Source organism: Argopecten irradians, chromosome 1, assembly GCF_041381155.1.
Source record: "Argopecten irradians isolate NY chromosome 1, Ai_NY, whole genome shotgun sequence".
Classification (NCBI taxonomy): domain Eukaryota; kingdom Metazoa; phylum Mollusca; class Bivalvia; order Pectinida; family Pectinidae; genus Argopecten; species Argopecten irradians.
In genome coordinates, this window is record NC_091134.1 from 11,003,201 (window position 1) to 11,106,445 (window position 103,245).

At 37.9% G+C, this 103,245-nt stretch overlaps 4 protein-coding genes and 1 long non-coding RNA gene across 5 annotated transcripts; 1 reads left to right on the plus strand and 4 right to left on the minus strand.

The window, feature by feature from the left end:
• Positions 1–2,853: 2,853 nt before the first annotated feature.
• LOC138317499 (deacetylase Oant_2987-like) lies at positions 2,854–9,999 on the minus strand. Its single transcript, XM_069259226.1, has 5 exons — positions 8,890–9,999; positions 6,312–6,428; positions 5,513–5,663; positions 4,272–4,357; positions 2,854–3,942 (listed from the first exon to the last, which is right to left on the minus strand). Exons 1-5 carry the CDS (start codon positions 9,239–9,241, stop codon positions 3,296–3,298), a joined length of 1,353 nt encoding a protein of 450 aa, XP_069115327.1. The 5' UTR covers positions 9,242–9,999; the 3' UTR covers positions 2,854–3,295.
• Positions 10,000–14,050: 4,051 nt separating this feature from the next.
• LOC138309540 (uncharacterized) lies at positions 14,051–19,059 on the minus strand. Its single transcript, XR_011206296.1, has 5 exons — positions 18,734–19,059; positions 18,217–18,399; positions 16,250–16,360; positions 15,713–15,908; positions 14,051–14,794 (listed from the first exon to the last, which is right to left on the minus strand). It is a non-coding gene; the product is annotated as an uncharacterized lncRNA (long non-coding RNA).
• Positions 19,060–28,689: 9,630 nt separating this feature from the next.
• LOC138330416 (uncharacterized) lies at positions 28,690–31,232 on the minus strand. Its single transcript, XM_069278269.1, has 3 exons — positions 30,728–31,232; positions 29,852–30,275; positions 28,690–29,404 (listed from the first exon to the last, which is right to left on the minus strand). Exons 1-3 carry the CDS (start codon positions 31,230–31,232, stop codon positions 28,690–28,692), a joined length of 1,644 nt encoding a protein of 547 aa, XP_069134370.1.
• Positions 31,233–34,484: 3,252 nt separating this feature from the next.
• Positions 34,485–36,176, minus strand: LOC138331361 (uncharacterized). The gene has a single exon (XM_069279330.1). The coding sequence runs from the start codon at positions 36,174–36,176 to the stop codon at positions 34,485–34,487; it is 1,692 nt and encodes a 563-aa protein (XP_069135431.1).
• A 3,695-nt stretch (positions 36,177–39,871) lies between these two features.
• LOC138317516 (protein split ends-like) lies at positions 39,872–91,272 on the plus strand. Its single transcript, XM_069259251.1, has 20 exons — positions 39,872–40,096; positions 49,749–50,015; positions 64,602–64,769; positions 65,174–65,437; positions 65,889–66,079; positions 66,219–66,330; positions 66,530–66,618; positions 68,879–69,030; positions 69,324–69,449; positions 69,613–69,840; positions 70,076–70,293; positions 70,597–70,731; positions 71,053–82,172; positions 82,423–83,789; positions 84,104–84,157; positions 84,284–84,335; positions 84,619–85,532; positions 85,952–86,155; positions 86,484–86,642; positions 86,829–91,272. The coding sequence occupies exons 1-20, from the start codon at positions 40,014–40,016 to the stop codon at positions 86,958–86,960; spliced, it is 16,035 nt and encodes a 5,344-aa protein (XP_069115352.1). The 5' UTR covers positions 39,872–40,013; the 3' UTR covers positions 86,961–91,272.
• Positions 91,273–103,245: the final 11,973 nt, after the last annotated feature.

Genomic DNA, 103,245 nt, shown 5'->3' on the forward strand with positions numbered 1-103,245 from the left:
GGTCAAGGACGAATTGGACCGTTTGGTGAAAAAGGACGTGCTCGAACGTGTCACAGTTCCGACAGATTGGATTTCGTCGTTAGTCGTTGTTACAAAACCGTCAGGAAAAATCAGATTGTGTATAGACCCTCAACCGTTAAACAAAGCGCTCAAACGAAATGACTACTCGATGCCAGTATTGGATGATGTGTTGCCAGACTTAGCTAACGCCAAGGTATTCACTGTGGCAGATGCAAAAAATGGCTTCTGGCATGTTAAACTCGATGAAGCGAGTAGTTTGTTAACAACGTTTGGGACCCCTTTCGGAAGATTTCGTTGGAAAAGAATGCCTTTTGGCATATCGGTGGCACCCGAGGAATTCCAGCGAAGAATCGATGAGTGTTTGGAAGGTTTGACTGGTGTCAAGGCCATACACGATGATATATTGATTTACGGTTCAGGAGAGAAGGATGAGGATGCGTTGACAGATCATGAGATCAACTTGAAAGCGTTCATCCAAAGGTGTAACGAGCAGAATCTTAAGCTCAACAGAGACAAACTGAAGTTAAGACTATCGCGAGTAGCGTATATGTGACACATAATCTCGAGAGAAGGTTTACAAATCGACCCCGAAAAAACGCGAGCGATTAAAGAAATGCCTAAACCAGCAAACAAAGGGGATGTGCAAAGATTGCTGGGAATGACGAACTATGTCCAGAAATTCACTCCAAACATGTCCGAAATCACAACACCTCTAAGACACTTAATCAGAAATGATACCGAGTTTGTATGGGATTGTGAACATGACACAGCATTCGAAAAAGTGAAAAACGCGCTAACAGCAGCTCCAGTGTTAAAATTCTTTGATCCGTCAAAGGATACCGTCTTACAATGCGATGCGTCTCAGACAGGGTTAGGTGCATGTCTAATGCAGGATGGACACCCGATATGTTATGCTTCGAGGTCCTTGACTAAGACGGAAGAGCGTTATGCTCAAATCGAAAAGGAACTGTTGGCTGTGGTGTTCGGAGTAGAGAGGTTTGAGACATATACCTATGGACGTAAAGTTTTAGTAGAATCGGACCATAAGCCGCTGGAGATTATCTGTAGAAAAAATCTCCTGAGTGCTCCAAAGCGACTCCAGAGAATGTTACTTCGGTTGCAGAAATTCAATCTTGAAATTCAGTACAGACCGGGTCCGACAATGTACATGGCCGACGCGCTCAGTAGAGCATATCTCAAGGAAAACAGTGAAAATCGGTCTGAAACCGAGCGCGAGACTGAATACATCAATGTGATACTACCAATCACAGAGTCGAGATACGCCAGGCTGCAAGCCGCTACAGAATCCGACGAGGTACTCAGGCAACTCAAAACGGTAATTCTCCAAGGATGGCCGGATACTAAAGACACCCTTAATAACAAGCTTCATGTCTACTTTACATTCCGCGATGAACTTGTCGTTCAGAATGGTCTAGTTTTCAAAGGTGACCGAGTAGTTGTGCCGGAGAGTGAAAGAGAAAATATCATTGAGGCAGCACACTCGCACCTAGGAATACAGGGATGCATTCGGAGAATGAGAGAATCTTTGTATTGGCCAGGAATGTATAAAGACGTGGAGAACTTTGTCAGTAAATGTGAGATATGTAACTCAAGATGTATCGATCAGCCGAAAGAACCGTTAATAAGCCACGAGGTACCTGACAGACCTTGGTCAAAGCTAGGTTGTGATCTCTTTGACCTAAATCAGAAAGCCTACTTGGTGACAGTAGACTATTTTTCCGATTACTTCGAGATAGACAGGTTGTTCGACAAAACTGGTAAAGAGGTAATTGGAAAATTGAAGGCGCACTTCGCGAGACATGGGATACCAGATGTTATCTTTTCCGACAACGGACCGCCGTTTCAGAGTCATGAATTTGACAAATTTGCTGAAAGTTACGATTTTGAGCACATTACCAGCTCACCGGCGTACCCACAGTCAAACGGAAAAGTTGAAAACGCTGTAAAAACGTCTAAACGAATCATGGAGAAATCTATCCGTGACGCTAAAGACCCATTTCTAGCTCTACTAGACTGGAGAAATACGCCACGTGAAGGAGTGAACTATTCACCGTCACAACGTCTATTCGGTCGAAGGACAAAAACTTTGTTACCAACATCAACGAAATTGTTAGAACCACAGTCGTTGAATTCAAAGGACGTAAAAGACAAAATAACACAAAGGAAAGAAAAACAGCAGAATAACTACAATCACGGTGTGAAAGAACTAGGTATTTTGAAAGGAGGAGATGTGGTTAGGATAAAACCAGTGGGTAGATCTAAGCTATGGACAAAAGCCGTAGTTACAGACCAAACCGACATAAGGTCATATAACGTAAGAACAGAGGATGGAAGGGAATACAGACGTAATCGTCGTCACCTCAGAAAGACCCAGGAAAAATGGAAGCCTGTTGGTACACCAGTTATTCTAGGTTCAGATACTGATAGTTCAAAACCAGTTGTTGAAACTCCATCAGAAAGTGTAAATGTCGCACCAGACAAACAAATGGAACTGGTTACACGAGAGACACGAGACACTTCTCCAAAACCATCACAAATCCCTGTGAGAGTTCCTAGTCCGACCCCAAGTACACCTGTGACGACAAGAGTTGGAAGACGTGTTGAGAAACCGAAACATCTGCAAGATTTCGTGTGCCAGATTAGTGTGCATTAGTTTATATGTTTCTTTTAGTCATGTTTGACTAGTTCAAAGTGTTTTCCTAGTTAAATCAGTTGATTGATATTAGTTAAAAGTGTTTACAGACTTTAAAGTGGACATGGCCAATTGAGAACTGAAAGATTATTTTAGAAATAATAATGTTAACATTTAAATATGTAATTGCTTAGAAATTTATTGGAACAATAATTAATATATTTAGTTTCATCCATAGTGAAGAAAGTTTAGCACACATGGACTCAATTACATATTGATAAAGTTTGTTTTATTCCCCATATCATATCTATGGACAGTTAAATATAATATCTAAAGAAAGGGGGATGTGTCGTAGGTTCGTTTGAAGCACTGTAACATTGGTTCGGTGTACCATTTTTGTAACTGCTTGTGTGAAGTAATATTGAGTAATAAATATGGCGGACCACTGAACTGTTGTTGTTTGATGTGTAGGAACACAATACGTCCACACTGACAGTAGAACACGAAACAAATATGATGAAAATCAGTCACTGGTTGGGAAATCTCTGTTTATATTTTTTGTTATTGATGATGATGATAATAATGCTGTGGATATCGCCACCGTAAGGAATGTTACAGCTTTCATTGATTCTGTAAAACCGATGGAGGATTTGAATCCTTTATCAGCAAATTCGGCCAATCCATCGCGTTAAGTTTCATGGCTTCCTTATTTGGAATTTGCTTCGGTTCAGTAATTTCATGTCGGTTACCTTTTCTCCAAACAGCTATAGGCGCGATCCACTGACGGACACGTCTCGTCTGGGCCTGAGAATCGTCTAAGTCCCTGTCTATTTCTTCTATTTTCAAAACTGTAACATCAGCTTCCATTCCAGGGGACAGAGAACCCAAATCACTTCCCCTTCCGATAGCATTGGCTGTGTTCACTGTCACGGCGGCAATGACGTCATAAAGAGGCATGCCGAGATGTAAAAGTTTCGTCATCACGCGCGGCAAATCGTAAACCGGACCATCGAGATTTCCAGAATGAAGGTCAGTTCCTATGATATCTGGCCAAAAAGATTTTTTAGCGCACATTTCTGCAACCGTCCAGCTAAATGAACCCTGACCGTGTCCTAGCTCAAACAGCACTCCTCTTTTCCGTGCTTCGATGACGTCATTAAGTATATCGCCTGTTTCCGGGTCGATAATGGTACTAGGAAATCCGTGGTACGTGTGGGTATATATATCACCAGGCGCCATGTCGCGTGGGCAACAGAGGCGTCTGTCACCTGCAGATCAAAGAGAGATGCTGGTAAGATAATTTCCGGCATTTAGGATTGATACGCGAGACTGAAGTAATTAGTCATGACAGATATATTTACCCTTCTAGGTACACAGTACTGTTTATAGAACATGGTAAAATGTCAAGTTTTAAGCACGAATTCCAGAAAATAAAATAAAAATCAATTTACAACGTATTAATGATTAAAATAAAGCTTCTCAAACAGCAATGTGACATGAGAAAATGTTTCTTGTCAGCTTGATTCGATAGAATGAAAGGACATATCATGTACCTAATTTAAGGACTATTTAAAGTAGACTTTGTTGTATTATTTACCTGCCGAGCCCTGTGTAGGTATTGATGATAATGTGTGATGAATCATCGTTGGCACCCTGCATTGTCTGCCCACCTCCATCGCCCGTCTATAATTCAAAGGTTTCATCATTAATAACTAATAAACTTAGTAAATAATGGAAAGGGACACCTTCTGTAAATGACAACTTGTAAAATACACATTAACTATCTTGAAGAAATCAGAATAAGCTGCTTGATTTTAATATCGGTATGACTGCTGCTGAAGCAACTTATCTTCTCTGGCTGTATTTACATTTTTTCTGTACAATATCGTTGGGTCCTTTTATTTTATTTTTCGTTAATGTCTTAATGTTGTTGTTGTTGTTTTTTGTTGTTTTTTGTTGTTTTTGTTGTAGTTGTAGTAGTAGTTGTTGTTGTTGTTGTTTTTGTTGTTGTTTTTTGTTGTTGTTGTTGTAGTTGTAGTTGTTGTAGTTGTTGTTGTTGTTGTTTTTGTTGTTGTTGTTGTTGTTTTTGTTGTTGTTGTTAATGTTGTAGTTGTTGTTGTAGTTGTTGTTGTTGTAGTTGATGTTGTAGTTGTTGTTGTTATTGTTGTTGTTATTGTTGTTGTTGTTGTTGTTATTGTTGTTGTTGTTACTGTTGTTGTTGTTGTTGTGGTGATGGTTGTTGTTGTTGTAGTTGTAGTTGTTGTGGTGGTGGTTGTTGTTGTTGTAGTTATAGTTGTTGTTGTAGTTGTTGTTGTAGTTGTTGTTGTTGTTGTTGTAGTTGTTGTTGCTGTTGTTGTGGTTGTTGTTTTTGTTGTAGTTGTTGTTGTAGTTGTTGTTGTGGTGGTGGTGGTTGTTATTGTTGTTGTTGTTGTTGTGGTGGTGGTGGTGGTTGTTGTTGTTGTAGTTGTAGTTGTTGTTGTTGTTGTAGTTGTTGTTGTAGTTGTTGTTGTTGTTGTTGTTGTTGTTGTTGTTGTTGTTGTTGTTGTTGTTGTTGTTGTAGTTGCAGTTGTTGTTGTTGTTGTTGTTGTTGTAGTTGTTGTTGTAGTTGTAGTTGTAGTAGTTGTTGTTGTTGTTGTTGTTGTTGTTGTTGTTGTTGTTGTTGTTGTTTGTGTAGTTGTTGTTGTTGTAGTTGTTGTTGTTGTTGTAGTTGTAGTTGTTGTTGTAGTTGTTGTTGTTGTTGTTGTTGTTGTTGTTGTAGTTGTTGTTGTTGTTGTTGTTGTTGTTGTTGTTGTTGTTGTTGTTGTTGTTGTTGTTGTTGTTGTTGTTGTTGCTGCTTACCTATACACCTCCTGCTCGTTTTCCCCTTGGTTGGTTATACTTTCCGACAGCCTTGCTTTAACACCAATGATAATGTCCCGGTTTTGCTCCAGCACATCTCGACAGGCCTTCACATCCAGCTGATTCAGACAGTCAGACTCACCACCAGGGGCTACAAAAGTAAGATATTTTCCATAATTTCGATATAATTAACGATAACTGATAGTTATCCCGCGGTATATGTTCCTGTTTAGATACCAACTATTCTTAGATACCTGCTCCACGAATTGGATAACTATTGTAGTATCGGTCGCTTCTGTTTGGGTTTAGTGAGTTAAAAGAGTAAGAGAAAAATAATCGGTACCTTTGTCTTGTTATGAATACGCTGTAATTATTTATCTTCGTTTGGCTCAATTTTCTTACATAATAAAATTTCGTTTTTGGAAACCAGAAGGGGGTCTGTTGGAAACACAGAACCTTTGTAAACAGCGGGAAAACTTGATTCCCGATAGTATACTGGTATCGTAGACAATTATCTACATAAATATTTTAACAAACGAATATTCAAACAAATTACTAAACCAGAAAAGAAATGACTTCTCTTGACGGTTTCTAAACCGAAAACATTATTGAATCTTGCACCCAGCAGACACGTTGTGATCCGGACATAGCCTCTTGGATCGCGAAGAAATGTCATGGGAGAGAAATAATTTCTAGACTGCCACGGAGTTTTTAGGGGTCTCGAAGAAATATCATAGGAAAAATGATGATTGGCAAACCAGAACAGAACTATATAAAAGTATGTAGGAAACCAACTTACCGCCCGAAGCACATCCTGCGGCCGCTAGTCCATGGGCTGCTATGTGTAGGTAACAGAGTACTCGTGTCTTACTCCGCTCCGCAATAAACTTACGAAGGCCAAGGAAGGTTGACGAGCCTGTGGAATACAGACGCGTATTTGTTTTACTCTAGAGAGTAAAGGTAAAAGGCAAAAGACTTGAGAACATATTTTCGTGTCGATTTCTCATCACATGCCATAATTCCCAGAAGATAACAAATGGTTTTATCTATACTTAGAGCAACAAAGAAGTTCCTATGAATGCTTACTTTCAATTAAACATTCCTAAACCAATATACAAAATTCTAAAGCCTTACGATATGTTTAGTTACCTTATGTAAAGACTTTTAAACCATTCTGCTCTCGATCCTTTAATCTTTTTATTCAAAACTAATCCAATGACACATTGTATTTTTTTCATACTATCTATTTGGATTGGAGACTTTTCTTGTCCTGCCTATTTATTGGATCGGAGACTTTTCTTGTCCTGCCTATTTATTGGATTTGAGTCTTTTCTTGTCTTACCTATTTATTGGATTGGAGACTTTTCTTGTCTTGCCTATTTATTGGATTGGAGACTTTTCATATCCTGCCTATTTATTACATCGGATACTTTTCTTGGTTCTGCCTATTTAATGGATTGGAGACTTTTCTTGCACTGCATATTTATTGGATAAGAGACTTTTCTTGTCCTGCCTATTTATTGGATTTGGGACTTTTCTTGCCATGCATATTTATTGGATTTGAGACTTTTCTTGTCTTGCATATTTGTTTGATTGGAGACTTTTCTTGTTCTGCCTATTTATTGGACCAGAGACTATTCTTTCCTGCCTATTTATTGGATAAGAGACTTTTCTTGTACTGCATATTTATTGGATTTGGGACTTTTCTTGTCTTGCGTATCTATTGGATATGGGACTTTTCTTGTTCTGCATATTTATTGGACCAGAGACTTTTCTTTCCTGCTTATTTATTGGAATGGAGAATGTTCTTGTTATGCCTGCTTATTGTATTGGAGACTTTTCTTGTCCTGCCTATTTATTGGACCAGAGACTATTCTTGCAAGCCTATTTATTGGATCGGAGACTTTTCTTGTCCTGCCTATTTATTTGATTAGAGTCTTTTCTTGTCGGTCTATTTATTAGATCGGATATTTTTTGTCCTGCAAATTCATTAGATTGAATACTTTGCTGTGTATGTTTTGTTGTCGTTTTGTTGTCGCAGATGGGTAAGGATCTAGATATCGATTCTGCATTCATCTGCGTACGTGTGTTGAGAAGAATAAAGAAATCCAGGAGTATTGTAGAACTCCATTCAATGACAACTAAAATTCTAAATGGTAACTTTTAGAGAAACACAAGGAAGAGTTGTTGGTGGATGGTGTATAGGACGCATGGAAGATACTGATTATAGAAGATATTACCACCTCGGACATGGAAATATATGTCCTTTGTCAAATGTTTTCAGATGGAATGCATGATTCCACGAACTGTGTCAAGGAGAGTGTTGCTTTCCATACCGACCATTTAATATTTATTTGTTGTCATTATGATCAATGCTCCTCCATTAGACGGTGTTGTAACGTTTGACGTCAAGATTTTGACCGGTTAATGAGTGATCTGTAAATCTCATGTCTACGGTATCTAAGCAGATTTTGAAAAAAAATTGCTGGTAACAAGTAATGTATCCTATCCTTCAAAATCTGATGTAGTGATTCTTAAATCCGTACACCGATACAATTCAGTACTGGTACTATTACAAAATACAATGGTACACAGTGCGTGTTGTTTCTGTATTTGTCTCTAGAACAAATCTGGAGGAAGGATGTTTAGACTTTTCCTCTGAAGGATTATTGTAAATTAACTTAATTTAACGATAATATAATTTAGCAATTTAATAAAATAGTTCTAATTCACTTTTTCACGGCGATAGATTTATTCAGCCCTTAAATCTACTTATCTACGAAAAGGTGTGGTTCTTCTTATTGACCGTTAACTTTAAAATAGCATTATTTCAATGCAATGTCACATAGTTGCCAGGAATTACATAAATCATCTTAAACATTGTATGATTCAACTAGTATAGTCATTTGACTACCCCAGAACACAAACTATTCACAAACATATTTACATATTTACGAGGATCTCGTTTTAAAATAATATCAACCAATGTTTGTTTTAATGATTGGTAGAACGGATTATTCTACACTTTAAATAACATTAGACGATATGTCAAATATATCTCAAGCTCAATAAATACTTCTTTCCACTGTGTCTCTGCATAACTTCATAGTATGCATGAAATATACACGTAAAATAATAAAGGTGATTTTGACCTGAAACAGTACATAAACGTGGTGTACCAGTTTTCTACTTATTGCCAACTGTCCTACGTGATTTAGCACAGACCGTAGGTCGATGGTTTTTTTCGGGTACTAATAGTTTTTCACTTCACCCAAAGGCTACAGCAAAAATCAAAATCAAACTGATCCATACACATTACATCACTTTCAAAGACAAGCATACATAAAACAAGGAGTTCAGCATTCCTAACAACCTGCCTGCACTTCCGGCATCCACAATGGTTGTCACACCACGGGATAGACATCGCTCGTCCGGATTAACTCCGAGGGGTGTGGCGTACTGGTAACAGTGCACGTGTCCGTCAATAAGCCCTGGTGTCACCAGGCAACCCTCGGCGTTAAACTCTTCTTTCCCAGTAACCTGCAACCCCTCTCCGACTGAATGGATAACGTCCTGGTGTACTGCTACATCCCCAATAATGTCGATTCCATTTTTAGGATCGATTATTCGGCCCCCACGAATGACACAATCGACAACCACCATTACGTCTGATCTATGGCAAGACGTTCTGTAAAGTATGGAACAGTGCCGAGACATGGCAAGTACCATATATATAGATAAAGGAGGAAGGCATTATGTAAAATATGGAATATGACACCAACTACATCGTATAGACATGCAGAAAATCAGTAAATTTCATACTTTGTTCACTTCAATCTAGTAATGTGTTCATTTCGTAATATTTTCCCTCTTTGTGTACACAATGACATAACGCAGACGAATCTGGCTTGAGAGTTTATTATGTGACCTAGTTATTTACCTGTGTAGTCACTGTCCTGTCAATGTGTTCCCATTTACACATGACCTTAACCTTGACATACAGATAAGTACGTACACACGTTCACTGTCTTTATCGTAATGTCCAATACTCATTGATAACCGAATTTCTTACTGAAGACATCTACTCGCACTGGATACATATTAGGAATCTTGGTTATTTTGTCGTGTTCTTTAAAAGCACATTTTGACACTCTATACGAATGTATATTCTTGTCCATATTATATGCCCCTCCCCATTCTGATAACAAATTTCGTTAGTCCTAAGTACAGTTTTCGTTCGGTCATTAGGACTTTACTGAATAATAAACCAAGGCCACCTCTCCTTATGTCATTGTAGGACCAAAAATATCTACGGTATCTTGTTATCATTCCCATTGAGTCATTCGTGGTCACGTGTGTCATAGAGATTGGCTACTCCGCCATGTACCTCTGTATGTGCTAAAGAGTTTTTAGATAAACTGCTAAAAAGTTAAATAAAGCAAACAAGTTTGATGTGTTGATAGTTCAGTACTTTTTAGATGGTTTGAGTACAATTTTGGATAGAAAAAATAATGCTTTTAAGTTATATATCAATAAAACAAAATGCACTTCCGGTTTTTAATGTCGGATTTTCCAAAAACCAGGTAGAATTGCTGATTTTCAGGCTTTCAAAAATCACATTAAATAACATCAATCGGGAAAACTGTTAACATCAAACCATGATTTAATGTTTAAACTGTGTGTAGATGCAAAAATATAATGTTTAAAAGAATACATTTTAAAGTAGTTAGCCAAGGGGAAATGCCTATGAACCGGAGGTCCCGCTGCCTGTCAACAAAGACAAACGAAGGAGTTTCCAATCTATGTATTTATGTTTCTGGATAAACAAAGTAACCGATAAGTCCACTTTATTATTAAGCAGTGTTTATATCAATAGAAGATCATGTCAGTCTGACATTATCATGATCGCACCACCTCCCACCTTTCGTTCCAACAGCCGGGACACACCATACTCTATAAAAGTGGTAGCTCAACGCGTGTCCTACGCTCATATTTATAACCGGGACAAGGACGTAAAGCGACAAGTGAGGCTTATTCTGTTACGTAACCACGAAGCAAAATATGGCATAAATATATTGTTTCATGCGACATATAAACATAAAATTATGAGAGAAAAAAATCTACGACACTGTAAAGTATTTTAATTGAAACCGTTGAAATCCCAAATATATCGTATAGCAATACCATTCAGAAGGTGCAATATGTACAATACACTCATACCAGAGCTAATGCCATGTGTGTTAAACAAATGCAATACATAACCACCGAGGAGTTTTTAGACAGGAGTATGCACATAATACGGCAAACACACTACCATAAAAGCTATTTGAGTAGTTCTAGACAAAAGTGCTTTACTACACTAGTAAGGGTCAGAGTTTGGTATACAAGACATTAGTCCGCTAAACCTACCTATATTATCAGGCTTTTTTATTTATTTATTTTTTTTTTTTTTGCCTAATATATATTTGCCTAATATATAAAAAAAGCCTAATAATATAGGCAGGTTTAGCGAACTAACAAGACATCTGACCACACCGTGTAATGGCGTACAGCGAGCGAGTTTGTACATTTCACACACCTTTAACCACAGTGTGCTTTTCTGGCTTATCATAGTAAAACCAACCAATCTAATTTCATTACAACTGGTTTGTTTCCGATATATGTGCAAATTTTAATGTGTTTTCAGACTGAATTGTTATTTATAAATCAAATCTGGTTAACGTTCACAATAAAAATTATTTTGCCAATTGTCAGTATAATGTGACTGGATGGGATGTGCTCGTTTGATTTCTTTTAATGTGGCAGCATGCTTCAGAGATAACACTGTAAAAAGGGCAAGAGTACAAAGAGATACATCACGGCCATACTGCAGCCTTCCATTTGAATACTATGTCCGCAGTAGTCTGCGGTTCTATTGGCACAGGGCGACTGAACGGCAGAATACCACACGGGTAAGACAACAAAAGGGCATAATACTAATTTGCAACCGCCATTTGCATGACAACGTCAAAACGGACTTGATGCGCATGTTTCTTTAGGGTAGAATCAGTACAAATACCAAAGGATTAGTATTTTCTGACATCTATGAAATTTCGGGGTTTTTTTTCTCTCCAATTTACAAGAAGGCGGTACCCCCTCCTCTCCCTCTGGCAGTTACATGACATAAACAGACTAGAATTCTCCACGTGAGTTTAATTAAGATCTGTTTCTGTCATTTGAATGGAAACTGAATCCCAAATTAATACGAAACGCGCGTTACATGACAAACTGAGTAGGAAACGGTAGTTATCGATCTCCCTTATAGTGAACATGTCAAAGTCTTATTAAATCACTTTCTGTGTAACTCGGTGAAAGTAGCGGCGTCGTCCGGTTGATGAAGTACTAGCGTACACGACCAGGAATACCGTATGTCATTGTAAATGGCAAAGTAATGGAAAGAAAAGGCAGTAAATGATAACAAGCCAATTATAAAAGATATATAGAGGTTTTTTCCCCAACTTATATTAGATGTGAAATGTAACTCACCTTCCGTCATTCTTGTTCGTTGTGTTTCCTATTTTAGCATCAAATAATATCGACTGAAAAGTATTGGTGAGGTTACCATGGCTTAACAGTGGAACACTTCGACCAGCTGTACATATATAAAGAAAAAAACAGTAATTTATTTGTTTTGGGTCAGATATGGCTTGAGAACTAATATCGGCGATAGGTCGTAGAGATTATGCGCAAATCCTAAAAAAGATTTCCCTTGCAGATCCTGCAGACATAATTATCGCAATCTGTCTTGGTATCAAAGCAGTAGGTGTGAGGACTTCTGTGAATACTTCTACAGGAGTAATAAAAGATACACCAAATAGATATATGACTTCTGTTTTAAGCAGCATCCATTTTGTTCGCTTTCGGAATAAAGTATTTTTTAAGGTTTCAAAATTGATTTTATTCCCCAGCAAATTAGAAGGATGCCAGGGTTGGGACCATGGGTTCATCCCTCTTACAACATATAGACTCTCACAGGAGGGCTCTTTCACTCCTTTTACTCGATCGCTTTCATTTCATCACATTTGATTTGCTCCATTCATTCGACAAGCTTATTCATACAAATACAAATAAAGATCTATAAATTAAATTTAGGGAATAAAGTATGGAACAACTCCATGTGACTTAAAATATCCCAATAAAATATATATGGCTATATTTGGCTGCGCATGATGCTTTTAACATTGTAACAGAGCTGAAGGAAAGAGTTTGCCTTACTTCTCAGACAAAAGGCAACTTTTAATGGCAGTTGATGAATATATAAATTCAATTTTGGAGAAAGGGTGTACAGTATTATGTTCCATCAGGGCGACAAAGATTAAACATAGGTTCACTGACATTGGTGTTTGACTGAACATCGCTGATACACGTAGATGAATACCGCACCATATCAACGATTTGACTTAGTATCAAACGTTGGTTGGTTTGTTGACTTAAGTCCTAATAACAACTAAGGTTAATAAAGAACGACATCTCCAATATGCAATGTGTGTGAATTAATGTATCTTTTGGGAGGCTGCGGTATATTCTAATAGTATGTCTCTAGCACTTTTTATGGTGCTATATATCACTTCAAATTTCAAATTATTTTATTGCATGAAGTTTTTCAACCTATTTGAACAAATATTAGAATATCATCCAGATATAAATGGCATACATACAGGACACTGCACCAATGCAATGAGAATGGACATAATTACATTACTTATTTTCTCAGAGTAGTTGTATTATACTCAGAATATTACATTAACTCCTTTACATTTGTATTACGTAAACCTAATTTGAATACGGATGATTTTCTCCCATTTTTATCTCTTTATAAATGATTTTTTTAATATCTTGATGAATCAGACATAAAAATAACACATATCAAAAAAAAAACAAGAAAGAAAAAATCACGATGAAGTTCACAAAACTTACAAATGCTTCTTACTATATTGCGTATACCGCCAGAGACACCGCATACCCCACCCCACACACTCACATTATAGTTGTAAAGCACGAACCAGTCGCCAGAGGCACCGCACAACACAGTCGCCGACCCTCTTTATGAACTCTTAGCTAAAACATATTTCGATGCACTGCCGAGACATCACTTCAGCGTGGCAGTATTACTCTTTGAGTACGTATAGTAATTTTAGGTTGTTAATAATACGTTAATCTAATAAAACAAACAAAAACAGACCAGGGACTTTTAAGATATCAGTGAGGATTCGACTTCCCTAACAGTGGCGTCAAACACACGTCCGGTGGATATAGACTTTTAGCACTTAGGGAGACAATGAAAATATGGAAGAATCACCAAGTTTAGTCACCAAAACAGATCGAGTCTCAGTGATATGGTCGATGTAGATCAAGGGTGAAGAAATTTCCTATATTTGGAATACCGGTTTGATGTAAGACTGATCGATTCCAAAAATATCAGGAGATATATGTCCAGGTACAGGAAGTACTCAAGATGGGATCCTCCTTCCCAACCCCATCGGTAAGTCCATAGTAAGGATTTGCTATCTAGGCATGAGCTTCTACCTCGCCTGGCATGACCACTTATGGTGTATGACTTCACTTCATTGAAAATAATGCTACTAAATTAACAGTCAGTGTGTTACTGACAAAGTGGTCAAGAGTATCTCAATGGTTTCGTATTCCTGGCTACGGATTTCAATGTGACGAAGCTAAGACTGGCGATGACGATGAGTTAATAACATGAAAGAAACGGTATGTTTCCGCCTATAATAAGAGTCTAGAGACATGTTTGAGGATCACCGACACTATGTTGGTCATCCATTCTTGGTCTAAGAAAGAGAAAGAACAGGAGCGGCAGCCAACAAAGGTATACTGGTACTTTAATCATCTTTGATGAAGTTCTGGAATGGACGGTAGTCTTCTGCTATAGTTCAAAAGGAATTATGCATACAGATAAGAAGCATGGTGGATTGTGTTCTCAGACATTATTCAGACAAATTTATGCTCGGATGTTCCCATATGGGCATAGCTGGCCAATTGACAGTTACATTGGAAGCAACACTGGGGAAAGGCATAAGATAGAAAACATAGAAAAGAAGATAACGAATGGATGGTTGGCTAAAGACATAATAAGTGGAGACTAGATATACGGGTGTTCCTGCCTGTTCAACATGTAGGTTGTACCTTTGGACGTGATGGGCAGTTGCAGGAAACCAAGTGTGAATCCACTCTGGAAAACAGCATATGGCTGGATTTGGTCGATGTGACATGAGACATGAACTGAAATGTATGTATAGAAGGGCAATGACTTAGCCAGTTGCTATTTCGAGGAGATTCTGGGGTAGTAGAAACATCCAATGAAAGGTGAACATTTTGTGGCGTCTATCGAGATTGTATTTTCTTGAGCTTCACTTTTGACTTTCATATACAGCGACATGAATGCTGAAGGAATAGATCTAAGCGGCGAGCTTGGCTTTCAGAATGGCGACAAAAGAAGAATTTATCGTAGTGCCATACTATTTACACGTCTAAAACTATCAAAATACTTGCCGTATTTGCTGTTTGTCAGCTATGGCCATCAAATGATAAAACCGATAGAAGTATGGATCCATAACAAGAGGCCCCAGAGCCTTAACGGTCATCTGACTACCTTGGCAATAATCATATATGAAATTATTAGATATAGTGTCAAGGTAGCCATCTTCGATTTGGGATTTGAGATGTAACAACACTTTGTCGGGACCATGTCAGGATCATTTCATGCAAGTTTCAGCCAAATCGCGATGGTAGAACTTGAGAAAAATGTGGCGGCCATCTTGGATTTTGGTCAATCCGAAAATAACAACACTTTGTCGCACTGGTAGAACGAAATGTGGAAAGTTAACGGCAGATGACGACGAACGAAACGTGACGACTATAAGTCATCCTGAACTCAGAAAAGACGGGATTCTCTCAATATGGTAGCCATTTTGAAATACGAATATTCTTCAAGGGGATATAATGAAACCTTAATAAACTAATTTCCAATCTGACTTTCCAAATTAATACAAAGGTTACCGATTATTAATTATATTTCATACAACATTTCTCGTTTCCATTTTTTAAACAAAATGCATAAAATCACAAATCACAACGCAAAATGGTTACGGTCAGGATATTGTATAAATCATCGAAAACATAGTTCAAACTGTAACCTACCTTCTTGAACAAATTCCGTCCGCCAACTTTTACCACTTATTACACCATACCATCATGAGGAGTTACCACAGATCCACCATGCAGTAATGGATATAAATACATTGGATATTTACAATACGGTTTTAAAAAAATAATTTTCGATATTTGATAGTAACATATCATGGAGTCTTCTATCATGGTAGATATCCAAATCAACCTGAAATGAATTATACATACATTATGAAACGACGAATAGACAATTTTATTCCAAAAAGAGTAATTGAAAGATATTCATGTTATAATTCAGCAACGACATTTCAAAGTCACGACGATATTTGTTTTGCCACTGACGCAACCAACATAATATCGTCACAACTGAATGCTGAAACGATGTTGGTAGACGAGTTTTCTCCCCTATACCGTATATGACTTTAGGGAGAAGAAAAGATCAACAAAACATCATACTGCGTGTGTGTCGAAGAAGAAAACAAGAGGCCCAAGGCCTTTACGGTAACAGGTCAAGCTTGGAATCAATCGAATAGGTAGAGAATTAAATACCTTTCTTCAAAATGGTGACTTTGGCGACCACCTTAGATTTTGGACAGACATGGGAATGTTTTGGGAGAGTCTAAACATAGCATGGCAACAATCTTGGAATTCGGATAAGACCTGAAAAATAATAACACTTGGTCGGAACTATGTCAGCATCATTTCTGGCAAGCTTCAGCTGTGGTGACCATATTGGATTTCAAATTTACTCGAAAATAAAAATTGATGTGTTTCTTAATTCATGTCTTCTCCGGCGAACGTTAGACACTTAATTGCATGGTACATACATTTGTTTTTACTTTGGAATCAATCGAATAGGTAGAGAATTAAATACCTTTCTTCAAAATGGTGACTTTGGCGACCACCTTAGATTTTGGACAGACATGGGAATGTTTTGGGAGAGTCTAAACATAGCATGGCAGCAATCTTGGAATTCGGATAAGACCTGAAAAATAATAACACTTGGTCGGAACTATGTCAGCATCATTTCTGGCAAGCTTCAGCTGTGGTGACCATATTGGATTTCAAATTTACTCGAAAATAAAAATTGATGTGTTTCTTAATTCATGTCTTCTCCGGCGAACGTTAGACACTTAATTGCATGGTACATACATTTGTTTTTACTTTGTATGTTTTATATTATAACAGTATAGTTAAAAACATTTTAATAAATTCTACAACATTTGCATTATTAATCATCTGAAATTAGTTGTGTGTCGACACGTAGGAAAAATCCCTTATAGTACAATAGTATGAAGTTAATATCTTGATATCGATTTGTATACGCCCCGTTAGAGCTGGAGTTGTCCTTGATATACTAATTGTGAGATGGACGACACAGCTGGCCGTTAGATTACGCAAGACATTAATGCAATGATATTAAATTCATATCTATTTTTTTATATTTCATTACTCACTTACCTATCGAGACAGACAGGGAGATGGATATATGTAAATACTAATAGCTTTTTAATGACAGTGGTTTCATAATTGCATGCTGCCATTATATTGGGAAGGCTTTGCCTAGTCACACATGAACATTTGAGACTTCTCCTCATCTTTACTCGATATATGTCACCAGACATTTTCGTCTGGGGTAAACAAAATGTGTACTCTAATGAGACTAAATAAATGAGTATTTGTTTGTGTAAAGAAATGAAAAAAGAAATGAGAAAAGAAAGCTAAAAAGATTCAATAAAACAAGAAAATACACAGGATAATACAGGTAAATACATAGGATAATACATGTAAATACATATAGGATAATACAGGTAAATACATATAGGATAATACAGGTAAATACATAGGATAATACATGTAAATACATATAGGATAATACAGGTAAATACATATAGGATAATACAGGTAAATACATATAGGATAATACAGGTAAATACATATAGGATAATACAGGTAAATACATAGGATAATACAGGTAAATACATATAGGATAATACAGGTAAATACATATAGGATAATACAGGTAAATACATAGGATAATACAGGTAAATACATATAGGATAATACAGGTAAATACATAGGATAATACAGGTAAATACATATAGGATAATACAGGTAAATACATATAGGATAATACAGGTAAATACATATAGGATAATACAGGTAAATACATATAGGATAATACAGGTAAATACATATAGGATAATACAGGTAAATACATATAGGATAATACAGGTAAATACATAGGATAATACAGGTAAATACATATGATAATATAGGTAAATAAATATTATTTTTTCCACATCAGCCTGTTGTTGCTGCTCATAAGGTTTCCTTATCGCGTTATAACACAGTTGATATTGCATCAGATTGTTATTATTGTGAAGGGTATGGTAGGAAATATATTTAATGCTTCGTTTTATGTGAACATAATGCGCAATCTGTGATTTTGAACCAGTTATTTGTAAAATTTGATTATATATGTCACTGAATATGATATTCTATTCATCGACTACCTTAGGTACCCCCACGTGGAGTCGTGGCACTACTTGTAAACAAATCTCCCTTCGTGGGCCCCAAAAGTACCGTATGTTGTGTAGCCAGCTGATGACTGTTGTCTGCAGGATTCCGTGTGAAGGATTGCAGCTTTGCTTCCGCTTCAGAGCTCCCCAAGCCTGGGAATGGAGGATGATATTCACCTGAAATAATGAGCAGGTGGAGAATACGTTAGACTCTGTTGTCGCTTTTATCTTTTGCCCAACACCATATGACTTTCTCCTTGGTTCCTTTACAGAAACACACAAACATTCCTTGGTAATTGCCGTATTTCTGGAGTACATTTATAGATCTAAGTGTTATCGAAAATAGACATACAATTACGTTATACAAATGTATATACATACATACTGTATTTACGAGAATGTTTTTCAGTTTTGGAAAGAGAAAAAGTCTCGTTAAAAACGTTGAATAGTATATATATGGCATATGGTATTGCATGAAATGAGCAAAAAGAAAACATTTTACAATTGTGACCTTTGGAAATAAGACGATGAGCTTTTCTAATCACAAATCCAAAAATAATGCTAGATCCTGCAACAGTTTTCTGTTTTGCGTCGTCCTCAAGTGCTAGTCCGGCGTTTCTAATAAAAAAAGTTCTCTATTGGCTATGGCTTATAACATGGTTATAGAAAGAAGTTTTTTTTAGAAGTAAAGAGACCATCTCCAAATATCTATTTGGCTCCAATAGAGAATATAGCTTACACCGAAATACTAGTGTGATATCATTGAACTATACCACCAAAATCACTTAGCAGTATACCTCAAACTAACAGAATCGTATAACTACAAATAGATGTTGTTTGAATGGCGCCTCGGACAAAGCAAAGAATGGAAACAGTAGCATTCAGTAGTAATTTAATCCTAATGAAAACAAGGCTTAAATAACTGCGCAGAATAGGCATGTCGTTTCTATATAGGCATTCGACTGCTCAATCAGACCAAATCACGATTTGCCATAAACATTGACAATGGACACCAAGTATCGTTTAATCTACCATTGAAAAGTGACAATGATCATAATCTACCATTGAAACATGACATTGATCATGATCTACCATTAAACATGACAATGGTCGTAATCTGCCATTAAAACATGACAATGGTCTTAATCTGCCATTAAAACATGACAATGGTCTTAATCTATCATTAAAACATGACAATGGTCTTAATCTGCCATTAAAACATGACAGTGATCATAATCTGCCATTAAAACATGACAATGATCTTAATCTACCATTAAAACATGTCAATGGTCATAATTTACCAGTAAAACATGACAATGGTCGTAATCTGCCATTAAAACATGTCAATGGTCATAATCTGCCATTAAAACATGACAATGATCATAATCTACCATTAAAACATGACAATGATCATAATATACCATTAAAACATGTCAATGATCATAATCTACCATTGAAACATGACAGTGATCATTATCTAACATTAAAAAGCGACAGTAATCAGGATCTACCATTAAAACATGACAATGATCATATTCTGCCATAAAACATGCCAGACAGTGATCGTAATCTGCCATTAAATCCCATGACAGTGATCATAATCTGCCATTAAAACATGACAGTGATCATAATCTACCATTAAAACATGACAATGATCATAATCTACCATTAAAACATGACAGTGATCATAATCTACCATTAAAACATGACAGTGATCATAATCTGCCATTAAAACATGACAGTGATCATAATCTGCCATTAAAACATGACAGTGATCATAATCTGACATTAAAACATGACAGTGTTAACAGTGAATATCGGTGTCACAATGCTAACAATATGACATTAAAAGGTGCCATTATCATTATCTTCCATTCAAAATTTTAAAGATACAACCTCCAGTTAAAACTCTTCAAAAAGCATTTACCACAATCTACCATTAAAAATGTAATGGAATGCCTTGTTGATAGGGTAGTTTTAATTGGGCAGAATAACAAGCACTATATAAATACACTGTGTGGTTACATAGACTACTCCCATGGATTCCTCTGAAAGGTGACACCATTAACACACACTCACTGACTTATATAGAACCCAGACTGTTTACTAGACAGTTTAATTGGATAACGAACATGGGAATGATATTGTGTTTCCATGTTGTTTACACTGGCTGCCGTTAAATCATATATCGCGGCGTTCAGTATTAAATTGTCTGATAAGCATTTCCCATAAATGTCATAATAGTTATATTAGCTCAACTATGAAGTTGTATAATAAGTTATCGACGGAAAAGGTTAGTTAATAGTGTTAACTTTCAACTTAATAGCTTAGGTATATTTCACATTTTAATGTGTAACTTCCTGGTACGTGGCTATTTATAGCTCTAAGACATCGGATCTTCAAATAAAGTCTTTAGAAATCCGGCCTAGTTTCTTCTGTATTCTTGCTCATCGCATCCTGTTTTCATTTAAAAGGGCATAACCCGAATGTTTTAAAGAAACAACTGATTTCATAATTCATTGCTTTGTATTGATATATATATATATATATCTTTTTATATATATATTAATATTAACCATCACATGGACATGTTACTCTTTTACATATGTACTTATATGTATATAGTATTCACAATTTTAAAACAAATGTTTGTGTCATAATGGTGTGACATGCTTTGTTCTATTAGCTGCACCATGTTATCTTATCATTTTTTATTTGCATTCAGTTTGGTCTAATTACAGTGGCTTCCAAACATAGAGACAGGATACAGCTTGGTGGGAAGTTGTCTTTTAATTAATTGCTGATGCTTTGTTTTTTTTTTTTTTTTTTTTTTTTGTGCATGATCATTAGCCTCATTAAGGAGTCCTTGAAGGAAGAAACAGAAGATTGCCGACCCCAACATCACTGACGTGTCCTTGAAACACATATACATTGTATGTATTTGCAATTGACTTTCAGTAATGTCGCCATCACATCACTGCGAATTCCTAGTGGTCGAAACTAGCTGAATCATGTCCTCCCTTACATCCCCAAAAATTCATAGAATGACGAAACAATTGTATGAAGATACGAAAGTTGATGACAAATCCAAGTGTGACAGCTTATGATGTCACTAGCATCACTGCCGAATCCTAGAAACACTTACAACCTCAGACTCTCCAAAACACGAAGTATCAGTTCGGTAAAGACTGCTGTTGGCTGTATGATGGCCATAGAGTCCCTTCAAAGGCTTAGTTTTATGTGACTAAACTAATTGTTGTGTTTTCCTACCTAAGATTTAAGAAATGGTATATTTAGTTGGAGAGAGTGAGTTGAAATTTTGAAGCGAGGGCGACAGCCGCCATATTGCACCATAATAAAATTTGCTGACCCCCTATAAAGTCACCACGTGACGGCTCTCCGTCAATCATTTGGGAACATTTCTGTCCGAGGTGCGACAAATGGTTTTCTAGGGTAATATATAAATGGTTTACCTTGGTAATATATGGTTTACCATGGTAATGTATAAATCGTTTACCATGGTAATATATAAATGGTTTACAAGGGTAAGATATAAATGGTTTACCAGGGTAATATTACCATGGTAATATATAAATTGTTTACAATATATAAATGGTTTACTATGATAATATATAAAGGGTTTACCATGGTAATATATAAATGGTTTACCATGGTAATATATAAATGGTCTACCAGGGTAATATATAAATGGTCTACCAGGGTAATATATAAATGGTTTACCAGGGTAATATATAAATGGTTTACCAGGGTAATATATAAATGGTTTACCAGGGTAATATATAAATGGTTTACTATGATAATATGTAAATGGTTTACCATGGTAATGCCTAATGATGGTGTTCCCCGTATATCAGTTTTTAGATTTTATTATGTCTGCGTGGTCTGTCTGTATTTGTATGCTCTTGGTTGAAATCTTCTGGCATTTTTATTGGAATTTGTGTATTTTATTGAATTTAGATTAATTTCACTTGTTAAGAATTATTAAAATTTCATAATCCACTTGTTAAGAATTATTAAAATTTCATAATCCATGCATACCAGGCAATTCTGTTGCATTCTATTATTCAGTCCCGAAATAACTCGTCAGCAATATTCTGATTCATTTTGTTATTGTCAAGTGTAAAAAGGGATGTTTTTAAATCATCTGTAATATTTATAAAACAATTACCCTAAACAAAACATCCACCAGCTGTTTATGGAATAACATACGTTTATAAAATGACAGATCGCTACTATTCCCAAAGTGCTGACGATGGTATTTATCGACATTTACAATAATGTCTAAGCCGGTTATAGAAGGTTCAATGGGGACGAACCGTGAGCCACTTTTAGTTGATATCTTCTCTCGGTTTGGTTGATTTGATAGAAGGGAGATCAACTTTCCTGATAACTTAATTCACAGTCATCCCAAACCAATATAACGATATCCAAAAATACGGAGGTTTTTTAATTATCACTAACGACGTTAATACTCATAGTTACGTTCATATGACAATGCTCAATGATATAACATACTATCAAACATCATATTAAATGCGAAACGCACAAAGGACTGCCATTCAGCATGGTGTTAGTGATTTCAATATCGATTTCGAGTTAGAAACGTACAAGTCAAAGTTGGGATTTAAATTATGTCGCACAGCTCTCTTGTACTGCCGGGAGACGTTTGTGACTTAGGCATGTACATGGAATTCGAAAGAAGTTTTCAAAACAATAGTCATCAACCTAAATGTGTTCGAACAGTGTCGCTATACTTAGAGATATCGTCAAATGAGATAAGCATACTCGTAGGATACATCTGGGTTCCTATTCATTGATGATTATAGAAACAAGCTCACAGTAAGTGTTGCAAGCAACCTCTGCCGTCAATTAGATTTTTCTAATCTATGGCAAGTTATTATTGTTTAGTTATGCTATCATTATATGAAGTTAGAACAAATTATATAGATGTGTTCTCAAGTTATCGTCCGGAAACTTTAATTTTTAAACAATATGTTTTTAGTTACAGTAATCTTTGTAGTTGACCTTTTGACCCCAAATTCAATACCTGTATTCAGAAACGAACATTTGTGAAACAAACTGCATGTATTTTTAGTAACAGTGACCTTTGAAGTGGACCTTTTGTCCCCAAATTAAATCCCAAGCTATGTTATCCCCTATGTTACCATTGTATAAAATTTGAACAGATGCCGCTGATGTGTTCTCAAGTTATTATTCAGAAACTAGAATTTTTAAACAATATAGTTTTAGTAACAGTGACCTTTGTAGTTGACCTTTTGACCCCGAATTCAATCACAAGCTGTATTTTCTCATATGCAACCATTGTCTGAAGTTTGATCAAAATCCGGTGATATTTTCTCAAGTTATCGTCCGAAAACTAATATTTTGTAAAAATCTGCTTTTTTTAGTAAAAGTGACCTTTGTAGTTGACCTTTTGACCCCAAATTCAATTCAAAGCTTTATGTTTCCATATGCCACCATTGGGTGAAGTTTGATCAAAATCCGTTGATGTTTACTCAATTTATCGTCTGAGACTAATATTTTGTGGAACAAAATATTTTTAGTAAGAGTGACCTTTGTAGCTGACCCTTTGACCCCAAATTCATTCCCATTGTCTGACGTTTGATCAAAAGCCGTTGATTTTTTTATCAAGTTATCGTCTGGTATCCAAATCCGGACAGACAGACAGACAGACAGGCTGACGGGAACAAACACTAAAGTCCCCTCCATTTTCCCCGGCAGTTTACTAATAAGATTGATTGATTTTAATATAGGATTTCATATTCCAATCTACATATTCCTAGAAACAAGCATTTGTAATACTAGTAATCTTTTTAACACTCGAAGACATGAAAGTGATATGTCTAAAACTTTGTTTGCCTTAAATTGGGTATATATGGTAAAATGTTATCTCGATGTGACAAAACAGCTTCGGACACGCCTTATATTAAGGCTGTTAAATAGATGATAGCAAATCTGATAAGAGCTTCATTTTTATCTCCCATTCTTTCGTCAGTCAAAAATTGATGCGATAGCAAACTTATGTTTGAGCTTGCTGTAGTACAACTATGGGTAGCAGATGTGGTGTATGAACAAACTAAGACGTGATGAGTATCGGTATGGGCAAAATCCTGTAAATCTGTTTTGTTCAATAAGTTACTTCATCAATCATGTTTTGCGCTATATTTATAGTAAAGATCAATAAAGGGCGTACTCTCCTGTGTGCAATGCGATGCGTGTGTTCCTTGTTTGTACTATGAGGACTGTGGTAATTCATTCTTCTGTTTCTTCTTAGAACTCTTGTCCATTTTCAAGTGTTATCTTGCTGAAACATATTCTCAAAGACAGAGCATTCCATTCAACCACACTATATTAAGAACGAGTCCTGTCATTCCTCTCCCTTTTATCATGACTGTTAAGCATAGGCGGCTCTGCTGGTAGGGTGTTATAAATTGTACCTGATGTCCTATATGCGACTAAATTTGGGATGTTATCTATTGTCTTTTTTCTTCCTAACGTCACCTTTGACATTGCCTCACCTTTGGCCTTCAGTTGAGCGCTTCACCCTTGTGGAGAAGGCTCTTCGTTTTGTCTCAAGGACGGGACACATCAATGCCTATAACATTGATAGTTTCGTCTTCTGCTTAGCGGTTAACATAACGGGAGTGGGACGACTGGTTGCTTGTTGTCAGTATAATGTAATTGGATGGATGTACTTGGTCTGTAGATATATTACAAAGAGATACATTAGAATACTGCAGCCACCAAAACCACACACATCATGCCTCGCAGACGCTATACACCATTTACACGGAGACCACTAATTAATTACCCTGGCTGTTAATAGGACGATGATCTAATCAAACAAACAACCTTTAGGCAGAGTAAACTACTAATTTCACATGCTATGTCTTATCCCGTCTGGGAAAAGGAATCTAGGAACGCTCAACTGAAAGCAAACGTGAGATGATATCAAGGGACACATTGAGAAGAATAAAGTCAATTAGAAAAGAAAGATAAAATCCCAAATTTGGTCGCCTTTTTCATTCAGAGGCTTAAAGGTAGAACTTGTTTCAGGTTGGTGCACTGAAAAAATCGGTTGTGTTTTGCCAGTATTTGAATTGACATACTGGTGCAGATCTATTGCTAGCTTGTTTGTCACCATAAACACGTATTGGTGTCGAGGAGTTGTTTGTTGTGCTGCTTGGACGCTTGGTTCAATATTTAAGCAGTGGTAATGACGTCCAATTAAGTGGCTAGCAGACATGCGCCGAACAACGCCAACTACGTAATGTAAGGCTTTATAGTGTGGTTGCAGAGAAAAATGAAATAGGAATAAAATATGCATTTAAAGAGAAAATGAATGCGGATCACAAAGAGTGCGCGAAATAAACATGGCATTATACTCACCAGTATCTAACGCTGCTAAAACCATCGTGATTTGTGTTACAATGTATTGCCTGTCGGAGTATTTGGTTTAATGTTTCGGAGTCATGTATTAAATTATACAGTTTTGGTATATTTTGTGCACACAGCGTATGCTCCGCATCAGCAGCAGAATAAATTTGATATATAGTAACAAATAATCGATGTACTTTTAAACTGCACAAGAGAAGTGATAAATAGGAATACAACTATTTTCAATATTCACGTGCTCGTAAGACAAATAAGCCACGAATGGGATTAAATTGTGCCTGTTCACATCAGGACATACTTCTACTATCTGTTGGCCATAGATGTATAAATCTTTATTGATCAACTCCTGCCATCTTGACACGTAAGAGGTTTTTATCCGCATGTACTAATTGCCTCTCCTCTGAGCAGATGGATTCTGGAAAATGCAAAAAATTATCTCAAATCACTTCCATGGGCCACGAATGGGATATCATATATGTTCTCTTAGAGCATTGACTTTTTGCAATTCCTACGCTCTGTGGCATCACATAATAGTGTGTCAAATAAGCAATTGCAATAAGTGTATTGAATTTCATTTTATAACTTTGATGATAAATATTCTGGATGATTTTATTCCAAAAGAGATATATTTAATAAGGAAAATGTGTGTTGTTTTCAGCTTCGGTTCGGACCGTTGATAATGAGTTAAAGTAGCAGGACAGAAAACGAAGAATTAAATTGGTATTTGCTTCTTAATTGTATTTGGTTCCCAGATTATCAATAAACAAAATAGTTGCACATTGCACAAAACAAACTTTAAGTTCACTCGTAGTGGTAATCCGACGTAGACACTAAATCAGCAAATAAAAGTCCACGATTTGAACAACGTTCACACTCACAGTTCACAATTTGTTATTCCAAGAAATCTCGTCAAATATCCGTAGTGGCCGCTTTGAAGGTTGGGGATCCAACGAAACAGGAATTGGCTTTTGTATTAAAATGACCATTGTCCAATAGGTAAACCCGGATGTAATCAAGATTAATAGCATAAAAGATGTTATCACAATTAAACGACTTGACAATATTTCGACAGAAATATATCTACTTAAGCTTATTAATGACACCATTGCCTCCTGTACATGGGAATCCTATATATAATTGGTGGTCACTCAACAAATAAGACCATAATCTCTTAGGGCAGATTTTAAACTTATCAACACATCTATAGATAACTTTTACAGTTACAGAACATTTCAAATTTCTCTGTGACATATCTCCCGACTGTGCCTCAGTATGCTTGCCTTTGTATCGATCACACTTCCAGTCGGTGGTGTGTAAGGTGGGGTTGGAGAGGAGGCTTGTCTTCGGTAGCGTCTTAACAGAAACGTTTTAAATATAAAAAATGTGCAAAGTACAGATGATGATATCCTTAGAAATAGATATTCCATTATATTTCTTTGTGAATCTAAAACTGATCATTTCTAAAGTTGCTCTTATATAGAAAAGTTCATTTTACCTTAATAAAGTAATTTATTTAACAGAAACGTCGATCCTGTCGCTATACGGTCAGTTTAAAGTATGGTAACACGAGTAGAACAATACCTACCCCACAGGTTGGGTGGAACAAGTCCACACGATCTCCTCTCTGCAAAATGATATAGTTTAACTTTTTTATGATTGGATACTCTCTCTTCTCATCTGAGTGAAGTATTCGTTTCCCGCAGTATACTGGAAGTAGGACGGTTAGTTGGTTCGTACACAATAAAATGTGCCGTGTTAGATAAACTGCTCCGCGTTTCCCGCGGTATGCTTCAGTGAGATTGCACTATCACATATTGACAATAATTGTCTTATCACAAGAGCCTAGAATGCGAATGTATCAAAGGTCCCCAAAACACACTTGTATTTTAAAACAGAACAAGGAAGCTGATGTTTTGATTGTTGGTGTGTTGCTGTTTTAATTACATCGAGTAATCGACAAAATGTATGGGCAAACACATGTGCTTCGTTTATTTGGTTGGTTAGTTCCATACATTATGCTTAATTCATATTAGCTATTAATATCATTCAAGCCAACCAAGGACGTCCCTCCGTGTATGCTTTGTTGTGTGTTTGGGAACCTTTGGTATATTTATGCTTTATCTCCTTGTTTAACTCTTTTCCATTTTATAATTGTTGTGATTTGAGCCCTTAATCACAAAGAGCTAGCACTTGTTCAAGTGCAAGCTGTTTGAATCTATTTATTGAACTAACCACATGTTACACAACTTCCGGTTCTTGACACGCACACACGTATAATACTTAACCTGAGCTAAGCCATCCTCGATACTCCAGGGGTTACCATAACTGACACCCCTGGACTATCTCATAGTAAAACTGAAGGCAGTTCAGAAGAAAATATCTGACCAATCACAAGCCTGCAAAGAATTCCTTTGAAGACTACAGAGAGAGCGAGGCCCAGCTTCAAAGCCACATAGTCGACCACAGTGTACCATTATACGCCTCTTTTGATTGATATCAAAGGACTGAATTACCTGTTCTATTCTGTTGCCTCCAGTTTTACTATGAGATAGTCCAGGGGTGTAGAGATCGTATGTGATCGTCACCCCTGGAATATAGAGGATGGAGCTAAGCGAACCGAACAAATTTCGCAACATCTCCCTCTTTTTAAAGGAAACAAAGTTATCAATTAACTCTTTAAAACACTAAATTTTTACATGTAATAAACATTTAACCATGTCCATATTAATCATTTAGCCATGTCTTTATCGATCAATTGACATATATAAACAGCTATGCCTTAGCTTGAACTAAAAAAATCATCGAAACGCCTAGGTTTCAAAAGCGCCTAGTAATAGACTTGGTTATTGGATTGTCACTGCGCGCGAGATCACGATCACGATCAGAGTCTAGCACTGATGAACACTCATTGTCGCAGTCTGGAATGTCCCCCTCCTTGAAAACATCCACCGTGTTCCCAGGTGGGACATTAGGTTGGAATCACTTCGGACTTTGGCTTGTCCAAGAGCACAGGGTTTCCAGCTCCCTGCATTACTTCGGAACATCGAAGAGCTTAGATCCGCGTCGAGTCAACCATAAGTGTCGTCGGTTCCTCCAGGAAACACCTTGTGATGCTCTGACCTTATAAGTTCGTCGTCTACGATTGGTCATCTCGACGATCCCTTGTGAACTCCACAGTTTCTGGTTGTCAAGTTTTAGCTTAACTGTGTCTACAGGCTCGAGTTCAGGTAATGTACGCACCGCATTGTGACGATCATATTGAGCCTTGTGCCGCTCCTTGTAGCTTTTGTCCTGCTGATCAATACGTTTCTTACTTGGCCATTTTGGGTTCAATGTTTTGGGAAAAACTGGTACTGGGGTCCTTATCTGTCGTCCCATAATCAGTTGACTTGGACTTGCCCCCATCGAGGCGATAGGTGTCGCCCTGTATGCCATGGCCGCCAAGAAGATGCCGTCTTGTTCCAGAATCCGTTTGGCAATCTTCACTCCGCTCTCCGCTTCCCCGTTTGCCTGCGGGTAGTGAGGACTAGTTAAAGTCTTAACAAAGTTGTACTTCTCAGCAAATGTGCTGAATTCGTTTGCAGTAAACTGTCGACTATTATCAGACACTGGCTCCTCGGGAACTCCGAATCGCGCAAATGTGTTCTTTAATTTGCCGATGGCTTGGCCACTGGTTATATTGGATAGGTGGGCAATCTCCAGGAACCGTGAATGGTAGTTCATGACCACTAGGTAACTTTTATTTCTGAAATCACAAAGATCTGCGGAGATCTTCTGACAAGGTATCTCTGGTAGAACGGTAACGTTCAACGGTTCTGTCCTTTGGGTTAGGGCTATTCTCCTGACAGAATATTTTTCCACTATTTTCTTGAGATCCTTACCGATGTTGGGCCACTACACGCATGTTGCTGCGCGTTCGCGACACTTAGTAATACCGGGGTGGCCTTCATGAGGTGTTTCCAGAATTTCTTCCTATAAACAGGCAGGTATAACGATCCTGTGTCTGTAAAGCAGCAAGTTTCGCACCGCAAAATAGCCTTCCATATTCTGGAAAGAGTTTTCACGATCCGGCCAGCCAGATTTAGTAAGTCTCTGAGCTTTCGCGAGCTGTGAATCCTCTGCTGTAGCTTGTCATATCCGAGTCAGTTTGTGGTCTGAAATAGGCCATGTTGATTCAACCGAGTCTACAAACATTTCTACCTCTTCATCTGAAGGAACCTCAGATATCTCGAGAGGACTCCTCGACAAAGTATCCGGAACAACCAGGAGCTTCCCTTGCACATGTTCTGCAATCGGAGTAAATCTCCTCAGACGCATAAGGAGTCGTTGACATCTCAGAAGTATCTTGTCTAGGTCCTGATTGTTGATAAGTGGTGCTAAAGGTTTGTGATCAGTGAATAATTTGAAAGACTCTAGTCCCATCAAATAACGTTCAAATTTCTCGCAGGCCCGCACAGACGCTAAACACTCCTTTTCAATTTGCGCATACCGTGACTCCGCGGTAGTTATGGTGCGAGAGCAGAATGCTACTGGCTTGAGCTCATCTCCATCCTTTTGGAATAGTGCACCACCCAGGCCATAACTGCTGGCGTCAGCACTGACAAACGTTGGTTTGTCTGGACCATAAAATATCAACGTCGGAGTACTGGTCAGTTAACTCTTTATCTTCTTAAATGGACCTTGCTGATTAGGAGTCCCTTGCCATACAACATTAGACTTCTAGATGTCTGTCATGAGTCGTAGTATTGTTGAGAGATCTGGAATAAACCGTCCTACATGACTCTCCGCAGCTCAGCAAGGTCTTTTGATGGCTCGAGTCCCCTAATAACTTCGACGCGATTGGGGTTAACGCTGACCTCGTCTCCGCTGACCACGTGACCGAAGTATTCCAGTTTAGACCTCCCAAACTCACATTTTTCCTTATTAAGCTTAAGGCCTGATTCTCTGATCCTGTCTCAAACTTTGGCTAGACGTTCATCGTGTTCCTATTGTGAGTTTCCATAAATTATCGTATCGCCAATAATTACCTCGACTCCCTTCAGACCAGTCAACATTTAAGACATTTTGCGCTGGAAGATTTCAGGTGCCGATGTAATGCCGAAGGGGACACGACGAAAGGCGAACCGTCCAAAAGGAGTTATAAAGGTAGTGAGCCGACTACTCCCCGTATTCAAGGGGACTTGGTAAAATCCACTGCTGGCATCTAACTTGGAGAATACTTTAGCTGCAGCTAGCCTGGGAGCTATATCTTCTAGAGTTGGTAGCATGAAATGTTCTCTCTTCACAGCTTCATTAAGTTTTTTGAGATCATTCCAGACTTTTTTCACCACTGGGACCATGGAGGTACACCAGTCTGTTGGTTCTGTCATCCGTTCTATGATACCATCTTTTTTCATGCGACGAGGTTCGGTTTTCACCTTTTCCAGTAATGGGAATGGTATTCGGCTTGAGGAACTGACGCAATAGGGAACAGCATGGTCCTTAAGTTTAATACTTACTGGTTCACATGCCAGCAGTCCTGTTGTTCCAAACAAGTCGTCCGTTACTGTCTCTACTCTCACCACTAGCCCCATTTGGTGCGCGACATTCCGTCCGAGCAAATTGCTAGAACTTGATCCCTTCAACACGCAGATTGGAAACTTGAATTTTCTCCCCTTCAATTTAACTACACAGTCAAAGTCCCTTCTGAGGGAAGTACCTTTCCTCCTGGACCCTGGAGTATTGAGCCAGTGGGGGACAACTTTGGTCTAGGGTAAAGTTTGTTATATGTCGCTTGAGATATTACGCTGGTGTCTGCTCCAGTGTCTATCTTAAATGTTGTGGAGGTGTTTCCTTCCTTGAGGGTAACTTCCCATGCCTTTTCATAACTGTAGCATGATGCTATGGCGCCCAGGAAGAACTCTTCCTTCTCTGTCACTTCCTTTACAGTTCGAAAACAACACGCGAAGTGACCCATTTTATCGCAAGCTCTACATCGCCTTCTGGACATAGCTGGACATTTATTCTGTCCGTGCGAGCGAGCACAGGGCTGGAGGTACCCCTATCGTTGTGAGAATGTTTATTATATTGGTGACCTTGAGCCTGTTGATGGGTACTTAGGTTGTTTTTCTTTTTAGATGGTCTCCCCTTTTTCACCTCTTCAACATGCTTATGACCCCTTGATCTCGAATCTGTGACTTTACTAACACTGCTTGCCTAGCAGTTTGAATGGCAGTCTCTAAAATCAAATCTGCTTTCATCTGTATATTTTCAGAAATGTTCCGGTCAGAAAGTCCGATTACTACCCTATCCCTCACAAACTCGTCCTGGTCAGATTCTCCTGGTGCCTATGACCGCAGATGAAAACGTGCTCGTTCGTGGATTATGTTTCGTTTGGGAATGAATTATTATAATTGTGAAATTCCTCGATCACTTTGTCATATTTATCCTCGTCACCGGCGACATCGAATACCAATTTCTTAAATACATACTCGGCTTGACTGCCCACAACGTAAATTAATGCACTTATCTGCACTGCATCCTCATCCTTGTATAGTTTGGTTGCGGTCCCTTGCCATCCGCTTGGACGGCTAAAATCGAACTTTTCTGGGGACTGGAACTTTGCCATCTGGACTATTCGATGTTGTTGTTCCTCTTATATCACCAGGAAATCACCACAGTTGTTCAATCTGACACCATGTTGTGATTTGAGCCCTTGATCACACGAACAAGTGCTAACTCTTTGAATCCATTTATTGAACTAAGCACATGTTACACAACTTCCGGTACTTGACACGCGCCCGCGTATGATACTTAACCTGAGCTAAGCGAACCGAACCAATATTGCAACAATAGTGATATCGCATTGAATCGTACAGCCAGAACACACCAAACAACCCAACGATTCCAGTGACAGACAGACATTTCCGACGTTTAGTAGAAAACTGTCACATTTACGGGTTAATCGATTCGATCAGGGACAGAACACATCAACTCGATCCAGGCCAAAGGTGAAAGGGAGTCAGAAAGAACCAAGGGAAGAAATAAGATCCCAGCAAGTAAATTTCTCATTCAGATTATAGTCGCATACCCAGAAATGGGAGGAATGTAAAGTCAAGAACAAACTCAGTGATTCTCTGGTAAACTAGGCTTAACGTCCTATTGTGACTAAGGTCGGTCAAGGCTAGCCTCACATTATATAATGAGCTCTTTGTGTTTGTGTGAGGGTGTGTGTGTGTGGGGGGGGGGGGGGTGTGAATGTCTGTATTTTTGGGATATTTCAAACCCAGTGATACGTTGCCAATCTGTGAATTATTACTCTTGTCCAGTGAAAAACATAATCTTGATCACTTTTGCTAGCGTGTAGTATCAAATACTTCTCCTAGATTTGTCAAGATTTTGTCAATTTATCAAAATGAAGACATAACTCGTGTGGAATTTAAGATGCGATGCGTGTTTTCTCATATTTTTTTTTTATCAAACAGTGTATATCAGGTTATATTTGTATGAGGGTGTGTGTGTGTTGTTAAAATTTGTAAATAGCGCAACAAACGTCATGTCCAATGCTGGACTTAATTGACAGAGTTATGGCCACAAATGGGAAAGACAATATTTATATTAAAATGCACCAGAGTAGTAATAAATAGGAATACAAAATATGTCTGAATTTCCTCAAACCACTAACCATAAATAAGTCATGAAAGGGTTCAAATGCTTGGTGATGGCCTTTAACTCTATCTTGACTACCGACATATATACGGTGTAAATCCTAATTGATCAACTCTGCAACTTTACCAAAGGAAAGAACGAGGGTGGTTTTTTTCCGTGTGTACTCATTGTCTGGGTTACGAAGGCAGCTGGTATCTCGAAAGTGAAAGAAAGAATTTATCTCAAATCACATCCGAGGGCCACAAATGGGATATATGCACCCAATTGGTTTCGTGTTTGCGATGCTAAAAGCATTGTGGTATCATGAAATGGCATTTTAAATTATTTGGCTGAAACAATTGCGAACATGCCTTTTTCATTTCATAAATTTGATAATACAATATTATTTTATTTCCGATGAGATATCTCAGATATCTCCCGACTGTGCCTCATCTTGCTTGCGTTTTTATCGATCACGCTGTCAGTCGGTAGTGTCTGCAAGGAAAGGGGAAGGAGACTTGGCTTTAGGTAGCGTCTTAGCATACACGTTTTAGATTTTAAAAGATATGCCCATGTCAGATGATGACAAATAATTCTAAATGAATTTAAAAATGTTATTATCATTTATATAACTTATTTTTATTCAGTTTTTCATATGCAATACACATTACATAATTATTTCCTTATTATCATTCTCGCTGTTACCATCCTCATCCTTCTCTTAATCATCAACCATACATACAATATACTATCTTCATCCTCAACATTACAAACATCCTCAAATCATTATCACATCTCCAAACCACATTAATTATTTGAATTCATTCACTCAGCACCCTCGTTATATCTTCACATTTGATAACTCAGCACTCATATCATTCTGATATCTTCACATTCAATCATCATTTTCATCTATCTTACCCATATCCGTTCATTTCCACAATTGTTTTTCTTCAGTGTACGGATTAAATGAAGATTTGAGTTATATTAACAGGTAGTTACTTATAACTGATGGTTTAAAAGTTTATATATAAAGAAAAAAAAATAAAACAAATCTGCGATCGATCTCTAACGTTTTCCCAGCTGCCGCTGTTCTTCAGGAGATGTTTATAATATATATATGTGATAAATACATGTTTATTGCACTTTTTAAAATTGACGAATGAGAATTTTACAGCACATCTGGTCCTGGATGGATGTTACAGGCGGGTGATTTTGTTGGGATGGATTGTTTTGGTTGATTGGGTGGAAAATGAATGGAAGAAATTGATAGATGGAACGGATAGGTGTGATGGGTGGGTGGGTGGACTGATTGAAAGGATGGATTTGATAGGTGGGTAGATGAGTGGATGGGTGTATGGAAAGGATGGATGGGTGTGATGAATGGGAGGGAGGGTGGATGGATGGATAAATGTGATTGGTGGGTGGATGGATGGGCGGGTATATGTGATGGGTGAAAAGAATGAATGGATGGATGGATGGGATGGAGGGATGGATGGATGGATGTGATGAATGGGAGGGAGGGCGGATGGATGGATACATGTGATGGTAGGGTGGATGGATGGGTGGGTAAATGTGATTGGTTGGTGGATGGATGGGCGGGTATATGTGATGGGTGGAAAGGATTGGATAGATGGATGGTTGGATGTGATGAGTGGGTGTGTGGAGGGGGATGGATGGAAGGGGTGGACATGATGGATGGTTGGATGTGATGAGTGGGTGTGTGGAGGGATGGATGGATGTGATGAGTGGTGTGATGGATGGAGGATGGATGGATGGGGATGGGGGGGTGGGATGGATGGATGGATGGATGGATGGTGGATGGGTGTGGGTGGGTGGATGGTGTGGATGGATGGTGTGTGGAGGAGATGGATGGATGGATGGATGGATGTGGATGTGTGATGATGAGTGGGTGTGTGGAGGGATGGATGGAAGGGGTGGACGTGATGGATGGTTGGATGTGATGAGTGGTGTGTGTGGAGGGATGGATGGATGTGAGTGGTGGTGAGGTGGTGGTGGTGTGGAGGATGGTGGATGTGATGAGTGGGTGTGTGGAGGATGTTGGATGTGATGAGTGGGTGTGTGGAGGGATGGATGGAAGGGGTGGACATGATGGATGGATGGGATGGATGTGATGAGTGGTGTGTGGAGGGATGGATGGAAGGGGTGGATGAGATGGATGGATGGATGGTGATGTGATGGATGGATGGTGTGAGTGGTGTGTGGAGGGATGGATGGAAGGGTGGAATGGATGGATGTGATGGATTGTGGGTGTGTGGAGGGATGGATGGAAGGGTGGACATGATGGATGGGATGGGTGGATGTGATGAGTGGGTGGTGGGTGTGGAGGGATGGATGGAAGAGGTGGACATGATGGATGGATGGATGGTGGATGTGATGAGTGGGTGTGTGGAGGGATGGATGGAAGAGGTGGACATGGTGGATGGATGGATGGATGGATGATGGATGGATGTGATGGTGGGTGGATGGATGAGGGGTGGAGGGATGGGATGGATGAGTGTGGTGGGTGTGTGGTGGGGGATGATGGATGATGGATGGATGGATGTGATGAGTGGGTGTGTGGAGGGATGGATGGAAGGGGGTGGACATGATGGATGGATGGATGGGTGGATGGATGTGATGATGTGGGGTGGTGGTAGATGGATGGATGGATGTGATGAGTGGGTGTGTGGAGGGATGGTTGGATGTGATGAGTGGGTGGTGGAGGTGGATGGATGGATGGGAGGGTGAGGATGGATGGATGGATGGGATGGATGGATGGATGGATGGGTGTGTGGAGATGGATGGATGGATGGATGTGATGAGTGGGTGGGTAGATGGATGAAAGGGATTGATGTGTTAGGTGATTTATTTTGCAGTACTTGCCACATAATACATTTCAATTGAAACGAAACTAAGTACTGAATAACGGAAGTTGATAACTTGTAAAGCGAAAACTCCAAAGAATAAATCTAGGTAATCACATGTTTTCACACAAAATTAATAGTCATAAATAATATCTGTAAACAAAACTATACACAGTTATTTCCTATGATGCGCGGATGATGCACTTTGAAGACGCAATTTTGGGGAAATTGTTTTAGAGGTTTTGTTTATTGATTAGCAAAAAATATACATTGTTGTTAAAAATGAAGTATTTTTTTCTATTTCATAGTCATTTTATAGTCATAGAAACTATTCCCGGTATCATGCCTATGAAGTTTAAACGTAGTAGTCTGTTGTTACTTTTTAACTTTGACTAGAAGTCATAAAATGAATAGAACAGGTTATAAGTATCGGACAAGTTGAGATACTAGTTTTAAACAAAGGAGGCGGGGTATGGGGGGGGTAACATTTTCATCTTTTTGTAATGTTATGGTGTTAATGTTATAGTAAAACAGAAAAAAATGTCTATAGCATTTAATATCCGGGGTATAGTCAACATATAATATACAGTATTTCAGTTATCTCAACTTGTACTGGATGTGCCGTATTTTTCATACACGCCAATCAAGAAGAGTTTTTGATATGTTTCTCACTGCCAAAAATTACCAACATCTTGAGAATATCCTGCATAGGTTTTAGATTTACAAATAAGATCTGCCAAAATCATTGTAATTACATCTACTGCTGCAGTGAAATGAGTACACAGAGTAAGACCAGGAAGCCAAGTTGTGATCTACAATTTATTTTTACATAATTATGACTTTAAAAGTTTTAAAAATCGATCCTGATTTAATCTATGGTGGTAAAAGGTAGATTTGTTCTTCCTGTTAAGCTACAATAATTCATTTTTGTAATTTTATTCCTTCATATTGCCTAAATATGGAACTGATATCAATGACAACAGTTATTAGGCCAAAAAACATGTCTGTTTAGGCCTACCCGACCGACCCTAATTTTTACCCCGACCCTATTTTTCCTGCTTTTCCACGAAAAAAATATTAAAAAGTCGGGATTTTGATCTCAGACTCCGGTTCCAGCCATATTTTAGAGTGACAAACACTAAAAAAATCCGACCGACCCTATTTTGTGTGTGCTAATGCAACCCTAATCAAACATATTTTTGGACTTATGTACATACTAAGTAAGGCACATACTTGTCATCATAACAACTTCAATAATCCACAAGATTATACACTCAAAGTTATTAAGTTATCCTTGCTACCAGATTGTTCCACACTGGGCGTGGTTGTGTTCAACAGTGCACGTAACTTTGATAAGTCCATAGTTTCCGGAATGCCCCTAAAGAAAACCTCTTCATTGGTTTGAGCTGAATTCCCTATCTGGCTAAATAGACTCGCCTGATGTACCGCCGCTCTCCCACATAGTGTAGATCGATAACGCGGCCTCGGTAAAATGTTAAGCGAACCCAAGCGACATGTGGATTCTCGTCTCCTCTTGCCCAAAAATCGATACATCTATAACGAAAACCGCTACCATGGATGGACAAATATTGGGCAACGTTGTACTTTCTTGCTACATATTACAAACGGTCAAAATCCCTACCAAGTGCTATATAACATTCAGATATATCCATGATAACAAGGCCTATAGATACCACTCAACAGACGGAGAAATGGTCTAAGCACAACACCCGTTCTATAAATAAACTAACAGAGCGAGTCTACAGTTTGAAAGCCGTCTGTGTGTTTTGTGGTTGTTTCCAGCGACCTAAAGGAGGTCTACGGTGTAATACTCAATGTCAAACTCCGCCATATTGGAATGTTGTGCTTTGATTTACGGATAGCGACACACCAAATATTCACTAAAATCAGGGACTTCGATAGTAACTACATCGAAACCTTTGTCAAAATAAAGTAATTTCGACGATTATCAGACATTTAATCGTTATTTCGTTGTGGCTGAATTTAGCCAGGGAATTGTGCAGCTAGTTAAGTTACCACCAAATCTAAACTGAAGTAACTCGTAGGTCTACATGTTTGGATACTACTGTCGACACTAATACCGTATAAATGAAAGGGAGTTGGTATACAATATGTTGATATTGAATAATAAATAATGACGTGGTCACGCCTCATGTAAACGAGTGTTGGACATATATCTTAATTAGGGACGACTTAGTGCTAATTGACATACTAGTCACGTGGCTCACCATAATGAATATTGCATTTTGCAATGGTCTGACAAAGCGTAATTAGATGTATTGCTTATCAACACACGTGTACATTTTCTAAGCACATTAGTAACTTATTGTGTATAACATCATATGTGTAGACGTATACTCTCCCATAATCCGAGTGACGTGTCAATTCGTGTTTGATCACGGTATCGAGTCAAGAAATAATACAATGACAATGTCAACAAATGTAGATTCTGATTTTCAAAACGATTCTAATAATTTATGTCTTTATATAGCATATAGTACTAAAGCATTTACAAAGACGATGAATCCATTGATATTAATGCAGATCGTTCAGATATATAAAAGCGTGGTAAAAAATCACGTGGTATTCAACATTATCAGGGCTATAAAAAGTAGAACGCAGCATGTTGCCCCGAAAGGTCACCGTCTGGTAAACGCTGTTCCGCCATTAGACTCGTCTCGCTGTGAATAGTTGTTCTATACACAAAGGCACGGCCATCCATCACCACAAACCTAGCTCAAACCGGACCCAGTCCGTACAATCTGTCACTTACTCTTCTCAACTCTGTGTTGTCAGATTAAATGTATTTTTGAACAAGAACTAAACAAGAAGTCTGGAACATATTTATATAATCAGTCGCACGTATTTGTTCGTTTCTGTATATACATCTAACAATTTAGTATGCGTGTGTACACATATATTGATCATAATTTAGGTTCAGTTTTTAGTTGCAACTCGGTTCCCAATTTGTTGAAGTGTAAAAAAAAACCCACGTTACCTGTGTTTCGACGTTAATTTTGTAATAAATAATTTTAGCACTTAGAAATAATTTATGTATGAGTAACTACGGTAATGCTGCCCAAATGGAATTATTCTTATAATAATTTGTTGGAAACAACAGTTCTAAGATTTATGATAAATATCCCTTAATCAAACATTAGACCGATGTAGCGCCAGATCATACCTGCCAATGTGGCATTATGTATTGTTCAAAATATCACGACATGTTTATGAATACAGAGCTATATAGATCTACGTATACAATTAAGAAAGTCAAGCTAGTGCTAATTTATATATTTTGTTTCTTATTCGAGTCAGTAAAAACAAAACATTTCTATTTTTCATATTTTGTGGTGTGTACCAAAACAGTTTATCGCAAAATGCACGATTAAAATTACCTATTTCCAGTTTCTTATATAAATTATGTAGATTGTATAGGGTAAATACGGTTTGTGCTATATAACAAGCGGGCACCTGTCTTTACCACGCAATATTTACTTCAAATCAATGAAATTAGAACGTTTTCTTGGTTTCGTAATTCAAGTTTAGGTTATGTATTATGTTTATAAAACACAACGTGGTCATAAATTATTAAATTTTGTCACGTTTTATATATTTTAGATCGAAAATAATCTTTTGAGACGACCCCCGATTCTTTGTAATATATTCGCAAGATCAGTCGGTCGAAGGTCACGTGTGGGTGACGTCATTGAAGGGCATGAATTATTTTACTACAGGAATAGCGCTATGAGAAAAGTGAACGATGTAAAGACATGGGATATTGAAACAGTGAAATCATGGTAACTAGCATCAACCCGACGTAATGTAGGAAAATAAGCGATGGTTCGGGAAACTAGGTATCTCTTCGTAGGAAATTTACCGGAAAAAGTCACGGAAGATGAGGTGTCGGAACATTTTAAGCGGTAAGTATGCGTGCATACCATTTTGATGCACGTTGACAATGCTATCCGGAATGGGGTCAGCCATTTTATGTGGGCGCGTTCTGGATTTACCTTAAATCATATTGAAACAGAAAGCTTCAGGCTTTTTACAATGATACGGGTCTATAAGTGATGTTGTGTACTTTGTGTATGTCGAAATGTGACGGTTTATTTATTACAATGTCGTCCGTCTCGATATGTCTCGACTCGGAGTTCGATGGATTTCACACCCATTTCGCATGGGTTTGTTTATGTAGAACAGCATATTGTTGAACCTCATGCCCTGCTAACGTTGGGAAATAAGTCACTAGAAGAATTACATGATTTCATATATGTATTTGCAAGAAATGCATAAATTGATATAGGACTAACTTATGTAGCAATATCAAAAACGTATTGGACACGTAACGGTAATGGACCTATTACAAAAGTACAAGATGTCAAAACCGTTATTTTCAACAAAACTAGAGTTTTTAACAGAAATCAAAACGAAAGCATTAAAATAGGAGGGAATTATGGCTTTATAATATGACCTGTTTTGTTTACAGTAAGATGTGGGTGCTCTGTTTTGCTTTGTAACGTTACCTAACGATTTCCCCGCGGGGACGTTAGGAAATTTAGTGTCCATCTCATCACATATCTTGACAAGAGAGATCGAGGAATTCAGATATAATATTATGTAATATAGTACGTAGATAATCTTACCAGATGTTAGGTATTTCAGGCTAACCACAGTTCCTTAAGCAAACCATAACAACCAGTGCCACTGAAATTGTGAGGAAGGAATTCATCTACATTTTATATTCCACAAACGGGCACCTGCTAATCACTAATTGATCCAATTAAAAATGCTTAAACAAGATATCGATGATGAAAATAATTAGTAATATAATAGTTTTGACTACAAAGTAACATTGATATCCTTGAATGCTTACTTGTCAAGCCAATAGTTTTGTTGAAGAAAGGCAAAAAAAAAGAAAAATATGTAAGATAAAGAACTGATTGATGATACATACTGGGCTACGATAAACGACTATCTATGTAAGATAAAGAACTAATTGCTGTATTTGGAGTTTTGGCAAGAAATGCAGACACATTTGTTTTGTTGATAATAATTAGTTATTAATTAGACTAAAAAGTTTAAATTTGTGGTCACCATCTTGGATCAGCGTGGATATATTTACTTAAATTGTGACATGTTAAGGACTAGTGATTGATACTTTAGCCTTTGATGTATCCATTTGGATTATATATTTTACAGGTCATTGTATACGTAACTGTCCATGGTATACCAATCTGACAATATTCTCATATGAATGTCTTTTGGCACTTTAAAGACTGTTTTGCTTTCACTTTCCAAAAGGCATTGTCAAATAAAAAACATTGACAGGTGAAACTTTGGTTTTATAACAGATTCTAATAACAATGAAATTTTTTTTCTATCATTTGTGACACTTTTTTAACAAAAATAAATTAATAGGTGATTAGAAGACTAATAATCCGAACTTAATGAAATAGCAATTGTTAAAAACATAACTGTCCAAATCTGAGCTTAACTTGCCAAGAAGCTTGTGGATCTAGATTAAGGTAATTATATACAGCTTGCTTGCCAGCTCTGAGGATTAGTTTAGGCCAAGCATACCATGTAACTGTTTTATTGACCTCCTGTTTTGGTTCGTCCTGATCAACAGTTGACAACCTGACAAAGATAATGGTTTGTTACCTGGCATTGTAGGATAAATTTTAGTTTACAAATCAAAGAAAGATGCATGAGAAATGAATTTAGATTATGGCGGATTTAGGTCTCTCCAGAAAAGTTCAATGTCAAAAAATACATATAATAGTATACTGTTTCTAACTAGTATGAAGATTTCCCTGTTTTGCTTGAACTTTAATTTAGATACCATACAATGTAGTACAGAAATAATATACCCGCACCTGTGTATATGAGGTGCTAAACTGGTACCAAGCCGAACCCTTTTGAAACATGGATTTCTTGATAAACAAAGATAGGATAATATGAAACAAGTATTTTCTGACTTGGTTGTAAACTCTTTGTACAGTTAACAGGCCAAGTCTTGTTTACCGTTGGACACGATTCAATGATTTTTGCCATCAACTGTTGGTGAAAGTCCAAATTTTTTGTCACCATGACACAGCTTAGTAGGCCATCTACGGTATACACAATGCAGCATGGCCTCTTAACTCTCACGATAATTAATTGTCATCGGTGTTCACTGTTGAATTATAATTTTGAAAATAATTATTGAAATGTTTTTCCATATATGTAGATTTTGAGGTCTCCTTAAAATTTTCGTTACACAACAACTGAACTGATATTGTCATTCTTGCTTTATATCCAAACTGAAAAAAAAAAGAAAGAAAAACAATGGCACCAACATATTCAGAACTTCAGATTGTCCCATTCCTGTGTATTCATGGCATTAAAAAAAAAGAGATTTCAAACAGTACCCAGAGTTAGAAAATAATTTGCTGCCATGATGAAAACAGAGTGGGTGTACATAGCATATTCAGGTGCTTCTACTTTAATACTGGGATGTGATTTTATACTTTAATGTTTCCTGAAACTCTGATGCGAAATGGCACAGAGCAAGGTGACCTAGCTTGCTGCAGCTAGACTCCTTGTACTAATACATCAGACAGCAGTTTGGATTGGAGGCTAAATTATAGGACTTCTCGGGTTGGTTTCCATGGCGACTAATGGTCAATGGGAAAGGTAATTTCTATAGAATCCATTTGTATTATATTGTAAAGGTGTTGTAGAAAGCTAACGGCTAACATAGGAGTTCTGGGTGATAATGGCAGTGGTGGAAAATTATAGAGCATTCAGTAGCAGAAACAGAACAAGTCTAAATTTACACTGAATTCCTGACTGAATTGTACCTTGAAAGTGTCCCTACAATTTCAGATTTTGTACAGTCGTAAAATTCATTCAACTGGCAATGCAAGACTAATAGATATATATATATTTCATTCTCATTTTTCAAAGAAGTCAATACCTAAGAAATTGATATTTCATACTTTTCAGCTCTGTATTTTATATATGATGTCTTGGCTAGTTGTATGTTATATTTTGTATTTTGTCACAATTTGAATTAAATTATTTACCCACCAACATGACCAGCCATTGTAGCTAAACTTTTCCTGGAAAGTGATGTATTGTATTCATGAACATGCACCACATAGGTTGATTGTGGTAAGAAACTTAATATTTGAAAATGCAAATTCTCTTTTCATACTCATTCAAACTTCCTATTTGCAACTATTAAAGAATGAATTTGGGATTAGTCATCAAAGCCGCAACGATTCACAGCAGTTATCATACATAGGATACTTTTGTCTTTCTACAATTATTATATACAAATTCATCTTTCGTGTTATCTTTGAAATTGCTCACAATTACTGGAAACCTGAAACATATCAAAGGTTGTAACTATAATCTTTATACTGTTAATTCCTGGCTCAAAATCAAATGATATTCTTCAGTTGCCAATGAGAACTGCTGTCATTGCAGACATTCTACCTGTTGCCCCTAGGGAATGTGTAACCTATATCATAATGCTTTTAGATATTTCTGGTAGGTCAAACTGAGGTCAAGGTCAGCAGGTCCTTTTACACATGGGTCAAAAATTTGTATAATGCACAATTAATATTCAACATTATGAAAAACACCCTGTTTCTGAGAGATTGTATTTACTTATAATTACCAATTCTTGGAAGCTGATATAAATAGTCGCTTGTTTGATTTTTCCAAAATCTTTCATCTGCAATGTTCGATATATATCTCCGATACACCTTTATATACCAACTTGTTTTTGTAGCCCTCAATGGACTATCGATGTAGGAGTTTGGAAACAGGGATAAACAACTGGAAAAAATGAGAATTGATATCTGACCTGCTATGGTGTTGTGTGTTATAGGTTTTGTGTGTTGATGATGAGTTTTTTTTTTAAAGCTAGGTAAACATCATTGGAATCCTGTTTATGTACATGTGCTGATGGAAAAACTTTTGCAAAGTAGCACGCATATTTTGGGGCAAATTCTGATGTTTGGAAAATGAGTCCAGGCCTAAGACCTTTTGAAAATTTGGGAATTTTAAAATACAGTCAAACCTCGATGTATCGACGTTCAAGGGACCAACAGAACACTTCGAAACATAGAGACTTCGAATTATTCATGGTCAGAATTAGATAGAAGTTTCTTTACCATGACCAACTGTGGTAGTTGTGTACATGTCGTCTCCGTAAACTCTGTAAACTTTATAATCATTGTATTTACCACAAACAAAACAAAATAAAAACGTAGTATACAATTAATCACATGTATTGCTATCGTTAGCAATACATATGTATATTATAAACAAGACTTACATGTACTAGGCCTAACCCATGTACATGTGATGAATATTGAAGCGATGGTTGATATTACGGATTGAATATAAAAATGAAAACATGCAGTAAAAACAAAACTAAAAAGGAGGAACCGAAAGCGCTACAACACCTACAAAGATATTTCAATTTAGAATGATCAATTTGCTCCAGTATTTATGCCAAAGTTTGGAATAAAACACTTTCGAGTACAAGTTACTTATTTTGTGGCTTGCTGTTTACCATTCCGTAAATTCTACAAACTGCTAGCAATGGCGGCGGCGAACATCAAAAACAGTATTTTTGCCATACCAATGATTTATTAAGGTAGCTTTCGAAAACAAAACGCCGGGTATCGGCCTGATCAGAGATATTAATTATCTTGATGATATCAAACAAGCAGTTCACAAGCTGTCATAATCCCTATTGTCTGGCGAAGGGGCGTCGCAAGACAGGTGTGATAGCATGCCGGGGGCCATCGGCGAACACCTGATCTGTACAGGTAAATTTTTTATTCGAATCATCGAGCGTCGGTTACCTAAGATTTTATAACAAATGGCTCATGAAAAAAGTTTGATACATCAAGAACTTCGATTCATACAATTTCGATTCATACATTGGTTTGTTATAATTAGTAATGTTATATAGTGAAGAAAATCGGGACCAAGCAAAAAGTTCGATACAGCAAGAAATTTGATTGATCCGAGTTCGAATCATCGAGGTTTGACTGTAGTGGAATTAGGAGCTATTCATCATGTTGAAATTTCATAATTTCAAACAGAATAATATGTTATATATGCATACGATTCTTTTGTCATGTTTAATCATATTTAATTATTTCTGCACATGAACTTCTGATCTGGAGTACAATTTATTTGAATTTAGCTACCAATTGCAGCATGCTGTTTATATTAATGCCTTTTGTTTATGGAACATTCTTGTTAGGTACAATTGTGGATAACAATAAATTTTGTTTTTATCAAATTAATCTGTTTGTCTTGAGCTCCTGTATATTTAGGTTAAGGAATATTTGCAATTATCAATCATGAAATAAGTAAACTAATAATTGAATAAAATTTCATATTATAGTCGTCAATTATGAGCTTAGAAGTATTTCTATTTTCAATTGTTGCTCAAGGAAGATAATATCAAATTTGGTCTATAACACCAAATTTTAAAATATATTTTCGGATATTGCAAAAGATTGAACAAAAAACATCACAAAAATATATTTGATTCCCGAATGATTTAATAGTTAACATACATATACCAGCTGTTGTTTGTATATAAGAAATAATATCAAACTGTTTTATTGAACTCTGCAATTACCATTGTTTCGCAGCAGTGAAATGTCTGAAATGTAAGGCGAGCAAACAGAATCAATGCAGGTTTTCAAAATTAACACACTAAACAAGGTATTAAGTTCCATGGGCAAGCTTTGAAAATTGTTATATTGGATATTTACGGTAGAAATACTCGGAAGTTTATTATTACCACATTCGATTCTCTGCAGCTTTCATTGTGAAGGTCATTGCATTATTATTCGCTGGTCACTCAAAATACAAGGCAAAGAATTGGATTTTGAAAAATCGGAAATCAACTTTGAATCATGCTTGATACAAAATAGAGTTTAATATTAAAGTGCATCAGCTCGGTAGCGTACCATATTGTACATAATAATTCTCAATTTTTCAAAGAGCTCTATCTCGGTACCATAGTGTAACTTGGCAATCTATTTCACTGCAATAAGGAAAAAAGCAATCTGCATGTAGAGCTTAAAGTATTTTTTTGGATGAAAAATACGTTTTCAATACTGTACTTGAAATTTATTTAAATATATGAGATTAATACATGAACGATGAGAAGGATATTTCTGTAAAAAGAAATTGTTTACAGTATTCATCTAAAATTCTGTTTTCATGCATGCTATAATTAGGCCTATATAATGATTCTTGCACAGGGTTTTCTTTACTTACAAAGAAATGAAGTTTTCATAGAATAATATTTTCTTTAAAGCAGAAATTTGATAGATTGAACCACTACCTGATAGACCTGAAAAGAAAATGAAAGAAATAAAAGTTTTACGCATCAGTGATCATGTATATTATTTATATATTTATCATACAAACTTTCAACATACAATTATTTACATAACACATGCAGAATGAGGCTAAAGTTAGTCAAGCATAATAACCAGTTCATTGAAGTTTCATCATAAATTAAAGGTAGGGTCGCTTCCTAGAGTAAATACGGTAATACCAGCCCTTCTAACCTAGGTTTTCTCTCAAGGGATTTATTTCGGGGATAATTTGTTTATTATATAATAGGTTTAAAGCTTTAAGTTAGTTAGTATGAGGCTTGATGGTCATCATGACAATTTTTTAAGAACCGAGACAAAATATCGTACAGGTCTCCTTTGTATTCTAATGTAATCCGGGATGGCGGCCATTTTGGATTTCCACAGACACATTCAAAATCACAAACAAAACTACTTTATTAGTTCACTCATTGAAATCCGGGCTATTTATTTGTGTTAAAGATTCCGCAGTGAGAAATTAATATCCAATCTAAAAATCCGATAAGTGGGAAACTGTTATATAAAGTTAAGTCCTTGTTCGGTTTCTAGGTCTCTACAACCCACAAACCCAAACTTCTCTCAGGTAGACTATTGTCTTAATCGCTAATTTGGTGGACTAATTAGTAAGTTCCAATATGATGTAAATTTTTCCATTGAAAGAGAGTCATTTTATTGTAAGCATTTCCCTCTGTAAAGTTGATGGTTTTCTGTTGGTTTTCTTTCTCCTGCCTAGATCCAGATTTCTCAGAGCTCAGCCTGTCGGCAGCTATTGAGCCAGTCAGGTCACCTGAGCATGAATCATCAGGACTAGTCTATGCTGCTAAGTCAGTAGGGGGGCTTGTAGCTATTCTGCAGGATTTTGTACAGGCTAGCCAACAAAAATCCCTAGCTTCAGAAATAGACTGACCCATTTGTTGGCTTTGTGCCAAGTCAGCACTGGCTGGTTTTGTGTGGGTTGCCCTTGGTCTAAATACAGCACCATAGCAGTAATGCTGATATCTGCCTCAAGCTCTGCAAAACAAAATTAATTACTTGGCAGCCAGCCAAGTTATTTGTGGACTAGGGGATCTTTTGTATTTCTGGTTTACTGTGTTCATTGTGTACAGGCCAGCATTTGTATAGAGAGTTAGGTGGCTAAGGCTATGTCGTTGGCACTGAGCCAGCCAGGCTTCCTTGTTGAATAAATAGACTTCCATGCTTTTAACTATTCTGCTTAACACGTATACAGAAAAGAGCTGCCAATATCAAAGGGGCTTTAGAACCTGTATGCATATAACAGGCTTTCACATGTTTGGACTTAGATTAGTTGATCTACTCAGAAAACCTTACAGTACATTTGTTATGTATATATATGCAGCCAGTACTTGTCATACAAATACATTACAGATTCTTCCTTATATTCAGTCACTCACTGTAACTACAAAGAGCCAGAACATGAATTTGAAAGGAATAATTTGAAAAACAGGATTTATCCAAGCCTCATTTCCATAATTTTTACAAATAATGTTAGGGTTGCCATGGTTATAACGGACACACCTTTGATACTCCAGGGGTTACTTTCATTGTCATTTATCATACAGGCAGTTCGAGAGAAAAAAACCCCAACCCTGACTTTATTAACTGTTTGATTTGAAATTATCAATATGAAAATTTTCTCACTTATTGAAAGAAACAATTTGGCTGTACTGGCCATGGTGCACTAGTTATATACATAAAAGAACATGTACATAATTTAAATTATATGAAACTTCAAATTATATTTCTGTATGACTACAACATGTTCAAAGTCAAGACTTCGGAAATAATGATCATGATCGATAAGAAATAAAAGTGCTTTGTTTATCGGGTGGGCAAAAGTCCCTGCTAGCTATATCCAATTTGTGCTAGCTGCATAAAAGATGTGCGTGGCAACTTGGATTGGGATCTCTAGTCTGATAAATGAGTCACTGTCAGATTGGGGGTTTATCTATAAGTATTGATTAAAATGCACAGGCTTCCAGTTGTTTTCTGGATTATAGGTTTTTGGCCTTGGTCATGTTCTGTTCAACTAAGATTACTTGTTGTGGTGGTAAAGCAGACTTTATGTATCCTGGTTTTACTGGCTGAACAAATTTTTCAAAAATTAATTTTCTGAATTTTTTGTATGCCAGACACAATAAATAATGTCATGGATTGCCTTGAACTTTTGTGTATTAAAATTTTTTTATGGGAGCCATCGATGACATTGATTTCAAAAAAGCTTGAATTCGAATGTCAAAACTACAGTTGGTAGATAATGATTTGTGTCAAGATGGTAGATGTAAATATTCAAATGAATACAATGAATAGAGTTCATACTTGCTGCCTTCAATTTGTCTGTGTATCCTTACAGACATTGCGAAAGTTGAAAATAATGGTCAGACATTCAGACTGGTAAAGACTGAGAAAGCTTATAAGCCGGACCGAACAAGATTTTGCTGGACTGAACAATCATGTGAATTTTTCAAGTAAACATAAGTTCCTGCTATTAGTATGTAGGCAGCTGTTTTCATGATTATCTTATGCAGTTTACGGTTTTGCCAGGTTCCGCACCTGCATAATACTTCTTAGACGTCATTTCTACCAACTTCAGGTGCTCAATAATTGCCGGACAGTTGGTCCAGACAGGATTTTAAAATAATTATATAAACAGTCTGAGGCAAATTTTGCTGGACATGTCCGTTAAACAGGCAAATTTCGCAATGTCTGCCTTAACTTAATTAATTCTTGTTAAACTGAAAAACACCCTGCAATTTTTCAAAGTGTCCAGTCAGACTCCTAAATCGGTGAAAAAGACCGAAGATCGAACCGTTGGGCCTTAACATCTCTTGTCATCCTCTTCCTCAAAAAGTGAATGTTTGCAGCAGTCTAGCATTCCTGGTACCGGATTCTAATACCTAAATATTCGTGGTAATTGTTAATTATCATAAGGTTAACTTGAACACAATTTCCACCATTCATTCCTTTAGCTGTTTGCACCCAATGTCTTTCTACAGAAGAAAGTGTCTAGGCCTTTTTACACAACAAAGTAAATTTCCTGGTTTTGAAATTCATTTTGGGATTTGTCATTCTTGGAATGATTAAACCAAAAACTATAAAAATATGATTTCTTGAATTATTGATATTAATTTTCTTTGTATTTCTTTCTCAGGTATGGAAAGATACAAAGTGTAAAGTTCCACGACAAGAAAGAAGATGAGGAGGGACTATCGGCCACCGTAGCTTTTGGGGACATCAAATCAGCATCGAAAGCTCACAATAGTGAGAACACTATTGACAGCAAGACATTAGTGACGGAGTATAGTGAGGGTTCTGCAACAGGAAGTGCTGTGACTCGTACTCGACAGGAACCGGTCCCTCGTACTGCGCCGTTTACCCCACACACAAGGCCCGCGGCCTATACAAATAGACCCAAAGGGTAAGTCATCGGACGTAGGGCCGAAAGGGGAGAGAACTCTTTCACATATCAAAATGGAAAGTTTTCAGAATTTATGGGGTTATATTAGTAAATGTTTTATGTCATATTTCCCTGGTAGGGGAAAATCAGAGGGAAGTAAGGAAAAAAAATTGTTGGGGGGGGGGGATACTAAATATGTTCTTATTCTGTATGTTTTCAAACATGTACCAGGACAGTTTCTTTGAATTATGAAATTTTGCAATAAAAGATAGATTCGGAAACATATCATTTTAGCTGACCATCACAATACAGCTACAATGAGTATGTACTACACGACACTGACAAATATGGTATTGTTCTTTCCTGAACACTTCTTGAGTATTGATACAGTTATCTTATCACAAAATATTGAAATAAAGTTTTCTAAGCAAACATTTCTTTTAATTATCAACATCTGGTTTGTGTTTACACCATCTTCATGTCCTTGTTAAATAAACTGAAACTTTGAAAGGGCCCTGAACATTTTACTAATTGTCTCTTTGTCTTTTCCTTCATTCTTTTCCAATCATACTAAAACATTTGCTACTGGCTCTTGGACTAGTGCAAAATTTTCAGCATATTATACACCACATCTAAACCTATAGGATTTGGTGTTATGACAACATCGTTGTTTATCAGAAACCTGAGTCATCGCTCAAACTCCTTTAAAATATGATATATGCAAGCGTTATGCGCAAGAGAAACCAGTTGCAGGAATTACTGTGACATATAAGAGTTTACTTAACATGGCTGTCTTGTTTCTGGTTTTGCATTAAGTGTAATGAGATCGGATGATAAAACCAAAATAAATTTGTTTCAAAGCAATAGTTGTTTGTGTGAAATGATTGTTATACTGATGTTAGCGATTTAATCCAGACTGAGTATGGCTAGTTGCATCATATAAAGCTAAGCCGTTTACCCAGTTACAGTTCAATTATTCTGATCGACTAACTGGCTAGCATTTCTGTTCCACCACTTAATATTCAGGATTTGAAATGGAACAATAAATGCGAAGGCTGTCGGGACTAAATTGGCTTCAAATTACAAAGTTCGAACGTTTTTAACAACTAATATTTGCTGACCAGAGCTCTGCAAGGAAATCATTCATGCTTGTAGATAGAAAAACCCTTGTAATATTCTATTAGTCCTTGTTATGTTACATATAGCCTAGTTAAATAAAATTATACAAAGTTGCTGTTTCTAGGAGTCCAATGCAAACTATACCAATAAAGGTAGAATGAATGACCTTGCTGTTCCTTCCCTCCCGAATCCTTCCTTCATGATTTTGCTGTTGTATGATATTGTTGATCCTTCTATAATCATTCTTACATTTATGTAGTGTTTGTCAATTTCTACTGCCTTTATTTTCCATGTTATATGTACACATATTGACAAAATGATTTTATACAAATTTTGACCTTTGACCGCGCATGGATTTATACTTTTAATGGATTATTACAACCTACATGATAACTTGGATCAGCGTCTGTGAAAATGATTCCTCTTCGTTTTCATGACAACAATTGGATTATCGGAGGTACTAAACGTAATTGGATCTAATGTCGTTTTTTGGAGACATGGATGATTACAAGCTTGACCTTGACCTGGATTTACATCAAAGAGTCCAACTGACATGGATGCTGGAGTATTAGAGCCTTTTTTGTACCGTATTAAGTTGTGTGTTTTGCTTTTTGGTGAAATTAATTAGTAGTAAATATTGTAGTCCTTCCTCATACAATTTTCTCTTTGGATTAATGAATTATAAGATATATAATTTGCCTATTTATATATCCGATCAGCATGGATGTACACAATCCCATGTAGCAGTGTTATGTTTTAGTATGCAGCTTTTAATTTGATTGTTGTGTTACGGTGATGATGGTTTAAGTTTGCCCATCGGATGGCTATCCTGGTTCAGATTGGAATTATTTTTGGGATGTATTTTAATTTTGCCTTGGATTTATTGGGGATATACGAAGCTTGCCTGTGATGGAGACGAAAGACTGGATTATACGGATAAACTGTAATAAAAAGCATTGTTCCAATTTTGCTGGGTAAGTATGATGGCGGAGTAGAATTTGTGCATATTACACTTTTGGAATTATTTGATAATGCGTGGTAAGGTGGATAATTTTGTAACAAAGGGAATATACGTCTGTGAAATAACCAACTGCTCGCAATTGGTGGACCAGATTGGATTATTATTCCTCTTTGTAAGGTATTGTATCATATGTTTGTGTTTACACAGTGGGAGAAAAACCAATATCTTCAATTTCACACCTTGGATTTTGATATGAATAATATGCAAATTTCTTTTTTGGTTAATTAGAAAAAAAATGATCAAAATCCTTTAGAAAATTTTTAATTTTGCACTGAAGTAAAAGTGTAAAATTTTGGTACCAAAAACAAATATTTTACAAAAAATGATAATTGGAAAAAATGTTGAACTTGGACACATATTGGTTGTTTTCCTTATGAACGTGTTTTGTTCTATGTATATACCTTACCTATAGTTCCCATCAACTCCCACAATACTGGTAGTCTATTTTAATTCCTGACCTTGGCTGACTAAACAAATATCATTATTATCATAAGTGTTCCTACATGATATAGCAAAGTAAGTGGGACACCTTTTATATTTTATAGGACATTTTCACCACAAGTTGGCAACATGCCAACTCTAAGGTACACAAGCTGTGGTGGTTGAAGTAAGCTAAGAAAGAAAGATATTGTTATGAATTAATATTCTATTACATACTGTATAATTTACTTTGGTAATGTGTTTTTCACTATGTGATGCCATGTTACGATGTGTTGACCAAACCCTGTGTCATATTTATGAGAAACTCTTTTGCAAGTTGTGCATGCTCTAAAAATCTGTGGACAAAAATACTTTTATTGCAGGTGAAAAAGGAGAAAGTTTTACAAGAAGCTGATTATGTACCAGACATGCTGGTGGAAGCTTACAATCAACATGTTTTCTTTTTTGAAAATGATTCATTTTTCCGCATGACTTGTTGATTAAAATAGAGAGAAAAAAATCTCCCTGATGAATTTGATGTACATTAATGCAACATATATGTGACATGTTTATTAATGGCTATAATATATGTTAGAAGTGACTGATGATGGTGATGGTATTTATGGTAATAGGAGTGAAATGGTATACATGAATGTTTATTAATTAGTTTTTAATTGCATGTTACATTATAATTTTTTGCATTATTTTAATGTGAATGCCTAATGCAAGTTCACTTATGGAGGGTACATGTTCAAAATTTCATCTCTGAAATTAAGTTGAAATATTAAGAAACGTTTTCAAAGAAATCGTTAAGTACAAAGTCCTTTGTTTTACTACCAGCAGATTCATTTTTAACAAGAGGAACATAGTTATGGTTGTGTATTCAGAATCTGTACATATACCATATGGTCCAGTTTGTCTTGACCAAATGTATAGAAAGGAATATCAACAATAGAAAATTTGATCACATCTGACTTGTCCATTTCATCACAGTGTCAGTGGTCCCATCTTTAGCAAGTCTAATACAATTTTATATCCTGATCAATGTGTGTTCATAAAGTAATAAAACAGAGACCTGCTTTGTTCTGAATATCTCATATCAGTCAGTTGGAAGTAGACTGTTGATGTACATTGGGATTCGGGAAAGAAGAAATAATTCTGATAATTGTTGTGAGAAATGTTGACTGTTGTTGAGGTTGTGTACTTTATAGTGGTTTGAGTCAACACTTTCTGTCAGGGCTGTCAGCTAGATACAAAGCTAGGCTGAATACAGAAAATCAATAAGGTTTTGCTGGTGGTGGTGGTGGGATTCTGCCACAGACAGAGCCACAGTGTAAAGTCACAGGGTGTGCCTACAGCCATCATTAGATATGCAACAGCTACTTGTGTGTAATGACAAACCAGAGCTCCCTTAAGGCCCGGCATAGCATTATTATCTGGTGCTAGACTCTGAAATATAAATCAGCTGAAATAAATTATGCATAGATTGAGAATAGGATCATAGCCGATTGATTTTCAAATATATGGGTCTGTATTAGATGGTTGAAGTACATTTCAGCTATGAATACTTTATTAAAATAGGGTATAACTCCTTAACCAAGTGGAATTTCATCATTTTTTCTAGTAAGTAAGGGAGAAAAAGAATCAAACATGGGTCTGTGAAGTGGACAGGGAATCTCAACCCTCGTGAAAGATTTTGGCCGTCAACCCTCGGCAAGCCTCGGGTTGACCAGCCAAAATCTTTCACTTGGGTTGAGATATCCCTGTCCACTTCACAGACCCATGTAAGATTCTATTAGTCCACTTCATAGGCCCGTGTTCAATTGCTTTAATTCTCCAAAACTAGAAAAAAATTATTATAAAATTTCAGGTGCTCCTTAGCTTTTTATCGCAGCATAATCACAGGAAAATTGTTATATATTGCATAATTGTCTAGTGCGTGTGAGCTGTCTTACTCTCCCGTGTTAAATTAGAGTTATCTTTTCCTTAGCAACGATGGGATATCCCTTTGAAGTATGGGAGAATGCTATGAGCCTATTTACTGTCCAGTAACTAGAACATAACAAGCTTCTGACTGGAAAAACTGGCAGAACCAGGCAGTGATAAAGATCTAGATATCTTTCTTACAAACAAAACTTGGAACCACACAGGCATATAAACACTTACACAGTCTCCCTTTTTCTCGAATCATGGGTAAATATCAAACTCCTACTGTACTAGGCATGTGGAAGTATGACTATGTTCAATGGTGTTTACTGAAAACTTGAACTGAAATAGTTCGGTCCTCAATTTTGAAAGGAGCTAAATGATAATTTCAAAATCGAAGACCAAACAATTTCAATGAGTAAGTTTTCTTTGCCAAATTGTCAAGATAGTATAATGTGTAAAGCTGTCTGTATCCCAATTATATTAGATTAGAGTTTGACTACAATGTTACTTCCCCTGTACATGGTAGAGTTAAGTCTCTGATATAGCCTTACTTAAATCTCTTATCTAACTTAGTTTAAGTCTCTGATCTGACTAAGCTTTTTGGGAGACTGAGGTCCTACTCCCTGTATGCTGAGCGCTAAGCAGAAGTACAAACTACCATGCACTTCTACAGACTTCGGTGTGTCCCGGCTAGGGGAAGGAACCCAGAGCCTACCTCACAGGGGTGAGCTGGTGTGTCTCGGCTAGGGGAAGGAACCCAGAGCCTACCTCACAGGGGTGAGCGCTCAACATGAGGCCAAAAGTAAAGATCTAGGCCCAATATTACAATCCTTTTATTCTGAAGCTTTTACTTTAAAAGACTGCGGATTATTTGGCCAATATTAATCGTAACATCAAACCATCAAGTATTCGACTGACAGTAAAGTAGATGGTGCAGAGTAGTTGGGAATCATTTCATTGCTAATTTGATTTGAAGCCTAAGGCGTCCCTCTTAATGGAACTAAAATTAATTAACTTTTAGAACCTTTTCAGTTTCAAACTTGAATTGGTATTTTTGACTTTGATGAATTTGAATTCTTAATGAATCCTAAGCATTGATCTCTTAAAAGGTGTATGTTGATGAGGGGGAAGTTCAGAAGAGGGAGGGGGGTTGACAATTAGTACTTGTACTTAGTTTGTAAATAAGGTACTGTAATTCTTCTGCTTCATTTCCTGGTATCATAGACAGGAATTCTCAATCTAATATCCTGGTGAAATTTGTAATGAGGTCATGTAGTTTTAAGGTTGTGGCAATCAGTTTAAAATACAGATTCTTATTATCACTACGTTTGATAAGAGGATCTGACAACATCCCATTAGGGGTCACGTCCAGATGACCTTTGGAAATGGCCAATCAAATTGGAACTGCCAGATTCTTGACTGGGGACGAAATAGTTTGAAAAAGCTGTCGGAAATATTCTCGAGTACGTAGTCATCTCACCCAAAGAGCACAACAAAGCTAAATGTATATGTGTACTGGGATGAAATGGCGTAATCAATTGATGTAGCAATGTGTCGAAAATGAATGTGATCTGAAGTACACGTGGTAGAAAGGTCATCCGAACACGACCCTATATGGGATGTTCTCAGATCCTCTATTTAAAGATGCTCCACCGCTGACAAATGGTATTTTTTCACTATTAAAAACAGAAGCAGACGATTTCGTATGTTTCTTCAGTTACAAAAGTTACTTACTTGAGACCATTACCACCATTGAAAAGTTTGAGCTTCTAATTTTACTTCACGTTAAAAATATAAAAAAATAATTAATTGTATCCCGAAAAAATTCCATGTCACTATATCCTATATAGAATGAAGTACTGATTGCGCATGCACCAAAGGCAAAGTAAATTAATTTATATTATTTTTTGTGTTAACTATATATATATATATACGATTAAACATTTGTATTGTTATATTTCAAGTGTATATATATATACACGATTAAACACCAATTATTGTTTAAATGATGAATATCATTTATGCTCAGTCGGTGGTGGAGCATCTTTAACGGAGTGGTTAAAAGGATCTGTATTTTAATCAGATTGAAGGTTGTGGATGTAAAATGTTCTACGTTGGGTTGCAGTCAGAAGCCTGGCTTTGTTGTTTTGGTTTTGTGGGAAGGCAGTATGGAGGAAGACATATCAGATGTTCCATTGGTATAAGCCTAGTATAATCCCCGGGTATAAAGTTGTGTCAGAGAAGATGTTCCCAGTGGGCTGATCAATACCACTTTTCCTATGCCAGTATGTGCCAAGGCAATCGATTTTTCCTGGAAAGTCCAATGGATCCATCAGACTTGCAACACTTGACATTTGAAATGGAAACAGGGATATTGAAAAATAGGCCTTTACTGATATTAACAGGAGACACAGAGAAGCAGAGATTTAATAGTCCAGGGAATGGTGGTGGCCAGCTAGCGTGGGGCCCCAGTAATGGAATTTATAGGTATTGATAGGAGGACAGGGGTTTACACATAGTAGCTAATGCTGACTGACTAGACATAATAGCCAAGATTAGTCCAACCTATTTTCACTTCAAAACAATTAAAGCCATCATTATAATTAATACCAGACATATGAGGACAGTCCTAAGGTATATATTCTTTGGTGAATAAATGCCTGGAATTACTTCTTGGCTGTTAGTACTTGGGTAATTTTATTCAATAAATTTTAATACATTTTTCACTTGAAATATAACAATACAAATGTAGATATGGAGGGTAGTGGTCTATGATATGTGTACAATATTAGTCACTCAAACATGACATCTGGGCTTAAACTTCAATTATATACAGCATGGCAATTGCAAGGAATGGCTGGTAAAGTAAGCGTATGTTACAGCATCGTCTGTTGTTACAAATTCTTAATATGTTTATGACGTCAACAGGGAGCCTTAGAAAGTGCATGCTGTTAGCCTTTTAGCATAGAGATATAGTTTTAAAGCCCATGGACCCTAGCCAGAGATTTCCTGGCCGGCTTGTAAATAAGAACATTATGGTTGGTAATTACGATAAGTACATGTACAGATGGTGAATGTTGGTCCGGATGCAGCTTTGATGGCCGATTAGATAACATATTTTTACTTCAAACAACACTCTGGATTCACCTTATAAGCTTTGAAGCTCTCTATTTTAGTATGAGATTTTCTCTCCCTAAGTTTTAATTCCTTTTATTTGGAAGAACTCTTAATCCACTGTTGTTGGTCTTGGTCATAGTGACCTTTAAACCTTAGATTTAAGTCAATGGGCAAACCTGTCCGTTGTTTCTTAAAATGATATATACTGTAGATTACACGCATATCATTATATCATATGAATATGAAGCATACGTTTTATATGTAATTCTGATTGTGAACATGTATCAAGTAAAATAATTATATGCAAGGAGAAGAGATGAATTCCATGAATCTCTTTTAATGCTATGAAAATTAATGTTTAAATATGTAGTTAGCATTTTTTTTCTCTCCCTCCCTCTCGTTGCACCATGAAACAGTAATTTGTATGTTTTACATGACGATGCTAAGAGCACGTTGAGCAGCATTAGCACCCTAATGTATTATTTAGACAGCTTTCTCTCCTCGAAATCTTGTACACAACAGTAAGTGCTAAAAATCTGGCAGATATTTTCTGTCTGGCTTGTTGGAGTGTGTTCAGCTCTAGAGACAGGCCCCGCACACAGCCCTGACTGCTACTGTACTGTAGGTTAGCTTCCCCTTTCAGAAGTCCTAGTTGTTTTATTGAAAATTAACAATATCTAAAGACAGCACACAGCAATAGCTGTAGAATTGTTATCTCATGTTAAATTTTCATGTGTGAGGTTATAGTGTACACACATAGTCTCCCCCATATAACCAGTCATGATTTGTAGGTTGTTCAAGTACCTGTGGCTCCAAGCGTACAATAGAAAATCAAAATGGCGTATGTCTCTCTTCAACTTAATCTGAATGTGTCTGATTCAGAAAGAATTTTTTTTAAAAATTAACATGTCTTAATGTGATAGCTATGTAATAGTGAAATGAAATTAATTAAAATCTCATGGTCAGGTTCCTGTTATTTGTGTTGTGTCATTTAAACCTTTCTTCATGTATTTCTAAAATAAATAATTTGATGGAACCAAATTCGAATTTTGCTTTTGAATACACTTTGTAGATATAGTTTCATCATCAGGGAAGATGAACCTGTTTGCTTAAATATTATTGGAGTTGATGAAAATTTGGTTTAAAAAAAATATGAATGTACCATCTTAGAGACACAAATTATGAGAATGGGGATTAGCTGTTATTTTACTTCTTGCGAAACATGATATAATAAAATTTAATAAATTATTATTTTATAATTTGAAATAATTTATGATCAATGGTGGTCACGAAGTTTAAACTTTATTTCAAAATTCTGATTTAACACAGTATGTGACCTTTGGCATTCAAACACACTAGATTGGAGACATAGGTGGAAATTTAAATTTGAGCTTGTCCTGTATAACGGTTTGTTAGGTGTGTACGTGGTGGCAGGGGATTAAGGCTTAAAACATGGTCTACCTAGGTTGGCAATAGGAAACTACTGGACTAAAATTAGACATGATGGATTTTTAAAGGCAATTCATATATGTACATAATGGGCTTATTATGTTTGAGTGTATAGAGAAAAAACAGTAATTGTTCTATACACACAAACGAACAGATCTGAAATTGAATAGGTTTAGAAGGAAATATCATGTTCAGCCTGAGCAAGCATAAGGGTAAGGCAACAGCTTGTTGTCTGCACTACATTACAAGTAGGGGGTCGTCTCAAAACCAAACCTGAGTCTGTGGTGGTAGTTTAGTCAGGGGTACCAGCAGTACTGATGATGATTTAGGTCACAAAGATGTCTATCAATAAATGACTGTCCCATCCCCAGGGCATATTTCCTACCTCTAGGGTAATGTACATGTTTTGACAGAACACCAGCCAGATATTTGAGCATAACAAATTTAAGGCTTATTATCATAACTGTCACACATAGTTAACAACAACCTGATACCCCTGCTGTACACAGACTATTAGACTATCCCTTCCCAACCCTGTCATACAATACAGTGGACTGGTCCATCGGTTTTGTAATCAGAATATATTATAGCTGTAGGTGCATATATATATTCTAGGAATAAAACTAATTAACATTATCATTCATTATCAACGGAGATGTTCACCTAATATGAATGTTATTGAAACTTGTAATGTGTGATATACATATTTTGTATGCTATCTTTATCCAATATTTATATAGATATGAACATACCATATATCAATGTATACATTGTGTTGGCTGTTGGACCAGTTTCTCTGGGGAACAATGTGGGATATTTCTCCGTCTAACAAATACACATTTGAATAAATTTTAATGTAAAATGTAGGGCATTTCCTTTAATGAGAATTTAATATTACTGATAATCTTGGAAGAATGTAGACAATCATTTAGACAATCATAAACTGGATTCATCATGCTCATAGACTGTTAAGAGTTAAATCAGCCGATAAGTACAATATACAGAAAATAATTCAAATTAATCACTCTGATCCCATTTATTTTCATAACTATATCCATGATCATCACACAAATCAATGATATGAATCCTGCACTTTCTGTTTATAAACCACAAATGTAGTACATGAATAGCACATAGAAAGTTCTAGCTTTGCCATGTAAATCTTGATTTTAACTCTTTCCATACATTGTAGTATTTCTGGTGTTTTGAAGAAAATATATCTGAACAATTGTGCAGATTTTGTGTGCTGATTTAAAGTAACAGTATATTAAAAGTTAGTGGGATTCAGAATTTTAGTTATATAAAACCTACATCAAAGTTTGTAACTATAACACAGCTAAAAATCACAACCCTTTTCTGATTTCACAGACAAGAACAAATGTGGTTTAGACCAAAAATAAATATTTATTTGTAACCCATCAAGCTTGTTTTTTCCATACATCATTGACAATTTGAACATGGGTAATACAATATTTATTGCAAAGAAAGAACATCAATAATATCACGGTGTCAAACTTTCTGGTGTGGATTATAAAATGTATAAAAAGATAATGAAGATTACAACAAAAATGTTAAAAAAACAAAGACAAATAGGGTTGGAACCCGGAGCGAAATGGTACAATACTGAAACAATACTGGTATTTTTAATGATACTGTACCAATACAGATACTTTTGAAGCAATATGATGGTTACATGTCCAACATAATACATAAAGATCTTATTTCAATAATTGTGATAATTAATATAAGAAAATATACAAGTTCAATTTGGTTCATGTACAAACAAAATATTTTTCATTTCAAAACAGAATTGAAAGACTTTTATTTAGTAAAGATCATGTTCATATCTCCTTCATTTAGTCACCATGCATTTACATGTGGTTTTTCGTAGAAAATATTGTGTTTCTTTTTTCAAATACCAATAAGGGTATGTCAGTACTTTTTAAAACAGGTATTTATGCATGAGTATTCTTTAAAATGAGTAACAATAAAATCCGTATAGAGTACCGGTATCCTATCCTAAAGACAAGGGAATATATATCGGACCCACAAGTCGCTATATAAATGTGACCTTTAGAATATGTTGTGAAACATTTGCAGATCTGTAGGAAATGGTATGGATCACATGCTATTTCCGGTGTCTGATCCAGTATGGGTTGATTTTGATCTCGATATGAAGCATGTAAGTCTAGTTTGAAATGGCAAATTTCCTGTCTGACCGACAAATTAACACAGAGAAATGAAGCTCTTAATGTTTCTGCAAATGTTAATATATCAAATTGAGTCATTTGATGTAAGGGCGAGTTCTAATTAAATTGACTGACATGAAATTGCATGGGATTCTTCGTGAATGCTCAAACAACTATAATTTACATTAATATTACCTGATAGCTATACAGATCAACCTATTCTTGATGAAAACAAGGTACAAGTTGTATCTGCATGGTTTGAGATTCAGTAGTCAGATTTTGATGCTCATAATTTTTAACAAACAGGAAATGTCTGATTTTCATGGAGAGGAAAAATTTGAAGTTCAATTGGATTATAACAGGTTTATTTTGTTGCACATTCTATATTATCGAATAAATATAAAATAATGATAGATGGATTCAGTGCTGGTTTAGCTGGTCTGACTGACCTAGAAGAGAGGACTTTGCTGAACAGTGTATGGAAATTTCCCAATATCTTTAGATGCATGCAGGTGATACTGTGAAATGGTAGGACTATCTTTATAACTGGTATCCAATGTTTGCATTGCTGACAGCCAATATTTGCTTTGCTCTTTGTGAAGTGATTTGTGTCTGATTGGTTTTATTCAATGGAAGAGTTCAAGGTATAAAAATCAGGTCAGGCCAGACCAAGTTATTAAGGTGTTTACTGGTGTTTACTGTTACAGGCCAGACCAAGTTATTAAGGTGTTCACTGTTTCAGGCTAGACCAAGTTATTAAAGTGTTTACTGTTTCAGGCCAGACCAAGTTATTAAGGCATTTACTGTTTCAGGCCAGACCAAGTTTTTAAGGTGTTTACTGTTAACAAGTGTTAACAAGTCATCAAAATGTTTACAGGCAAAATCAGGTTATCAAGTCTTTCAAAGCTGGATTTGTTATTGACCTTTATTGCTGGGAATAGGCCATACAGGAGGAAGCCTGATCAAATTATTTTGTATGACTTTTTACCCACCAAAAATCATGGTTATTCCTATACTACAGTCAAACATGTCTATATGGGACACCAATGTGACAGCAGAAGTGTAATTTATAGACAGTTTTTCCTTGTGTATAATATTCATCTTTTAAAGACAGATGTCTAATAGGTTTGACTGTTCCAAGTCAATGTGACAGCAGAAATATGATTTATAGACAGTTATATAGAGATCAGATGTATAGTGTTTAACTTTTATAAAGAAATGTCTAATAAGTCTGACTTTATCCAGAGTGTCCATAGTTACTGGGACAGTTAGCTGGAATAAGAGTTTTCACACCTGTCTACAGGTAATCATTACCACAGGTGTTATCTCCCGGTACTCATGTTGACATGGCCAGTACTACTGCAGCATGAATAGACCTGTAAAGATTACAGAACTATGAGTGCCTAGTGATGTATGTGTAAATACACCACCATTGTTTTCATCAGTGGTCTATTGGTTGAGATCTCCTGTTGTGGTACTGTTGTCTGATCGATTGTATGTGTCACAGAGTGTGACTTTGTAATAGTCACCTGCAAAATATCAATAATCTCACAACTTCTGTAAAATAACACTTCATAATGTGTTGTGCTTCATCACAATGAAAAGGCCATACCAACTGAATGTTGTGGTTCCCCCAATCTGATAACAAAAGAAAGGCCACACCAACTAATTGTAGAGGTTCACCCAATCTGATAACAAGAGAAAGGCCATACCAACTAGTACTGAATGTTGTGATTCCCCCCAACTGATAACAAGAGAAAGGCCACACCAACTGAATGTTGTGATTCCCCCCAACTGATAACAAGAGAAAGGCCACACCAACTGAATGTTGTGATTCCTCAAAACTGATAACAAGAGAAAGGCCATACCAACTGAATGTTGTGGTTCCCCCAATCTGATAATAAAAGAAAGGCCACACCAACTAATTGTAGAGGTTCACCCAAACTGATAACAAGAGAAAGGCCATACCAACTGAATGTTGTGATTCCCCCCAACTGATAACAAGAGAAAGGCCACACCAACTGAATGTTGTGATTCCTTAAAACTGATAACAAGAGAAAGGCCACACCAACTGAATGCTGTGGCCCCCCAAACAACTAAAAAAGGCCACACCACACTAATTGTTGATGACTGTCCATAACACACAAAAACTCAATGTTAAGATTCCAGAGCCATGAACAAAACGGAACAAAATGTCAATTTTCTGAGTTTGATCTGAAAACTTAGATACTGTAGCCTATTGGATACAATGCTGATGTTAGAGGCATCACATGTTGTAAAACATAGTTAAACCTATGGGCGTTTATACAACGTTAACTTTTCTCCAGAAAAGAAGAGAGGCGCTTTTAGGGGGAGGGTCGCTTATTACGGTGAATATGGTAATGATAATGGTGAGAGGTCTTTGCTGTGTGTTACAGTGTAGGCTAGTTTAAAGTGAATAAGGTACCAGGGAAGTTGTTTAACAATAAATATGAAATCTGTGAAATTGATCAGAAGTTAATAGTAAGGGGAGAGATTTGATTGTCTTGCTCTGTTGAAGTCGTGTGTCTTTCACATAGAGAATGGTATATATAACAATATCTCCCACAATATGGTGGTAAGCAGTACAGCCATGTTGGTTGATTGTGGGAGAAGTCCTTGATCGGGGAAAGAGGCATGAAAATGATTATCCACTGGCTCTCTATAATCTCTTGTAATGTGGAGAATAAGGATGTAGTGTTGTATTCCTGGTGTCCGTCTTGACAGATTGGTAATGGACTTGTGAAATTGTAACAAAACTTGTCTGTCTAACCCTAGGTCTAGATACAATGTGTCTCTAAATAACAAAGATGATAAATTAAAAAAACAGATTTGGGTCTAAAGTTATCTCTATTCTGACTGGAGTTTAACAGTCAGGCCAGTGTTGGACCAGTTGTTCTCCAACCTTGGCCTGACCCCATGTCCAGTGAGTGACTGCCTGACTGAAAGGATGATTGAGTTTCAGGTCATATAGTGCAGAATGGCCTACTGAAGTTGCATATTTATGATAGATAGATACTGTCATCATCCTTGTGACTTTTATACAGCCCTAGATTAAAGATACCAGCAAATACTGGTCTTCAGATGTAGAAGAAAAAGATACATTTATTTTGAGTTCCATTTATACAACAGTTTGCAACAAACAATTAAGAAATGAACAATTTTTAGAAAGAGACAAAATATACAAAAATACCGGTAATCAATAAATGAACATGGAAACTGGTCCTGGTATGAAAATATACAGAATTTGTATTATATTGTTTACTGCACATATCCCTATACAGCCTGGAGTAATGGTGGGCTTTTTATTGCTGCACGACTTTGATGTTTTTGACTGTGTTGTAGAACTGAGGAGGGAGAGACTGGATACGATAACAGAGATTACTACAGTAGTGGGGCGGGCACCAGAGACCCCGCCCAGTTTGAAAACAGATTTCCTCCACCCTTCAACGAGAATGGACAGAACCAGACACGTGGACGCCCAAGAGAACGCTTCTTCAGAGGAGGATTCAAGTATGTGTAACCCTTAAAAAATATTTGTGGAAAGCAAGAAATTAATTAATTTTGTTTTTTGCTTAAGTGATCGATTTTGACTTGCTTACGAATATGTATATAATGTTAACCTGAATAAGTTGATTATAACAAATTATCCTTTTTGTTAAGTCTCCATGCCATTAAAGAGAAATAATTTTACTCCTTAACAGGGAGAGATATTATTTTATACTGTTACAGTGAGAGATGTTATTTTACACTGTGACAGGGAGAGATATTATTTCACACTGTAACAGGGAGAGATAATATTTTACTCCGACAGATATTATGCTCCACTATACTTTGTGAATTTAAGTAATTACGAGAAACAGATTTCAAATTTTCTCAAACTGTTATATGGTACATGCATTTTGTTATGTTTTCAGGGGAAATCATGGTCAGAGACAGTTTGGATCACGCCACATGGAAGGTCATAGGTCATTTGATCATTCCCCAATGGAGTCACGAGATTCAACATTTGAGCGTTCTAAAACACAGTCCTCTCCAACACATTCAACATCTCGGTCTAGTCGACACAGTTCCACACGAAAACAACATACATCAAGGTCAAATTCTAGGTCAAGCAGCAGTAGTAGCAGTTACAGTCGATCATCGTCTGGGAGTAGTGATTCTGGCTCTGATTCGCGAAGGTAAGTTTGTCGGAGGTAAAGACGCAGTCTATAGATCACTATATTAGCACCTCACTAACTTGGGAACTTCTGGTAAAATGCATAAGAAATCAGATTTAAATAGGCCATAATCAAAGTACTACTGTAATTTCCTGTGTATTACCTGCAATGAGGTATAGCCCAGGGGAAGCAAAAAATCAGGCGTTTTCCAAATAAATTTTGACCGATAGCCAGCACCGGCAGATAGCCCGCATAACACATCTTTTTATGTCAAAATTTGTATAGCCCAAGGGCAATACACACAGTAACTGGATAGCTTAAAGCAATGGTTAAGTATGCTACATGCTATATAGGCATTCAAAGTGTTAACAACAAATGAATTAAAGGTTATTTGTGGAAGTAATTGCCAAAGTATTTGTATCTGTCGATGTGGAATACTGTATATCATCTCTTACTGAATGCACTTTTACAGTAGTCGGAGTAGTGGCCGCAGCAGTCCACGACATCACCAGTTACCCTCAACAGCAACAATTCCCCCTCAGGCCAAATCCCACCGTACGGAGTCCCAAGACTCATCAGGGAGTGACAAATCCACAGAAAGGGATCCCCTCGACAAGCGACCCCATGGCATATGCATTACTGCTCTGCCACTTCGCTCCAGTGGTACGTTTGTCTGTTTGGTGGAAAAAGTCAAAAGATTACCTTGAAGTAGAATCTATCGGATTAAGTCAGTTGATATTATACGTGCTTCCTACCAACGCTTTTCCAACTGTTATGATAAGTTTTGTTTTTTATGTTGCAGATACGAGTTTGAGGGATGGCTTGTTCCATGAGTATAAGAAATACGGGAAAGTGAATGCTGTACAAGTGGCCGGGGCTAATGAAGATCGCTACGCTATTGTTAGCTTTAAAAAGTAAGCATTAGATAATACATTGGTCACTTACCTCCCTTTGTAAGAACGTAAGAGACAGTTTATATGCTTTGAGACCTTCTTTTTATGTTCCGAGGGATATTTTTGGGGTTCAAGAGATAGGTAGTTACGTTAATATTAATTTTTGACAGTACTTAGAATGTCTTACCATATGTCTGATTTCTGATGTTCTACCTTACAGGGCAGAGGATGCGGAGAAGGCGCATGAAGCAAGCCTCGATAAAACCTTCTTTGGAGCGAGAATCAAAGTCCAGTCACACGAAGGCATAGGTAATTCACATTTATATCCTCATCCCCTGAATAAAGAAGGGGCTGATTTCACAGTAATTCGATGCAAGATGACACATTTAGTGCTCATTATACATATATTAGGAAATGAAAAATAAATTTTTATATATAAAAGATAGATATGGAAAGTTCGCATATGGGTATGGGTTAAAAAAATCATCTCTAGTATAAACTGAAGCATTGGAGGGTATACTGTTATGTTCAGTCTGGAGATATATATAGTTGTGATGTGGAAAGTTGTATTTGTAGACAGTTAAATATTGTACTGGTATGATAATGTATGGTATAGTTAAGGTGTGGACAGTTAAATATTGTACTGGTATGATAATGTATGGTATAGGTGAGGTGTGGACAGTTAAATATTGTACTGGTATGATAATGTACAGTATAGGTAAGGTGTGTACAGTTAAATATTGTACTGGTATGATAATGTATGGTATAGGTGAGGTGTGGACAGTTAAATATTGTACTGGTATGATAATGTATGGTATAGGTGAGGTGTGGACAGTTAAATATTGTACTGGTATGATAATGTATGGTATAGGTAAGGTGTGGACAGTTAAATATTGTACTGGTATGATAATGTATGGTATAGGTGAAGTGTGGACAGTTAAATATTGTACTGGTATGATAATGTATGGTATAGGTGAGGTGTGGACAGTTAAATATTGTACTGGTATGATAATGTATGGTATAGGTGAGGTGTGGACAGTTAAATATTGTACTGGTATGATAATGTATGGTATAGGTGAGGTGTGGACAGTTAAATATTGTACTGGTATGATAATGTATGGTATAGGTGAGGTGTGGACAGTTAAATATTGTACTGGTATGATAATGTATGGTAAAGGTAAGGTGTGGACAGTTAAATATTGTACTGGTATGATAATGTATGGTATAGGTAAGGTGTGGACAGTTAAATATTGTACTGGTATGATAATGTATGGTAAAGGTGAGGTGTGGACAGTTAGATATTGTACTGGTATGATAATGTATGGTATAGGTGAGGTGTGTACAGTTAAATATTGTACTGGTATGATAATGTATGGTATAGGTGAGGTGTGGACAGTTAAAATATTGTACTGGTATGATAATGTATGGTATAGGTGAGGTGTGGACAGTTAAATATTGTACTGGTATGATAATGTATGGTATAGGTGAGGTGTGTACAGTTAAATATTGTACTGGTATGATAATGTATGGTATAGGTGAGGTGTGGACAGTTAAATATTGTACTGGTATGATAATGTATGGTATAGGTGACTGTGTAGGGACAGTTAATATTTGTACTGGTATGATAATGTATTAGATGTAGGTGAGGTGTGGACAGTTAAATATTGTACTGGTATGATAATGTATGGTATAGGTGAGGTGTGGACAGTTAAATATTGTACTTTATGATAATGTATGGTATAGGTAAGGTGTGGACAGTTAAATATTGTACTGGTTAGATGTGTGGTATAGGGTGGACAGTTAAATATTGTACTGGTATGATAATGTGGTATAGGTGAGGTGTGGACAGTTATAATATTGTACTGGTATGATAATGTATGGTATAGGTGAGGTGTGGACAGTTAAATATTGTACTGGTATGATAATGTATAGGTATAGGTAGGTGATTGTACAGTTAATATATTGTACTGGTATGTAATGTATGGTGTATAGGTGAGGTGTGGACAGTTAAATATTGTACTGTATGATAATGTATGGTATAGGGATGGTGTGGACAGTTATATTCTTTAGACCTGTGGTAGGGATGGATGTAATATATCTTTAGACCTGTGGTAGGGATGGCTGAAATATATCTTTAGACCTGTGGTAGGGATGGCTGAAATATATCTTTAGACCTGTGGTAGGGATGGCTGAAATATATCTTTAGACCTGTGATACTCTGGCTGTAACAGGAAACTGCCCACCTGTAGATGCTATATATGACTTGACAGTAAAACTGTAGAGACAAACTGTTGAGAATATTTCTACAGTTGTTTGATCAACGTGATAATTGGTTGGTTTATTCTTTAACGACACCTTGTAATATATCTTTAGACCTGTGGTAGGGATGGCTGTAATATATCAGGGATGGTTGTAATATATCTTTAGACCTGTGGTAGGGATGGCTGTAATATATCTTTAGACCTGTAGTAGGGATGGCGTTGACATGTTTTCTTCAATTGATATTTTGGTCTTGTTTTGTATGTTTGTGGCGAGACTTAAATTTATTTATGTTTGATGATATTTTCAGCCGATACAGAGGATAATGAATTTCGACCGCCAGAGGCCGAACTTGATGAGTATCATCCGAAAGCCACACGAACGTTATTCGTTGGAAACCTAGAGAAAGATATTACTACGCAAGAACTTCGCGACAGATTTGGTGAATATGGAGAAATCATTGTAAGTAATTTTTGTTTAATGATCAAATATAAATTTTCTCTTATGAAATTCTCATAGTGTTAATTTCAAAGTATCTATATATAGTAGTTATTGCAATTGAAATCCTGGGACCCAAAAAAGTGACTTTATTAGAAAACTCCAGCTAAAACTGCCAAAATATCCTGATTTTACATCATTTCATGATAAGCCTGATGGAAAAGTATTTATGCGAGGCAAAAAATGATCAAGAAACACTTGACATATATAGCTTAAGAAATGATTTAGCTTGTGATTGGTGCTGATGTGCATTTCAGGATATTGATGTGAAGCGACAGGGGGCTGTGTCGGCGTATGCGTTTGTACAGTATGCTGATATATCCAGTGTGGTGAAGGCTCTAAAGGAATTAGAAGGACAAACTATCGGCTCGATGAAGATAAAGGTACAAACATCCTTAGCTTTATATTCCCATATATATGTCATTGTAGAAATTTTCCTGAATTTTTCTGTAGTGAAAAGCAGAAAATCGATGACCTGATTTATACTTGTGATTTTAGAATCTAAAGCAATGAAAAATGCTTATTTGGTATTGTTTGCTTTTTCAGCTTGGGTTTGGAAAGAGTATGCCGACAAACTGTATCTGGTTGGACAATCTGGCGGACACCGTCTCGGAGAGTTTCCTATGTCGCCAATTCAGTCGCTACGGCAATGTCAGCCATGGCATTATCGATAAGAATGGAGGAAAAGCATTGGTGTTCTTCACTAATATAGATGCTGCACAGTTTGCCCTGAATGAAATGCGTAACCGAATACTTAATGGGAAAAAAATCATGGTAAATATAAAAGTTATCTACTGTTTATGGAGTTCCGAATTCATATTAATTTTCTCGAAAAAAAAAGTTGCTTCAGTTGAATATATGAATTCTCAACAAAAAATAATTAGATATCAGTTTTGGGAAAAAAATGTTCATTGATTTTTAGGTGAAATGATATAATGGTTGTTCCTGTATACAATCTCATGGCTGTGATTATGTTTTATAGTAAATATGGTACTTATTTGTGTTTTAGACGGACTTTGCCAGTAGAGACTGTCAGAATAGATTTTTTGAGAAAATGGAGAAATCCGGACAGCTTCAACCAGGTCAGAGACCTGATGAAAGGCGAGGCTGGATCAATAATCGGCCACAGGGGTCAGAAGGAAATCAATGGCCTGAGGGGGGCACTAGTGGATCCACGGGGGCCGGAGGGACAACAGCATCAGCAGGAGCTGGAAGCAGTGGGGGCAGGTAAGGACATTTCACAAGAATGAACAGAATCAAAAAGACTTATCAATAACATGTGAAGAGGAAGAAATGTGGTGTTTCCATCTCTATCTATAGGGATTATATATATAAAACAAATTGTGACAAAAATATGAAATAATCAGAACCTGTTTGTGTTACTAACTTTGTGCACATACATATAAAGCCATAGGATATCATATATGAAAAATAACTTCCAAAGGTCTATAAATTCTATACTTCTTGTGATAGGGCAAAAAGAGAAGTTTAAAGTGAATCACTAATTGTTGTGTATTTGATTTTATTCAGAACAAGAGGTAACTTCCGACCATTTGGTAACAACCGACGTCTGCGTGGCTACCACCGTGGTAGTGCGTCCTTCCGAGGCCGGGGCCAGGCCTTCAACAAGGAAAACTTCACAGAGGAAGGCTTCAGGAGGCAGAGGTGTGTAGCTCTCCCAAAACTCTAAATACTGGGCCAAAATTATTGGTTCATTGAAGAGATTCTGTATTTAATTTTAAGAAATTCTAAAGGATTTGTGTGAAAGATTTCTAGAATTTCTTTTATGCAAAGCTCTTTCATTCGTCAAGTTTTATTCAGCCAATGGTAAAGCAGGCAAAAGTTTGACCTAAAATTGAAAATATATTGATCAATGCATTATTGAACCTAGTTTGTATGTTTTTGACATATTTTTTTATTAGTATTTTGTTACTGACCAAGATATTTGAGATTTCTTGTCTCTGACCTTGACCTTTGATGTTTCAGATCGTACGAGGACTACCCCCAGGGTAGTGGTGGACCTGGTAGTACTGGAACACCATACTCAGAGGGAGGCGAAGATTCATTCGAGCAGGACCTACGAGCATACAGTCACAGTCAGCGTGAACGTCGCGAGGCTGGCGGTAGCCAAAGCCCTAGTCAGTATTCTGATGATCCTTACCCAGAGTTGTACCGGCGGAACAGTAAAGATGGCCGGTACTCGGAACGCCCTTACAAAGACAGATATTCTCTGGATTATCGTAGTGAGAGTCCGGGAAGTGATCGTGCTTCTGGCTACCATGAGGATTTACGATATGAGTTTGGTGGCAAAGGCCGCCCAGAGGACAAATACTTTAACCAAGAACGATATATTCCTGGTCGTGATAAAGAGCAAAGTCCCACAGGAGAATATGGACATTACTCTCCTGAGGGTCGTAGCTGGAGTCGATCACCCTCGTATGGACGACAACACAAGGAAAACTTTGGTAAACATACCCCACCTACACCTCTAGGGGATGAACTGGAAGATTCTCAGGATCCAACTCAAATGGATACCGAAGGTTCACAACATCATAACTTGGATTATAAATCAAAATCGGGAAAAATGGATGACTTTGACATAAGTGAAGCCGATATTCAGGAAATACGTTCAACTTACCCCAATAGAAAAGAGCCAGTGGTTATACGCTCGGAGGGTAGATTGGTGAAAAAACGCTCATATGACGACACATTTCATGGACAATATGATATCAAATTTGATCAGCGTCGTGGTCGTACACATGCAGAATTTAAGCGAGACTTATTCCAGAAAGTGCAAGAAATTAGTGACAAAATGTCTGGTAGACATAAAGAATCTTCAGGTAATCATAGTAGCCCAAGTTCATCTGCAAGTACAGAGTCAGAACACGGCTCTCTCACAGAAGGAGAACTTACAAAACTCCAACATGAAAAACTGCAGCTTCTGGAGAAGCTGAATCAGTTGGAGAATGAGGGCAGTACTAGTGATAATGAATCTGCAGACATTGAGGACACACGTAAAGTAGTGACAAAACGTCCGCGCCTCGACCCCCGGCAGGGTAAGGCAGGACAACGGCTTGGAAGTGTGATAATACCAGCCCGCAAGGGCTCGCATTCGCTGGATTACCCAGAGACATATAAAGTGGACAGCACACAAAGTTATAGAAAGCAGATGGAAGCTTTCCGTAAACGTGAGGAACAAAATGTGATAGAGGATGGACATAAGGATATGAAAACCAGCAAATCTGTGATAGGTTACGATAGTGAGAGCGAGGAAGCGGGGATGTTATTATCTCCAAGGGAGATTCCTTCAGGTTTCATCATGAAAAAACGCAAAAAATATGATGGACCTGATGAGATTGGTTTAAAACAGCAAAGGTCATATCGAACAAAACGTGGTGAGGATGATGAGCACGCCAGTAGTGATAATGAGGAAGCTGGCAAAGGGTTTAATCGTACAGACTCCATTGTGTCGCTAAGGAGACTGTCGAGTGGTCACTCTTCGCCACGGACACCTGTTGTGGCACAATCTCTGGATCATTATAGATACAGTGAATCAGACTTGTCAGCTAGTGAAGGAATGGGAACAAGTTCATCCAGAAAGAAAAGTTCAACAAAAAAATTATCGGAATCGGACAGTCAGGTTAATGTGAATAGAGGTCACAAAGAAGAACATCAGTGTATAATTATTCCTCTAGGGGACGATTTATTACCAAATTTAGACTTAAAAGATCCACGTCAACAGCGCCCCCACGAGGAGGAGCTATTGTCACTACCTCTGCCACGCTTCGCTAGTTATACACGTCCTTTAATGAATCAACCTCTTCATTTAGGATCACCCAAGAACAATGACTCTCCATGCTTTTCACCTCCTAGTAGTGGCAGTAAAAGCCACTCACCACAAATGTCCCCAAGTGATTCTAACTCTGGGGAGTCTCAAGGCTTACCTAAAATTGACACTAATAATTACTTCCCACCAGAGGATGAAGGCTCACAGTCAGCTGTGGTGTCCGCTTCTGTAAGTGAAAATGAACTGGAAAAGGTTAAGAAGGAGGAGGATAAGTTATCGGACAGTGATGGGTGTCAGGAGGATGGGATGGAGGCGACAGAAACATGTTTGGATGATTTATCAATAGAGGAGAGAATACGCAGGTTAGATGAGAAAATGAGTCGGCCTGCCCCTAATCCTCCTAATAAACTACCTGACCAGCTCACAGCGATAAGTATACCTTCCCTCTCCGCTGCCGCACCTGTACCAAATACAGATCGGTATTCCAAGTACAAGCGCCATAAAAAGCAGGATTCTACTGGATCTTTATCAAGTGATTCAAAGGTGGAGCCATCAGAAATTGTGAAAACCGTTTTATCACGTAGTAGTATATTTGATCAAGACACTCGTAGATTGGAGCAAATTAATGAAAAATATTGCCCCAAATCTGTACTTGTGAATACTGACGAAAATCCTAAAAGTGGAATGATACGGACCAAGGCAGCCGCGAAGGAAATGCCACTATCAACATTACCGCAGTCATTAGCTGGGAGGCTGGGCTCAGCTGGTGCAGCTTCATTTCCAACCTTATCTGTTAATACCAATATGGCAAACCAGCAAGCTACCCATCTTCCATTTATGAGTCCTTCACCCAACTCTTCCCCTCGGAGTCCATTTGCCGCGCCTGGTAGTGTTTTATCAGGCGAGGTACCATCCCCGTCCACAACTAACCCATACGATGGAACACAGACTCCACCTCCCACGGATGATTTGTGTCCCAATGAACTTGACAATTTTGAGGATACGTTTCCAGAAACGTCCTCAGCTAGTGTAACAGACTCGCCAAGTTTTACATCGTCCAACTTCCATCAGTCCCATTCTATGTCTCAACCACCCTTCATTGAGGACAATATCTCTGTGTTAAAGTGTTCAGACAGTCCCCGACTGACCACGTCTTTTACTGGTCAGTCGAGTCATGATCAACCAACAAATGATTCCTCAACAGTTGCTAATTCTTTAGAGGAAAATCCACATTTACATAATGACTCTGAAGACAGGTTGATCAAACCATCGATAGAGGAGTCATCTTTTAGTGACAATTTTAATACTTCATCAGATATAGTGGATTCGAAACCATGTGCTAATGTGAAAGATGAAAAAGACAATAAGGACTTTATTCAAGAACAAACATCTTATAGTGAACCGACCAATGATTCAACTGATGTTGCACTGATTGCCGATGTAAAAGATGTTTCTATATTAGAGACATCTGTTGTAGGGGGGATATTAACTTCTGATCAGGCGGATTTATCAACATTAGGGAAAAGAAAAGCTAATATAGAAGACCATACGATGGACAACAGTGTGAAAATTGATGATATGACATTAAAGACTGAACCTATGCTACAGGAGGTTAAAACTGAAGACGCATCTAAATCACCCGAGGTAAAGAAACCTAAAATGACGGTTGAGGAGTGTAATAATACGCCAGTCAAAAATAAAACTGAAGTTATCACGGAAAAGAAAGATAAGGAAAAGAAAGATAAAAACAAGGAGAACAAGAAAAAAGAGAATTCAGATGGAGAAATTAACAGTGTGAATCATGATAAAGATAAGAGCGAGAAAAAAGACAAAGATAAAGATAAAGCCGGTGGTAGTGGAAAGTCCTCTAAATCTGTGTCATCCAAGGTCAAGGATGACAAGGTCAAGGACGACAAGGTCAAGGACAATGCAACAGCTAAGAAGGACAAAAATGCAGAAACCTCGTCACACAAGCATAAATCTTCTAAAAATGAGAAATCCAAAGATAAACAGAACAAGGAAGGGCATAGTAAGAAAAGTAAAGACCATTCATCTACAAAACCCAGTAAAGATGATAAGACCGCCAACAAAGTGGAGGGAACACCAAAACCCACAGAAACAGATTCCTCACATTCAGAAAAGGCCAAGTCAAAAGATGGCCATAAGGAAAGCAACTCTAGTCAACCTAACAAAGAAACACCTTCTGAAAAAACATCTAGTCAGTCCGGTCACTCCGCAAAGAAAAAGGAAGGCCAGACAGCACATTCCAGTAAAACCACCAAGGAATCGACGAAAGATCCTGTAAAGGATTCAACTAGCATCACCAAGGGAAAAGAAGCAGGAGAGTCCTCAGTGGCCGTACCAAAGGACCCCAAACCCAGTCCTGAAAAACAGGCTGGCTCAGTCAAAACTAAGCCTAAAACAAGTGATTCTTCCAAGCATAAGTCATCTGACGGCAAACATAAGGATAAAACAGGCAGTGATTCACATAAACATAAAGATAAAACACAGGGCGATTCAAGCAAGCATAAAGACAAAAGTGCTAGCAGTGATGTTGGAAAGCACAAGGATAAACCTGCTACTGATGTCAGCAAACACAAAGGTGACGCCAAGCACAAGGACAAACCGTCAGAGTCCAAACACAAGTCAGGCGATGGGTCTAAACACAAAGTGAAAACAAAGGAGGGTGAGTCCAGTCAGACCAAAGACAAGGCAGTTACCAAGGACGCTGAGGTTAGTAAGAGCAAGGAGCAAAGTGTTGCTAAGGATACGGACACTGTGAAACCAAAAGAGTCATCATCTAGTGCTGAAGGAGACCTGACAAAACACAAGGACAAAACAAAGTTATCGAGTCATGTGAAACCGAAAAAGGAGGAAGGGAAACCAAAAGTGAGTTCCACGGACAAATCGACCTGTAAAGAAAAACCAAGTGGGAACGATAAGGATAAAGACAAATATCACAAGGATAAGAACAACCAGTCAAAGGGCGAGGGGAAAGGTAGCAGTCATCAGGATACAAAAGTGGAGAAGTCGAAATCAACAGAGCACCATAGTTCTAATAAGAGTAAGTCCTCTGATTCCTCTGACAAAAACAAAGACAGCAAAAAGCAGGAGTCTGATAATAAAGGAGACAAAGGGAAGGACGGAAAATCTTCTGAACAGCATGACGGAAAAGTGAACGAATCTGATCACAAAAGTACAGAGAAACAACGCTCGGATAAAAAATCCAGTGTCAAGTGTAGTAGCATTGAACGTAAATCTGAAAATGAAGATTTTGGCTCTGACAACAAAAAAGAAGGGAAAAAGGACAAATCCCACAAACTTTCTGTCGGGAAGAAAAATAAGGATAAAAACAATGCCTTAAAGCCAGACACTGAAAATAGCAAGCCACCTCCTAAAGGTGACTCTGATAAACCAAAGAAGAACAAGACTCCAAAATCTAAAGATATCTCAGAAGGGAAATCTTCAGAGAAAGTAGAAAAGTCTAGTAGCAAGCTGGAGAAAGTGGATAAATCGGACAAATCAGACAAATCAGATAAATCTAATAAATCAGACAAATCTGATAATTCAGACAAATCTGCTGAGAAAAAGCCTGCTGAGGAAGTCGATGATTTCAACTGGGCAGAGTGGGCTGGACCCTATGTGTCCATGTATGACAAGGTCAAGAGAAGGTCAAATACAAGGGTCAACAAAGAGAAGGAGATGGATGATATGAAGAAGAAAATGGATAACTTCAAGCAAAGACGGAAAAAGAAAAATAAGCATAGTGACGACTCAGATGATTGTACATTCACATCGGAAGATGACGATGAACCTGTTGTTCCAAGGAAAAAGAAAACATCTACAAATGAAGCTCGTGGTAAACGCAAGAACACCATATTTGATAGTTCAATGTCATCGTCCGATAACGAGGAAGAGGATCCCCAGTTCTTCCTGAAGTCTCTTCAGAAATCTGGGACAAAGGAGGTGAAAGGCAGAGGCTTTCAGCAAGGCAAGAAGGCCTCCATTTTGGACATTTATTCATCTGACTCTGAAGAAGAGGAGCAATACTCCAATCCTCCATTTAGAGATATTGACCTTTCCAGTTCAAAGAAAGAAAATATTAAAAAGAAGGAATTGTCAACTGAGAGCTCTGAGGACATTTCCTCAAAGAAAGTGAAAGTTATCAAAGCTTCAAAGAAAGAAAAGCAACCAGTATCAGCAAAGAAAGTCAACACAAAACGAAAGTCTACTCTCAGTTTTACTTCTGACGATAAGGATGAGGACAGCGACATCAACTTTGACCTCAAACCCAAGAAACCGCCAGGGAAACTTAAAAATAAAAAGGATGAGAAAAAGCTGCCCAAGCGTAAAATTTTCTCGTCCACATCTGGAAGTGAGATGGATGAGGAGCATAGACCAGTTAGTGTCAGTAACAACAAGAAGAGTCTGAAAGAGAAGACCAAGCAGAAACAAAACAAAGAAGGAAAGGCTCATCCTCTTAGTCTGTTACCATCAGAAAGTGATGAGGACAATACCGAGGAAATGAAACATGCTGGCTATATTGATTTGGTCAGAGCACAAACTATGTCGGAACTGGAGCTTGAGGACACAAGCTTCAATCGGAAAGAGAAAAGTGCCAAAGAATCTGGGAAAAAGGAGAACATACTTGTGTCCGAGGGGAAATTAGAAATCGGAAAACAAGCAGAAAAGAAAGAAGAATCCTTTGGATTGTTTGCCAAGATGGAGGATTTTATAAGTTCTCAGTCAGAGATTTCCGAGTCTCCCAATAACCTGAAACATGGCTCTAGCTCAGATAAACATAAAAAGTCCGACTCGGTCGACTTACAGAAAATACAACAATCATCAACAGAAAAGGCGAAAGGGCACAAGAAAGAAGGTAAAAAGAAGAAAAAGGATAAAAATGAGTCATCTAAAAAGGGAAAGGAAAACACATCAATGTTGGAGAAGAGCCTGTCACTGGAGAGTGCTAGTACAACCAGAGATAGTATTGATGTCACCAGAGATGATTTCTCCAAGAAAGATAACTCTGATACCAGCACAGACCAAGCCATACACTTCTCTGAAACGGAGATAGCTGCGGAGTGTAGTGTTATGGATGGCTACGATCTTTCAGCAGGAGTGGAGGACAGTGTCGCAACAGATACCACACACGACTCGCAAAAAGGAATGGGTCTTTTTGCAAACTGGCATTCAGCGATGGATGACATCAGTCAGACAGGAACTACTCCAGCAGACCCACTCACTGGAGAATCTGGGAAAATTAAAAAGGGCAAAAAGAAGAAGAAAGACAAGAAAGAAGGCTCAGAATCCAAAAAGAGCAAAAAGGAAAAGAAGGAAAAAGGCATGAAGGAAGAGGGTAGTCATAAGAAGGAAAAGAAGAAAGTTAACAACATTTTTGGTAATTTCAACAAATATGTGGAGGATATTTCAAATGAGCCTCCTAATGTTTCAGCTGATGAAGGTAAAAGTGGAGTGGTTCATAATGATTTGGATGTAGTCAATACAAAAACTGAAAAAGAAAGCCAACAAGATAAGTCTGAGGTAGAGAGGCTGTTTCCTGATACTGACAGCAACAGAGAGCCTCTGTTTGGCTCCACCCCTTACCATGAACCTCCTTTGTTTGATGCCTATCTTCGCCACACAGAAGCCACCAAGAAAGCAATGGATAAAACCACCAAGGATGACCAAAATCAGGCCTCCTCTGCCAAGGCCAAATCTGGTAAAGTTAGCAACACTGGCGAGAAACCAGATTCTACACCAAAGGATAAAAGCAGTATGTTTAGTTCACCAGACATTCCACCTCCTACATTGTCCGACTCATCTGTACAGAAAGGACACAATAAGATTCATCCTTCTGCAGCGGATTGCCACAACAAAGTTCAGAAAGGACCCAATAAAGTTCATTCATCAATATCCGACAGCCATGACAACAAACAGAAAGGACCCAATAAAATTCATTCTTCTGTATCAGAAATCCATGACAACAAACAGAAAGGACCAAATAAGGTTCATTCTTCTGCTTCGGATAGCCACGACAACAAAAATGAGAGTGATACTTTGAAACAAAAGGCATCTGAGGAAAGTTTAGGATCAAAGCAAGAAACAGCTACCCCGCACAAAAATGTATCTGGACACAAAAGTCATACTCCTGCAGCAGATATATTTGATTTCAATGAGGATGACGACAACTCGGATATCATAGCACCTAGTCATTTGAGAAAAAGTCGGTTGGATGGTGGTGAAAGGAGGAAGTCCAACAGTCTGTCTTTGTCCTGTTCTGATACAGAGACTCCTGTCACCACAAAGCATGACAAGGAAACATCGGAGAAACCCAAAGATTCCATCTTTGGTAAAGATATGGACTTTGGCTTTAAAGAACTGGAATGTAGTATAAGTAAGGCGGCTGGTTTGAAAGATATGGACTCGGCTATAACAAAGCAAACAGAGGCAGAGATCAACCGACAGAAAGAAAAGGATTTTGTGATGGAAATCATAAGGAAAGAGGAAAAGAAATCAAAGAAAAACAAGAAAGACAATCTCATGAAAGGACATTCGAAAGGAGATGTGGAGAAAGATGATGGAAAGAAATCAACGCCTCCATTCATGAACTCAATCAAATGTGGTGATGAGGTATTGAGTTTTGATGAGCCCTTGTTTCCTCCGATTAACACGGCATTGGAGAGGTTTACTGGTATGAAATCGCCAGACAAAACAGTCGATAGCCTTGATAAACTGTCAATGTCCTCACCAACCAACAATGAAATGTCAAAATCGGCAAAGAAGAAACAGAAAAGAAAGAAGAAGAATAGTGGGGAGACAGCAGTGGAGAATTTGGAACACAAATTTGACAATGTAATGAACTCTCCAGAGGCCAACACCCAGAAGACACCAGAAGCTGCTCCCGTTTCTAAATCGCTGGAAATTACCCCACCTCCAGCTATGCTATCACCTTTGAAGCCTCTCAACACACCAGAGAGTAAGACTGACAGCAATGTGAAGGAAGGTGAACCCAAAGACAGCACCACCAAAGAGGTTTCCAAGGATGCTCTGGATGCTGCTGTTTCTAGTCTGGAACATCTTTCTGCCATTGATGAGCCACGTCTTGTTATCGATATTGACATTCCTGAATCTGAGCCAGTCAAGCCTGTTCCTGACGAACCAGTTGAGCCTGTCCCTAGTCAGGTCGAGGATGAAATGGCACTGGCTATAAGGTCTATATTGCCATTAGATGAAAAGACAGGAGAGTTTGTTCAACCTGGACAGGTATCCACCGTATCTGAAACAGAGACAGCAGCTGCTGTGGAATCATTACTGCCACCACCAGGGACTGAAGTCAGTCAACCGGAACCGGTGATGACATTCCATGCTGAACCTGTCGGAACACAGGAACCAAAGGAGATTGAAATCCCTGAACCAGTGCCACAGGCAACTCCTGATCCCTTCCCCGAGTCTCAAGGTTTTAGTCTCGATACCAGTGCACCACTCGTTATTGATTCTGGGGACAATGAAGGAGCGCTGATGATCGACACCAGCGCTCCCATCACCACTCCTGGTAAAAAACCAAAGACGCCACGTGCCCGCAAGAACAAAGCAACCAAGGTGAACGCCAAGGCTGCTAACGCTGTTTCTGTACTTACACCTGTCATGGTAGAACCAAACAAGGAAACATGTGGACCAGCAACAAACCTTGCCCTTAGGAACAAGCTGCAAGCCCAGAATCAGGAGAGGAATGAACCTGACAATATTGCTGGGTTGTCGATAGACATTGCTAATCCTCTGAGGGAAATGCCAGTAGTATCGCCACCATTCAGTTTGGGCGGATTACCTGTTCAAACACCTCCAGTGCAGCCTCTGGAAGTAACACCAAACAAATCTCCCAAAGGTGGCGAAAAACGTGTCACCCGTCGACAACTCAAGCAACAGGCTCAGCAAAACGTGGACTTGACTGAGGCTAGTAACCCACAAGTTACATTGGAAGCATCTGATTTATTATCAACATGTCAGAACACTCCCCAGCCGGTGGAGGATACCAATGATCCAGCAGCTCTTGGCTTCTCCGATAATAGCCTTGACCTTGACTATGACCCCAACCGACTGGTCATGGATGATCAAAACTATCCTAATGAACCAAAACGAGTACAGCGTCGTGGAAGAAAACCCAAGAACTATAAGGAAATGAATTCTGGTGTTTTACCAAGAACAACTTCTCCCAGGTCAAGGACATCTCCAAGATCACCGAGAAATGTTACATCTCCTAAGCAATCGTCATCACCGAAGTTACAGAACTCACCAGCAGACATTCCGAGTCCAGTTGTTAAAATTGAGAGACTCCCACTGACTGCTAAAAATGTGAAGAAGGATGGGGAAATCACAGATAACAGCAAACGAAAAACATCAAATCCTATAGATGAGTGCGAGTCTAAGGATACAGAACCCATGTCTAACACAGAAGTACAGCCGGTAGATCCAACAAATGTCTTTGACTTTGAGGCTAGTGAATCTGAGCCTAAGATCGAGCCTGTGAGGCGAAGACCATCACGTAGAAAGAAGGCCGAAAGTCAGGAACAGGATGACAAACGTGACCATTCAGCGGATGGTAAAGTGGAGCAACATCGACCAGAGGAGGCGAGAGTTCGGAGCCTCAGTACAGAGTCTGGTATCAAAATGATCATTAACACTGGAAACACGAGTGTAATGCGAGCAAACAAGGAGGCTCGAGCAACTCGGCACAAAGCTGATAAAATGGACTCTGACGGCCACTTGACTAAAGCTAACAAGAAATGTCAGGAGGTTGAGAACGTGATAAAGCAGACCAAGTACCAGATAGCAGAGAGTCAGGACCCGTCTGCTCTCTCCAAGATGTCAGAAGATCAAACAGTTAAGCCGCCGATTGTGACTACAATCATAACTAAACCATCAGTTGTGGAGGAAGTACTCTCTGTGGAGCCGAAAGCGGTTCCACCTGTACAGGAAGTGACTGTTCCCACCACCACATCAACATCACATCCTGCTCCTATCCATCGAGGCAGAAAAGCAGACAAATCTGAAACACTACCACCAACAACTAACTCGCCCATCACACCAGCAACGCCTGCTACCCCAATGAGTAACATCGACCGTATCATCGACAACGTCTCCAAGGGAATATTTGAGTTTGGTGATGTGGAGATGACTGGCCAGCATAATGATGGAGTGTTGCATGGTAAAAAGCGCTACCAGGGCCGGAACCACGGATCTGATGGTCCACCCAACATGGTGATGGACAGTGTAGGCCGACCGATGGTCAATGCCGGACACATGGAAGGATTTCAACAAGGTAACATTTCTTATTATAATCTCACCTATCATTCTTATTTTCTGTAAATACAAGTGCATTTGAGTAAAGTTGTTAAAAAGTAATAAACACAGAAATACAAAAAATATTTCTTGTATTAGATAATTAATGAATGTTTAATAAATTTTTATTGAAGATTTAAAAAAGGATCAGCATACAGATCATATAAATTTATAAATAAGTGTATTTATGATGATGAAGTGTATATGTGGTTCTCTCCTTGTTACTTTAGGTGAGTCAGCCCTGACCTTAGCCTTTGGCAGACAGCCTCATTCCAAGGAGGGTTTCCCCAGCACAGTTACTGGTCCACCGAATGCCATTGTGACCTCGTCTATGAAGCTATCTCACAGCCAGATGGCAGCACATATGGCAGATTTGAATGGTGGGAAAACAAAATCCATAGACTTGTTACACGGACCTCCTCAGATGTCGAACCGTGCACAGGTTTTACATAGCCAACACATTGCATTGTCACCTACCCCACATCGTCAGGGAGAACATCACGACAAGGCTGATTTGACCAAGTCGGGAAATCCCCAGCATATATCGCCTTACCATGCTGTCCCAACAAGTCACCAGGCTGCAATGGCTAGTATATCGGGTATAGCCACCAGTAAGGCAATTCCTCCTCCTAGTGTGTCTATGGCACATCCTGGATTGATGGCTGGCCATGACAACTTGCGTCCAGTACAGGACGCTATGGCCAACTTTAACCGTCATGCAGAAGAAATATCCAAACAGAAGAGCTTGCATGCTGCTGCCCAAAATGCAGCGTATATAGCAGAACATCAAGTTGGAGAAAAGTCTGCAGATCGTCCACCAGTTTCAACTGCACCAAATTCCACCTCAGCGTCGGCGCCGACATGTGTGGTCCATCCTATTACAACATCAGCGTTTACATCTAAACATGATATTCTAAAACCGCCAACTGGAATCATAACTGCAGCTAAATCATCCAGCTCAAGTGTGCTGTCTTCTGTCAAAGACCCCAAACAAGTTCAGATGATGAATCAAATGCTTTATGCTCAGGGCCAGGCCCAACTTGAAGCTATGCCGCAAGACCTAGCTCGAAGTCGTCGTGAAGGGAAACAAGAGACATCGGTCCTGAAGTCAGTAAGCAGAGCAGGAAATGTTCCCCAACAGGTAGCTGTAACAAGTCGCTCTGGACGTGAAGCCACACCTCAACGTCCACCTAGTGCACACTCCCAGGTACAGAAGGCCGGTGATACCCCGCCACCAAGACCTTCCAGTGCTCACGAACAACTTGCACACCATTCTGCCTCCATTCATGAACAATTACGTAAACAGCTGCATTCAGCTGGGCCGAAGAACGCCTATGCCCATGGACAGGTAAATCCTCACCTGGTTCCTTATTACCCTCAGCTGTTGCAGAAAGAGTTTGAGAAGAATGGTGGTGGTGCAATAGATCTTCAGAAGATGATCCCACCGACGGGACAACGCAATGTGATTCCTGCCAGTGCTGCTACCACGCAAGGGCCGTCGCCTCACCCAATGGCACGATCACCAGCCATCGCTCAGACTGCACCTAGTCCACATCAGATCAATCAGCCACCCTCAAGTCCATCTCTCCATAAAAAGGTTAGAATTTTCTTCTAATCTTAATTGGCAATTGTTTTTTCTGTATTTAGTATGCTTACAGAATATTTGTAGGTGATATATTTTTGCTTAGTAAAGAAAACTTATTTCCCATTTACTAAAGACTTCATTTCACAGGCCATTTTTTTATATATATGCAACACTATAATTTTCCATGTTCATTTTGGCCTAATCTGCTGTAGTGTGAGAACACAAGAATGTTTGATTTTCTATACTTATTGATGGCCAATAGTTTTCTTCTTTTCGTTAATTTTTGATGAATTCTCATCTTGTGTCTTCTTTCTTGTAATTTACAGGCAGTGGAGAAGAATGCTCAGGTGTCATCCAAATCTGCTGTATGGCACAAGAAAATGTTTGACTATACTTCAAATTAGATGGCCAATAGCGTTAAGATGAAACATCTTGTGTCTTCTTTCATTTACAGGGCAGTTTCCCCAGGAGGAGGGGGGAGAAGTGCAGGTGCAAATGCCAGACACTCGAGAATGCGATGTTTTCCCTTGGGGACCGCTGCTCAGCGGGAAGCCTGGAGTAAGTATCTATGTTTCTGTTTTATTAGTTTTGAATTTCATTGATCATTAGAATTGAGGTGTAGGGCTGAAACACTAAAAAAAAAAATTTGTGGGATACATTACGGGAACTGGTGAATACATTTTGTGAAACTTTTAATGATGTGGACATTGAAACTAGTAAGACAAATCAGAAGTTGTGAAACAAAAATTTCTAATGGAAATTTTAGTTAGAAATGACGTTGATGGGAAAAAAAGGGCAGAGAATGTGTATTACAATTTGTGTCTCCTTTGTTTGTTTGCAGTGTTTGGTGTCCAAGGGCTGGCGCCTGGACATCAGCGTACAGAGCAGGGCATCAACCTATCACAGCAGCAGAGTCCGCGGGAAACGTCGCAGCAGGAACAACAACACAGACTGCAGCAGGAGTTGTCACGCCGTCAACAACAACAGGATGCCAAACATCGTCACCAGGCAGAGCTACAGTTCCTACAGCATCAGCAGTTACAGCAGCAACAACAACAGGAGAAGGAACAGGAGAGACAGAAACAGGACTGGAAGAAACAACAGCAGAAACAACACCAACAGGACCTCCAACGACAGCAGCAGCAGGATCTGCAGCGACAACAACAACAACAGGACCTTCAGCGACAACAACAACAGGAGATGATGCGACATCTCCATGAGGCTTCTGGTCCTGCCTCCTCCGACACTCGACAGACAGCTCGTGTCCACCCACGCTCAAATGTGCCAGTCCCTCATACCAGTGAGGAGAAGGGGGGAGCTATGGATTCTCTGCTGTCCACAATGCCATACCCTTCATCAGATCTACGTCGCACGGCTGCACAGAACATGAGTGCGTTTACTCCACCTATCAGCAGTGCTGAGCTCACACAGGGCATTGCCACATCCCATATGTATAACCCTGGTCTCGGTATGATCAGAGTACCACTTATTGACCCTGGTCTCATGTATTCGCCTCACAACAGTCCAGCATTCATTCCAGGCCATCTTGCATCCCATTACATCCATGGTGCTATGCAACAAGACGGAAGGCCATCACCACATCTTACTCCACAGCCCCTCGCCTCACCATCAAGACCAGGCCAGGCCCAGCAAGGACAGAACAAACACGGTTCTCAAGACAGCATCCAGAACATTCCAGGACGCTGTGTCACCGATACCCAAGCAGGGGAAGGCAGTCTTCTGTCTCTACTACAGGTATATAATCACAAATTTGTGTCATTTTGGGGTCTAATACAGATAAATTATCACCAAATATGTGTCCTTATGGGGTCCACTGCAGGTAAATTATCACTAAACCTGTGTCCTTTTGAGGTCTACTGCAGGTAAATTATCACTAAACCTTTGTCCTTTTGGGGTCTACTGCAGGTAAATTATCACTAAACCTGTGTCCTTTTGGGGTCTACTGCAGGTAAATTATCACTAAACCTGTGTCCTTTTGGGGTCTACTGCAGGTAAATTATCACCAAATCTGAGTGTACTTTTGTAGTCTTTGTTAAATAAGCAACAAAAGTCTGAACAAATTACCCAAGATAACAGAATATGCTTAACCCGACTTGCTTCTATTGCGGTAAAACTGTATTATCTAGTAACTTTTCTTTGATCTTGTTCTACAGAGATATCCAGTCATGTGGCAGGGCGTGTTAGCCCTCAAGAACGACAGTTGTGTCGTCCAGATGCATCTGATCGCAGGATTCCAGCAACTAGTCAAGTTAAGTTTGCCCCAACAGTCACCGGACGGAACAGTTCAACCACTCCGAATCGCTCAGAGAATGAGACTAGAACAGGCACAGCTGGATGGAGTTATCAAACGGATGAATGTAAGTAAATGCTGTTATTGCTAGAAATGGGCAGTTGTAATGGATTCAATCTTTAACTGTGTTAGTAGTAAAAACCGATTCAACAGAATTCTTTTTGAAAAGCAGTCAAAATGAAAAAAACAAACAAATTCAAATGAAAATGATAGTTGATATCAATTCTTAATTTTATGGAATCCGATTTTAACACCTTCACCCTTGAAGACACATTTAGACTCTTCTGAGAAGGACTACGAAAGTCTATTATGAGAAATTTCAGGGGGAATGAGTTATGTTGATTTACAGTTTATCTTTGATGTAACTTTTAAATAAATGGTTGTGTTTTGTTTAGATGGAAGAAGATTATTGTATGTTGTTGGCCTTGCCGTGTGGACGCGATCATAGTGACATCATTCAGCAAACCCGAGCAATGTCAATGGGATTCATACAATATCTACAGCAAAAACAGGCAGCGGGCATCGTCAACGTGGCTGATCAGGGCTCCCAACAGGTATACTGCAATAGCTTTTATTTTCTTCAGAGAGATTCACAGAAGTTTATTAAGTTATTTATTAATATATTCATTATAGTAAACAAATACGAAGGAAGAAATGAACAGTAATTGTGTCTTACCTGGTTCAGATATTGATCAGTTGAAATTTAAATGTGATTTTAATCATTTCTATGTTTATTTCAGCCCGCCTATGTTGTTCACATCTTTCCACCGTGTGAATTTTCCCATTCTCAACTGGGTCGCCAAGGTTTTGATTTGATGCACCAAGTGAAGGATTTATCTCACCTCCTTGTGATCATCACAACTGTGGCGTGAGACCTTGACTCTCACTCTCGTAATGACACACTGCTGTAGACGGATATCTAACACCAATTTACCACCATGGATGTTTAATCATTCGTCCAGCATCAATGGATCTTATTACAATGTTACACTTACCCTGCTGGATTACGTCGTGAAGTGTACTTCAAACATGAACCACGATCAAAGGGATGTAACTCAGGATTTTGACGTTAGTTCCTGGATTTATATTTATTGTGCGGAGTTGAAAAGAACTCCTGGTTGTTATGATTTTTTTTCCCGTGCATAGCACATGATGTATATTTGAATGTTTAAGTTATTAGTGAATTAATTACAGTGATTTGGATAATATGACTAAAGGATTACTACATTTGAGGGAATACGCTTTGGAGTTGTGGATGAATTACAAAAGTGCTAAGTTTTCTGTGTGGTATTTTATGCGAGATAAAATTTGTGCTGAAAACACTTGACATTGGAGTGATATAGTTATTCCTTTGTCCCTTTGAGCAGAAATGGAATGCTCCAGATCAAAGACTGGAAGAGTTCATTCCCTTTGTATGGTGAATTGGTTTGATGATAATTGGACATCTATACACAGAATATGAAGTGGCAGAAAATTGAGAATATCAATAGAAACATAAAGAATTCCAATGAATAAATGTGTGTGTGTGTGGTTTAATCCTAGGATATAGGGCAAAGCTTTTTATAAGAAATATGTAACAAAATTATGAGAAAAAAAAAGTCCACATAGCATCATGTTTCTAAGCAGGAATTGGACGGTAAAAGCGCCGTGTTTATGTTACCGAGTTGTTTATTGTTGTTTGTGGTATTTTAGGGTTGTAGACACTAGTTTGGAACATGTGTTCCAGTTCAGGTTTTGCTTTGATGTTTAAAAAAGGATACTGTAAGGAACTTGTCTTTTTCCTTAGTAGTTAAGTTTTGAACACTTTTTAGCATTTCGTAACAATTTACACTTATTAACCTGCTTTGTCAATTGACACATTTATTTAATTCTTCTTTAATCTCAAACATAGTAAAAATTAATTGGGTGCTTTATTTGTAATCCATTTTCTATCAAGTCTTACAGTTAATTAGTGTTATAAGAATCATTTTATTTTCCGTTTTTTACCCTCTCTTTCTCTTCATAGATGTTTGTTGTTATTTTTTGTCAATTGTGAACAGTTAAATAACACAAAGCAGTGAATTATAGAGAATTTATTGCTGACGTTTTGTTGTTGAAATTTCATTAATGTTTAGGAATCACAGATGTATAGGCTAAAAATTGTGATAAATTTTTCATATTTAAATAATTGTTTACCTAATTAATTCAATAATGATACGTAAATGAGTTTTTGCAAAATAAGATTATTAATCTTTTACACATTTGATGAAGTGCTACATGCTGTTTTTCTTATTTGAATATTTCTCTGAAGTAAATAATGTCGAAACACAATTTAACATATATTTTTTCCAATAAGATAAAGATGTTTTATGTATATATAGCTGTTTGATAATCTGCATTGATTACAATGCTTCAGATTGTTTTTATTTGTTTGTCATATCAAGAGAGGTCCAAATTCTGTAGATTTGTTTGGGAGAATACTGTTGTGAAGTTTGTGTGTCGACTGTAACCAACGGACAATATGCTGAAAGCTCCTGAATTGTTTTTTTATTGGATGAACTGACAATTTCTTGATAGCTGTATTGGATCGTAATTATTGTTCTGATGGTGTACTTGCTGTGAACTTGGTCTACTGGCTAGACTGAACGGTGTCCGTTGGTGAACCAGGGTTTGTGTGCATTGGTGTACGTAAGTGTGTGTGGCTGTATGTATTGCACTCACTGTGATAAAGCAGGTTTTTGCCAGATAACCAGTGTCTGGAGGTTTGATGGCATAGCTTCTGTGCCAAAACTTAGATATCCTTGTATCACCAATGCTAGGGAGTGTCGTTGACTCCTTTCTCGTGAGAATCCTTTGTCTTCAGATATCATAGATCATACTCACTTCGTCATTTGTCAAAGATTTAGCATCAGGGAATAGACACTTCATGCCAGTATACATCACGCGATGTTTTAATTCATTTTTTCATAGGGTTAGGTTACTTCCCTCGCTCACACGGAACTAACCAGAACACGGACTCCATTAACACATATATATATATATAGATATATAATCGTCATTGTAACAACAAATTATTTTCACATAAATTTTCACTTCTAAGGCAGCTAGTTGAACTTGAAATTTCATTGTATATACCATCCATGTGAAACACTGTGTCGTGATGACTACTATTGATGCATTCTTAGCATAAGTCTTCATTTTGTATGAATTGAAAATTCTTTGCCGATTATTTCTAGTTCCCAAAGTAATTAATATTCTATTAATTGACAATTGGTGTAGTTTTAGCACTGAAAATGTAGTTGAGTTTGTCCGAATTTGATTTGTCTTTATTTTGTGTTGCAGCATGTCCGAATTTGATTTGTCTTTATTTTGTGTTGCAGCAGTTTTGTATAGAATGCATCAGTAGTGGTTGTCCTATATATCCATCCCATTCAGTTCTGGTGAATTACACTAGGTTTTACACCAGTGTCTTCAAAGACACAGCCGTCTGGTCAGTTAGCTTTACTGACCTCTCGGACTCCTACTTGGGAGTGGTGTGAAAACTGGTGTACAAACTGTTACTATGGTAACAGCACCAGTTGTTATGGTAACCAGTTTGTTATATCTGTGGAGCTTTAGTATTGATAGTGTGCAATGTAAAATGATCTCAATACCTTGAAGAGTTCCCTCCCCTTATCATACTCTCCAACCTCCCCTCTCATAATTTGTGATGTTGTAGATAATTAACATTGTAAATATGGATGTGTATATAAGTGTATATATTATGTGTACAGACCTGTAAATAAGCTGTTCTCCCCAGTTGTTATGGTATATGTATATTTGATGCCCGCTGTTCTGATTGGGGCGTATGTGTGTCCCTGAGGGACAAAGTTACACTGTATATATTATATATATTATAAATATATAAATATCGTAAGGTGATACGCCAAACATGGATAAATGTAAATTACGTGTAGACATAACGATTGTTTGGTGTGTTGTGTAGATGTATGTGTAGATGTGTAGATATGAGTGGACGTGCATGGATTGTGTGTCATTCAACTGGTAGATGGAGTAAAATTGGTGTTTTGTTGTTTGGAGATTTTCTCTGTGACATATATATATGTAAAACGATTTATCTTTATACCAGGTACAGAAATTTTTTGGAAAGAATTCTGAATTTTGATTTCCTTCTTTGAAGAAATTTGCCAATTTGTTTGCAATTTTATGTATTCCAAATATGCTGTCTATAAAATGCTATTTGTATCTTGAATAATTACAATGTGTCATTAAAATGGCAATTAATACTAAAGTATTTGTATACTACATTTCTTACCCTGTCAACTTACAAAATACCCCGTAAAGAACAAATAAACCGCTGAAATTTCTACTCTAGTGTATAAGCAGTAACAGTATTGACCAAATCCCCATAGCAAACACCAGGTTTAACCAATGTTGATTTAAATGTGAAATAAAAGCTTGTATGTAATGTGTATATGAAGGCTCCAGAATTTTTGCTTAGTTTTCCAACCCATACTTCTAACCTTGCTGGATTGGATGTTTATTCCACAACAAAATTAATGATTTTCATACATATCAATGAATTTAATTTGAGTAAATTAAACAATTAATGTTGTTATATTTAAAATTTCTTGTTTTCTACAAGGTCATGGTTTTATTGGGTAAAATGAATGAAATGGAAGTGAGTCACTTTCAGATTCATACTTAAAAGAATACCATTGTTGGCTGTTATTTTGGACTCGCTGATTGGAACATGACAAGTTTAGACCATATTGTCAGATTTTGGAGAACAACTTGTAGAGTTTGAAGAGTATGTATACATGTATGTGTTATTTCGAGAAAAAATGTGAAGTGTGTATGGAGAGTATATGTGTAACGTGTAGTTTAATTTGGAGGGTATATGTGTAGTTTGGAGAATAAATGTGTAGTTTGAAGGGTATATGTGTAGTTTAATTTGGAGAGTAGACATTTTGAGGGAATACATGTCAAGCAGTGTGGAAAAATGAAGTGTATGTTGAAAAATTAGATTGTACATTTTTTTCGCTTAACATTATTGGCAGCAGATGAGATAGCGAAGAAAAGGTTATGTTAGCTGTATCCTGGTAGGTATTGTACAGGGGTCGCAAGTCATGTTAAAGTGCTTCATCATATCACAATATTATCATGACAAGACTGACATTGATTAAATATGAAGCTAATAATATATCTATGTCTTTGACTTGTTTGTTTTGTTAGAATGTTGAAAGACCTGATGATATTTGTGTCATGGTAGTTATCTTTTGAACAAGAATTGTACTGGTGACGAAAGAGTTTAATATTATCAAGGAGTCATTTCTAAATAAAGGAATCGGCTACATTTTTCTTCTTAATTGGAGTCAGATCGAACAAAAATGCTTGTAATATCAAAAGATATTATCTGAAAATATTGAGACTTTTCTTACTGACATTATAAACATTATTAATTAACTCATCAGTTCAGATAACGGCCAAAGTACACTTATTAGCTTACCTGCCCAAAGTGCAAGTGAGTTATTGGTGGTGCGGCATCCGTTATCAACTTTTCCATTTAAAACTACTTTTCCAAAAGTATGAGACATACAGTCCTAAAATATGGTTCATAGCATGCTGGGATGAAGGGCTACCAAGCTTGTTCAAATGAATGACCTTGACCTTCGTTCAAGGTGACCGGGGTCAAGTAGGCAAACACATCTTGTGTTGATAACCATTTGTTTGTACGTTTGATTATATTAACGTCCAGTTAACAGCCATGGTCATATAAGGATGGCTGTTGATAATCGAGAGATACCAAGAGACGCACAGAGACCTGATATTGTGCCAGTGACATGCTGAAATGAAGGATTACCAAGTTTGTTCAAACGAGTAACCTGGACATTTTGAAATAGGTCACAGGAGTCAAATAGACTAAATTTAAAAAAAAAGTTTGTTATATAACCAAGAAACCTATAGACCTGATATTGGGCCTATGGCATGCTGAGATGAAGGGCTATCATGTTTGTTCAAATGAATGACCTTGACCTTCATTCAAGATCACGGAGTCAAGTAGGCTAAAATATTTAAATGACTTGTTCATAACCAATAGCCTATGTATATATAGCTAGAGGCCAGATTTTAGACCTGTGACATGCTGGGATGAAGGGCTTCCTGGTTTGTTCATAAGAAAGACACCAACCTTTATTTAAGGTCACAGGATTCAAATAGGATGAAAACTTTAATAAAAGTCTTATTGTAATTGATAACCTAGGGGCCTAGATACCTATATTGAGCATGTGACATGTTGGGATGAAGGGCTATTAAGTTTGTTCAAATTGATCTTTATTCAAGGTCACAGGATTCAAATAGGCTAAAATCTTTAAACAATTTCTTATCAATAACCAAGAGGCCGAGACACCTGCTATACCTTGGTCATTGGTCATACATAGAAATTCGCATTGACTCTTTCATATCTTAATGATTACCAGACAGCAGGTGAGCAATTCGGGCCCATTGGCCGTTGTCTACAATTAGTATGGATTGGTATGTCATTTCTGCTAGTTTTAAGTCATTTATCGTCTGAATTGTAAGCTAGGTAGATACACTTTAGGTAATATTTGTCTGAATTGAACGCTAGGTAGATACACCCTTGGTAATATATCGTCTGAATTGTAGGCTAGGTAGATACACACTTGGTAATATATCGTCTGAATTGTAGGCTAGGTAGATACACACTTGGTAATATATCGTCTGAATTGTAGGCTAGGTAGATACACCCTTGGTAATATATCGTCTGAATTGTAGGCTAGGTAGATACACCCTTGGTAATATATCGTCTGAATTGAAGGCTAGGTAGATACACCCTTGGTAATATATCGTCTGAATTGAAGGCTAGGTAGATACACCTTTGGTAATATATCGTCTGAATTGAAGGCTAGGTAGATACACCCTTGGTAATATATTGTCTGAATTGAAGGCTAGGTAGATACACCCTTGGTAATATATCGTCTGAATTGAAGGCTAGGTAGATACACCCTTGGTAATATATCGTCTGAATTGAAGGCTAGGTAGATACACCCTTGGTAATATATCGTCTGAATTGAAGGCTAGGTAGATACACTTATGCTTGGTAATAATATATCGTCTGAATTGTAGGCTAGGTAGATACACCCTTGGTAATATATCTTCTGAATTGTAGGCTAGGTAGATACACCCTTGGTAATATATCGTCTGAATTGTAGGCTAGGTAGATACACCTTTGGTAATATATCGTCTGAATTGTAGGCTAGGTAGATACACCTTTGGTAAATATATCGTCTGAATTGTAGGCTAGGTAGATACACCTTTGGTAATATATCGTCTGAATTGTAGGCTAGGTAGATACACCTTTGGTAATATATCGTCTGAATTGAAGGCTAGGTAGATACACCCTTGGTAATATATCGTCTGAATTGAAGGCTAGGTAGATACACCCTTGGTAATATATCGTCTGAATTGAAGGCTAGGTAGATACACCCCTTGGTAATATATAGTCTGAATTGAAGGCTAGGTAGATACACACTTGGTAATATATCGTCTGAATTGAAGGCTAGGTAGATACACCCTTGGTAATATATCGTCTGAATTGTAGGCTAGGTAGATACACACTTGGTAATATATAGTCTGAATTGAAGGCTATACAAATAAACCATAGATTTCACGCGGGATTATACTTTAGGGTGTTGTATATCGTCTGAATTGTAGGCTAGGTAGATACACCTTTGGTAATATATTATCTGAATTGTAGGCTAGGTAGATACACCTTTGGTAATATATTGTCTGAATTGTAGGCTAGGTAGATACACCTTTGGTAATATATTGTCTGAATTGTAGGCTAGGTAGATACACCTTTGGTAACATATCGTCTGAATTGTAGGCTAGGTAGATACACCCTTGGTAATATATCGTCTGAATTGTAGGCTAGGTAGATACACCCTTGGTAACATATCGTCTGAATTGTAGGCTAGGTAGATACACCCTTGGTAACATATCGTCTGAATTGTAGGCTAGGTAGATACACACTTGGTAATATATCGTCTGAATTGAAGGCTAGGTAGATACACCCTTGGTAATATATCGTCTGAATTGTAGGCTAGGTAGATACACACTTGGTAATATATAGTCTGAATTGAAGGCTAGGTGCATGTAGAGACACCCTTGGTAACATATCGTCTGAATTGATGGCTAGGTAGATACATCTTTGTAATATATCGTCTGAATTGATGGCTAGGTAGATACATCTTTGTTAATATATCGTCTGAATTGTAGGCTAGGTAGATACATCTTTGGTAATATATCGTCTAAATTGAAGGCTAGGTAGATACATCTTTGGTAATATATCGTCTGAATTGTAGGCTAGGTAGATACATCTTTGGTAATATATCGTCTGAATTGTAAGCTAGGTAGATACACTCTTGGTAATATATCGTCTGAATTGAAGGCTAGGTTGATACACTTTTGATAATATATCGTCTGAATTGTAGGCTAGGTAGATACACCCTTGATAATATATCGTCTGAATTGAAGGCTAGGTAGATACACTCTTGGTAATATACCGTCTGAATTGAAGGCTAGGTAGTTGCCGATTATGAAAATCTAAGGGACACCGGAGAGATTTTAACTTGGAGTTAAAACTCTTCGGGCACCTTCCCGATTATGCATGAAAGCCTCGGCCACCGACCGGCCATGTCTGATGTCCGGCCGGGATCCAGACCAAAATGACTAAAACCATGCCGGGAATTCATTCTAAGCCTAATCGGAAGGGGTTGTGACCAAAGCATTAGTTATATATAAGCAGGTAGATACACCTCTGATATTCTACTGTCTGAATTGTAAGCTAGGTAGAGACACATATACACCAACTGTCTGAATTGTAAGCTAGGTAGAGACACCAAGATAGCTACTGTCTGAATTGTAAGCTAGGAAGAGACACATGGAAATCTACTGTCTGAATTGTAAGCTAGGTAGAGACACCAAGAAACCTACTGTCTGAATTGTAAGCTAGGTAGAGACACCAAGAAACCTACTGTCTGAATTGTAAGCTAGGAAGAGACACATAGAAATCTACTGTCTGAATTGTAAGCTAGGTAGAGACACCAAGAAACCTACTGTCTGAATTGTAAGCTAGGTAGAGACACCAAGAAACCTACTGTCTGAATTGTAAGCTAGGTAGAGACACCAAGAAACCTACTGTCTGAATTGTAAGCTAGGTAGAGACACCAAGAAACCTACTGTCTGAATTGTAAGCTAGGTAGAGACACATAGAAACCTACTGTCTGAATTGTAAGCTAGGTAGAGACACCAAGAAACCTACTGTCTGAATTGTAAGCTAGGTAGAGACACATAGAAACCTACTGTCTGAATTGTAAGTTAGGTAGAGACACCAAGAAACCTACTGTCTAAATTAAAGACTTTTTTTCTAGCGCATGCGATGTAGACAAGCTGGATACGTCTGGAACACCTAATCACCGATTGAAATATCGATCTGGTAATCTAGAGCATCCGACGTAAGCTAGGTGGAGTAGACACTTGGTAATATTTTTCTAAAAAAACAATTAATCGCAAGAAACCAACGATAGAAGTCGATGCAGTTAAGAACACAAGAGTTAAGTCCCTTATATCCCTCATCGAATCATCGAAGTTGTCTCCCGTTGTCCATCTTGTCTGAATTGTAAGTAGGTAGAGACACAGAAACCTACTGTCTGAATTGTAAGCTAGGTAGAGACACATAGAAACCTACTGTCTGAATTGTAAGCTAGGTAGAGAACACATAGAAACCTACTGTCTGAATTGTAAGCTAGGTAGAGACACATAGAAATCTACTGTCTGAATTGTAAGCTAGGTAGAGACACCAAGAAACCTACTGTCTGAATTGTAAGCTAGGAAGAGACACATAGAAATCTACTGTCTGAATTGTAAGCTAGGTAAAGACACATATACACCTACTGTCTGAATTGTAAGCTAGGTAAAGACACATATACACCTACTGTCTGAATTGTAAGCTAGGTAGAGACACATATACACCTACTGTCTGAATTGTAAGCTAGGTAGAGACACCAAGAAACCTACTGTCTAAATTAAAGACTTTTTTTTAGCGCATGCGATGTAGACAAGCTGGATACGTCTGGAACACCTAATCACCGATTGAAATATCGATCTGGTAATCTAGGCTATGCGACGTAAGCTAGGTGGAGTAGACACTTGGTAATATTTTTCTAAAAAAACAATTAATCGCAAGAAAACAACGATAGAAGTCGATGCAGTTAAGAACACAAGAGTTAAGTCCCTTATATCCCTTATCGAATCATCGAAGTTGTCTCCCGTTGTCCATCTTGTCTAGATTTTTTTTTACAATAGATGTGTGCACTTTGTAACTGTGGTTCAATATTCTTTATTTCCTATTAGTCACAAGTCCACATGTACAAGAGTTCATACAGAAAAGAGAGGAAAAGATAGATAAAGAAAATATAACTACACTATACGGAACTTGGATGTATCAATCTAATTATATCATACAGATAATATTTAGTCCTACTTTTTTTGGAAGAAATAATGACTTTATGTTGTCGTCAATGTTAGCATTTAACCCGGATCTCTGGATCTCGTAACGCTGGACGCCAAACAAAGTACTCAGCTGAAACGCGGTGTTTAGTTGAAACAGAATCTACCAGGTAAGTATTGTAGATATGAACTTCTTGTGTGTCATGTTATACCGGAGCGTTAGAGTTATTATAAGGCAGGGATGTAGTCCGGTTTGAAGCAATGTGGTTCGATATTATTTTGCATTGCAAGTATGTGAGATGTACAACGCGATCCATTTTCAACTCTGGATAGGTCCACCAGCTAGGTGCTGAACGCTTAGCACGAGCGGAAACTACTTGAAAATGATGTGGATGCACGGGAGTATATAGGAGCTACGCGCATGTAAAGTCATTTTTGCAGACCTGTATGTATCTATCTAAACGTGTATAAGGCATACAAAAACAAGAATTTTACAGCGCATAACTTCTGTGTTGTAACTTACGTTTACAAGGCATCTGAAGCCATTTTAATGATTTTCACAGCTTAATTCATCAAACCTTGTGGTTCTCAATAGATTTATGAAGACAAATAACACGTCAAAAATTTCGCCCAGTTATGGCACAAGTAACTTTTAAAAGCTGCATTTCGTGTAAACAAGTTTCGTCTCATGAAACATTTCAACCATTGTAAGGACAGAATCTACACAGAAAAGAGTTTAGGAATGTAACTGGTTAGGTGATCTGAGTATTTTGATATTTTGGAAGTGTAATGAATTGTGATGAAATACGGTTGTATTACCATGCTATCCGGAATCGCTGTCTGCTCTATTTTGTCTGTTAGTTTCGCCGTCAAGTAGACGCTTGTAATGTTAAGCTATATGTGAGTTAAGCGTTCTAGAGCCTAGGATTATTGTAAATAGATGGCGCTAATGTCGTTGCCCGGCAGTATATAAAGCCGCGGTTTTCAACGAGATTTTTTTTCTTAGTGTTGGACGAGCTGCTGAAGTGAAAGCACCTAAGTAAATACAAGGTAAATATAGATGTGCCTGAACAAGGCTTGCCTATATACGTCAGTTGATAATAACTTACGGTAGAGTTGAGATCGGAGATTGACGTGCCTGAATAAGGCTTTCCTCCTCCGCGTTATATACTCTGGAGAGTAAGTTGTAAACTGAGCCTTGGGATTGCTCGTTGAATGATTACGTTTACATGAATCATTGAGAGTACTAGTGATTACTCTGTGAGTACTCGGTAAAATGTAATGATTGTGTGTGAATCATTGCTGGAGTGATTACTCTGAGAGTGCTCGGTAAACGTGAGTGCTCAGTAGCAGTGAGTACTGTGAGTGCACAGTGATTTTGAGTACTCGGTAGCTCGGTAGTGTTAGGCCTTAGGGAAAGGTTCTTAATAGATAATATAACATTGATTTTATCGTAGTCTGGTTATATATGTACGAGTAGGGATTATCGAATCACCCGAGGTAGGGGAGACTACTCGCATAGGCTTATAGATAATTCAGTAGTTGTTGCTAATCATTTAATAATTATTCTGATCTGTATGATTTATGCTGTTTGTATATTTTGAAGTTAAGTTATCATGATCACTCAGAGGCACTGAGTGATCAGTAGGATTGATATTGTAAATCATAATATTTAGGGATAGATAGAATCACAGCTAGATCAGCTGTGTATTATTTGTATATATTTGCACTGAGTAATTTGATAGGAACAGTACATAATATAGACACTATAGATCATCAGTTAATTGTGACTGGATCGGACCCGGTAAACGTCACATAATTTGGTGGCAGCGGTGGTGATCTTGTCTATATTTTTGTGCTGTTCGATTACTCAGTTTTAAATAAAATGTGATTTTAGATTTAACTGTTATATTATTGTGAATATGATTTCTGATGAGACATCTCGCACTCAGTTGAGAAATTCTGAGATGGATTTTGGTGAGGATAGTGGACAGGGATTTCACTCTACACCAAAACTACAGATGTCGAAGGGGGAGCAGTCATTATAGAGATTCTGGTATAACATCTATGTATGCAGATGGCAGAACTTCTGAGGTAAAGGCAGATATTGCTGATTTATATAGCAGTATGAGCACGCCTGAAGATATTTCATCTCATGAGATTGATAGGGAGATAGAGAAAATGCAGGAACAGTTACGCCAACTAGATGTTCAGAATCAGAGCCTGCGAGAGTCTGCTAGTCAGCAAAGACTGAAGAAATCATCACACGAAGGAAATTTTGGAGTCCGAAGTAAAGGGGAGAGCACTCCTAAGGTGAGATTCTCGGAGAACACCCATTCCTCGCGATTTGATGATGATAGAGCAGACAATATCACTTATCGAGACAGAAATCAAAGAGGTACAGCTCGATTTATCGAGAAAGAAGATGTATCAAGCTATTATTCCCCTCAGCGGAGGAGAACGAATCCAAAGTCGATCGCTGATTTGGATGATAGTGATTATGAGGACCAATCATTGAGTAGGAAACCCAATGTAAAGCATGTGTCAGTAAAAGCCTCTACATATGATGGCACGACACCATGGAGGGATTATTTGTCTCATTTTGAGACATGTGCTCGAATTAATCGCTGGTCAGAGTATGAGATGGGACTATATCTTGCTGTGAGTTTGAGAGGACAAGCTCAGGGTATACTTGGTGATTTACCTACCAGGAAGCAAGATCACTATTTCTCATTAGTGAGAGCTCTCGAACAAAGATTTGCCCCACCAAATCAAACTGAACTTTATCGAGTACAGTTGTTGGAAAGGAGGCAGAGGGCTAATGAAACACTTCCAGAGCTGGGTCAAGCTATTCGTAGGTTAGTTAATTTAACCTATCCAACTGTTGAAGGTGGATGAGAGAAACTTTGGCCAAGCAACAGTTTCTAGAATCACTAGCTGATTCGGATATGCGTATTCGCATTAAACAAGCGAGACCTGAGAACCTTACAGATGCGATTCATCTGGCTGTTGAGTTGGAGGCTTATAAGAAAGCAGAGAAACATGGAAATGATGGTCATGCCTATTTGAGGAATACAAGTACTGAGGGTACTGATGCCAACCATCCAGTAGAGACTGAGAAGTCTGGGATGGAATCCATGTTGAGAAGTATCCAACAGAAGTTGGAAAAGATGCAAGGAGATATCAGCCAGTTACAATCGGGAGTGAAAAATCAGCCCGATCAGCAAAAACAAAGTGGGAAGGATTCGAACTTTGAGCGACGCTGTTTTAAGTGTCATGAAACAGGACATTTTCGTAGGGATTGTCCTCAGCTCAAAAAGAAATCGGATAAGAAATCAAATGGAGCTGCTAATCCAGTCAGGACTAGAACAAGAAGGCGCAGGAGAGTAAACAATCAGCCGGAATCGGAGTATCCTCTGCTGCTCAGGAGGCTGGACTGTATATCAATGCAGAAGTTCAGCATACCAATGTAAAGCTGTTGGTCGATACCGGAGCTACTGTGACAATCTTGTCACAAGAAGTGTATGAGAGAATTCCACAAGAGCGGAGACCAAAACTGAGAGAAGTTAAAAAGGATGTCTTGGCAGCTAATGGAAGTGAACTCAAAGTCCTTGGTCAGGGAGGTTTTATGATAAAACCTGAAGGCTGCAGGGATGTTTACTTTGAGGCAGTAGTTGCACAAATAAGCAATGAAGGAATCCTTGGCCTTGACTTCTTGAGATCAAGAAATGGTCTGATTGATCTGAAACGTGGATCGCTTGTTCTAGACGATATGCCTGTTGACACAAAGTACGAGGGAACACTTGGATGTTTTCGAGTTGTCGCTACTGAGAAGATAACCATTCCTGGTAAGAGCGAAATGATCATTACGGGACAAGTTAATTTTCCTGTGGGTAAACAGATGAAGGATGAATCACTTATTATAGAAGGTACCAACTCCTTTCTGAAGAATGATAAAGCTCTGGTAGCCCGATCCTTGGTGAGTAGCGAGACTACTGTTCCCGTGAGGCTCATGAACCTGCAGGAGGATCCACAAACCATTTACCCAGGAACCAATGTTGCTCATGCTAGTCCTGTATCGACTGTGATGGAGACAGTGCAATCCTCTAGTGATGCACAAACAGGAAAACTCCGAGAAGATTTGGATCAACTATTAGAGAGATCAAAAGAGCATCTGACTTCAGAACAGAGCAACAGGGTCAAGGCTTTACTATTGAAATATAGTAACTTGTTTGCAGCATCCGACAGTGATCTTGGACGGACTACAGTCATAAAACACAAGATAGAAACAGGTGATGCTCGACCCATCAAACAACCTCTCAGAAGAGTACCAGCACATCTGAGTTCTGAAGTAGATAGACAAGTTAAGGATATGCTCGATCGAGGAGTAATCCAGAAGTCTACCAGCCCATGGTCTTCTGGTATTGTTCTGGTACGCAAGAAGGACGGAAGTCTCAGATTTTGCGTTGATTACAGGCAACTCAATGCTGTGAGCGTGCATGATGCATATCCATTGCCACGCATTGATGAGGCACTGGATCACTTGTCAGGGTGTACGTGGTTTTCTACACTCGACCTCAATGCAGGATACTGGCAAGTTGAACTGGAAAGCGAAGATCGTCCTAAAACTGCCTTCTCGACTCGAACTGGATTATATGAATTCCAGGTGATGCCCTTCGGATTGACGTCTGCCCCAGCTACATTCGAACGGTTAATGGAGACTGTGTTGGCCGGACTTCAATGGCAGATCTGCCTCATCTATTTGGATGATGTGATTGTGGTAGGAAAAGATTTTGATGATATGCTACTAAATCTACAAACTGTGTTTGAGAGACTCTCTGTTGCAGGGCTGAAATTAAAGAGCCGGAAATGCCAACTATTTGGAAAGGAGGTAGTCTACCTTGGACACGTGATATCTGAGAAAGGTATAGCCACTGATGATGAAAAAGTGAAAATTGTAGAGCAGTGGCCCATTCCAAAGAATACCAAGGAAGTGAGATCATTTTTGGGTTTCTGCGGATATTACAGAAGATTTGTCAGAAACTTCTCACAGATTGCGAGCTGTCTACACAGACTGACTGAGAAGGGCAGGGCATTTGAGTGGACTGAAGCCTGTCAGGAGGCATTCACTACCCTGAAGAATCACTTGATTAATGCCCCCATACTGGCTCACCCAGATTTTAAGCAGCCTTTCATCTTGGACACCGATGCGAGCGACAAATCTATCGGTGCAGTTCTTTCACAGAACATTGATGGAAATGAGAGACCAGTTGCTTATGCAGGTCGTACGCTGACCAAAGCGGAACGAAGTTACTGTGTAACAAGAAAAGAGTTGTTGGCAGTCGTACACTTTTCGTGAAATATTTTAAACACTACCTATACGGTAGGAAGTTTACAGTGAGAACGGATCACAGTTCTCTGCGCTGGCTGCTCAATTTTAAGACACCAGAAGGGCAAATGGCCCGATGGCTACAGGTTCTGAGTTCCTACAACATGGACATCAAACACAGGCCGGGAACTCAACACCGCAATGCCGATGCATTGAGTCGGATACCATGTCGACAATGCGGGTTTGACCCCATGTGGGAGAACCAATCAGAGACAACTGCAAATGTTGAGGCCTGCAATCCCGTAGCAATGGTGGATTCAAAAGATCACAAAATTGAAATGAAGCCATCCCTTCAGCAGAAGCAGGAAGATGATGCTGATATTGCAGTAGTGGTTGAATGGGTGAAAGGAGGAGAAAAACCTCCGTACAAAGAAATTGGTGACCGGAGCATAGTGGTGAAAACACTATGGGCACAATTTGAATCCCTGGTGATACATGAGGACATGTTGTATCGGAAAAATCCCCATTCAGAGGCAAATCTACAGGCAATTGTACCTGCATCGGAAAGACGAACCGTGCTGACTCACAGTCATGACAATCGGAGTTCGGGACACCTGGGAATAAAGAAGACTTTGGCAAAAATCCGACAGAGTTTCTATTGGCCAGGGTTACAGGCAGACGTAAAACAATACGTAATAGGATGCCCGCAGTGCAGTAAAAGAAAGAATCCAAGTAAAACTAAACGAGCTCCTATGCAAATGGTGGAGTCAGGGTTCCCCATGGAAAGAATTGCAATCGATATCTTGTGTGAACTCCCCCTCACACAACAGGGCAATCGGCATATACTAGTTATATCAGACTACTACACAAAGTGGACGGAAAGCTTTGCAATGCCGAACATGGAAGCCCAGACAGTGGCCAGGATTCTCGTTGAAGAAGTGATTGCTAGGTTTGGTGTTCCTTATGCCATTCACTCAGATCAAGGATCTCAGTTTGAGAGCGCGTTGTTCCGGGAGATGTGTAAATTGCTACAGATCAACAAGACGCATACCACTCCCTACCATCCAAAATCAGATGGCATGGTTGAAAGATTCAACAAAACCCTCGTAACCATGCTGAGTGCGTTTGTGGATACCCATCAAACGGATTGGGACGAACACCTGCCATATGTGATGATGGCCTATCGCTCCACAGAGCATGAGACAACAGGAAGCTCTCCGAACGCCATGATGCTAGGAAGGGAAACGAGTACTCCATTAGACATACAGTATGAAATGCCTAGGAACATCAGAGCGATTCCCCAGAATCAGTGGGCTTGG

Excerpts from the sequence above, each read along its gene's own strand:
- LOC138317499 (XM_069259226.1), bottom strand. The coding sequence starts at position 9,241 with ATGGTACTTGCCATGTCTCGGCACTGTTCCATACTTTACAGAACGTCT. Across the intron at positions 6,429-8,889 it reads TGTGGATGCCGGAAGTGCAG|GCTCGTCAACCTTCCTTGGC; the intron begins GCAGGTTGTTAG and ends TGTATTCCACAG. Across the intron at positions 3,943-4,271 it reads ACCTACACAGGGCTCGGCAG|GTGACAGACGCCTCTGTTGC; the intron begins GTAAATAATACA and ends TTTGATCTGCAG.
- LOC138330416 (XM_069278269.1), bottom strand. The coding sequence starts at position 31,232 with ATGGGGCTAGTGGTGAGAGTAGAGACAGTAACGGACGACTTGTTTGGA. Across the intron at positions 30,276-30,727 it reads GGCACCTGAAATCTTCCAGC|ACAAACCAACGTTTGTCAGT; the intron begins GCAAAATGTCTT and ends TTTATGGTCCAG. Across the intron at positions 29,405-29,851 it reads TCAGATGAAGAGGTAGAAAT|AAATAAAAGTTACCTAGTGG; the intron begins GTTTGTAGACTC and ends TTGTGATTTCAG.
- LOC138331361 (XM_069279330.1), bottom strand. The coding sequence starts at position 36,176 with ATGTGGCAAGTACTGCAAAATAAATCACCTAACACATCAATCCCTTTC.
- LOC138317516 (XM_069259251.1), top strand. The coding sequence starts at position 40,014 with ATGGTTCGGGAAACTAGGTATCTCTTCGTAGGAAATTTACCGGAAAAA. Across the intron at positions 64,770-65,173 it reads TTCTTCAGAGGAGGATTCAA|GGGAAATCATGGTCAGAGAC; the intron begins GTATGTGTAACC and ends TTATGTTTTCAG. Across the intron at positions 66,619-68,878 it reads CCAGTCACACGAAGGCATAG|CCGATACAGAGGATAATGAA; the intron begins GTAATTCACATT and ends TGATATTTTCAG.